The following is a 109,024-nucleotide window of genomic DNA, read 5'->3' as shown; positions in this document are numbered from 1 at the left end:
ATCCATTTGCTCCTTCAGGCTGGGAGTGCTGTGCGGGGTAGTAAGAAGAGAAAGCGTAAATTCACAGATCTCATCGGGAGAAGGTGTTTTGAATTCGTTAAAAGATCTGAAATCTACACTTGTTTTTAAATTGGAAATTATCTTGACTATCAGTATTCTTTCAGGATAGTTTTAATATCTTTAACAATTGCACTGATGCCTTGTCCTAAGTGTGAATGGTGTGGTGTTAACAGAATGAGCCACTGTCTATACAGAAATGGCTTTTTTGTGCAGAGCTACAGCTGTAGTCAGCTCCCCCCTTTAGATCTGTTCTGGGATCTATCCCAAAAATAAGAGGCAAAAAGGAAGATAATTTGTGAAAGCTGACCAATAGGACCACTTTCTAGAGCAGATCAAAGTTAAGATTTTCTGTACCTCTGTACACACTTAAGTCTGTTACTCCTTTTTAACCAGTCATAGTGCCAAGTGTTCACATGAGTAAAATCAAATTAGACTGTAAAGAAAACTTGGGCTCCAGAGCCTACATTCAACTTCTGATGTACTGAGCCTTACCATAAAGCATTACTGGCTTTCTTTCCAGTTCCATGGGGTCTGAAATCACCTTTGTTTATATGCAAAAGAGCTGAAATATACTTGAGGAACTGGGGGTTTTGAAAGACTTTTTTGCATGGCCCTTTGACGTTTTGTGAAGTCAGAAACAGAAGGCAGTCTTGCTCTTCCCTGAACATGGGCAACCTGAAAGAGAATTGCAGCAAGAACAAAAAGTTTTAGGAGCAGTAGTTACAGCTTCTCAAAAATACAGGTGATGATGAAGAGAGGCTTTTAACGTTTCTGCACCCTAACAGACAAATCTAAACTTTTCTTTTTTTTTATATAAGTGAGTGGGAGATTTGCTATTTAGGTAAGCAGAGTCCCTCTGACCAGTACATGTTTGCCAAGAACTAGTTCTTACCTGTGAAGTGTTATGTAATCTCTGAGTTCTAACCCCATAAAAACTTAGGCAGGTTCTTAAAGCCTGTTTCACTGACTCTAGTTGGCATAATTTTAATAAATAGTAAGAGAATAATCACCAGCTCCCTCACACTGCCAGGGGGCCCTGTGTACATGTGTGAACATGCTCCTTGAAGAACTTGTCTTCTTTTCTTTAGGTATATCCCTGATTGCATATGTTGCTTTCACTTTATAGGTGCTAGTGTGGGGATATAAATATATTGTAATCTTTATTTCATAGAGAATTGCTTCGTGGAGTTGGAAGGGACCCACAAGGATCATCCAGTTCAACTCCTGGCCCCCCACACTTCAACATTCCCACCCCAAGCCTGAGAGCATTGTCCAAATACTTCTGGAGTTCTGTCAGGCTTGGGGCTGTGCCCACTTCCCTGGGGAGGCTGTTCAGTGCCCAAGCACCCTCTGGGTGAAGAGCTTTCTCCTGATCTAACCTAAATCTCCCCACTGAGCTTCAAGCCTCAAGTCCTGTCACGAGAGCAAAGAGATTGGTTTTCTTTCTCCAAAGTCTGTTTCTGAAGCATGCCTCGTGCTATTCAACCTTGGTTGCTGCAAAAACTCAGCTAGAAGCAGTGTTTGGAGTGGAAAATACCAGGGACTTTCCCTTACGTGTGAGTGACCCGGCATTTCCCTCTCCCTCCCTTTAAAGGGGTAAAGCCCTGAGACTTATTCCTGGTGTGGTGCCAAGTGCAGGATTTCTGTGACAAATACAACAGTTTACTGTTAAAAGGAGTGTTTTCTCTTACGACTTAAGAGCATGTAATGTAAACAATTTCATTGCAGTTGTCAACAAGCAAAGTTCAGATGAGTCCCAGTAGTCGGTGCTAGTGCTGCTGTTTTCCTTCCTGTCTCAGTGCCTTATTGGGGTAGCTCGTGTTTTGGAAGAGCATTTCTGAACCAGAGAGAGAGTGCCTGTGAAAGTTCCATGACAAACAGTGACTCACAGTGTCTTTCTAACACTGGCAGTGTTTCCTACTGTTTTGCAAGCTTGCAGGCTATGTTTGATATGAATGCCTTTCCTGCTAGAATTTTGTGTAGCTGCATTAAATGCTATTTTTAGATCTGGGGCTGGTTTATGTTCTGGATGGCTCTGTTTTATTGGAAAGGAGTAGCTCTGCCATAATTCAGACCTGTTATTTTCACAAGTACAGTTTAGAATAATAATGACTTTGCAGATTCCAAGACCTGATCTGCTGTCTGGTATTTGGAGTCTGGTTATATAAGCAGGTGTTTCTCTGATGTGTTCAGTTTCTCTTTTTTATCACAGAATGGAAACCCAAGTGCCTTACAACAGTGTAACTCATGGTGTTCAGATTATTCCTATCCTTCCTATCTGCTTCTGTTTATGCTCAATTTTGTACATAAATCTACCAGTTTTGTATATGTTGGTATGTAACTCTGTGCATACAGTGGAAATACTGCAATGCTCAAGTAGATGGTGTAGATGATTACTTTTAAAAAACAGATGGATTTTAGATTTGTACCTTTTTTACCTGTGTATTGTATGCATTTATGTTTAGAATGTGGTTCCATTGCACTGTTCAGACTCTGCTGAGGTGCATATGACAATCCCAAGTTTTTGCTGTCTGCCTTGTGGCTCACTAAGTTCTATCAGATTGCATTATATAATTTTAAATGGCTAATTCATAGAAAGCATTTTTTGAAGAAGAAACTGGGTTTGAATGCACTGGGTCCCCTTTTCAGTCTCCACTTGAGTATTTTTAACTGTTTCAGGAATGATATTTTAAGTGTACATAAGAGAAATAAAATATTACATATTTTTAATTAAACAGAAACAACAGTCCAAAGACATCAGAATTCTGAAATATATCAATTGAGGTTTATTTTATTATCATTTTTCACTGTGATTCAAATTCAAAGTCAAGGATAATTTTTCTCCCTGGCTGAGCATGCAACATTCAAAGTATTGAGTCTTAGTATTGATAACTTTAAGATAAAGCTTTGCTGAGCAAAATATTAAGAGTCTATTCATCAAAAATAAAAGGCTGGCTTGCGCGTGTTTTATACAGAAACACACGCCCTTCTCAGTAAGAAGGTTGTGCGGTGTCCGGCCGGGTGTCCCCGCGGGGACAGGAGGGGACGGGAGGTGGCGCCGCCGGCCCGCGCCTCGCCCGCCCCGCCCGGGGACAGCCGGGCCCCGCCTGAGGGCAGCGCCGGGACCGGCATTTGGCATCCCGGGGCTTTATCGGTGTCCTCACTGCTGCGGGTAGGCTCCGTTCGCCTCTCGGCTCAGGGACCGTGCTCTGGTTTGCTGCTGGTTCATGTTTGATAGGCACTGGAAATTGGTGGTAATATATTTTACCTTTGAGACGAGTTCCTTGAATTCAGAAGGGCGGCCAGAAGTCTGCTGTTTGAACAATTCTGTTTGCGGGAGTTTAAGATACCGGCGCATGAGAAATTATATTCTTAAATTAAAAAAAAAAAAGAAAGAAAGATAAATCCCGAGATTCAGAAGTATTGCATTAAGAATCAGAGACGGCATGGTGAGGGCAGAGCTGGCTGCCGAGCACTGGCGAGGGGCAGAGCAGGACCCAGAGGCCGGAGCCGCCCTCCCGCTGGGGCAGTGGCCCGGAGCGCACAGCCCTGGGCCGCGCTGCGGGCGCTGGCAGGGGGAGTCCTCCTCCCTTCTGTGAGGAGCATCCCTGCAACCTGAACCCAAACGCGCCCAGCTCAGCGAGGGGTTTGCAGACAGGGAAATGGGGAATATCTAAAAGGCAGAATGTGGATGTCTGGGAATATTTTCTGTGAGGAGAAGGAGGAGGTACACTGTGGTTTATAAATACTTTGTGTGGGAGAGCTTCACAGCAGAGGGCCTTGAATTAAAAGAGGCACATCAGAGTCTTTTGCCAGATCTACTGGCAGAACACCAAGAATATGGATAAGGGCATTCTTGACATTCTGAAGTGAAGGGGCATTAAAATAGTAATATTTGGCATTCATTGGGAATAAATTAATGTTTTCTGTCACAGTAGTAGCTATCCAAGGATTGTCTACATTAGGAAAACAGAACTTGCCATATTTTAACTTTTAACAAAATTTTTATTCTCTTAGCCTGTGTGCCTATCAGCTGCTGACACCTAATCTAAAGAGAAATTTCCTGTGTTGAATATAACTTATTGTGAAACATATACCATCAACACACAGCTTCCAGTGTCCAAACTTGTTTCCCTTCCAGATTTGAGCCAGAAACAGACTTTTGAGTAAATGAATAAGAAGATAGCACTAGAAATGAAACAGTGTAAGACAATGATCATGGTGATCAGGGTGATCATGAAATTAATTTGCAGAGTCTCTATCAACTCAGTGTGTGCACATGATTAATTTTTTGTATAAAACCCTTCAATGCATTGATTTTGACTAAAAATTATTTAGGGCTCTGATTCATAAGCAGATGTAGTGGCCTAAAATGGTGTTGGGGTGGTTGCAGGAGGTTGACTGCAGCTCAGCTGCCCTTGCTGGATGCTGTGTGCTGGTTTCTCTGCTGTCACAGCTGGCACAGTGGTTTAAACTCTGGTCAGTCATGAGTCTGAGCCCTCTGTTCTCTGCTGTCAACAAAAATGCAGAGAAGATAAAGATATAGTAGCTAGATTGTTATCCTTTGTTTTACAGCATCCATCAAAGCTCTACTTTGTAAATGGAAATCAAATTAAGCTTTCCAATATTACAGCAGCTATGAGTCTTCCAAATGATGATGGATTGAAATAATTCATGCAAAAGCCCAGGATATCTCATCTATCCCATCTGGTGGATTTAGTCTCTGGGCCTTTCAGGGACATTATTCAAATGTTTCTGGTAGGAGGTGAATGTAATTGCTGCTTGACGAGCTATTTGGGAAGGCAGGCTATGATTTCTTTTAATATAATATTTAATTATATACAAATAATAAAGCAGCTTAAGTAAGTATATAATGTTTCTGTAAAACTATTATAACCCTTTCTTTCTTTCCTTACTGATGGGCTCTTGCTTGTCTTTTATTTGTCTCATAATGTACCAGTGGTGAGTGATGCATTGTGAAAAGGATTTAATGGAACTCTGCCTTAAATTGAAGTATCTGATCAGTGTTTATTCAGCCCTGAAGGGGCAGAGACAGAAATAGTCTGCTTCTTTTTTCCCCCAGCTAAGGTCTATGTGACACCTCCTTCTTCTTAGGACTGCTGTTCAGCTGTGGTGGTTATGGATTAAATACTAGTGCTGCATGCATATATTCTCTTTCTCTTTCATAAAGGGTAGGTGTACATTGAAAAAGTTTCATTAGCATGATATCTCCTAATGCTGTAAACATACAGAAACACAGGCAAGAGGAACTCAGCTAAATTAAAGAAGGCAGGCCAGCGGGCAAGGAGGAGCCTTGTTTGGTATCAAACAGAGGCTGTGTGCTGTTGTGACACAATAAAGTCAACAGTCCTACGCCCTGCTATGAAAGTGGGGCTTTTCTAAGTATGAAAAATTGAAGTTATGAACATTGGTTTCCAGTTTCTTGCTGGGTGAAACAAGCACAAAATCTGTCTGTTGGAATCTCGTTTCAGGCTATCTGATGGTTAGCGAATGCAGGAGGGCTGATCAGATATCAATGTGCAGAAGGGTGGGGAATATGATCAGAAACATTCAGAGCCTCTGAAACACACTGGGTGGGTGTGGGGAGCAAGTTCTATACCACGAGTAAAAATCTGACAGTCTGTTTGAAAACTGTGTTTATACTTCAGAAAAGACTCTGTTTGTAACAACTTATTAAAGTACCACAGGCAGTGTTACTGTCTCACTGCAGTTGTGAAAGGACTGGGTATTGAGTCATATCCTACTGTAAAGTACAAGCTCAACAGGCATAAAACTTTAAACTTTCTAACTTTTGATATGAATTAAGAGCCTTTCTGAGAGTTCTGTGCTCTACTAAGTGATTTCACACTCTAGGCTACTGAACAGTTGGAAACAGGTGCACATTTTCTGTTCTGTGTATCTTGGAAGAAATAAGGTATATGTATGTATATATATGTGTGAGTGTGTATAGGGCACACACTGGTGGCTGCAGCCTCCTCTGTGTTCCCTTTCAACCAGGTTGCTCCCTGAAGCTCTCAGCAAACACCATATTGAAGACATCTGTGATAGCCCTGGACTCCCAAAGCAAGGCTCTGCAGACAAGGTAATTTAGCTCCCAGGTGAACACAATAGATACTGGAATGATGGGTAACTGATATGATAGAAACACCTGACAGAGCCATCTGATTTAAGGTTTTTCTATGCCACATGATCTGCAAATCCACAGTGAAAGAGAGTCATGTTTTGGGGTTTTTTCTTGTTTTAACAGGGCAGGTTTATTTCAAGAAGGTACTCAGAGCTCATGGCACTTAGGGGCCTAAGGATACAGAAAGGAACTCTGTGGCATTTTCAGAAATGCATAGGTACATAAATACTTCTGAAGGACCACAGTGCTTCAGGTGAAGGGTTAAAGCACTTACATTTTTGAAAAGCTCATACTTTGTCTTCATAGAATAAAGTGTGATATCCCCAGAAAGGAAATCAGATGTAGATTTGCAGCGGGAGGTAAATGTATCTTAGATCCCAGGCCATTAGCACCATCTGGAGCAGTGTGTCATATGCCACAGGAAATGCACAACTGCAGCCACGTGGCTGTGCAGCATTTCCATGTAAACTGCCCCAAAAGTGGCTACTGTTTGTTGCAAGATCCACAGAGAGGGGGAAAGCACCAGTGAAACTGTGGACTTGCTAAGCTGGGTGCAGCTCCAGTTCTGATCATTGCTTCCATGAAGCTGGAAAGGGTCTCAGGAGAGAGGCTCAAAGCTAGAGGTATGAACATGAAGCAGCTGCATGGGAATGAGCAGTTGGGATTTTGGAGTATGTGGGAAGGCTGCACAGGTTTCATTACAACTGTTGGTACAGGCAGAGATTGTGTTTAGAGGGTCCATCCTGTGTTTGGTGCTTAAACAAATGAGCACCTAAGAAAGTTGTGAGTCCTGATATACTGAGCATCAGGACCAGTAGTTGTCACTTGCTGGCAATAAAGGCAGTGAGTTCAGGATCTTAGTGCAGAGACCAACCTTGAAATGCTTTCATAGGAACTTCAATGTGCATCAAAGTGTCTGGTTTTGTCCAAAACCTGGCACAGGATGTTACTTTTCCAAAGCAGAAAGTGCATTTTCATCTGAAGTATTCCAGAGCCATTCTGAATGCCTTTGGCACATTAAATTTGTTGATGCTTTGATCTCACATTAATGTGAAGTCAGAATCCTCTTGGCCTGAAAGGGAGCTTGTCAAGAAGCTCCCTCTCCCTCATGAGTTTGTTTTGGGTTGGTTTTTTTTTTTTTTTGCTGGTGGTTTCCAGGCTCATAGTTAATCCTCCACCATAACTCGTGCACCTGCTGTTTAATACAAAAGTTAGCATAAATGTTTATATTGCTTACTTGAAGCATTGGTACACAAGCAGTTTTTTTGGTCGATTTTTTTGGGTTTCTGGATTTGTTTTGTTTGGGTTTTTGTTAAATATATCATAGAATGGTTAGGATTGGAAGGGCCACAAAGATCATCCACTTCTAGCCCCCTGCCATGGATGGGAGCCCTTTCCATTAGAATAAGCTGTTGTGGGTTTAAAATACAAAACCAGCAAGGAACAGAAAGCTTGCATAAAACTGAGGAAGTGTGGGAATACAGCTTGAGAGCAGCACTGAGAGCACTGCTCAACTTGTGACAGGAGAGGATGTGTTAGCCACAGCAGCCATAAGCCTTGGCAAAGGAAGTCAGAGCCCTGGAGGAGGAATGCAGAAGCCAATGGTGTGCTCGGTAGGATGTGCTCAGCATGCAGGAGCCATGCAGGACCCTACATGCCTGCACGGGTCTGTGGGAGGCTTGGATTGAGCAATGTAACTTAGTTACACAAATGTTATGGCTGTTCTATTTTTAGCTACAGCTGAAAAGGTATAAAATTTTAGCTGTGTATATCAATAAATGGCTTCGTGCATGCAAAAATCATGGAGCCCGTGTGCCCTCAATCGCCAGCAGGGGAACAGCCACGGTGACTGACAGTGCTGTTAATCTGCCTGGCCTGGCAGTGGGAGGTAAGCTTCTTACAAGTGTTTGTCTCCTCAGGAATTCCCCTCTGCTTAACCAGTGATAAAGAGATGATGGTCCATTTAACCACAAAGGCCTCTCTACCAGCTGCCTCTGTATTTATTAGCACAGATTCTATAACACGAGAATAATTTATAGTACAATGCCATATCTGATTACACAAGTGTTTTGTGATATTTTCTGTTTCTTGTGAATTGTTTAATATAAGGCAGCCATGCAGAAATGCTTGGATGTGTGAAGTTAGTGAGGCATTTAATTAAGTAGCAAGAGCCAATGCACTCACAAATGGAATATTGAATATACCACTTATTTCATTCATGGAACAAGATTGCTTGTGGATCTGAAGATGAAAAGACTTGCAGGCAGGCATGTTTCTCTGAATTCTAGAGGTATCATAACTGGTCTGTACTTTGGGTTTGATTTGTAAGTGTCCTAAAGTGGGGGTTTGTGTTTTAACTAGTTTAATAAAGCAAGTCCTTCCAGCAAATCCACTCTTGACTTTGCATCAGCTGGACCAAAAAAAATGCAAACCTCTTCCTTTCTCTTTGCAATTAAAGTATTCTATGCTTTAAAAAAAAAAAAAAAAAAAAAAAAAAAAAAAAAAAAAAAAGTTTTGTGTGAGCTTGCTTTTTGGGTGGGCATGTCTTAACTTTTGGTGGAAGGTGTATTTTGGAGGGGGTGGGTTTGGGGTTTTTTGGGAGGGTGCTTTTTGTTATCATCGTGGGGGGTTTCTTTGAGAGAGAAGGGACTCTTGGTTATTCCTGTTGCCTACAAAAGTGCCATGTGTGGGGTTTGAGTTCACACAAACTGGGTTAATCTGGGACTGCCATAAAGGGCATATGGTCTTGCAGGGAGCATATGGTCTGGAAGAAGTCATCCATTGTAGTGCCCCAGAACCTTCCCAGCTGGTTTGTCCATGGGGTACACTGAAGCGCTCGCTGGGGAAAACTGCACATTACCTGGGGAGGCAGTATCAGACTTCATTATTTGAGCCAGGATGCACAGTTCCCATCATAATCTATTTACTGGAACAGTTTTCCCTCAAAAAATAGCTCAGGAATTAAAGAAAAATCTTGGCACAGAGACCACCTTTGGAAATAATCCATGTAACAGTGAAATTGCTATTTAGGAAGCTTATAGCCTCATGAATTTCATTAACAGTGTCTATTAAATACTCTAAAATTATACTTGAATATCATAGACCATCTTTCCAGTTCCACAGATGTTATTCAGCTGACCTTAACAGGATTACATGCTTGTTTGGTTTTTTTAAAGTTTGGAGAAAATCGTCTCCATGGCTGAACTTTTTCCACTAAATGTATTATTGAAGAGGCTGATGATGTTTGCTGTGATTGTGCACATTAGCTCTGTTTGGCTCATTGTTTGCCTACTCAATGGCAAACATAAGGTTTTGAATAAGGAAATAGAATAGAATTTTATTTGTAAAATCAAGGCAGCAATCTAAAGATCCATGGTTTTTCAGTGCTTGTAAAGTTCTTAGCATAAACACAAATTACTTGGATATTTTTTTGTCCCCATCTACAGTAACTTACATCTCTTCAAATGCTTATGCAGAGTCCTTGAACAGTGATGTATCTATGTAAACAAAATGCAGTGTGGCCTTAGAGATCCTTCTGTATTGGCAGACTTTATAGCTGTATATATGCAAATTAGGATTCAAGATTCCCTAGAAATGCAGTAACTGTGAAAATCTACTGTTATTGAAGCAAAAATAAGGCTCCAAGCTTGTGTGGCAGACCCCAAGATAATTTTCCAGAACCCTCTTTTGATAAGAGGTGTAGAAGAAAAGGAATTCCTCATGTGTAGATATGAGAATTTTGATATGAAAATTCTTCTTTCCATGAATATGAATATTAGTGGGAGGCTTTTTAATTTTCTTTGGCTTTATCAGTACTCATGTTCCTGAGTACTGCAGTGAATGCTTTTGTGAATTCTAATAATGTTTAATAGAAGATCTTAAATTTCTTTTATTGTCCCTGCTGTTACATTTGGTTAACAACTAGTGCAAGATAGGGCCCAAATTTGCTTACTAAGGCAATATAATCCCAGATCAACTTGAGTCAGAAAGGACCTCAGGACATTACCTAGTCCAGGCTCTTACTGAAAGCAGGGTCAGCTACAAGATCAGCTTGCTCAGAGCCTTACTCTGCTGGGTCTTTAAAACCCCCAAGAACTGAGACAAGGCTCCTTGTTCCACTGCCCAGCTGTGCTCATGATCCAAAGAGTCTGTCCTCAAATCTATCTGCCTCTCTCCTGATTCAATTTGTCCTTTATCTCTCATCCTTGCTCCACACATTGGTGTGAGGAACCTGCTTCTGTCTCCCTGATCATCTCCCTGTAGGTGCTGGGGAACTGCTGCCCAGTCTCCCCAAAGGCTTTGCTGCTCCCAGCTGTGTCAGGGCTCTTGGCTCTGGCTTCAACAAGTGTCAGATCTAGGGAGGACAATCCCCTCCCTGGATCTGCACAGCTCAGGGTGCTGCAGGACAATCCCCTCCCTGGATCTGCACATCTCGGGGTGCTGCAGGACAATCCCCTCCCTGGATCTGCACATCTCAGGGTGCTGCAGGACAATCTCCTCCCTGGATCTGCACATCTCGGGGTGCTGCAGGACAATCCCCTCCCTGGATCTGCACAGCTCAGGGTGCTGGGGCCATCCCAGCTGCTGGAGCACACTGTGGGTTTTTGTTCAGCTTGTTGGGAACCAGGATCCAGCTCCTTCCCAGCACAGCTGCCCACAGCCAGCCACTCCTCACTTTGAGTTCTTCCACAAGGTTGTTCCATCCTGATTGTAGGACCCTGCTCTTGCCCTTCTTGGATGAGGACCCTGCTCTTGTCGTTGTTGAATTTCAGAAGCTTTGTGCTGACTCAAGCCACCAACCTGTCTTAAGTCCCTCTGGATGCATTCAAGTCTCTTAACTGGTTTCACCCAGTTTAGACACACCAACCAAGCTGCAAATTTGCCAGGGGTGGGGGGTAAGCTGAATTTTTTTAAGCTAAGCTTATAATAAATTTGAAAAGCCCTAAGAACTTTCTCGTTATGATTTTGGTCTGTGGAAGTGCATGTTTGGATTGTGGAAATGATTGTGGAAATGCTTTCTGAAACTCTTTAAGGAAGTTAAAGTTAGTGCAGCAAAACTTGGGTTGAGAAGTGTGACGTGTTTCCGTGCAGGAGCAATTAAACCACAGCGGGTTTTGGTGGGATCATCTTTGCATGTTGTTTTTCTGTGTGTACGTTAGTTGGTACCCGGAATTGCAGACACAAAACATCTCTCATATATTTTGTGTGAAGGAAATGATCTTCCTATGCAGCATTTCAATTTCATCTGGCATTTTCAGAACAGCCAGGACGCGAAAAACAGCCAGGATGTGTAAGAGCCTCAACATTCCAGTCTTTTGGCAACAGAAAATCCTGCCAAGGAAAACTAGCTAGATACCTAAGCAGAACAAGTCAACAGGAAATAGCCCATGAAAAGGTTTCCAGCAGAAAGCCATTGGGGTTTCTTAGCAGAGTGAGTACAAATTTCACAGATTATATGCTTGTTTAGTCATCAAGGTAAATCTGGGGAAGACAAGATCTCTTAACACTAACACAATTAGCAAATGGTATGGAATTGATCAGTGCTCTGTGTATTACCATTTTGCTTTTAACTCCGACTTTTTTAGATGTTCTTTGCCTGTTGAAGTGCGCTACATTTGCTAATTAACTCCATCTGCTGAAAGTCTGGTCTGGTAGTTTAAGAATATAATGAGTTGCTTTATTAAAAAATTGTGCTTGAATGTGCTACTGCTGGTCAAAACAAAGAGAATTAAAGGTGAATATATCTTGGAAATATCTTTATTGTGCAGGTGATGTTAACATATCTTAACCTATTTTATCTATGGTTCTCCACATTTGAGATTTATAGGAAATGGTATGCCATGCATTCATTATGCAAAACATTAAATTTAACAGAATAATCTTGATCACACCAGTCTTTCTATGTAGATCATGTTAAGAAATTTAAATAATCCCACTGAAAGCATGAATGGACTTGAATTTTGCAGCTTTGAAACTTAATTGATAATATTGAATCCCAAGAAAATTTCTGACTTATTTTTAACTCTGGCTTCTTCATTACATGTACTTAATTGTAAATCAGAAGTACATTTTTAAATACTGAATGTTTACTGTTCAAGGAATCTCTATGCCTGCTCCTGCAGAAGCCACAAGCTTTCTGCCATGATCATAATTAGTCTCATGCTGTCGTGTTGTTAATAAATGGAATTATGTTGCACTTCAATGGAGTTTATAGCCAAGCAGTAGATTGTATAGCCTGACATGTGGACGACAGGCAATTGTAGTTCACCTAATAATCTGGATGGTTGTCCTAGGGTTCAGCTTTTTACATCCTGGGAGACTAAATGCTGCAGATAGAGAATTAGGAGAGAGGATGCCATGATGACACATCTAATGATGAGTAAGTGGCTAGGTGAGGGATCCTTCTGCCACCCATGCTGATAAAAATGTTTATCAAAACCAATGGAACCCCACTAGTAGGAAATACTGACTTTTTCTTGCATCCATATCTGGTTTTCAGCAGAACTGAAAAGCACTTTTTCTAATCTGTAAATACCTATGCTTAGAAATTTTCACCTATCAAAATTTTCTTCAACAAAACTGAGGTTTGTTAACCTTCTTCCTGCTGTGCCACTGTTGTGCCATAAGCTTTCCAAAATATTTTTATAGTTGAAGAGAAGCTGTCTTTCCAAACATTTGCAGATGTCAAGTGTTTCTACTTGATATTCTAGTGTAGAAATATGCAAAAATCCATTGTGAAGACCTGCTGAAGTAATCCAGTTATTAATGTGGGTAGTGCAGACCCTTTGTGTTACAAGGCTGCACAAAGAGCTGAGCTGTGCTAGTTGCAATGACCCTCAGGTTTTCCTGTCACCTGCTGCTTTTCAGGATGGCTTCTGTCTTAACCATACATTTTTGTGTCCTTCCTCCTTCCTTCCTACATATCTTGTAATGCAGTCAGGGTTAGGAATATTCAATATGACCACCAAACCACGTATTCACATCATTATTGGAACTTGCCATCCTATGAAGGTTTTGGCAGTGAAGACTTTGCACAACTCTTTAGATTGCCTACATGAGTATGAACAGCAGGGTCCAAGAAAGGATCACTTGGTAACCTGAAGGTGTTGGGAGTTATTTTTAAAATCTATTGTCGGCCTGATTTTAGTCCTTTTATTAGTATTTAATAGCATTGTCCCTATTCCAAACAGAATATGTTATATACATGCATCTCACATATAGATATGTCATATATATTTGTATATATAATAAATGAAATGCTCTTCTACACACAGGGTAAAATACAGTTGCCTTAGCCACTGGTATTGTCCCCTATGAATATCACAAACTATTTGTCAGGATCTAGTCTTCCTAACTGAATGGAAATCTGACACTGTCAGGGTGTGAAGACTAGCAGTACTTGCAACAAAATAAGTAGAGTTGGTGACAAGCACACAATGTTCTCTCACAAAACTACCTGCTATCTGCTCTTAGGATTTTATGATTAATCTACCTAATTCAAATTGCTCCTTAATCACTGCCAGAGTTCATTAAAGACACACTTAAGCTTAAAAAATCCTGTATCTGCAACAATTTATTAATCTCTAATTAATAAAAAATAACTAAACCTTGGGGAGCTGACCTGGACTGTAACCATTAAGAAAATCCTGTCTGAAGCAGATGCAGCTGTAACTTCTTTTGTTTCACTGAAAGTGCCTGGATGGAAAATAAACTCAGCCTATGCAGTTGAGTTTGAGGAGATCATTAGGTTGAAAGTCATTGTGCAGATTAAAAATAAGACCCACAGGTTCCTTATGTCTGATGTAGCCTGGCTGTATCTGTATACACCTGCCCTAATGTCCTTTTGTTTCCTGGGAATACAATCCTTTTTATCAAAAACATGAGTAATTTATATGCTACACCCAGACAACCTCTATTGACTTCTTTAAAGTCATGCAGAGAATACATCTGGGTATCCTCTGCTTCAGAAGATGTGTGTCTCTTCTTAAAAGTATAATCCACAGCATTAGCTACCACAATGGATTGTAAACATGCAATTTATCCAGACCACTCTAGCTCATTGAAAATTCTGGCTATAAATATATTTCTGGTAACTGAATATTCAGATATATATCTAATGGAATTTTCAGAAGTGCCTAACTGGCTCCTTCCCATTGATGTCAAAGGAAAACAAGTGCTTTTGGAGCACTACCCTTCTGCCAGAAATTTTTATTATTAATTGAAAACAGCTCAGGTTATATATTATGAGCACATTTCAGTTTGGCTTCCCGAAGTGTCTCCATAATATCCAGGCAATACTTATTTGGCTTGACAGAGTTAAAAGGGATTGCACAACCTGAGTAATTTACTGCTTTAACGGGTGCTTAGCAAAGGGTGTGTTGTCTGGCACAGGTTCAAACAGGCACTAATTAGAAAACAATGTGAGGGCAAGGTGATGGCTGAAAAGGCCTTACTTTGCTAAGCTCCATCATGCATTGCTTAATTTTGTCAGTCTTTAAAGAGACTTTTAGAACACTATGGGAACATGCATGGTCAAAATGGTCTTTCAGGGGGAATTTTAACATCTCAAAACAAAGTAGCTGGATTTTAAGCAACTGGGAAGAAATTAAGAGTATTGAACTTAATAAAATTGCAAAGTAAAGGGAATTCTCTGTGTGCCCAAGGTAAGATCACAATGCTCTGACTAATGATTATTAGTTTAATAGGAAAACTAATTGTGAGGGGGAAAAAGTTACTTACCCAGAGCTGGTTTGCATTGTAGATACTCAGAAATGACAGTTCCTACAGTTGGCTTGTGCCTTGTGTATAACATGTAATATTGCTTCTTCTAATTCATCATTAATCTCATCATTTTTATCTTGGTATTTTGTTATCTGGTTGTTTATAATAAAAAACACACTGAGCTATGACCAGGATAACTGAAGGAATCTTAAAGATATCTATGATGGGTTGTTCAATCACTTTTGTTGTGCAATCTGATTGAAGGGAGAAAAGGGGATTTGTGCTGATTGTAAACTTCATCAGTTTTAATGTTAAACATCTAAGAAATCCTAGAAACTAAAAACATAAAGGCTTTTTTTTTTTGATTTTTCCTGTTAGTGCACAGGTCTTTGATTGTTGAGTTCTATATTACAAACTCCAACATTGCTTTGCTTTTTACAGTTACTTACAGAGAGTCAGAAGTACTTGGGTAGGGTCTTTTGGATGGTGGCTGATTTTGTCATGTCAGATGTGACACATAATTGTGTGAGAATGCTGAGTAAATTTTTCTTTTGGATTACTGCAGCTGCTTTCTTCAGATATGGGTGTGATTTTTTGCTTTAGGCTTTTTATAAAGCAATTGTAGCTCGGGTCTTTTTGGAGCTGTTTCAGCTCCGCTGAATGATTTGAAGGAAAACTATTGACAAAACTGTATTTCTTAAGAATAGCCTCAGCCTGAGCTCTGAGTGAAACCTCCAGTCCTTTCCAAGCTGAATGACACTGAAAGGACAAACAAAAAGAAATAAGGAAGAGGGGGAAGTGCTCAGAAACTATAATATTTATATGTCTCCTTTGAATGGTTTTGGCTTTGGAAAATGTAATCCCCTGACCAGACTTGCCCAGTGGGCTCTCAAGACTTAGACTTTGGATCTTTCCTTCTCCTTTTGCCTTTTACTATAAGAAAAAGCAACAGTGCAGCCTCCTGCATGTTAAATCAGTACACAGACCAGTAAAGCTGAGAACAATACATGTGCAGAAGGCTCTGGGAGTGCAGCACTGAGGAAGAAAAATGTTAATACTCAAGACAAAGCAGGTTTACATGGGAAATGGAAATTGTGCTGTTTTTTCAGCTCTATTACTCTGTGTAAACCTGGCAAAAGTTTGGCATGCCCTGTAAGGGGACTGAGCAGCAATCTAGAGAGAGGACAATAGTACAGCAGAAACATGGTGAATAAATGTGTAAGGTGCCTCTTGATCTCTAGGGGAGCACAACACTTTTTCATGTCTGTATAGATCAGCCCTAATTTTTTTTTTTTTTTCCTAGGGGCTTCAGTTGTTAAGAGTGAGATCAGTAGATTTTGTCCCACGTTTGAGGAATGTAAATATTGTTTGAAATATTTGGTTTCCTTCAGTGCATTCCATCGCAGAGCATCTTGTTTTGCTTTTGCCTCTCCCACTTCCTTTCAGAATTGTACCAGCAGCCTACAGGCTTGTTCAGCATTTCAAAGGGGCAATATGATTCCAGACCAGAATGGTGTCAACAGGAGACAGTCTGCCCAGTGTCAGGTTTTTTGTAAGTTGTTTCTTTGTTTACGCTGTGAAATGAGAAGGGGGAAAAAAATCAAATTGTGCACAATTGGCTCCAGTGAATGCCAAGAGACAGTAAATGCCTTGTTTATTGCCTGGGGAAGGCTGGTAACTTGCTGACTTTCCATCGAGGCTCCTCCGTAAAGATCTCCCTTGGAGCTGGTTATGCAATTGATGGGGCAGGGTTTTGGCTTCAGGAGCAGCAGGCTTGCATAACAGAGCTTATAATCCAGCACTCCCTTCCCAGCCTGAAAGGACCTTTTTCATAAGACATTTTCTATAACAAAAAACTTCTTCCACATTTCTATACAATTACTGAAATAATGGTACCCTGACTCAAAAAACCCCATTCTACAAGAGATTTTTTTAAACTTGATCTCTTTGTATATAGGCACTTTAAAAAAAATGAATCATTTATACTTTTTTTCATACCATGAAGGCTACTTTGTATTTTATTAGCAGAATTCTTGTTGATACAACACTGAAGAAATTGAATTATGCCAACTAAGCACTTCTTGGAGGCCTTAACACAAATAGGCTGGCTTCTGAGAGCTTAATGTGGCTTACATGACCTACATTTGAAATCATAGGTGACCAAACCTGCAACTAGAAGGTTCTGTCTGTGTAGCTGGGAGAAGGAGGCCTGCATAACATGAGATTAATGCCACAAAGATGCTGTCTGTGGAGATGGCTGCAGTGGTTACTTAAGGACAATGGGAATTGGGATGTCTTGTTCTTTATTGCAGCCTAGGGGCACACATTCTTCTTCCTCTAACAAGAAACTTCCATCTATTATTCTTCTCCTCCCTTCATAACATACACTGCCCATCTCCAGATGCTTGATTGCTGTGTGCATGTTTCTGTCCTCACAGGAATGTATGGATCTCCCTGTCAGCCTGGTGAGAATTCCAGGGCAGCTGATGGGTGGATGTGTGTCACAACCTAGGTCCTCCCTGCTTCATGGCCTGTCTGGGCAACTTTATATGTCAGTATGAGGACCCATGCAGCACAAACCGACCTAAATATTTATATCACTACTTCGTCTTGCAGGTTCTAGGACAAAAAGCAGAAATGTAGGAAAAAATGTGTAAATGAAGTCTTTGGGAAGTGGGAAATCTAATATCCTTTCCCTTCTGTCACTGAACTGCGCCACTGAATCCTCATGCCCAGCAAGAGAAATGTTCTAGCTTGTTACAAACGTGGAGGTTCTCAGGGTACTCATCAGCTATGAACAGGTGACTTGAAAAGAGCTGAAGTTACAAATGCATCTCACTCACTGTCAGCTGTAAGTGCAGATGGCTGGTCTTGCTGAAAATAACTTTGGGGGTGAAGATGTGGTACTGCTATTTCAGACAACAGCAATCAGAATGACTTACATGACATCTCATGAAATCTGTTATTAAGATGTCTGTAGCAGTCATTACTTGCTTTCCTTCCATGAAAGCAGATATGAAAGATGAAACTAAGAAAGGTGTTTAAATATTACTAGTTTCAGATTTTGGATGAAATTACTGAGAATTCTGAATCTGGTTGCTGAAGTCCTTATTCACTAGAGGAGCAGTATGGACAGCAGAACTGGAGGCTTTATAACTGTTGCACAAATATGAGTTGTCATACATTTATGCATTTTTAACCCACTGTCCTCAGGAATTGGACTCTGCCAGCAATATTAGCAGGAAAAGGTTTTTACTGGAAAGCATTCACTGCAGGAAAATTGTTTCTCAACTCTCCATTGTTCCTCTGCTGCCACTACCTTGTCACCATTATTCTGCTGTTTCACACAAATTAATTTCCTTTTCCAATATCTAGATTGTCCCCAGTGAGGTGGTAATCAGAGGGGCTGCTGGTTTTGTCTAGTGGATTCTCTGACACCCAGGGAGATGATTATTGGATCAATCACAGTACCAGGATATTTTCATTTACATCTCTTGGATTCACTAAGCCTGGTCAGTTTGGATTGAATGGCAGGAAAACTATCCTTCAGTGTCCACTTCTTTCAGCTCCCTAAGGGGCTGACAAAAATAATACTAAATCTCCAGCAGGAATTGTTCAGACTCATGTTTTGAAAACTCAGTTTAGTTGTAGCAAAAGAAAACCTCTGAGATGTGGCATGGGCAAATTGAAGTGAATTCTGAGATTATTTTGGATTTTATTATTGAAATGCATTTGTAATATCAGCTGCATATAAATCAGGAAGTGTGTTTAGAGGTTATTCATGACAGTTAAATCTTTTATGAGGAACTGCACATTTATAATTTGGGGCTACCTAAAAGGCAAAATATGAGTGCCTGTACACAACCTGGCTGCCCTCCACTAAGCAGCCCTAGAGTTAAATCTGTGAGAAACTGGAACCAAGCAAACATTCTGTTTATGCAATCTATGTTATTTAATGAGCTACTCACTCTGGAGTTATTTGATCTTTGACAGTTTAGGGGTGGGGATGGGAGGTAAAGTTGCATTCTTACTGGAAAAATCCACATTGATTTCAGAGTTTTCAGCTGAGAGAAACGTGGGGTCTAGACTGTTGTATAGCAACACATTCACCAAAATGTTGTATGATTGCTATTCCAGTTCTTACAGTAAAAAAAAGTTTTATGAATTCAATTTTAAATTCAGCCTTTCATGTTCTGGAAGAGTCTGGAAAAGCTAATCATGAAACCAAAACCTATATCTGAAACTCTGAAATATCAAATAAGTTTCATAGACAAGACTTACTGAACAAGAGAACTTTCAGTTTTACTCTTTTAAAAGCCTTCAGCACTGTTTGTCTGGCTCTTTAGGCAAAAAATGAAAACATTTCCACTCATCTCTCCTTGAAATTGTTCCATTGAGCTCAGGAGCAAGGCCAGAGGGGAGCACAATGCATACAGCTCTAGAATGACAGCTGTGAATTAAACTAGAAACATGTTATGGGTATTACAATATTTATACTCTATACTAGCATTTTTTATGAACACCACTATTAATGACTGAAAAACAATATTTTTTTTTCCTTAGCTATGGGGTAAAACCCTTTCTGTAGACTCAGTAAATATTTCTGTGAGGTAAAATTAATCTAGAACAGCTACAGCCTTGCAAGAAGCTCACATTATGTCCCTGAGTGTTCAGCTGCCCAGCTGTCAGTGTGCCCTGTCTGTGGATTTGTGTCAGTGCAGCCCCCTGAGCACACACACCTCCTCCTTTGCTACCTAAGATGTACTACTGCTGTATAAATCAGTCAAAAGCATAAACTATGTTTATTAAAAAATCACTTTACATTCATCATGGTATGTAGTGGATGCTTTGAATGAAGGTTATATGAAACAAACAAAATTTGTCTTATCAGGTTATCTGGTTATGTAGCAATCTGGGATAATTCATTGCAAGCAGAAAAGCATCATAATGGGGAAAGTTTTCTGTTTATTGGAAAAAAATCAAATTAGCAGCTTCAGAAATAGCCCTGAGTCAGACAGCTAGCTCTATTATTATGTTACTAAGAAGCTAATGTATTATGAACAAGTGCCAAATATTTCTGTGTAATGTAGAAGAGATTAAATGGAAGCTTCTATTTTTGAGATCTGCTTTGCAGCATACATGTAATCAACAGAAAGTCCTAGATAACAAGTAGTACACAGATAGCCCTGCTAATTATGAATATTTATGTAAATGGTTATAATCTCAGAATAGTACTTATCTGAGAGATTAACACATACCAATCAACAGAAAAGTTTTGAAAATCAGTTAACCAAAAGTCAGTTATAAGTTTATTTTTAAATGGTGATGGGGGAGCATAACTCAGCTATGTAGTTTTGTTTAAAGTCACATTCCTAGCCCGAGGAAGGAGAAAACTCCCTGAGAGGGCTGGACTGCACAAGTACATCAGGTTTTGAGTCTGCTCAGCTAACTTGCACAGTACTTGGTTGTCAGAGACGACAAAAGTTGTGAGTTTCTGAACACACTTCTGTGCAACTCTTGGCCAGCTCAGTCTGGTCTTATACTTTCTGTGTTATTTCTTTGCTGGAAAGGTCACTGTGAAGGGTTGCAGAGTCAGATATGGTAAGAGTAGTTTCTCCAGAGGCTACTCCAAAACAATTGTTCATGCAAATATTCTCATTTCTGAGAAAAATGTCAAAAGTGATTTCAAAGATCTCTCTGTTCTAGGAAAGTTCAGATCTAGTTGACACTGTGCACAGCATTGTCAGTTCAGGGGTCAAACTGATCTGCTTTATTTTGAAACAGGATCTAGGATGCAGTTCTTACTGTTTACAAATGCTGAGGACTCAGCACAAGTGTCTAGACTGAGTTGCACAGGAATGGGCTTATTTTAAAAATTCTCATCCAGAGCAAGTAGATGGCCTAGTTTTGAGTAAGAAAAAGCTGCAGCAAGAGTTGACTCACTCAAAACTGACCTCCTGTCTTTCTAATTCTGTGCTTGTGGAGCCAGGGCAGAGAAAACATCAGGGAATTTAGACTTTCAGCATGGACTTGCAGGCTCTGAATATATTTGTGTTCTCTGAATAGCTATGCATTGTTTAGCTTTGGGGGTGTAAAAGTGTTGCTGAATTTGCAGGTGACGGTGTAAGCATCACCTTTAGTGGGCAGCAGCAGTCCCTGCAGGTGATGGTGTAAGCTTCAGTGGGCAGCAGCAGTCCCTGCAGGTGACGGTGTAAGCTTTAGTGGGCAGCAGCAGTCCCTGCAGGTGACGGTGTAAGCTTTAGTGGGCAGCAGCAGTCCCTGCAGGTGACGGTGTAAGCTTTAGTGGGCAGCAGCAGTCCCTGTCCTGCCCAGCTCCAAGTGCCCAGGGACGGCTCCTCAGAGCTCTCCCAGCACAGCCGGGGGCTCCAGCCGCACGGGGCTGGGTGTGGAGCAGGACCCCGCCCTGCAGGGCTCTCGTTGGAGATCAGAGGGGCTGTGCCCACCGGAGGAAGGAATGATGAAGGCCCTGGGAGAAGGAGGGATGCGCTTCACAGCTTCCCAGGAGAGCGGCAAGCGTGGTAGCATATTGCTGATTTGAAGAGAGCCCCGAAGGCAATTACTGCTGCCTCGTTAAAAGGATTAAAACCACCTTCTCTTAAGACTTAGAACCTTTTCTATGTTGGCTCTGCAGGCTTTCTGAAAGTGGTTGAACAAGAAATCAAGTTGTGCTTTGGTTTAGCTTTTGTAAGAGTACTAATTAAAAAGGCCCTACTTCTAGATCAGAAAAAAACCCGTCTTTTCAATAGGTATTGTTGTTAATTGTCAAGTAAAATGTACAGAGACACCTTGTTACTATTGGCTTTCAAATGTTTCCATGCTATTTAAAAAAAGAATACTTGTAAGCTGAAGCAACTTCAATTAGGAAGCCTTTGAAAGAATCTTTCTGCAAGTTGTAATAAATTTACTGAGATTTTTTTTTCCTTATGCTATCAAACACTTTATTCTTCATGGGTTAAATTCTAAAACTTACTTTCACTTGGGCAAATTCAGTTTTGGTTTTAATGATGAAGTAGCTTCAGTTTAGCTCCAAGTTTTGAAATTCAAAATGCACCATATTAAATGATGTGGTAGTAGCAAATACAAGAAGATAATTATGCTATTGCTAAACATTTTTATTTGACAGATGAGAGTTCTGGAGTTTTTGCTTCTACCACACAATCTTGATGTTAGGTATTAGTTTTCCCTCAATATGCATTTACACCATTTCCTCATTTGAGTAATCACTACCTCATTTGAATGAAACTTTAAAATTGCATAATGCTGTCTCTGAAATTCTGTAAAAGCCAATATTTATTTGAAATTGACTCTCAAATTCTTAGCAGATGGTTGGATAAAGTTTATATTTATGGACAGTCTGTTCATGAGTAGGAAATCCTCATGTGATCACTATGGGGATGAGGTTTTTGGGGTGTTTCAGGAGTGTGCCAGCATTGATCCACAGCAGCCCACTGGGAGCTAAATAGTGTGTGATAGGGACAGACCATGCCTTCAAGGAGCCTAACACAACATTAACACTGTGAGAGGTGGTAACAGGCAGAAGAGGAGGTTCTGAGGAAAGCCTGAGGTCTTTCCTCAGTAAAAAGTGATACTCAGAAACTTTCCATAGTCATTTCAAGTGCTTAGTTGAAGGAAACAGGGTTTCCTTCGGCCCAGGTTTAGGGGGATTTCTTGTTTCCTCTCTGAAAGGAGAGGATGTAGAGTGTATGTTTTACTGGAGCTATTCTCACACTGATTGAGTCTCTGGTTTTGTTCATAAGGCTTTATATAAAGGACCACAAATAAAGATGCACATTGTGAAAATAGTGCTTTTTCTGTTCCTACCTGCTTCTCCTTTGTTTGGGGCACCAGGAGGAGTTCCATTGCCTGTGTCTCCCAGGAGGGCCCTGTGCCTCTTCCAGCACATCTGCAAGAGGGTGTGCTGGTCCTTTCTGCACACTGATCGTATCTGACATGGAAGTGGCTCAGGGAAACCCTCCAGGGGATTCCCAACGGGTGACATGCTCCCTGAGCTGCCCAGTTATCTGAACACAGTGACTGAGCCTTGTCAGTGCTGTCACTGAGCTGCCGCTGCCTGCCAGGCCAGGAAGGACCATCTGGGAGAGCTCTGCAGATGCCTTCCAGGGCTTTGATTAGGGACTGGGAGGGGCCCTAAAGCAATGCTCTTTGTTCAGCCCTCACTGTCTAGGGGTAATTGCATCTGAGCTTGTTTCCTCCTGTTTTTAACACAGTTTGTTATTTGAAGTTCAAACTGGCTGTGACATTGATTCCTCCCTGGTGGCAGCTCTGCTCTTTACCAACAGGAAGTTTGCCTCTTGTGTGGTTGTTATCCACCAGCATGATTTCCTTCTCCAGAGGACTGTGCACACTAAACATGTTCTCTAGATGTGTCTTCTGTCATCAGTCCTGTGCTTGAATTGCTCTTTATCCTGTCTTATGTAACTGATGGGGCTTTTCAGATTGTGTCTGAGCCAAGTTCACAACTCCATAGATTGTGGGAGCCATGCTTGGTGAAATACAGCTTTCTCCCCTGGTGATGCTTGGCTAAACAGTGTTGCTGTTACATGGATTAAATTTACATAACATCTTGTCTTCCAAGGTTTCTTCATTCATTTGGTGACAAGGCACAGTAGTTAATAGATCAAACCACAGCTACACTGAGGATGGAATTTCAGCCTCTGAAATGCTAAGACAACAGCTGTGCTCCCATGGGACAATGTAGATCACAAAGTCCTGGATAAAGTTTTTTTCATTTAAGTGGTTCTGGCTTAGAAACATGCTTCCAGGGCTGATTAAACCCAGACACTGAACATCTTTGGGAACTTCTGCAAATTATCTTTATGGAAAAACTCTTCTTACTGCTGGAATTACATCTGGATACCAGCTTCAGCCCAAGGAAACCCAGACAGCACCAAATAACTGTTTTGAGGGGAAAAAAAAATATTTTTAAAGTAAAGGTGTCTCAAACCTTTAGTTTCTCAAGAGAGACAGATGGCAAAGATTTTTATGGAATATGCTTTGAACTTTACTAATTCTGACAAAGAAAATATTCAGACACTCCAATGGTAGATGAAAGCAGAGCAAATATGCTCTGAGGTCCTAAGAAAATTACAGCTGGTTGGTTGTTTCAGGATCTGACCCAGCAAAGATTGCAAACCATTCAGGAAATCAGAACTTTGGGTTTTACAACCAAATCAATCTGATATTTTAAATTTTTATCTAAGCCTAAGGGTCCTACAGGTGAAGCTGATTTTCTGGTGGTATCAGCATTTTCATATTTCATTTTCCTGCAAGTGTGTGCCCAAATCTGTCTTCTTTTTTTTTTTTAACATAAATTCTTTGTTTTTTCCCCCTACTTTCTGTGTGGTAATGAAAACACTGCTAGATGGTCTAACCTCCAGATATCCTTCCTTAGTGACAGCTGGAAAATATGCTCTCCAAGAAGCACTAGGCATAACAATAACCCAAAAGAGCTCCAGCTAAAAGGAATGTAGAAGTTTACAGCTACAAGCATGTTTTCAAGTGCAATCTAAGTAGGAGGCTACCAACTGTTGCTTTTTTTGTGAAGTAAATTTCCATGGCAGAAGGAGGATGTCTGAGTGGACTGGAAATGTCCTAAAATATGTAAAAGAAAATATAGGCTACAGGAGGAAAGAAAATAGACTGGTTTTTAGTCTGTCCAAGCAAACTAAGGCAGAGCAGGCCACAGATTCAGGGGCTGGCCCTTGGTCATCCTTGCTGGTTAACTGTTGTGGCCTGAGCCCAGAGTGAAGGGATGGCTGGGAATTCCTTTTTTCCTACTTGGACAGATCAACAGCCTCTGAAGTTGTCAGGATTTTTGTTTAATGTCTGTTCCTTAAAGATTAATTTAAAATTACTGGGTCATTTACTGTTCTTGTTTTGTTTACAGGCTGCAAGTGTTATCTAGACTGAAAAGCTAAAATAAGCTTTCTTCTCTTGTCTCCCTCAGCATTAAAGGTACTAAGAATTAATGGTCAGGATGAGATATTTTGATCTAAAAAGATTAAGCTCTTTTTCCTACTAAATTACCTGCATAAATACAGACAAATCCAGACTCAACAGATGATATAAATGTTATATGATGTGATTCAGCAAAAACACAGATGTCAGATCATAGGTGAATGCTTTAATTCTAACTACTTTTTGTCTGTCATATAGACAAGTGTCATTACTAGCAAAGTCAGAAATTGTCTGCTTTGCCCTTTTTTACTATTTATTCCATATTTTCAGTTCAGTTGTGAGTAGCTGTAAAAACTTTTCATGAGTGAAAGTGTGGGAATGTGTGTTACAATCCTGTTACTTTTATTCTGTAGCACTTGCAGACCTTAAGCATAGTCAGTACCTTGTTTCTCTGCAATTCTCAGTCCATTATCCAAGTTCCAAATGGAAACATTTCAAAGGTGCTATAAATTGTTCTCTGGAACTAAATATGAATGAAAATTATCTAAACACCAATGTTTGGCATGGCTACCTTGTGCTTTAAGCATCCTTTCTTTGATTGCTTTACAATGTGAAGCTATTGGGGGGGAAAAAAATTATAGGACAGATCCTGTTTCTTTATTTAAAAGATATGGCATTTGAAACCAGATTTGATAATTTGGAAGCAAGCAATAGCTGCAGTTTAAAAGGAGTGGTATTATCTGTCCCTGACTACAGTTTTGCAATAGATCTAAAATAACTAGAAGCTTCCATGGAAATACATTGGGAACCTGAGTGCATAACCCCCTTAAACTAATGGGCTAGGGTCCTCAGGGGAGGAGAAGGGCCTGGAGGGAGGGAACTCTAATCCAGTTTTTATAGATTTGTTACTGCAGTTCCCTCTGTAGTGTCAGGATACCCTCCTGGAAGCTGCTGCTTTTCAGTCAGCAGTGAGTGACACAAGTCTGCCTTCAAACTAAAAGGTGAGCTTAAATCTTGCTCTCCAAATGGAATAAAGGTGGAGTATTTTCAGTGACTCCATCCGTCAGTGTAGGGCAGGGAAGAACCCTCTCTGTGCCATCTCTTCCATGTGTTAGTCCAGCTCTGGACATTTTTGTACTGACATGCTCAGGATCTCATTTCAGTAACTGATATGAAATTCAAGTAGAAGGGGAGGGAGCAGCCATGTGTGTGTCTATGGGCCAGCAGGTTTGTCAGCCTCTTACCCTGGGGAGTTCTGAGGGAAGTCCCTGGTAGCAAACCCAAATGCAAGACTAGAAACTCTCCCTCTTCCATCAGTGCCTGTTTTGGTGTGCTCGAGTGCTGCTGCAAAGGAGATCGAGGAATTTGGATTCCTCACGTACTTTTAGGTTGCAAAATAATTTGATACCTTCTCCTGCCTTCGACACCAGATAGGGTCTGAAAAGGGCTTCACCATCTGTGTTTGTGTTGGCTTGGTCTTTGCATGTCTGGTGGGTTAGTCCCACAAGTATTTCTCTGTGGATTTTACTTAAGAGCCTTAGCTGATGCATTTTCGCATGTTCCATTGTCTCTTCCCATGGCAAATGCACTGAAAGCCTTAACAAGTCCCAGATATTTTCATCTCTTGTTTTAGGGAAGTCCAAAACAGGATGGTAAAACTCTCCAGTCTATCTGATGTTGCTGAGCTTTCTTTGAACTTAGTAGTATCTCCACACAGCATTTATGGACAGACAAAAATGCTCCAGAACCATCAGTGCCTTACGTAGAATTTCAGCTTTTCTATCTATATGTTGCATTTTAACAGATATGTAACAGAAACAGTTTTCCTGGTTACAAAACTGTACAAAACCAGGTTTCCTGGTTGCAAACTTCTCTTGAAGTCTCGGGGCATGCTTCTATTCTACGATAAAGCCACATTTAACCTCTTTTTTTGGTAAATATTCCTGGTAAATCCGGAGGCAGGAGGTTCATTGCATGCAAAATGGTTGCAACAACTGACACAGAGAAGGGAGGTGAGTTTTGTCAGAGAGAAGTTTTGAGAAAGAAATTTGTGCATGGAATCTTAGCAATGAAGTAATTTTCCTCACTAAACACCCAGTGGCACTTCAGGATAAGACTTCTGCCTAGGAGAGGAATGGGCATTCTCAGCCTTCAAGAACAGGAACCAGGTCTGTATTTGGACCAGGGCAGATACAAGTTGGTAAGTGCATTTAAGAAATGGAAATAAAAACGAATAAATATTTAACATACATTTTTAATCACCAAAATACTTTCTAGTACTTAAATGGACAAGTTTACTTTCTGCATGTTGTAAGTTCCTAATAAAGTAAATCAAGAAGGAAGCTGAAACCCAGGTGGGAATCTCACACTACCTTGCTGTATGCTTGAATTTGTTGAAAATTAATATAGTTTCTTGACCTGCTGTTGAGTTCTCACAGGTCAACTTCACACTGATTTCTATGAAATCTAGAATTTAGATATGGATGTGTACAAGCAGCAGACACAAGTAAACTCTGTTTAGATAGCGTCAGGTAATTTTCCCAAGAAATGTAAAGATGAAATGCCTTTCCAGGAATTTCCTGTTAAATAGTAACCTCTCTATGAATTTAAACTTCAAGAGCTGGTACCCTGTTGAATAGGGCTATATTGTTATGGGGACAAAATGGTGGGCAACTGAAGCAGCTTTAAAATGTAAATGTAGCTTTTCTTTTATGTCCAGATCTCTCTCTCAAAGATACCAGATTTATGTGTTGCAAAAATAAAACTACAACAACTAAGTTACATTTATTGGGGGTGAAGGGGGGGGATGGAAAAACAAAATTGGAACCATATGTTCAGAACTAAGTTATTACTCCTTTCACAAATGGTTTGTTGTACAGCTTTTTCAGAATTATCCCAGATAAGTATTCTGTTGATGACAAGTTGGAATTAAATTAGGATTATACACCCTGCGTTATTAAAAAAAAGTAAAATAAACAAAAGTATCTCTCTGGCTAAAGGTTAGTTGTCACCTTAAAGAATTTTTGGTTTAGGTTATTAAAGCACTCAATAATGATTGGCTGCCCCTGGGAGACATTTGTAATATTTTATTCCATGTAAGCATATGGATTCAATTTACTCAAAGGACATTGTGAGTGAAAGCTGGCCTCTCTCCAATGTACTGCAATAGATGTCTGGAGGTTTGAATACTTCGTTTGCATTACTCTTATGAGATAAAAATTACCATCAATCCAACTAATTGAGACCCAGTAAGTGCCCTTTAATACTAAGAATCATAAGAAAAAATTGAAAATTAAATTCAAGTTCATGTGCAGATCGCTGCTGCAGTGTAATAATCATAGGATTTGCAAGAGAGGTGTACAAAACCTTTCCAGGAATCACTTTGCACAGATAAGGCAATAAAATAATTTCTGATTCAGACTAGTGGAAGTTTTCACTCTGAATTGATTGTTGGGTTTTGCCATTTGATATCATAACAGAAATATGTTAAGCTGCTTTGTACCCTTTCACAAATGTCTGATTTATTTTCTTCAAGAGTAAATGAATTTGGACCTTTATGACCAAGCCAAGGCAGCACCAAGCATCTCCTTTTGAGGTATCAAATACCCCACCAAACATCAATGCTGTCACAAATCCATGAAGAAAAGCATCCCTTGATAACCATAATATTCATGGTTTTGGCTATGAGCATCAGTAACCATGGAAGACATCAATATTGTTGATTAGTTAGTGAACAAATTTAATTCCTGAGAGATAGCTGTAACTTCAAAGTGATGAGTCTTCTTGATTGAATTTAAGTTTCATGGTCAAGTCACATTTATTTTGCAATTTATAACAACCTGGGAGGCTGTTCCCAGATGCAATAAAAGCCTTTTGGGGAGCAGGGAGCTGGGAGGGGAGAGCTTGAACTGAGCACATGCACTCCAGCCTGCATTCACTTTCTCTGGCTTTCAGCAGAAATTTTCTGTCCTGGATTCCTTGCAATTTTGCAGTACTTGGTATTAAGGAAATCAAATAATTGCATTTCAGTTTGTAAAATTACCGCATGCCAATATCTTACAGGTTATAAAGATTAACTCAGTAAGTTTTCCACTTGGGGAAGGTGTTACCTCAGGTTTGATTAAGCACTGTAACATCCTTGTGAGGTGTGCAGCTCCCACTGCGCAGCTGCTTCGGCTTGGGGCACAAATCCTGCATGCTCTCACCTACTTCCCCTGGGTTTTGGAACTGCATTAATCAGTTGTCAAAACAAAAATGTCCACTATCATTGTGATGATTCAAGCTATTTCACTTCTGCTCTGGCTTCCCTTTCATAAGGCATAGATGTTAGATTGAAATAAACTTTTAAAACAATTTGAAGAAGTATATGTTTCACAATCTTTCTAAACATTAAATGCTATAGGTGTGGTCCTAAGACCTTATCTCAGAGGGATCCTTCTGAGCCAGCTGGTGGATCAGGCCGACCTCTGACATACTGGCTCAGATGTGCTCTCTGACTTTCACTTCAAAATTCTGACATTTGGGGGAATTGTAGAATATTTGCTCACTGGCAAGAAAGAGAAAATAAAAAAATGTTCAGAAATCAAACAGTAAATGTTCATGCAAAGGGCTCCATATTGGGGTTTTTACAATATCTTTTAAAGTTTTATGGTATAGCAATAGGGATGTGCAGAACATGGACACAATATTCATTCCATGTGCATCAGCTGTCTGAATATCCCTTGCCACAGATCTTATGAGGGGTTTTCCTTGAGATTCTGTTTACAAAAATGATCAGTCCAGACTTTTGAAACATAGAAATACACTCACTTTTTGACTGTCCCTCTGCAATTTTCCATGGCTTGGTAGAAAATACAGCTATCAAAGCAAGTGGAAAGGTTGTTCTTGGCCTCCTTCCCAGTTTGCAGTAGGTGAAGGTCCATGAAACTTTGGTATCCAGATCCTTGGGGGGGATGTGGGTGCATACATGGACTATATAAACCATAATAAATCACTTATTTTAAACATAGTTGGTCCTTTTTCTTAGCATCTAAATGACTAAGATTGTGCTGTATTTATTTTGTCTCTTCCTAAATGTTGTATTGAAAAGGAACAGATTCTTCCCTGCCCATTTCCTCCTATGAATTCATTTCAGTATTTTTATTTCTAAGCCTTTTTCAGGTTATTCAGAGGTATAATGGGCTAAGTTTCCAAAGTAGTATAACTATTTTTTTTCACCGATTTTCCACTTATATGGTACAGAAGCTCCACCACTCATATTGATCAGCATCCATAGCAGACTGGAGTATTATTTGTGCCGCTAACATTTTATTCCCCAAAAGTTAAGGGCAGAAAATAAGAATGCAAACAAGCACTAAATTTAAGCTGAAGGAAACGACACCAACTGCTGTAGTAGTGAGATTTGAATGTGACAGCTCCCTGGCAATACCATGGCAGAAAACTCTACAACATTATTGGTGACAAAGAAAATCAAGTGCTGGTTGTCCTTGAACCACTGCACAAAGTGGTGGAAATTACAACCTTTCTGATGTGTCCTTAAGTACAAATGGAAAAAGAGTAAACGGTCAGAGATTCTTTGCAAGTCAAGTCATTTCCAGCTATAGTCTTGCTTCCCTGTATTTTGTAAAGGTACTTGAATTCCTCAGTTCAGGGGATTGCCCGAGTCATGCAAGTACTTGTTATGGAAAGACAACACTTCTGTTTACACTGCTTTGACTTTCAACAAAGGTCAGTGGCTTCCACCAAGCTGTACCTTTTCACACAAGGAGTTTGCAGGAGTTCTGTGAGTCTCGTCACTGTGAACTTGGTGCTCTGCCAGGGGCTGGGAATCTTATGTGTGAGCTGAAACTCTGTGCAGAACCTTGCAAAAATCAAACATAAAGCATTTTGTTGCCTGCAGACAGACTGAGGAGCTCACTGGATTAGTTCTCACTTCCTTCTCACTAGACAAGCCACTGCCATTTGCAGGTCCTATGGAACTTCCTGATTGCAGCACTCCCTCTCTGACAGTGAATAAAACAGTATTTAGCACACGATGTCTGAATAGCTCAGTGTCTAATTTTAAATATGTTTTTCACTGCCATTTTTGTGTCTCTGTTTTTTCAGTAGCTTAAATGAGGTCAAAGTCTTTGTGGCTTTTGTACAATGCAGGCTAATATATCTGAGTAATCTAGCCATCAATTTGATAAGGGATTTAGGAGAGGTCTTCAGTCCCCATTTTGCCTCCAGATGTCCACTGGTTAAAAAAAAACCACAAAAGAAAGCAAGCCACAAAACTGTTTGAAAGCTCTATTTCTGGCTGAGTGCACATTTTAGCAGGCTCCTGATTTATTTATTGTGTTTGACCTGGCTGGCTGCTGGAGCTATGGAGATACTATGAGTGCTGTAGGAAATCAGCTGCAGAAAATGTCAGGCATTCTGCTTGTCTCAGACAGATGCAGGTGCAGGATTACACGGGGATCTGTGCCTTGTTTTCCTGGGATGGAGCAGTGTTTGCTCCAGCCACTCACTCACGTGAGGCTGGTGTAGCCTCTCCCCTCTGTTGGCATGTGCCTCTTTGGAACTGTGCTTTTCCAGGTTTCCTGGGAGCAGGAGAAAGTTTGGTTCATTTGTCTTCTGTCAATATTAACCCAGAGAAGGCTGATCTTTGCACCAACTTTCTTTTTCAAGCACAGAATCCTCAATTGTCCTCTATCCTCTTATGTATTTTTGAGGTGATGTAATCCCCATGCTGTTATTTTTCTATAAATGAGTAGCACTTTGAAATAATCATTGTTTCTAAAAGTGGGTTAAGGTATCACTTTAAGATCTTTGCAAGATCTCTCTGTTTGGAGGTTTAAATTTAGAAACCTGTGCTGTCATTAAAAAAAAAAAAAAAAAAAAAAAAGAAGTTGCTTTTCATCTGCTTTCCCTCTGGCTCCCAGGAGCCAGTCTCGATGTAGCAGACATTTCATTGCTATTTCCTTTTCAAATCTAGGACAGTGAAGCTGTGACACTTTTCAAAGTCCCAATGTCCTTGTTAATATTTCTTTGTGCTGGGAGTGAAGGTAAAGCTTATGCAGGAAGTGTCCTAGTTTCCAGTTCCTAATTCCAGCAGAAAAACTTAAGAAAACAGAATTTTCACAGCTTCTGGTGTTGCTGTATATTAAATCATGTATATTGTAGTGTGCAAAAGCTTTGTGCAATATGGAGCAGATGAAATGCAAAATATGACAGTTTATGATCACTTGTAAAATATTTTATGGCTACTTTTGTAAGAGTTTCAAACTCTCACAATCCTTTAACTGAGATGCAACTGTCCGGTACGTGAGCACTTCTGAATGGCTCTCTAGCACCAGGAAGATATTTTCATACTGGAGGTAATTCAACAAAAGACCACTAAGATTACCAGGGGATTGAAATGTATGGTACACAAAGAGAGGCTGAGAAAATTTGGTTATTTGAGCCTGAAGGAGAGAGAGTGAAGGGGAAACCTTATTGTTCTCTTCATCTGTTTGATAGGAAAGTGCAGAGGGTGACTCTTCCCAGGGGTGCAGAGCTGTAGGATGAGAGACAAAGCATGTAAACTGGATCACAGTAAATTTCAGTTTCACAGGAAATGTTTTCATTGTGAGGGTGCTCAAACACTGGAACAGATGATCAGAGAAGTCGTGGGATCTTTGTCTTGGAGAGCTGGACAGGATAAAACTCAGTTCCACCAGATCTAATTGCCCCTGCTTGGAAAAGGGGATTGGACCCAAGTTGTTTTCTTTCTATGACTGAGCAAAGCATCTGGTGCTGGCTTTATCACAAGGATAAGGCAGCATGTCTTTCATAGAAAAGCTTAAATACTTTTAGAGTTGCAGTGAAAATGGGGAACTCCAGATGCACCAGCTCTGGTCCCACTTTCTTGTCCTCTCCCTTCTCTGCACTCAGCAGCATTAACAGAAATTGGACAAATAATACAGGAACAATCAACAGGCTAATGCCATAATGCCTTTGCAAAGGGTTTGACCTGGCCAGCAGAGCGTGTTAAAACCCTATTTGTGTGTGACTTTTGGTCCATGCTGAGGAACAGTGGGGTCATGAGTGACAGTGTTTTGAATTCAGCAGAGAAAAGCTCCAATGAGATTTGAGTTTTTAACCACCAATGATAGGAATGTGTGCCTCACACAGAAATTCCTACTTTCAGCTATTTTATATTACCCCATAAAAATTGCTCAGAAATATAAATATGCCCATACACACTTATTTTGCTAAATTTAATCTCAACAATGTTTCAAATTGTTGCTGCAGCAGAGACTTAATTCAAAAAATGAAAGTGAATACAAAGGAAATGAAATCCAACATTCTGATCCCTGTGCTCCTAGTTTTATCCACTCACCAGTCCAAATCAGTTATTTTCTCTACTGCTGTGAGAAGCAAAGCTGGGATACTGATGGCCCTTCCCCACTGACTGCATTATGTTTTCAACTCATGCTAGAGGGGAAAAAATTCCTCAAGAGTCTAAACCATTATAGCTTTTGCTTTCTGAAATGAAAGATTAGTGGCTCCTACTTCCTTCCCATAAACCTCCTTTTAATTCTTCTCTGGTATAAGAATTTTCTTCACTTTTTCTGCCACTTGGCAGGAGGCAAAGTTTTGTACAGTATCTGTAAGACTTCTGGACCATCAGCAAACCCTACTAAAGTTTATTTGAAGAAAACTAAGTGGCTCTTGTAAGAAGGATTGATTATGCAAAGTGGGGACATTTCTGCAATGGGACAAATACTGTTTTCCTACATGTTCACTGACTTTGGTGGGACTGTCAGTGTGCTACTGAGCTCCTCAGGTGAAGATTTGACTGAATATTGGAGTTATCCATAAGTGCTCTATATATAAAAGGCTAGATTCTAACCTGTACTGTAATTATTCTCTGTCCTTATCTGTGTAACTTAGGAACTGAGGATGGGATAGGAACAGAAGGAGGAGGAAAGGGTAATAATTTCTGAGTAAAGCAGGTGTTTAGAAGATGGCAGTAGTATTAAAAATGAGAGTACAAGAAACTTATCCCTTTGAAGGGGTAGCATCTACATGGCATGCTGCAGGTTTTTGGCTTTAAAACTAACATCTCTGAGTACTGGCAGTGGGGAAAAAAGACAGGGAACTAATCAGGTAGTCTTGGGAGGTTTGTCTTTCTTCTGTACAATTTCAAAATAGAGATGAACACATCACTGAGTTCCATAAACCAAATACCCTTCTGTGCAAACCCAGTAAATCAGCAGAATTGCATCATGATCTAGTTACCTCTGCAATTTGGACTACATGACATTGAGTTCAAGGTGCTCATATATCAGGGGAATAGATATGCCACCCTTGGAAGATATTGGCATGTCAACTAGTTTGCTTCAGGGTCATAAGTTGATGTGGAACACTATTTGGAAGTCCTTCCTTTGGGAAACTCCCTCCTGAGTATGTGAGTTCAAAAGGAAATATTAAAAATGTGAATACTGAGAGGGGAGGACATATTCTGCAGTTCTGCAAAATGAGAAATAAAGGGAGATCTATCAGTTCCTGAGAAAGAATGTATTGGGAACAATGTGACATGCCATTTATTAGGCATCATATAAATACCCTTTCTCTGAAGCAAACTGTACTGATATTCCCTGGAACAAATTCTGAGGAGAAGGAATGTGGCTGAAATAAACAATTTTAAAGTTCTGAAGGTAAAATGCACAGAGCAGGATCTACTCAGTCAAGATGGTGAGTGGGATGGATAGAGCCTTTGCTGTGATTTGGGACAATGCAGCTTAAAGCAGGGTGCAGCCTGGGGCTGTGGCCACGCTGACACACGAATGATCCCAATGCTCAGGGTCTCTCTGTTCCAGCACTGTGTTGCTCTTGAAAGCAAAGTGGAGGAAGAAAGCAGGTGTGGTTCCACCATCTGTAAACCAGTCCACTCCTTAGGATCAACCAAACCAATGGGAGGGACTTGTGCTGTGTGTGACCTTTCCCTGGTACATAAACTGGAGTTGCATTTTCCTGTGCAACTTCCATCCCTGTGCACCGGCACGACATTTCTGGCTGTGTCAGTGGGCTTTGACCCACCCACACTCTGCATCCTGACCTTTGCACCAGCTGGGCATAAAGAAATTAAACTAGACTGTGTATTCAGCTTTTCTGGCCCCCTGGCATGGGTCAAGATCAGTTTAGTGGCTGCAGCAGGCTGAGCTCAGGCTCTCTGAGGGGAGTGCGAGGCCAGCAGGGGAAAAGTGGTGGGAAATTGAAGCACAGTTGGCATATATTTTTCAAGAGAAATCAAAGGTTCTCTGGCAACACCTGGAAGTCCTGAAATCTCTGAAAAATAAATCTAAGTAAACTCTAGGCTTTAAGCTTCCTCTGCAGTGGCCTGTAGAAGCAGAGTGTGTTAAAGATAGCAGGCATTCTCATCGTTCTCATTTTTATCCTGTGTGTATCACATTATACAGCTGTCTGCAGTTGGTGATATGAGCAGAATATATTGAATACATTTATTTATGAAGCATATAAAGTTAAAATGTTTGATCTCATCACTAACTTTTAGCTTATATTGTCTTCATACTTGCTAGAAAGCATTTGATATCCAGATTGATAAATATTGCTCTTCTTAAATCCTGATTCACAATACAATATCTTGATGGCATAATAATTTACATTAGGACCTGATATTTATTCTGCTTCTCTTTCCAGTTAAAGGGGTTTGATGAGATCCTGCCTCCTTGACAATTTGACCTGATGCTCAAATTGCCAGCTTACTCACCACTGTCCAGTTTCTAGCAAAGTGGTGAGGGTAGGATGTTTTCTTACTGTATTTGTGACATAAGTGATCAGATGGCACAAGTGCTTAAATTCCAGTCCAGAGGCTGGACCTGATTGGTTTCACTGCACATAGAGTGCATGTTTGTGGGTAATCATGTTTGCTTGTCATACCACTGAAACAGCCAATCTCACTGTACTAAGTGTAGAAGTATAGCTAATGTAAGTTGCAAATTATTCTATGGTGTTACAGCTCAGCCTTTCTTTCTTAATGGACTTAGCCTTGCCAGGGCTAAATCTTCACTAATGATGTAATCTTTGCTAATGAGGCTTCAAAAATACCTAGCCAAATAGTGCAAGATCTTACATAAATAATAGTGAATAATCTGAGGTAGCTAGCAGTTCATTATGGCATGGCAGGAGCTTGATGGAGTGCTGACAAATGGGCTGCAAAAATGACAGGCAATGTTTCCAGAAAATGCGAAGTGGTGACATTGTTTGCCATTGTGGATTTGACTCAGAAGATTGGAACTTGACTTCTGGCCTTCATATCCAACACTTTTTGGCAGCATATCACTGTGTAAATAAACCTGTTTAGTTCTTTTATTATGGTTAGTTTCCCAGGTCATGTCAAAGTACATGAAATATGTTTTAAAATTGAATTACCTTCTATCTTGAACACTTTAATTGTTATTATGTCAATATTCTTCATTCTGACATGTAAAATGTAGAAATATGTTTTTGATATTGTTTTATTTGGGTTAATCAAGCCCTTGTACTTTCTGTGGGAAACAATGGGAAAGGTTATCTGTATCATAACACAGCTGAGTATTTCTGCTTTGTATGATGCTGTGAGATTAGGTGTTCCTGCATGGCAGACTTGAATCTATCCTGCCTTACAGTTTGAACCTTTGACACCCCAAAAAGAACGCTGGAAAAATACAGGAGATGTACAAGTTGTATTTTGGGGGAAAATCAGAACTACAAGAAGTGATCCAGAGATTTTGAGGAGAGATGGGCAGAGCAAGTTGACTTGTAGGCATTTTTGGTACTCTGGGTTGTAATACAAGCATTGGCAATCTTAGGAATTTCTACTGTGGAGCAGTATATTAATTACAGGACATGAGATGTTCACATATCTCTCGACTACTGAGAGAGAGAAAGGATGTTGATTATAACAAATCAATACAGACAGATAAATAAAGAGGACAGCAAGGAATATAATGCTCACAAAGTCTTTGTCAGGATAGATGCAGCCCCCATGTTCCCTTGAAAGCTTAAGAGAGGATGCCTTTTGTTCTTGTACAGGAAAACTCTGATTTATATTTTAAGTTTCATGTTATGGTCATCGTGTGTGGGATGAATTTGTTGGTAGCACAGACATGTTCTTTGAAACATCACTGAGCTGCTCCCTAAGAAGTTACTCATTGGTATTGTGAGCTGTTCCATCGTTCCACAATGGAATCAGAAAGCTCTGGAACTGTTAAAACAGAGAATCTGTTCACTAGAGTGGGAAGTTAGTACATTTACCATAATCTCATCTTCCTGTGTGAGCTATATAAAAACATTCCCTCCATTCCCCATGATTAATTTGCAGATGTGCAGTATATTTTATGTCTCTAATAATGAAATTATTTCAGATCTTACTGTGAATGAAATTAGATTGTGGTCACTGGAAAGGAGACCACATTCTGGTCATATGAAGTCCAAAAGCTTATTATTTAATCATTTGCAAGTTCTTCAATTGTGTTTTTAAGGGTATTACTTTCTTGTTTAAGTTATCTTCTAGGCAAGAGGTGCAGATGCTTTCACTGCTCTCTGTTCCTCAAGAGATGAACCTAAAGCAGATTTGCATCACCTTGAACAGAGGTCTTAGACCAGGCACTCTCTCTATTCTGTTCTGTACCATGTCTTGCTTCAGCTTAGAAAGTCCCGTCTGATTGTGTAGATTCTCATACACAATTCTCCAAACTGGAACTTGTCATATTAAGGTTAGTCAGGTAAAGTGAATACCTGGATGTTGATGATGATTTTCAATTCCTGCTGTGATATCCAGATATATGTGTTAATGGTCCTTTCTATTTCTTCACAAGTTCTCTTTGTTTCCCTTTTATTTAGTCAGGCTCTTCAGTAAAATGCTGAGGGAAAGAGAAGAAAAATATGATGGATTATGCAGTAAGTGAGCAAGTTAATTCATAGCCACTTAAATGCACAGCTTTAAATGATATTATTCCCTTTCTTATCCTTTACTTCATTCCTGTAGAGAATTAAGAGTATGTGCACAGTTAATCAGTTAAATTACAGGTAGCAATCTCTTTCCAGCTGAGAAATTTGAAGGCTTGAGCAATCAGTCTGCCTGTTAGGCTCAAATCACTCAAGCTAGGGAGACACTAACACAGGCTTTGTTAGAAATTCTCCTGCAAATGGAAAAGGTTTGAAGCAGTCACCTTGCCCATCTTTCTGAAGGAATATAATACAATTCAATTCTTCCTGAGGACTGTCAACAAGTACCAGGGGAGTTCCTTGAAGATCTGAGGCAAATTGCACCTGTGTTGATGGAGGACAAACAGAGTCAGTGCCCAAAACTACTGAGGAAAATTGTAAAATAGCTTCACACTTTCAGCCCTCCTCTAGCAAGTATTGAAACCTATGGGAGATTTTTCATGAATTATAGCTCAGAATGCTGGCAGATATGTGCAAAATAATTATGGCAGCAGTTTCCACTCCCTCCATGAAATTATAAATAGCATGCAGAATATCCATGCAGTTTTTTCTCTACCAATGCACTACCATGAGAGGGACAAAACTATTCATTTTAAATGCATTGTATGAATTAGGCTGGGAGATCCAGCTAGCTATAGCTCAGCTCTTCATACTCAGCCCCCAAATCTTTCTGCTTTTATGGGGTGTAGACAGTAAAGGGCTGTGCTCCCACAGCACAAACAGGGTACAAATCTTTCCTGCCATTCACACCATTCTGATAGCAAGGGGATTTGGGGCCTGTTATAAGATTTATACTTTTATAAGTATACTTTTATGCTTTTATAAGCTTTTATAAGTTAAATACATTCTTCATGCATGTAACTCTGTTCATAAAGAAGCATGAGGCATATGAAGCTCTTCTTCTTTGGAAGATGGAACTCAGCCTAAGACACTCAGGGAATGGACAAGGCCTCACAGTTTCTTCCTGAGGCCAGAGATACACCAGAAGAAATATCCTAATCCTTTCCCAAACCAGACAGAGATCTTCCTGATAAAACAGGACTTTCCTAAGGAAGGTCTTTCAGACACCAAGCATGAAAATTACTCCTTTTTAGCAGAGGAATACAACAAAGGCAGCAGATATTCTTCTGTGCCTCTGGATCGAAAGTAACAAAGAGGAAATGGCAGAACCCAGAGGAAACAGAAGCCTTATCTTAGTAAAAAACAGTGAAGAAGATCCAGTAGGTTTTCTCTGTAAGAGATGTTATATGGCTGATGTGGGCACCTCATGAAAAATGGAGAGTGTGTAAGTGAATCTGTGTGTAAGCCAGTGGTGATGCCAGGGGACTCTTCTCTTTGAACTTGTAGCAGTCAAATGTGAAATGTTTTCCAAAACCACACTGAGGATTGATTCTTAGTACTGTAATTAATACTGTCTTCTCAACAAATACACAAAGGAAGAAAAAGAAAAAAATGCTGTATTTCTAAGGTTCTATATCTGTGCTTGATAGTTAATGAACATGTATGCACAGAGTAAATGTTCATATAGATAAACATTCTGATACTTCCCTCTGCTGATGCCTGTCTTGCTAAAATTGGGATTTTCTCCCTAGACAGTGACTTGGAGAACATGATCCCTTTCTGAGATCATCTGCTTCTGTTCTGCACACTGCACCAAGCAAACAAACCATGCTCTCTCTCAGATCCATTCACAGCCCCTCTGTCAATGTCTGTCAACTCTCAATGGTCCTGAATGGTTAAATCCTTTTTCCAAAACCTCAACACAGTAGGATCAATGCCTTTTTAGTTACTTAATTCAAATGTTCATGTCTTACTTATGCCTCTCCTCATGCTTCGAATGAGAATTTTTGCAAACCTGCAAATCTGTTGTTTTCATTCAAATACCAGCAAACATTTTGTCCCTCTTATTTTTTGTCATACCTACAAACAAAAGATAAACATCAGGGTGTCACATACTGTGCTACTCCCTATATTGCTTTCTTTTGTGGTCCTGCCACTTTCTTTTGTCTCTATTCTCTTTTCAGTCTTCCATCTTATACAAAAGTATGTGTGGGACAGGAGTGTCCTCCTAACTTTATATTCATTGAACAATTGGCACACTGGAGCCCTGGCTAGTGATTAGGATTCATAGGCATGGTGCCTGAAAAAAAAAAAAAAAAAAAAAAAAGGTAAAAAAATAAATACAATAAAATAAAAGAAAATAAAAACCTATATAATTTAGGCAGGTGTGAAACTGGAATGGATACTGTTAAGGCTCTGTAAAGAGATCTATGACTAAAGACATCTGAAAATCCAGTTGCGTATTTTTACCTAATACATTCTCGTGTCTTGTAATTTGAAGAAGTGTCCAGTTGCAGTCTGGATAGTAGAAAGAATTAAATTCAGTCTTCCATCACAAAAACTGAAGGTGGTGTGGGCTTAGCATGTACATCTCACTCAGGGGGTTTGCTTGTAAGTAACTTCTGTGACATCAGAAGGGGAAGTGTCCATGAGCATTCTAATGTCCTCATTATTCAAAAGGGTTACTCCATGAATTGTGGTCATGAGGACTTGGATTTTTCATGGTCCTTTTGTAGGAACTGCAAGGAGTGCACATCAAATATACCAGTCTTTTTTTCTTATGCACACATGAAGACAAAAATTGCATTTGGGAAGTGCAGGGGCTACTCCAACATCCCCCAGGCCAACACAGAATCTGCTGATGGAAATAGAGACACAGGATTTCATGTCCTATTTTGATTTTCTTGTTAATTGTCTGAATTTGGGCTATCCTAGAATATGGAAGATTGGTAATGTTTTATTAAATATGTGCAAAAGGAGATGTATCAGAGCATTCACAGGTTATGCCTGTCTAGATGAAACTTGGTTTTTCTGACTGCTAAAACAGTGTAATGCATACATGACTCATAGTTTATGTTGTAGATAACATAAACCTTTTGATGTAGGAAATAACATCTGTCAGCAAATGATTTTTTTTTAGATTAGCCTTGTAACTCGTCTGTATGAGTAATAAAGTGTGTTGCAGCACTTGGTCTAAGCTAGTCTCTGCTGGTGAACCAAAAACACCCCATCACACAGGAACTCATTTAAAAGGCAGAGAAACAGCATTGCTTTGTCTACTGGCTGAAATTTGTTGTTTAGTGTTTTAACTGTGTTAAGACAGATCACATCTTTACATCTTGATGTCACTGCAATGGCAGTTCAAAACTCAAGGCAAAACCATGAAAAACTGGGAATGGCTCAGAAAAAGGTCTCAGACCAAGAATTGGTTGCTTTTTCCTCCATCAGCACAAGAGATGCAATTGATAACCTCTGTGCTTAATTTGTATTGATAATGTGCAGAGATTTATCTCCTTCCTAGGATCAGCCCTGCCACTGTCCTCTTTGGGGTAAGTGGCTTCTGGGGACAGTATTTTAAATATGGTTATGGGCTTGACACACAAGCTCAGGCTGCTGGGACCATGTATTTAGTGGTACTGACATCACCAGGTACCTCCCCACCACCCCATCCCTATTTGTGTTGGTTTTAGTTTATGTTGTGTGAAATCATGCTGGAAAAGGTTTTGCATAGTAAGAAGGGTTTTATTATGGTTCCATTAAGCACCATGTTATAACAAAGTTACAGAACTAGAAAGCTACAAAGATAAATGAAATTTAAAATAGTTTGTGAGGATTTATGTAAGCATGTACACAGTTCAGAAGGCCTCTGGCACTAATAAACCCCAGTGTCTATCCTCTAACTAGATTAAATTCATTTCCATTAGAATTCAGCAGATGCAGCAGCCAGGGGTTGTTTTTCATTCCCAGGGGGTACCTTCTCCTTGATGGAAACTCCAGATACCCTTTTGCTTTTCAGTGTCTAATTGGTAGACAGCAATCAGGAAGGTGACAATAAAACTGAGCCTATGGTAAACACCAGTTTAAAAAAGGAGGAAAGAGTTGAAGTGGACATGGCTTAAAGTAATTTCTTAATGGACTTCACAACTAAAATGAAAAAGGAAGATTTGAAACTGTGAAAAACACAATGCCCAATTCAAAAATTTGAACCCGGACAGCGGAATAAAACCATTGCAGAGAGAGCAGCCATTGTAAAATATACTAAATTGTCAAAATGAAATCAGAAAGGAGGAGAGGTGGCAGATTAAGTAGTTGGAATCAAGAAGTTCATTCCTGTTTTCCAGGAATATGCTGAAATTTATCTCTGCCTCAAAAAAACCTCTACAACAAAACCCCAAAACTTTGAATGCAGCCCTGTAGGAACTCTACAGTCAACAATGACAAGAAATTTGATAGGGTAGAATAGTTGGATTTTCTGAATGAACTCTAATTCCTTGCTAAGAGCAGTTTTACATCTGCTTTGATGTGCAGCTGGAGAAGATTCTGCTGTGGTCAGTTACCAGGATAGGTCACATTCCAGACCTTCCCATTGTAATACTCTTCTAAGGACCATTTATTGGAAGCCCATGGATGAAATTTATTGATTGTGAAAATTATTGTCTGTAATGTGATGACTGAAGGGACATGTTTGTTGAAACTATTGGAGTCACTTTGAGATTTGTCCCTGAATAATGTAGTTTAGAATACATACAGAGAGAATTGATTTTATTGCCATGTATTTTATGGCAGTAGATTACCCTACCACCCATCCAAACTTTCTGAATGTGTAGGATGGCTAACAGCAAGAACAGCTCTGCAGCAAGAAATTCCTATGTCCTGGAGCTTAAGCTCTTCTAAACAAATCAGGGGTTTTTGCATTAGCTCTCTTTTCAGAATTTTTAAGGAAGCATGTGTTACAATAATAAATTAAGAAATAATATGAGACTCTGCTTGATATGATACAGCTCCAGTGGCATATTATTCAAAGTAAGGAGATGGTGTTACTGCAGGTTTCCCAGGTGCTGAATGTAAGGCTGAGCAGGCAGACAGGGCTGTAGTATTTTATCATGTCTTCAAGTGCCTCCCTGGGGTGGGCCTGCTGGAATGCAATCCTGTCTGCAGGATCCCTGTGGTAACAAATGCACTGTGCAGTGCTTCTCCTTATCCCCACTGGGCCAGCCAGGACAGAGTTTGCTCCATAATTATGAAAAAGGATGTGTGTTTCACTGTGCAGATGTTCAAATGATGTACTTGCTTTCTTCCATTTAGAGAGAAATAAACTTTTTAGCAGTATCACAGTGAACACAGGCACAGCTTGCAAAGGATTTCTGTTTAATATCTTATTGAATGTTGTTACCATGTCACCCAAAAATACTTTGGAAGATGATATCTTTCTGCAGCTGACAAGCTATAAATTTTCTCTCAGGCAGCTCTGCAAATGTGTGATCTTCCCAAGAGCTTTTCATTTTAAGCAAATGTGCAAAATAATCAAAAGAAGTAGGGATTTATTTATAACTACCTAAGAGATTTTACATTCAATTTTGGGATTACTTTGGTGTAAATGCCTAATTTTTAATGAATCAAGTCTAATAATTTCACAAAAGCCTTTCACCTTAGCCAGGGAGCTGTCCTCTCCATACAACTGAGAGAAAAAAACCCACCCCCAAAACCCAAACCAACATGGAGTAACAGGAATTAAAACCCCAACATTTTCAGTAGGGAACATTGTTGACATTATTGATGGTTAGTGTCACCATTCTAATAAGGATGGTGAACCTTTTCTTGTCATATGACATTTTTTTAATTGTTCTGTTGCAAACCAGACTGTTTTAATTATGTTTTCCCTTTTTCTTACAACACTGTTAAAACAGCCCTGTTGAATAAAAAGAAGCCTGTGCCTCAAAATCTTTCATGTGCAGCACCAGCAATCCATGGGGAGGCTGGAAACAGAGGTGCCACAATGGTAAATGATATGACAGTAGGCAGGAAAAAAGATGTGTGCAGTATGAATGAGGCATTTATATCAAAGAACATTATAATGCCTCGAGCTTCCTCTGTACTCAGGTGTGAAAAACAGAATGTTATCTCTTGTAATTTTCCCCCTCCTCTAGTAAATCAGAAGTGTCAGGGATAATGCATGTAATCAGATTTCTTTGAGGCTGACAGCTTCCTCAGTGCTTCACCCACTCTGATTTTACAATCCTCATTACACTCTGGGGTGTCTGCTTGGACTATCTCCCAGTAAAATTAACAGGAATGTTGAATGACAAAGGATACCTGGCAATAAAGATCCTTACTGTGCACTGTTCCCAAAACACCTAATGTAAGGTGTTATATTTATACAATACATGATTTGCTGATGTATTTCTGGTGATGTCTTCATTGACATTGATAATATTTTTAAAACCTATTTTAAATAGAAATAGGAATGGGAATAAAGTTGACCCTTACTGTATTGTATGATCTTGCTGCATTTGCACCTTGGTGACCATGAGAACTCTGCTGAAAAATTACTAACAAGAGGAAAATTCAGAACTCTCCAGTCACCCATCAATGAAAGCTGAAAGCAAACCTTTCTTCTTTGTCCAGGCTTCCCCATGGTCATGCTCCCATTCTTACTGATTCATGCAGAAAATGAAAACCAGGAGACTTTTTGTCCCTGTTTGTATGGATAGAGGAAGAAAAGAGGGAAAAAGAGTGGAAGCATAACCATTTTCTTTGGAGGTGTTCTCAAAATGCTCCTTTTCTGGCAAATGCTTGTGCCTGTGCTCAGTCACGGGCCTGAGTGCAGTCAATAAGTAAAGGCTGAACAGGAGAACAATGAAACATTTATGTGTACTGAGAGGGCTAGAACCAGTAGGAGCTGGTAGACGAGGCAGGATCTGAGCAAGGTGTTAATCATGTGCCTTGGGAGACTGGTTGCAAGTATAGAAATGGGGATTAGTGCCTCTTTTCTCATCAGAAAACTTGAAGAGAAGCCATCAGCCTCTGTCAGAGGCATTTCACAAAAGCAAAAATGGGATTTGCAAGCAAGGAAAGTGATGCCACTTTCTTTTTCTCTCTAATATGTTCGTTGCATATTTCACAAATAGGCTTATGACAAAGACATACCTAAATCCTATACAGCTCTCTCCTTTTAGGAATGCTCAAAATGCTGGCTCTTTGCCTGAGCAATGAGCAACAGTATAATGAAACAACCTTTATGATTTTAGAGAAAATCTACCTTTAATGTGCTTGGTATGGGACTATACCTCAGCAAATTTACTTATTTGTGCCAGCTACAGGTGTTTCCATGCAGTTTGCTGTTTGTTTCTGTGTTAAACTAAAGATGTGTTGAGTCTGGTAGAGAACGTTTTTTAATACAATGTTTAGCTTTAGCTGGCACCTGATTATTTGCATGTAGAGATCATCTGTCAAAGTAATTCACATCTGGTAATAGTCCCAGATTTAAAACAAAACAACAAAACATATCCACCAAAAAACAACCTGTTTAATGGATGACTTATTACTTTCTATTGTTTCTAATTACATATGACTCGCCAGTATTGTTGTTCTTCATGTCATGGTGCAAGACTAATTTCTTCCATCCAGCCATAACCTCCTAAGAAGCTTACCAAAAGAAAATCCTCAAAAAACCCTTGTTCAGTCTTACAGACATGGAAATTCCAAAAGTGGAAAAGTTATTATATATGTTTTTCACCATTTAAAAAAAAATTTTTTATCCTACACTTGGCTTAATGAATTGACATGTAGTTATGAACCAATTTCTACATAGTATTATGTGACCACAGAATTCCTCCAATGCTATTTAGTGCTATATAATTACACATCTCATTTTTCACCCAGAAGTATTTAAATGAAGCCTGCATATTTACATAGTAAGACCTGGATGATTCAGGAGATTTTAATTGGTTTTAAAGGCTTTTAAATTTAGTTATCTGGAATCTAAAATAGGTCAGGGCTGATTGGAATTTTATTTTTTCTAATGACTAGTTATAGATTTTTGCAAAATAACTGGATGGTCCTCAGCCTCTCCTTGGATTCATACTGATCCTCAGGAGGGCTGGCTCTTTGAGTGGCTAAGAGTGTACTCCTGCTGCCTTGAAAATCAGAGCTTGTTTTAAGACAGGATTTAGATTAATTATGTCACCCATACTGACATACAGTCACTTGCTTCCCTCCTAAAACTGGAAGGTAATAATTGCCTAAAAAAAGCTGATCACAGATATTTCTGTGGAGCTCGATGACCTCAGCTGGTACATCAGGACCATCAAATCCAACAAGTCTAACATAACATGACCTTCCAAATGAAACATTTATTATTTAAGATACTAAGAGTGGGATTCTATTTACCTTCTGAAACTTTAGGTCTTCTCAAAGTTTTGTTTGTTCCCTTATTTTAGGGGAATCCAAATTTGAGGGAATTGCTTGCATAGTGCAGATGTTAGAGGCAGCTTCGCAGGAAAAAATCCCCAAGACTTCTGTCACATGAGTATTTATCAGTAAAATTAATGGTGACAACCATCCTGTGCATGCCCAAGGCTGTGCAGGTCAAGAGTGGGATATCACAGGTGTTTCAGAGATGTTCATTACCTTCTTACAAACTAGGTTTAGTTCAACAGTTTTTACCAGATGGTATTCAATGTATCCAAAATTGCTTTTTTGTGGAGTTCTTCTTAGCTCAGAATTTTATTGATAGGCAAAATGTGCAGTTCAAGCACACATATGAAACAGCAATCGATGTTTCTCTGTAAAAATGTTTCTTTTTTAATTAGCTGCTTTAAGTAGCCATGCCATTCTTTCACTTTCTTGCTGCCAGAAGGTCCCTAAATAAAATGTTTGGGAATACTGATGTTTAGCAGGCAGGGCAGTGAAGCATATAAATTAACACTCCCAAACTCATCCCACTGCAGAATGAAGAGATCTTAGATGTCCTTCTGTAATATGTGTAATCATTAATTTTTAATTAGTGTACTGTTACCTTTGGGTACTTCAATTAGGCAAGCCTCAAAAATAAGTGTGTTTTGTTGGACACTGTACTCAGTTTTCTTAATGGCCCAATGTTCTTATTTTGATATATAATAAAAAAGTAGTTGGGATAGGACACTGGGTAAAAATGAATTCATTACTTTTAAAGACTTTTAAAAGCTGTAAGTAGAAAATCACTTAAGCATGTGTATTTTTCCTTGCTTCTGTGTTGTTACAGACAAGCTTAGAATTGAGTTTATGTCTGGGTGCTTTGCTTAGGGTGTAGGCATTTAGCTCCCAGGACTGAGTGTTACTCTGATCAGAAACAGTTCTTCTGCCTAAGAAATCAAATCCAGACAAACATATGAGCAGCCAATTTATCCTCTGATAATCATATTTCATCTCAAGAAAAAGATGCTATGTATTGCTGTTACTTTCTTCATTTGTGAAGCAAAAATGGGTTTTACAGAAACATAACAATCACCAATGACTTTTCACATAAAAATTCATGTATCCTATAATAATGTATGAACTTAGTAAAATGCTACAGGAACTCATATAAGTAGTGTGAACCAGTTTATCCCTTTTACTAAATGGATGTGAAATAAAAGGGCTTTTAAGGATGAGGACACTGTCTACAATTTAAAGGAGAGAAATAGTATTTTATTACATAAAATGAAATGAAGACTTACAGACATTATTGTCAAATGAGAAAACACAGTTAGGCCATTCAACTATGGGACAACATAGCCCTAGAACTTCAAGGACAGTGGTATTATACACTTCCACACTGACAGTAGGTACATTTCTAGTAAACAATGCACACAAAAGTAATGTCAACACATTAGTAAAACTTGATGTTAAAACTACTGACTTCAGTTTGAAATTATTATATTATCAGATACTGCTAATTTGATGGCTTCCCCATAGAGTCAGCCTTTATTACCCAGCATTTAGCAGGGCCTCAGATGGAGTCCTGTGCCAGAACTATGGTCAATAATAATGAAAGAAGCAGTTAGGGAGTATGCAGAGAGCAAAACCAAGAATGATCAGAGGCCTTGCAGTAGTCATCTATAGATGGAAAGGAATTGATGTAATGTACTGAAGAGGACATTATCCTGAAGAGGACCTATTCAAAAACAGGAAAGGAAAAAAAAAAGTTTCAGTGCTCACAGAAGTGTTTCAAGAATGAGCTGAAATTATAATGGGAGATTTAGATTATTTATCACAGGGAGAACCAAGTAATGGTAAGGACAGGCAAACATCAGAAGAGGTTTAAACATTTCTGCTGTGGGAGGACTTTTATGAGCTGCTTAGACAAACACCTGGTAGGAACAACAAAGGCATGCCTGATCCTACCTTGCAGCAGCAGCGTGGACCAGATGATGCATCTTTGAGCCCTTTCAGCCCTCATTTCCTACAGTGATGAAGGCTGTGCCACCTTGCCATGGGGTCTGTTCCAGCCTTCCCTCACTACTCACTCTCACCCTGTGGCTAATGACGGCCCAGTTCCAGGGAGGAATGAGGCTCAAAGACTCTGAAGTTCCTGCAGCTTCCCTGCAAAACGTGGAGGGAAAACTGAGCTAAGTGGTGGTGCTGCTGACTCTGGTGTGCTGGAAAGGCTGGGTGAGGGAGCAGTGCTGGGAGCACAGCAGCTGCCTTGGCTGTTCCCTCTGGAGCACCTGCAGCCGCAGGCACCGTGAGCTCTGGTGCCACCAGGGTTAGGGCAGGTGGGCAAGCTGGAACATGGGAATGAATTGGGAGGGTCCTGTGGCAAAGTCAGAGACAAAAATCCCATTAGAAACGGGGTTTAATTACCTGCACTGCTCAAGAAACTAGTTTCACTCAGGGAAAAGCAAGTGTTTGTTTGTATGCTGTTGTTTCATAGTGATCAACCAGCAAGGCATTGATCTGATACAGGACTTGTCTTTTTTTAGCAAAAGTGTGTGTTTCCAGGATCAAAGTGTTAAACACAGAGACACTTTGTACAAAACCACACAGATTACCGGAACTGATAAGCATTGTGGTTCTCATCTCTAAAAATATCAACTGCTACTATTATAGCTGCTTTTTCCCTTGCTCTCTATAGGATGGGACCTTTTTTAGAAGCTTCCACTGGTGAATAGACCTCCATATGTTTAAAAATACATCAAATGATTACCCTACTCTGTACTAAAATCGAAGGTGGGGGAAAAAACTTAATATGGAAAATATGTTCCTTCAGGATTGTATCCCTTCTATCCAGGACAAAAATAATACTTTACTTAATCATATCTCTTTAAGTATTCAATAAGTCAGCCCAACTATGAGTTGGCAGTCATTGCCATGTGTATCACCCCTCATGAATACTTAAAGCAAAAGGCTTAATAACCACTGCATAGCTACAAGGTGTGCAGGGAGAAATTATGTGCAAAGAAGTTAAACTCTTGTAGTTGGCCATCCTTTGACAATAAATAATTGATATTATCTATACTTGGGAGGATTCTTAAGGAGTGCATTTGGTACATACTGCACTGCATCGCAACAGTGATATATTTCTGAGAATCTGCCTTAAAATTAATCACAAAATTCTCTGAATAGAAGCAGACTTGGCAGATTCAGCATGGGAATGTTATACAAAAAGAAGTGCCTTACTGGTCATCAAAAGGAATAAGGACGATATTGAGAACCATCTGGATAATCAATTAAACTGGCCAAGAAAATGCTTCAGTCATTCGAAAAATGGAAATAAGACAGCAAATACATATTTTTAAATATTTTACTGAAAATAAAATAAACAGTGTCTCTCCTCTGGCAAACCTCTGAATAGCTTCAGTAAATGAGCATGGTCCTAATCCAACAAAGCATATGCAAGCACAATGGTAATTACATTTATTTCATCCAGCTTACGTGTTGAAAGTTACGTTTGTATTCAGGGCATTGCCGGATGGGGACCTAACCTGAATTATGCGAAGTCTTTGAACAGAGACTGGAGGAGGGGTTTGTTTTTAGCAGTCCATTAAAAGCACCAGAATGCCCCCGTGCCGGACGTTCCCGGCCTCTCTGCGAGAGGCCCCTTTGCGGGCTCTTTCATTTTCTAAAACACAATCCCGAGCCCTTGTGACAGTCCCCGCGTGGCCCCGGCGGCGCGGAGCCCGCGGCTGCCGTGGTGCCCGACCCTCGCCGCCCGGGCACGGCGGGGCCGCCACGACCGCGGGGCCGCGGCAGCGCCCGGGGCCCGAGTGGGTTGAGAGGGGGCTGTGTGGCCCCGCGGCGGCGCAGGTGAGAGGCGGCCGCGCCGTGCCGTGCCGTGCCGTGCCGTGCCGTGCCGTGCCGTGCCGTGCCGTGCCGTGCCGTGCCGTGCCGTGCCGTGCCGTGCCGGGGCACGCAGCGGTACCGGGGGCGCGGAGGGCAGCGCGGCCTTTGTTCCCGGCCGGGCGCGGGGCAGAGCGCGGCCCGCGGGTGCGCGTGCGCGGGAGGGGGGGCGCTGGCGAGAGCGCGCCCGTGGAGCGCGCGCGCGCGCGGAGGCGGCGGCAGGATCGCTCGGGCGCAGCCGGCGCGTGCCCGCGGCGCAGGGAGCGAGCGAGCGAGCGAGGGAGGCGGGGAGCGCGCGGTGGGCTCGGGCCGCGCACGGAGCGTCTCGGCCGGAGCGGCGCAGCGCAGTCGGCCCGCACGGAGCCGCCATCGGGGGAGCCAAGGCCGCCTCAGCGGGTCCCGCCCTGCCCGGCGCCCACAGGTGAGCGCCGTGGGGAGAGCGAGGGGCAGCGGGAGCGGCCGGCCCCGCGCGGCCCTCAGCCCCCGCCCGGGCCCCGCCGCCGCCCGCGGGAGGCCCCGGCGCGGCCGCGGGGCTGCCTCGGGACAAGGCCCCTGTTCGGCCTAAGCGCGGCCCGGGCGGGCGGTGCTGTGTGGCGGCCGCGGGGCGCGGCGGGGCCTGCGGCGAGCGGCGGCCCCGAGCCCTTCCGCCGGGCCATTGTGTGCAGGCGGAGGCGGCGGGCCGGGCCGGGCCTGCGCCGCCCGGCCCGGGGCTGCCTCTTTGTGGGCTCGGCCTCGGCCCCGCCGCGCTTTGTGCTCGGGGAGCGCCGCCGGCTCGGCGCGGCCCGGGAAGGCGGCCTGGCCCCTGCGAGCTCCCGGCGGGCCCGGCCGCGGCAGGAACGGGCTGCCGGGGAAAATGTGCCGCTGGGTGCCCCTCGCTGACATTACCGAGAGGGCTGCTCGCTCTTACCTAATCCGGTGAGAGCAACGAGGGAGGGAGATTTTTGCCCATCCTACAGCTTCCCCTTAAAGATGAAAAGGCTGGGGACCTTCGTGCCTTCCCCTTCTCCGCGGTTTTAAAAGGTCGGGAGAAAACAGCGTTTGTTGTGAAAGGCAAAGCATCTCCAGTATTTCTTCAGGAGAAGGACCAAGTTTCTTTTCCAGTGGTGAGCTGGTGGCACTTTTATTCTATGCTTACATTAATACAATATCTCTCCAGTATTCTCCTTGAGCCCTCCTTTTCAGGCAGTCTGGGTGAATATTGCCTTGTCTCTGTAATGGGTAGTCTACTCATAGTCTAAATAAATGGATAAAATGATTTAATTTGTTTAAGGTGGCACATGGGTGTCTGTTAGGAAGCTCATAGCTGATTGGACTAGGTCATGAAGGACATGGGATATTCCACGCTCGGGACATAGTTTCAGTTGTCTGTTTATCTCCCTTCTAAACTGAGACTAGCACGGTGCATTCCAGAGGGGGAGGGAAAATGGAAGGAACTCTTCTCAACCCTGATTTAATCAAGCTGGTGTGCAAGAAGATTTGAGTTACTGGAGTGCAGGTACACTAATACAGAGGGTTTTAGGGTAAAGCTTGGATCTCTGGACTTTCCTTGCAGAAAATTACTTTGAGGAGTATACCTGAAATAAAAATCAAGTGCTAAAAATTAAGTTCTTTTCAATGGAAACTAATGTTCTTAAGTAGCCTTTTCCCTTTTCACAGCAGTGAAAAATCATAGAGGAAAGCACAAGAATAAGACCTGTCCATCAGTGATACAATTTTAGAAATCTGTTGTCACCTAAGAATTCTGATGAAATGATGGGCGTTTTTGACCTGAAAGTGCATGTCCAGATGAAGTAGCTGAACTGTTACTGTGCCATTTCTATTGATAAGGTTTTAATGCCATAGTCCAATTAGACTGTAGTAGAGGAGTTAGCTCAGAAATTCAGTGGCTCCAGCTAAGTAGGTGTGAACTAAGGAAAGTGAATGCTTTAAATAACAGGAGTACTTTTCATACTTAGGTTTGAGTAAGTTGCTGCTCTTTGCTTTGTGTGAATTGAGAAAGAAATCCTGCTAAAATGTCAGACACCTGCCTCTAATGTGGAAAAGGGGAGCATGTGCTCATATTCATGTGAGAAGCAACTCTTTGGTCAGAAAATTCAGAGAAATCAAATAGGACAGTTTTATGAACTATGGTCTTCAGATGAAACATTCTGGAGGACTGTGCATGCAACTGCTATTAGAAATAGGATGTTCTTAATTTTAAGTTAGAATCACTTTGCTTTATTTTTCTTCTGTAGTATTGCTTTTAGTCTTGTAACTGTCAGCTTTGAAAGGTGGACTGAGTTTTGCCAAATGGATTATTAGTGTCTTTTTTGCTTTAATGATTGTCTTGTTTTCAGGAGCTAAACTGAAGCAGAATAGTCAAGGTAAATGAATGATATCTAAAATTCTTGACACATGAAGAACTCGGTTCTGCAGTTGTAGTGCGTGAGCCAGTCTGCAGAAGGCCAGAGTGTGCTCTGTGTTTGCAGCTGCTGGTTGTGGTTACCTGAATTCCTGCTCAGTGCTCTTGGTGCTACCTGCTGCAGAAAGCAGCTGCACTGGAGTGAGGATGTTGGCAGGCTCGAGTTCATCTCAGCCATCACGTGGTGCCTGAAGCTCAGGATCTCAGCTCCAGAGTTTACAGTCCTAAATGTCATGAACATTGTAGATGCAGGTTTTTGGTTGGTGGTTTTTTTTTTTTTTTTTTTTTTTTTTTTTTGCTTTTCAGTTGCTTTGGTTTTTGAATGGAAATCAGCATTTAAAAAAGGGAAAACTAGTTGTAATTAAAAAAAATAGTAAGAGGTATTTGTGGGTTTTTGTGTTTTTTTTTTTTTTACTTTGACAAAATACACAACAGAGACAAGTTGTTGCCTTAATAAAATGCTTTCATTAATAATAAAAATTTGTTGTAGGCAGGTTACTCTTTTTGAAAGTGTACGTACTGTTCCTTTTCTAAATGTTCAATGGCACGGTAAAAATGTAATTTTGATGTGTGTTTTCTGTGTACAGTATCACGTTGTGGGCTAGAAGTTGGCAGATGTGCATTAGTACTGTGTTGTTATCATGAGCTGTTACTTCAGGTGTACCTGAGATTTGGCTGTTAGCACTTAAATGCATGTAAGCAAAAATCTGCCTAAGTCAGTGACCTGGGGTTATTTGATATGCCAGGGTACATTCAGCTGTTAACTTTACAGTGGAGTTAAGGAACAAAAAAGCCAGTGTTAATGCCCCATTTAATAGTCTTTAAGTTTTGTACCACTAGAGAGGGAGAGAAAGATTCCAATTCTGATCCAAACTGCATACCGTGTTTCTGTAATGGCCAGGACAACTGTTATGCATGTATGACTGTATAAAATGATGATTCTTTGTGGTATCATAGGGGTAATGAGAGATTTGGTTACTAATTCCACAATACTTTAATCAGATAAAGTGCTAGATAACTACAGCTAACCAAATGGTCCACTTCTGATTTTAACTTGTTTTTCTTTATAGAAGCTGAATATGAAAATTGAGGTTGTCTGTGTTTTCAGGGAGGAAGTTAAATGATAAAATCTGTATTTGTCCTCTTGCACCTGGAAAATTACCGTGGAAATATTCCAGGGCAATTGATAAAAGAAGAGCAGTAAATTGCTCTATAGACAGTTGATGACCTTTTCCCTTTTTTGGTCTGCCTTATTCAGAAACACATTTTTGTCTCTTCTCATAGCAATTGATGACCTTGCTGGTTGTGAAGAAAAACAAGGAGAGTGTAGTGATAACTTGGCTGCTTAAAAAATTACTCATCCACTCCTTAAAAGTGAAAGAGAAGTTCTTTGAAGTGTGGTTTGTGTGGCTGGAGTGGTTTAACCCCAGCTGGCAGCTCAGTACCACACAGCCTCTCTCTTCACTTCCCCACCTGCGGGATCAAGGAGAGAACTGCAAGAGTAAAAGCAAAAAAACCTCTTGGATTGAGATAATAACAGTGTAATTGGTAAAGGAAGAGCTGCACACACCAGCAAAGCAAATCAAGGAATTCTTTCACCACTTCCCACGAGCATGGCAGGTGTTCAGCCATGCCCAGTAGAGCAGGGCTCCATCATGCTTGGTGGTTACCTGGGGAGACAACTGCCATCAGTCCAGACATCCCCCCTTCCTCTTCTTCCCCCAGCTTTATCTGCTGAGCGTGATGCCAGATGGTCTGGAACATCCCCCTGGTCAGCTGGGGTCACCTGTCCTGGCTGTGTCCCCTCCCAAGGTGTTGTGCCCCCTCCAGCCTCCCCACTGCTGGGCTGGTGTGAGAAGCAGGAAAGGCCTTGACTGTGTGCAGGCACTGCTCAGCAATAGCAAAACCATCTGTATTTATCAGCACTGCTTCCAGCACAAACCCAAAACAAAGAAAATTGAACTCTACCCAAAGCAAAAGCAGCACAGTGGTATGAAGTCTTTAAATATTCTAAGGTTCTTTTCTAAAATTCTTGCACATAGTATTGAACAGAGCAAAAAGTAATTTAGTCTTTGAAGAAAGACAACAGTCACTTTTCAGGATTTTTTTTTTAATGCTGTCAAGGAGGAGCATTAGAATGCCACGCTTGTAAGAGTTACTTTCAAATACACGTTCAGATGAAGTATGTTGAAGGAAAATTATTCTTAAAATTTTGCTAATGTACGGATTGTGCGAAGGTTTTAACTGGAGTAGGAGTATTTTAAAGCAATTTGGTGTTAAACTGCAAGAAGGAAAGCTTGAAAATAAACTGCATAAAAATTTCTAGAATTGGTGTCTAGCTTAGAAATGTGCATGTGTTAAAAGGCTTATCTTTGTTGTTTGTTTGCTCTGTGTTACAGATCTTTCATGAGGCAAAGTTATATGTCTTATATATTTTACAAGGGATGACAACTGCAATACAAGGCATCTGTTTTGTAAATCTTGGTACAAGTTGCTTTCTGCTGAAGTGTGATGTAGGTATTAGTTTGAAGTGGGGTTTAAAAGTTTTTTTTCCTATTTTTTTTCAAAAGTCAGTGTTATTCCTAAAAAGTGTGGTTAGTTGTTGTTAACACTTGAGTGTTAGGAAGGAGAAGTCATAGAAGATGTAGCACCACACAGGCTGTGGCACATCCAGGGTGCAATTCCTGCTGGGCTGCCAGCTTTAACTTGCAGTGTTGCTGCTCCCCATGGGAATGTGAAATGGAGCAGTTTCAGTCCCAAGTTCAGTTGAAAAGTGAACCTGTGAGGAGAAGGTGACTGTTCCCTGGTGCCCTTCCCAGGGCAGCTGGCACCATGGGACCGTGAGTTCAGCCCTGCTGCAGGAGGTGCCACCCTCTGTCACTGCCACTGCACTCGGGTTCCTGTCAGGGCAGGCTTAGAGCTAAGAAAGGATGGCTGGGCCTTCCATTGCCACTTGGGTTTGGTGCTTCCTGGGGTGCCAGGGGACTGCTCAGGTGCTTGTGCACCGCTGGTCTTGTTGAATACATTACCTCGAAGAGAAAGAAAACCAGTGGGTAAAAAGCAGGGAGCACAACCACTCAGTTTGGTGGTAGCCTGCTTTTGTTTGTTGTGGAAATGGTGGAACTGCACTCCAGCATCCTCTGTGTGTGTGCCTGGTGTCATGGAACCTGCATCTGGTGAGTCATTCTTTGTGCTATAGATAAACCATTTTCTTGTGGTGCTGTGTGAAAGCTCTTAAGAAATGTTGTAACTGAGCAGTTTTCTTAGAAGTGCTATTAAAATATTTAAGAACCTGTAAAATATGGCATGTTGCTACTTTGAAAGGTAGTGACTTTAACTCCTTTTTGTAAAAATGGACTCTTTATTTTATTTTTTTTTGATACCTCGTTACCTTCTTTTTCTTTTTCTTTTTTTTTTTTTTTTTTTTTTTACCAACAGGGGTCTGCTACAGTTTTATATTTTAATCTTCTTTAATACCTAATGTTGTTTTGGAAGTCATGTGGTAAACATACTTTGATTTGCATTTTTGTGTTGATACCTGTATGGCCCAAGTTTAAGGTGTAAAAGAGAAATTTCTCATGTTTAAAGCTGATCACTTTTGCCTATATTAGAGCCTTAAGTCTTGCTCCTTTCTGTCTCACAAGGTGCATGTGCAATTGTCTTCTTGTAAAAGTTGTAAAAATGCTCTGCTCAACTAGCATTTTGGTTTCTGAATGACTGTTTATTTTGAAATATATATGGACATGTATTTATATAAAAGTCTTTAGAGTCATAAAACCGCTTTCATTCACAGGAATTTTCCCCCTTTTTGTGCATGAAGGCATCAACACAGTTATGGGAGTTAATTTGTATAGGGTTCATCTCTCCATGGTCGATATCTGTGTGATTGCACAAGTGCCCTAAGGATGTAATTTGGAGACTGGTTGCACAGGTGTGACTAGGGAATCATTTGGATGGCAGATGTTGATGGTGTACTATGAAATTTTAGTGTGGCTTTGTACTGGGTCAAATCTAATTATTCAGAAAGGAAATTTTACAGATATAAAAAAAAATGCATTCCATAATAGAAGCTAAGATGGACAATATTCTTCCAAAACAGCACCTGTAAAACAGTAATTTTAAGAGCACTTTTGCTCATATTAAAAACAGTTGCTGACCTAAACAGTTTTGTTTAAAAATAATGTGTTCTGCTTAAACAAAAGTTATTGTTCCTTGTACAGTCATAATTCTTCCATGGATGTAAAGGTGTTAATCTACTTATGGAGGTGAGTGTAGGGAAAAAGAGGATTTCATTGAAAGCTGTTCTATAACGTGCATATGGGGAAGTAGATGTAAAGTTGCCTACCAAACTTTAATTTTTTTATTTCCCATTTTTTGAATGCTTGATCTTCCAGCCTATTCTGTTTTTGTAATATTCATGTAAAAGAAAAAGGCTAAAAAGTACTGAATTTTACAACTGCTTTAGACAGTGGTTCATGGCTAAGAGTTGATGTTAGAGATTCAGCACTGCAAAAGACTCAAGTTTTGATTTTGAATACTTAACAGAAGAGAGGACAGTTTTTTGCAGAGAAAGACAGTGACAGGTCTTGAATTTAGAAAGTGCAGATAAAGAGAACATGAAGTAGCAGAAAAATATGTCTACTCCTGTCATTTCCAAACCGTTTATAATATCTTGTGTTTTAACTTCTGGTGCAGACTCAGGCCTGACTTCAGAGTGATTATGACAGAATTTTAATTTTGTATGCCATGAAGCAATTCTCAGGCAATACAAATAAGTGAGATAGTGTGTACATTTTACTTGGCATTTGAGATGTACCTGATCAGAATTTAATGGCAGTAAAAGAACGTGTAATTTTCTTGCCCAAGAGTTTTTTGGTTTTTTTTTTTTGCTTCTGAATTTTAATAACTTGCTTGACAGTCTGAGTACTTGGAGATTCACAAAAGCAGCTGAGGGTTTTTTTTTTTTTGTTTTTGATAATTCAAGGATCCCTCTAAAGAAAGGTTACTTTACTTTTCATAAAATCAGGAGGACCTTCGGATTAGATACAATAGAGATAGTGAGAAGGGTGTTGCCAATGTTTTCATAATTTGTGTCTTTGATGTACAAAATACTGGAATGAGTAGAGAGCAGTTATCCATATGTGAGCAGGAGTTTGAAAGTAAACAGTGATTGAAGTCTGATGATTGTGGACTACAAAAACTGAGATGTTAAATAATTTAACAGTGTCTTCTAGTGTGTAATGATATTCAGTTATTACTAACCTGAAGTAAATTTGAATAGGGTCTAACAGGGTTAACTTGGTATCCTTATCAAGTAATTTCTTTCATTTTTGCATTAATGGGTCAGACTCACAGCTACTTGTGGTAGTTTAAAACCTGTGAAAGGCAGGGAAGTACTTGCCTGTGGTGACTCAGAAACTCGTGACAAAACAGGAACAAGCCCCAGGTCTCCCTTGCCACAGACTTGTGCTCTGCACCACTAATCGTGGGTTTGGTTGGCTTTTTTTTAAAGGTTTCAAGGAATGCTCAGTCTTTTCATGCAACATGGTGTGCTGTGACGTCAGCAGCCCCACCCATCGCTGCTGTGTGCTCAGGTTGGACACTTCCTGGGAGACTGCTCTTATTTGTGGGTTAAAGCTGCATTTCAGACCTGAGGGTTTGATGAGAAGCTGTAGAACTGTTGCTCTCCGCAGCAGTGTAACCAGGCTTGGCTGCAGAGTTGTCAGTAGCCGAGTTTGACAATTTGATTAACATTTTAATAATGATTTTAAAAATATTAATTATTGCGGCAATTCAATTTTCATGCAATAATATTACAAGAAACAGTTGATTCAGAATTGATGAGTGGGGAAAAGCTAAGTCGCTGCAATAAAACAGAATTGGTTCTAATGGAGACACATGGGCTTCAAAGAATACGTTCCAGAAACACAAGGCATGCAGAAAATCAGAGTTTTAAGAAATGAAGTACTGAAAAGTGTGGAACCATCAGAAATGCAAAGTCCCACTGTAGTTTTGTACTTCTTTTATTAAGGTCTTACAGAGTCTTAAGCTCAGTGCTTTCTGTTTTCTACCTGTGGTATATCAACAAATTAAAAAACTGTGGCCCACCTTACATTGTCACAGCTTTCCTTTTGAATTAGTATGCGTAGTAGGAAAATTTTTGTTCCAAAATTCGTAGATGTCCATTTTAAAAATACAGACTTGATCCTTTACTTTTAAATGTTGTGTGTCTTGTTCTCCTTGTGGTGTGTGATAAAATGCATTATCTTTATCAGACATTCTTCTAAAAGTTCTTGCTTTTGAAGATTATTTAAAAAAAACAGATTTGTAAAAACTGTCACTCAGACTAGGGATTCTGTAGTTTAGTACCAGAGGTTCTGAAAAATTAATAATTTCTGAGGTGTTAAAAGTTAGACTTCCAGTGCCACTAGAGTGTGTTCTGTGATTCTGGATGTATTTAAGTAGGATCCATATCTGACATACCTTGTGGCACCAAGCTCTGTGCTCTGCAGTAAGTATCTCGAGTCTCCAAGCCCTCCCATAACATATTTGCCCTCCTGAGTTTAGACTGCCGTACTGTACGCAGGCTCCACTGTCATCAGGGCTGCTGCATACAGGAATACAGAGCAAGTGAAGGATCCCAAGAAGAAGTGATTATTTTAAATGGAAGTTTGTACAAACCTAAGGAATTAACAAGATGGAGATATCTTTATAAAAGTAGTCAATGTATGTCATCCTGTCCTGACTTCCTACAGAGGGGCTTTCTGTGTCATGGGTCAGTCTCCTGTCAGGCAGTCTTAATTTGTAGGTCTCTTTGATTAGGTCTGGTTATTTTGATGGTCTGCTCCCTACTACTGTTAGGTTATGCAGGAAGAATATTGAGCATAAAATAGGTCTTGAATTTGCATTGGAATAGTTATCACAGAAATACTTGGTAAGTGAAGACTCATCAAAGTACAGGTACTTCTTTTAGCTGAGCCTTACTGAATTCAGGTAAGTGCTTCCATGCCACACCCTCCTCCCTGTGTCTGCCACAGACACAGGAATGGTGATGCAATATTGCGTGGCAATTACAGTATGCTCTGAAGAGTATAGGGTTTGCAAAATCAGACTGAGGAAAGAAACACAGCCCCCAAGTTGTCACACATGGTAGGATTTGCTGTTAATGTTTATAGAGGGGGTTGGTTTTTTTTTTCTTTCCTTTTTAAAAAAATTCTAATAGAGTGTAATTGTATACAGAGCCCATCTATGATGCCTTGTAGAACAATTGAGTGCTTCCTGTTTAGAGACTTCTGAATGGCAGTTTGTGTTAGAGCATGAAAAATACCTTGCTTTCCTCTTTTCTGTTGCTCTTACTAGTTCACTCTGTAGGTGATCCTTCTGTGTGTCTGCCTTGTTTTTTGTTGCAGCATTGTATATCCAGAACTTTTTAAAAGGTAGCTGTCTCCCTGTGTTCATAGATATTACTTGGCTGAACTGTTGAAGGATGATTCTGATACAGCTCAATTCAGTGTGTTCTGTGCACAGTGAACAGAAACTTGGTACTACTAAAAATAAAATAAAAATCTTATCCCTGTTAGTTTGCTTTGAGTTACCTGTATTTTCAGATAAAGTTTTCTTTATTTTCTTAGATGCTCTGGTTTCTGCTATCTTAATTTTGAGACCAGTGCACAGAACACAGCAGGCTGCAGACAGGCACGCTCTGTTGGGTTTCTTAGAGGGCTCCTGGGGCACAGGTGCCAGGTTGGGTCCATCCCATGGTTTATGGTGCTGTGGGGTCCCTGTGGGGGCAGCTCTGGCTGTCCTGTAGCAAGGAGAGCTCTGGCCATTGCTGATCCTGGCACTGGGGATACAGAGCTGGGGCAGGAGGGAAGAGAAGGCTCTTGTCAGACAGCACCACCAGGTGCAGTGCAGGAGCATGCAGGATACAGCCTGGAGCAGCATTTCTCTAACACCAGCTTCATACCTCTCTGCTAGGTGGGATTTGGCAGTGTCACAGCAAGACAAGTTATTTGCTTGTTTTTTTAAAAAGGAAAAATTTGGTCAAGTCCAATGTGGAAGTGGTCCATGATCTTTTTAATGCAAGTGTTTGGTTTTGCTTTGTATTTAAAGAGTGGTTTTCCCCTGTATTTTTGTTTAGCTGTATATAGTTTCACTAGTTAGTTTGGTAGCTATTGAATTTCGGAATGAAATTTGGGGGCTTATCAGGTTTTTGTTTTTGCAGAGCGTTGTTCCTCAGCTTGTCTTCCTTCACAAGGCTGGAGTACCATAGCAGTGTGGGCTCCAGTATTCTGTGCAAAGGTGGGAGTTGAAGCTCTGTTTGAGTGGAGAACAGGTTATTCACTTGTTGGAATTGATGAAGTTCTTTGTTGCATTTAAAATTGAACACTTCAGTCATAGTAGTTGGTTACTAAAGTGATTTTGATGTGGTCAGTGTATGTCTTCTACAGGATACTGTTCCTTCCTAATTTTACCTCCTAAAGCTGTTGGAAAGAAAATGTTTAACAGCTAGGGAAAAACCTCTCCTGGGCTGATGTTGAATATTCCAGCATATCTCCACAGGAGAAGTAGTGAGCAACAGTGATGAGGCAGAAGTCAAACAGCACTACCAAAGTCAGGTGTTTGCACTGAGGTAGAAATAGGTCACTCTGATTTGGTGGGTGTAACAATGCTGGTGGTGTTTCCATGGCTGCATTTGTGTCTGCATCTGCCATGTGGGGTGTGCTGAACTCAGAGAAGGTCAGGAGGGGCACTGCCATGGCTCCATTGGGGATCGTGAGGGAACACGTGTGGGACACATCAGAAACGTGGGGAGTCAGGGACTGGGCACTCACTGCAGTGCTGGCCACAAAGACAATTCCATGGTTACATAAATCTGTTGGGATTTCCCTTCCTGGTGGTTGGAAAATGGGGTTGGTAGGGAATGTCTTGAGGTGCAAGAAAAAGCTGCCTGCAGTTTCAGGCAGACTGGGTCACTGCAAGGTAGAGGGAAATGGTCTAATTGTGTATGAAAAAGAGACGAACTGGACAGATGACATTTTGGCAAAGGAAATCGAGTCTTAACTCAATTTTGTATATTTATTTTGGTCTCATTTTATAATATTCTGTTCCATTGGATTGATCTAGCTTTTGCTTGTTATGCAGGAAAAGAGAAGCCCTGAGGTGTCTGAAAAAACAAATAGCATAGTTAAGGGCACCAAAGAAAAGAGTATCTGCAAGGGTTGAAGAAAATCCTAATTCATTAGTCAAAACCAGAGTGTACAGAGACTAAATTGTATTATATAGTTGATTAATAATTTATGTCATGAACTGTCTTCTAAAAATTTTGAAGTAGGCCAGCAGGTCCAGAGGCTGTGTCTGAGCAGGGGTGCACATGTCTGTCCAGGCCTGCATTTGATCCTCACCACTCCAGACCCTTGGGATCCAACATCTCCTGAGAGCTGGGAAAGAGAAACTGATACACTGCAAAAGGCAAAGCCTTGGGCCCTAAAATGTCTTTGAAATTAAATAAAATTAAAAATACTAGTTTCTGCAAAAGTATTGGCGAGACTTTCTCTGATATGTTTTATGTTTAATGAGTATTTTCAACCTTTCATTTAGCTTTTGGGTTTTGACATTCTTTAGTTTGTGTCACATCTTGAAAAAAGTGACTTGTCAGTGTTTTTCACAACTTCGTCCTATTCTCATTTCCAGTGCTCTCTAGCAGTACTGTGTGTAAAAAAGTCTTTTTCTCAAATATGAGTGTACTGTTGAAAAAGATGAAAGATTTTCTATACTTTGTTGGTGGCTGTAATGCATTAAGAGTGCATTTTGAGTGGAAGTTTCTGAACTCAGTTTTGAAATGTTATAGAAAAAATTATGTTGTTGCATCACATACAGACAATTGTGATAATTTTTTTCTGTCCTTTTATTACTTAATGAGACTTTAAAAGTCTCTTATATGAGACTTTTTCCCTTCCAGCCATTAACATGACTATACAGAACTTTTGTGTGTTTTTTTCCCTCCAAACTAATATTCAGTTATCTTTTCAAAAGCTAGCTGAAATGCTAAACTCCAGTCTAATCTATTTGATATGGGTGAGGATATGAGAGAAGATGTGCTATTTGATATGAGAGAAGTGGATGATGCTAAGTTGAATTTGTCAAAGGTGCCCTGTATTCCAGTGAAGCACAAATGTGATTTTTAGAATGTGTCTGGAGCTAACACCTTGGTGAGGTGAGAAGGTGGAAGAGTTTCAGTCTAGTCCTGTTTATCATTGATAACTCCGTGGCACATGAGGCACACGATCTTTTTCAGCTTTTTCAGACTGCTTTCTGTGCACCTGTGCCTCAGCAGAGCTTTTTAACCAGTGTTTTGGTTGTGCCTTCCCGTTCCCGCAGGATTTTGGTTCTGTGTCCGGGTCCCAAAGGCTTTGTCCCCGAGGCGCTGTGCAGCCAGCCAAGCACGCGGGCAGCAGCAGCTGTCGCCTGGCCAGGGGCCGGTGGGTGTGCTCTGGGGACACTGCCACACGAGGGGTGGCCTAGGGCATGTTTCACACACCTCGCAGCATGCTCTTAGTTCCTCAAAAGCTGTTTCTATGCAGTTTTTCTTCAGTGTTTCTGTTCTGCTTGTAAACTTTCTTGACTCTTACCTGCTGGGATGCTGTATATTGCACATTTGCGGGTGAGACTGAAGGAAGCCTTGTATCAAGTGGGCAGGATTTCTTTGTAGCACTTGGGCATTATTTGCAGTGCTGACAAAAGTCTTCTTGAAAAGGACTTGGATTTCAAATAGTAGGAAAGTATTTTTAAAGATAATTATCTTTACTCAGACTTTGTAGCCTTACTTTTTATGTGACCACAACAGTTTATCTCCGTGTCTTTGTTCTGTTGCCTCCACTGAAACTTGTTACTTCGGTGACCTTACCATTCATTACATCAGCCTTCCATAATGTCTAAGCTTTTCTGAGCAAAGTGCGTGCATCATGCAAGCGTCGTGACTTGGCTTCCAACTGCTTTATCCTTTCACCTGTTCTAATTTTTTTAATAGTCCAAGTAGATAATCAAATATGCCACATTGTTTTACTTCTTTGGTCATTTCCTTGAGATTATGCTTTTGCTTAATCGAATAGTATTTATACAAATGGAGTAAATTCCTGTTGAATAGGACTTTACAGATCCACAGTGAAAAATGCTCATCTGAGGAACATCCTTGAAATAGGAGGAAGTGATTTTCATGTCTTAGAAGAGTTTTGAATGGAAGCTATAGCTTTTTCAAAGCAGTTATTTCGGGGGAGGTGGAGGGCTTTCTCCGTGCGCACGTGTGAGGCACGGCCGGGCCGCGGGCCTGCGGGGGAGCTGCGTGGTGCGGCTGGGCCGGGCGGGAGGGGCCGGATCTCGGTCCCATGGTGGGGCGGGGCCGGCTCCCGGTTCCGCGGGAAGGGCGGCGCCGGCTCCCGGTTCAGCGGGCGGGGCCGAGCCGCGTCCTCCCCCGGAGGCGGCGGCGGGCGGGGCGGGGCGGGGCGGGGCCGTCCCGCGCCGGCAGTGCCGGGGGAAGCTCGGGGAACCATTTTGGGGCGCGGGGCCGGAGCGCGGCCTCACATGGGGGCGGTGGGTCCCGCCCGGGGCGGTGACATCCGGGCGCCGCGCGGGGCCCCCCGGGCGTGGCGGGAGCTTTCGCCGCGGTCACCGCCCGGCCCGCGGCCCGAGCCCGCCTGTGCTGCGCGGACGCGCCATGAGCTCCTCCGCGCCCCATGACGGGCAGATCTGCCTCCAGCGGGCCGTATTCCTGGAAGGGCGTCTGGTCTGCGTGCTTGCCGGGGAGTAAAACCTGCAAGGGGAAAGGTAGCGCCGTTTAAATTGCCTTATGCGCAGTATTTAAAGGTGGGCTTGTAGGAGCTGTTGAGTTGTGTCCCGCGGGAGGTCTCGGTAACCTGTGCACGTAACCTTTCCCAGAACAGTGTCGAGAACGCTTTTAGCAACAGGTCGGTGCGTTCTAGATGTTACCAGGAGCAGCTTTTCTTGATTTAAAAATAGGAAATCTTAAGATGCGTTTTCCCCTTTTCACTCTTACTGTTGGGTAAATATTTTTGAATACGAGCAGTCTTTTTGATAATTGGAGTTAAAGGACCTAATACTCTTGAAAATGACACCTTAGTGTTCTTTAGTTTGTCCCTGTTGCTTAGAAACTTGTTCCTAACGTGTGCAAATAAAGATAATGAATAGCAAATATTGCATATAAGTGTTTTGACCTGTAGTAGAGGGTTTGTAACTAAAAATATATTTAAACTTTAACTCCAGCTCTGTAGTTGTTTTTCCTTGGTTTGTAATTGTATGATTTTCTTAATTTAATGGGTTAAATGTAGTCCACTGTTAAAACTTTTGTTTGTGATTAACTTGTAACTTTTGAGATAGCCATAAAAGATGTATTATTCATCTTTGTGTTAACAAGAGTGATGAAAATGTAGGCTTTGGGCAGGTTTAGGCTTGGTAAATTACAGTTTATAGCCTTATGCAGTGTCTTTCCTGCGTGCTAATCCCAGTGGTCTGGTTCAGAGATTCCTCCTCGTTTGCAGTGCCGCTCCTGTGAGTGTTGTGGAAGGTGTGTGTGAAGGCTGCTCACACGGGAGCACTGGTAACACAGTTCTGTTCTCCAGTGCTTCTGTACCTTAGAAAACTCAAGTGGGAAGTGCGTCTGTGCACAAGGTCTTTCACAGAGTTTGTAGGTTGCTTCATTTAACTGTTGCATGGGCTCAGCGAGGTGTAATTAAAGACAGCAGAGCTCACCCAGCTTGTCAGGCTGCCCAGGGAACTGGTCTGACACAGTGGTTTTCACCAGCGTTATCTGCAGGTTATGGAGGATCCCTGGATCAGGACGTACAGGGTCAGGCAGGAGGAAGCACACACAGACTTTCTGAAATGTGTGTGTTTGCAGTATTTGAAGGGAGACTTCTTCCAGAATTTGACATATGAATATGCTTGTTATTTCTAAGCTCTTCCCGAGGGAACAGTGTGATCAGCATTGGCTCTCCCGTGTCCGATGGTTTGTTCCAGAGCAGAGAACTGCAGGGTGCCCCCCACCTGCAGCTGCTGGGACACAGAGCAGGGCAGCTGGCAGAGGCCTTGCTGCTCCAGTCCCCTTGCTGGTGCAACATCACTTCCCCAGGACACATCCTTGATTTGTCACAGACATCCTAAACTTCTCATCTAAGCTGGAATGCCTCGTAGTGGGAAGATAAAGCCAAAAGACACAAACATTCTTGTCATATCTCTACATGATCAGTTATGGCTCAGCACTGAAAACTGCTGCATGGGTGTTTTTCCCAAGGTATTTCTAGACCACCAAGACTGAAATGGAGGAAGAGTTTGGTGGGTTAGGAAGATGCTGTCAGTGGGATTAGCGAGACTCATAAAATCAGTGTCTGAGAATCGTATCTTAGACACTCATTCTTTTCTAGCTCTGGGGAGAGGTACTTCTGTAGAGGAATTTGGACTTGTCTGTCTCTCATTACTATTTAGATGTCAAGGACTAAGACATTTTGCAAGTAGGAATCTCTTAGTTCCTCTGCTTTGTGCCCTGAACAGTGCATGTCTTGCAAAAGCATGCACAGTATGCTGCTCTGAGCTGTCTGGTCCAAGTATGAGTAAGTTTGTGGGTGAAATGATGCTAAATATGGGAAGCTTGCCTATTGCCTAATATTCCCATGTCAAATAGCAAGGAGATTAAAGATGAGGTTTATTTTGAGAGCTTTATACGTACGTGACAGATCCAGAGCTGGTTGTACTCGCAGAGAGGCACTTAGGGTGGCTGAGAATTGTACTGTGTAACAGAAGCCAATTTTGGATAGCATTTTATTGAACTGCCCTTTACCTACAAAGGTATGGTTTATTTTTTCAAAACTGTGTTTGTTTTTTGAGATAGTGCTAGTAATTTCTTTTCCACAAGAAGGAGGAAAGTTAGGAGTGCAGGAAAACACAACATGTTAAGAAACTTGTTCCACATCTGTGGAATGCTCGAGCAAGCTGTTTGGTCAGACAGCTGTCACCTTTGTCTGGGGACATTGGAGAGGACAAAACTTCAGTGGGAGCTCCACTGAACATAGAACTTCATGAAGAGGGACTGAAAATGTCTGAGTATTTACATGGTACAATGAATTCTCAAATTTGACAAGTGAACTTTAGTCTTATTCAGAAAATTAAGTAGAGTGATTGCTTTGGGGTTTTTTTTCTGGAATCCTCACAAATGGTTTTGTTAAGGAAGCTGAAGCAGTGGCTGTGCTTCACAAGCCATGGGCCTCAGTAGCAGAGTAATGAAAATGAAGAGTCACTGTCCTATCCTGGGTAAAAAGCAGGATAGTAGTTGTCTGAGCTGTGTTTTTCAACTTTTTAAAATAAATTACACTGTAAGCATGATTACTGAGAAGGTCACATGCAGAAGATAGGTTTTTTTTTTCATTAAAAATTGCCTCGTTTCTCATACACAGCAGCTTAAAATTGTTCCATACACAAGAGTTGATACACACAAGTGATCTAGGTGAAGCATTTCATAAATGCAATATTAAAAAAACAAACAATAACGTCTCATTTTTAGCATGTTTTTACTCCCCTCCTTTGCAGCTTCCAGTAGATAAATGCCACTTTAGAACAATGAGGAGAACTTTGTCACTTGTTTGGTTTCCATGTCCTGTGAGTGTCTGTGCCGTATGTGCACAGCTGATCTACACATACCAATATGCAGTTCGTAATACATGGGGGGGTTTGCTTTCATTTGTATCTTACTGTCTCTTGAAGCTCTGTGAGTCAAGAAATGCTGCATGCATGGCAGTGAAGTGTGGTTAGATGTGAACTGTGTGTTCTGTGTTCTGTTGCAGAAATGAGCCGTCAGACCGCTACAGCACTACCCACAGGTACCTCCAAGTGCACGCCATCGCAGAGGGTGCCCGCGCTGACGGGCACCACAGCTTCCAACAATGACTTGGCCAGTCTCTTTGAGTGTCCCGTGTGCTTTGACTATGTGCTGCCACCGATCCTGCAGTGTCAGAGTGGCCATCTGGTCTGTAGCAACTGTCGCCCCAAACTCACGTGCTGCCCCACTTGCCGAGGCCCGCTGGGCTCCATCCGTAACCTGGCCATGGAGAAAGTTGCCAATTCCGTACTATTCCCGTGTAAATACGCCTCTTCCGGCTGCGAGATAACTTTGCCACACACAGAAAAAGCAGACCACGAGGAGCTGTGTGAGTTTAGGCCTTACTCCTGTCCCTGTCCCGGTGCTTCGTGTAAATGGCAAGGCTCCCTGGATGCTGTAATGCCGCACCTGATGCATCAGCATAAGTCAATTACAACGCTGCAGGGAGAAGATATAGTGTTCCTGGCCACGGACATTAATCTTCCTGGTGCTGTTGACTGGGTTATGATGCAGTCTTGTTTTGGCTTTCATTTCATGCTAGTGTTGGAGAAACAGGAAAAGTATGATGGTCACCAGCAGTTCTTTGCAATTGTACAGCTGATAGGAACACGCAAGCAAGCAGAAAACTTTGCTTATCGACTCGAGCTAAACGGGCATAGGCGGCGATTGACTTGGGAAGCGACTCCTCGATCTATTCATGAGGGAATTGCAACAGCCATTATGAATAGTGACTGTCTAGTCTTTGACACCAGCATTGCACAGCTCTTTGCAGAAAATGGCAATTTAGGCATCAACGTAACTATATCCATGTGTTGAAATGGCAATCAAACCTCTTCAGGCCAGTGTTTAAAACCGTTGCATTTAATTTAGCAGAAATAGGGTAACCATCTTTGACTGTCAGACAAATTATTTGGTAGATGGAGGGTAGACATAAATGAAGGTAAATAAAAGGAAAGGCTGTTAAATTACAGGAAGCAGTTGCATGTAGTAACTAATATATTTAAAATAAGTCAACAGTAAACCACTGAAAATATATATACACCCAAAATGGGCATCTTTTGTATTAAGAATTGATTCTACAGGAAATGTTGTAAAATAATTCTAAAACTTGTTTGTAGATTGATTGTACTGTTGAAAAGGATACTGTTTCGTGTTTTTGTTTGTGTTTTTTTCCTCCCCCTTTGACTGACAAGCCATGTTGAGCGGTCTGGTCTCTGGCCGCTGCTTCCCCTCCTCCTCCCCACCCCCCCTTTGTAAGTCACTACATAGTATTGCTGCTGTTTGTGTATATTTTTTGTGTATTTGCTAATTTTTATTAACTTCTAGTTTTTCATTAAATAAATATGACTTTCTTTTCTGTAATTCAGGTTTTTCTCTTTTTTGTATCTTTTTAAGATTAATTACAGGTGTCATCTTTTGATATGCATAATTGCTATGGTAAAACTTATATTTCTGTATGTTTGGTAAATTTTGTCTCTTTCCAGTAGTCAATTCATTGGTGATACTGTTCTTAATTGAGCTATTTGTGAATGTACTGAACTCGAAAGGAGTGCTTATGTTCAAAGATGTGTCAGGAAAGACAGCTCCTTTAAAAACAGGTCTAGATGTTGTTGTACTTTGAGTTATCTTCTAACAAAAATGAAACAATTATTAAGAACTTTCCGAATTTAAAAAAAAATAGCAATTCACATTTCAAATTTAGAGATGCTTAGAAAATTGGTTGCATCCTTGTATTTGTCGGTTTGCAGTACAAAGGAAGTATTGTATTACACAATATTTGTAATTATAAAAGCAGACCATTTGTCAAAAAAAAAAAAAAAAGGCAGTCAGAGTGAGATGTTTTCAGTCTTTTTATATTTGTCATTAAAAGATTACCTGGCAAATGAAAAAAACCACAGCCAACTTCTGCTTTTTGCTTTAGCTCAAAGTTTGACACATTGATGCTCTTGCTCAGTTTCTTGTCTTCATGTCTTTTGGTTGTTACTAAAGCAACTGTCTGGAACTGACTTTTGTATCTCAATTTGGTGACATGATCCACATGACAATGCAGATAAATCTCTTCCAGGTGTGACTGACCAGCCCTAAAGGCTTTGGAAGGATACTGGGCTTTATGCAGACTGCCTGTATGTGCAAACCTGAACCACGAATGTAAATGGGATTTGTGTTACAAAACAGACCCAGACAAGAGCAGGGAAAGCTCTTCCACCTGGAGCAGGAAGGAAACCTTTGTCAGAGCGAGTGGTAGCGGCCGTGTCGGGGAGCTGCTCTGGCTGTTGACTACTTTTGTAACACATTAAAATACGGTTTAATTACTGTGCACTGTCTTAACTTTCTTATCAGAAGTTGATCTTGTTCTTACTATTTTTGATGCATGATGAGGTAAGTAGTTCTACAGGTAAGGAACATGAAATCCATTGGGTTGGATTAATACTACAGAAATAGTTGGCTTCATGTAGTAAAGTTTCACTCTGAAAATTTGATACTTAAGACTGAACTGTGCACAGATGTAATTTAAAAGATGTACTGGTACCTTGTGACAGTAGATAAATGCTTCCAAAACTCCTGCAATCTAGCATTTTTTTCTTTTTGAATATACAGCCAACTGTTCACCTAATTAATCTTGTCTGTATTTACCTCCGATTTGTCTTCAGCAGAAAGTTGGTTAAATACTCTTTTTAGAGGAGCCCCCATCTCCCTTGCCTCCCTGGTGCCTGCCTGGCTGAGCTGAGCCATTCCAGCCCTGGCTGTGTTAAGGGAGCGTGGTGCAGAATGTGTGTGGCCCCTGAGAGGCCAGGGCTGTGCAGGGTTGGTCACTGCTGCTGTGTGGGAGGGTTCAGCTGGGGCTGTGTCCCCAGGAGCACTGTCACCCCTGAACCCTGAGCTGCAGTGGTTTGATGGAGCTACAGTGGGCTGAAGGCCAGGGCTGTGCCCTGGAAGGGCCTTCAGGAATGGCCTTTGCAGTGAGCCTGCTGTGCTCAGACAGGTTTGTTCATGTTTCACAGAGGATGAGAGCTATAGCATAACTACTGTATGCTGACTTACTGTAATGTAAATTAGTATTGCTCCATTTGGTGTTAAATAATTGTATAAAACCTTTAATATCCATCATCAGATGGAATTATGAAATTACCCTTGGGCCCAGATCCTCAACAGTATTAAAAGCCTAAAGAGTGTGAGGATCTGGTAAGTCAACTACACTGTTATATATGAAAAAAAGAAACCATACTAGAAGTCTGTACAGTTCACTACCTTATCTAAAATAAATGGTGTATTAAAGCCTGGCATTGTCTTAACATTAGCTGTTTATTTTAGAAAGTGCTGTTTTACTTTGCTGTATTGGGAGGAGTATCAAATTTGTCTCTAAACGATGAAATGCAGTAGATCTTGCATTTGTCTGCTAGCACTACCTCCATGGTTTTTCATTGCCCTTTTGGAAAAAAAAAGGCCTTAAAATGTTTGACAAATGTGGATGTAAATATTTTGATTTTGTTGTGACAGTTCCTGCTAGTTCTTGTTTGCAGTAGTGGTTTAAAATTAAAGCAGGTGAATGGTTTTGTATTGCTGCCTGTCCTGTTGTTTTACCCAGAATCTTTTCCAAGCTGCTGTGATTAAAGCAGGAATTGTTCTAGTGGGATAGGTACAATCTGTAGCAGTTTACAGTGTGGGTGGAGGAAAGGAGCTACCACTGCTTTCACTTTTGATAAGCTTCAGCCATTTTGGGGTATTTTTCTGAGGCACACAAGTTGAATCTCTGCTCCATCTAACTGTTCCTAAGCAGCTACTCCCCAGGGTATTGCCATCCCTTCAGTTCTGCACTGCTCTGGCTCACTGCTGCACGGGATTACTGTGCTCAGGGGAAGCAAAACAAAAGGCACTGAAGTGTGGCTGTAGTGTCTGCTGTAGTGGGTAGTGCTTATGTTGGTTTAAAAACATCTCAACTCAGTAACAGAACCTCCTCAGCTCTGGCAGCAGGGACGGGAAGAGCTGGCACTGAATGCCTGGCATTATCTTCAGAGTGCATTAAACCCCTCACCTTCAGGTGCAGTCCATGGGGATGAGGCTTAGGAATTGGAGTGATGTGTCAGACAGAAAGTCGTCCTTTAACTTTCTGGGGAGCAGCTCCCTGTTGATCATGCTGGAAACTTTTTTTAGTAGTCCTTATTCTCTTCTAAAAAAATGCAGATTTGTTTTGTCCATGTGTAAACAAGACTGTGTTGGAATTCCAAGCATGTCATTGCTCTCACAGTGCAGAGCAGTGCAGAATTGTTTCTCCATCTGTTTGGTAAAGGATTTTTCCCTCGTGGTTTGATCAAAAGCAAAGCAGAGGCACAGAGTTACCGGGCTGGGGTTTTACCCAGGGGGAAGTTTCTTTGCACTTCTTCCCTGCACATTTCTCATGAAGCAGAACATGTTCTGAGACTGGGGCTGTTGTCTGTAGTCTCAGAACATAGTTGTGAGTGACTAAGAGTACAGCTCTTTAAATATTGACACAGAAGCAGGTTTTATTTTTATCATTTTATTAGATTAAGTCTTTTGTCAAAGTTGTAAAATCTTTTGTAAAATAGGTGTTGAAATTCCCACTGAATTGATTTCAATCAGTGCTGTTCTATTCCAGGTAAATCAGCTTTGTTATCTACAAAAATGAAAGCAAAGCAAACTCCTTACTTTTGATTTTTAGGCAGCTTCTAGAATAGGCTGTTGTGACTGGTACAGCTTGTGTTTCATAAGCACTGTGGGGGTTGTTTCAGAACCAGTGAGCAAGAGAAGGATGTGACAACACCCAGGATTTGCTTGTGGGGCTGCCCCTGGAATAAAGAATGCCAAGGGCCCGGATCACACTGAAGCACAGTCCTCCCTGAGGTTCAAGGGGAGGTAAGAGAGACAAAGCTATCAAAGGACAGGGAGGCTGCCAGACTTCTTGAACCTTACATTATTCACACTGAATAAAGATTCAGACTGTTCTTGGCATTGTTCAAATGGATTTAATTTCCATAGGTGAACCTCCAAGCATTGGCATCCCAGAACCAAGTGGGTATGTAGTGGGCAGGAATGAAGGACATGCACTCTGCCCCTCCAAAACATTCCTGGGTTTTTTCATTAAGGCCTCATGCACACTCCACCCCCCCTGCTGCTGCTGCTGCTGCAGGGACAGCTGTGCAGATGGGAACTGATGTGTTCTCTCCCTTCCTACACAACAATTCCTACACTTCAGTTCTGGCATTGCTTCCTGCATTTGAAAAATAGGAAGTTCTTTTAGCACTTGGTTCTAGTTTGTTCTAACTTCATTTATTAGGCCATAGTGCTTCTCTTCAGATGCCTTAAGCGTATTTTTTTAGATTTCAAAAACCTTATTTTCCCCAGATACTGCTGCTCCTTAGCACATTATTATTCATTATTATTACAGATATTTTGTAAATAAGTAAGCCTGCTCTAAATCACTTTGCTTTTTGTAACAACCCCACCTATGACCCCCCTCCTGCTGCACATTATTCCCTCTTTAAGGATGTGACCAGCTGCTGCCACGTACATACCTAGGTGCCAGACAGGCTAAGGAATTCTTTCTCTGGCTCAAATCCATCAGGAAATGAGATTCAAGATTCTTTGCTGATAAAAAGCAGCAAATGCCCCTAAAGTGCAGTTCCAGGTTGGTAACTGCAGCAGCATCTTCCTTTTGATGGCACTGACCCCCCATTCAAACCCATTTAGCTCATAGTTGTACCTGACACCTAAATGTAGCTGAAAGAGATCAAGAACTATGGAATGCAGAGAGAAGTAACCTCAGCCTGCCTGCCTAAAGTTTGCTGTTCAAGTGCTCCAGGCTGGCCTTGACTGCGAAGCCGCCGTCGAAGGCGGCGTTCAGCACCTCGTCCAGGCAGGCGGCCAGCACGAAGGTCAGCTCCTGCCGCACGGGCGCCGCGATCTCCTCCAGGTCCTTCTCGTTCCTCTGAGGAAGGATGATTCTCTTCAGGCCAGCTCGGTGTGCTGCCAGCACTTTGTCTTTAATTCCCCCAACCTAAGGAGGAGAAGAGATACATGTATAAAAACAATGAACGAATTTAATAAAATAATTATTGTAACATCACATCAGGAGTTAAATTTTGAGGAAAGGTTCTGCCTCCCTCAGTCATTAGGAAAGCAATTAAAAATGCAGTCAGAATTGTAGCTCATCATGTGCTTATGAGGAAAAGATGTTAATATGCTACAGTATTCTTTCTGTAACAGCTAATAACCAGAGAAAAATACATTTAGGAGTGAGGTACGAGAGAATCAATAGTGGAAAAGTCATTGCTTTTCAGGAATTTCTATAACAAAAATGGCTTTCACTCTGGTTTTTTAATATCACGTGCTGAAATCCTGCACCTGCATTAGAAGAGAAGATTTTTCAGATGAAGGCAGTGTTAGATTTAGGGGGAATGGAGTCCTAAGGCAGCAATGTCCCACAAAAAATAACTTGAGCTGTACAACAAAATATGCACAGCAAAGCAAACCTGTGTTCCAGGAGTGGAGAGGCACTGCTCCACTGAGCCTACTGGTTGAGTTGCTAATGAGATGTAAATGGCGGTTAAATTGGTTTTTCTTACAGCTGTAGCTTCTTCCCCCAAACTCCTTTCTATTCCTAAAGACCATCTTAGAGCAGAAGCTTGTCATTTTACAGTGCTGTAGAGAGAGGAAGGAGCTGTATTACAGTACAAAGGGCAAAGCCTGGCTGCTGTGACACGGGGCAGAGGTGACCCGTGATCCTCACATGACCCACGGCTCCGGGCAGTGCTGCACACTCAGCAGCAAGGGCAGCCCCTGGCACAGCCCTGGCAATTCAGTCACTGATAACAGCAAAATTCCAGACTACCTTGGGGAAGGAGGAAAATGTGGTTTAATATTTACAGGTACCTTATCTCTGCAGCAGGCACAGTTAGGACAGGGTGGCTGCAGGGCTAAGCTGGCTCCCACCAGTCACTGCAGGGTGCTCCAGAATCCTGGACAATGGCCTGTCCTGTCACCCTCTGCCCCCAGAGCCTCCCAGGCCACTGCCTGCCATGGCACCTCTGGTTCTGTCTCCTCGGCAGGAAACAAAATCCTGTCCCTGGTTTCCAGCTTCATCCTCCTCCTGTCCATCATTTGGCATGAGATGACAACTCCCATATTGGCTTCAGCACCTGTGCCAGGCCCCACTGACACTCTGAACTAAACTCTGTTTGTCTGAATGCCTTCTCTGCCTTCATGCTTAGACAAAGCTTTATGGAAACCCCATTTGGCTGAGCTACATCCAAGGATCATCATTTAAGAGACACCTAAAGTAGATCCATGGATTCAGGAGTAACCTGTATGCAGGTACTGTGAGAGCTTTAAGTCACAACTTTTCAAAGACACCAGAAGTAGCTCTGCACCAACAGTCTGAGGAAGCACATTTAGAAACTGCAGTGCAGACTCAGAGCCACCTTGCATTTTAAGACTTTGAGGTTTCCTTTCTAAGACATTTTAATGTATTTTCCCAAAAAGCCACATCAAGGCTGGCTTTAGCTTGAAAGGCAAAGCAGAGGAGTGGGGCAGTCCTGCAGCAGCCTGGCCTCTTCCCACTGCACCAGCAGAGACCACATTGCTGCTAAGGAATGATCCAGCAAGGCTCTGGGTCCACTTTTCTGAGTGGCTATAAACAGATTTTATATCCAAAATAGGGAGCATTAATACAACTTAGCTCTTTTCTCCAATGATGCTTACTGGAAGAACAAGGCCTCTTAGTGTAATCTCTCCTGTCATGGCTACATCTGAGCACACCAGCCGCCCACTGAAGAGTGAAGCAAGGCAGGTTACTATGGTAACACCAGCAGATGGTCCATCTTTTGTGACAGCTCCAGCTGGGAAGTGCAGATGGATGTCAGTGTTGTCAAGGAGATCAAAACTTCCAGAAGCTTAAGGAAAAAAAGAATGGTTTGAATGTTAAAAATCTAAACCCATTTTGCTCCTGGTCTTTATTCTAAAAGCCCACCAAGAACTAAAAGCCTTGGCACTATTTACTAACAGTAGGCTGAAAAAAACAACACAATATTGCAGAGGCCCTAGGAAAAAACAACAAAGAAATCCCAATGAGCTTTCCTACATCCAGATTCCTAGAAAAAACTGTAACATGATAACCAATGAGCTTGGCATTTGCATGCATTGGGAAATTGAGAGCAGGGATTAATGTAGAAACCAAGGAATTTCCACACTGAATTTTTATGTCCCAAACCATCAAAATCAATGTTCAGAGAACACTTCACAGAAACTCAGATTTATAAAATCAAGTGGAACTCTTATTTATGACCTTTCACCTGCAATGGAGTACATGGAGTGTAAACCAGAGAGGTAAACATGCACACAGGTAATGCCTGCAGCATTTCATACATTAATTACATTTTGGTTTTTAACCTATCTAAACTTACACAAATAGTGGAAGATACTGGCCAATTATTTGCCTGATCAGCAGATGATCAATCTAGAAAGCACATTTCTACAAGTCCTGGGAGGTTCAGACAAAAAAAACAGTTAAAATGTTCTTGTCCAGAGCCCTATTGCACTGCAGTTCTACAGCTGCCATCCAAGCCCAACACTCCCAAAATATTAAAACTTAGACTAAAAAACCTTTTAACAGAACCTGTCAGAGAAAAGCTACAGACTTCCATATCTGTCTCCATCATGAAAATACTGCTGGAAAGCTTGAGTGTAAAAATGAGTCAGAGGCAGTGTCTGCCACAACCAAGGAGAAGCACCTTGGCACTGAGACTGCCCACAACCTTCCAGGCTAGGGCAGGGAGACACAACTCATGTTCTGCCAGGCCACAACCACCTCGGCTTGGCAGCAACTGGGAAAGAACTACACAAAGGCACTCTGGAGCTGCTGGCTGAAACCCTTTCCCTGTTCCATGTGCACAGGCAGAGCTGCAGGGTGACTCAGCAGGTGGCACCAGCAGTGTCCCTGTCCCTCACCGTTGGTGAGCTGGTATCTCTTGGCGTTGCTGCGCAGCCAGCTGATGGCCAGGTGAGCCGACTCCTTCATGACGTCCCCCAGCTGCCCGGTCAGCGTCAGCTGGCCCTCCCCATCCATCCTGCTGGCTTCCACAAACATGATCTCCCCTCCCAGGGGCGTCCAGGCCAGCCCTATGGCCACCCCGGGCTGGTTGAGGCGCTCAGACACCTGGAGGGAAACACAGGAAACAGTTTAGGAAACAGCCATTAAAAAAATTGCAAAAACAATTCAATAGTTGGCTTTGAAACAACCGTACCCATCAAAGCACTGAAGTTAAGCCAAGTGTCTCTGATCTCTTCTATTTTAATTTATTATTTAATGCAGCAGTAGTTCTGGATGTGTGTAAACACTAATTACACAACAGGAGCTGTATGTGGCAGCTTAGCTTAAGGCCATGGCAAACATCTATGCGTGTCATTCTTGCAACCTTCCCTGCCCCCAGAAACACCATAAGAATCTTTCTCCTCAAAGGACTTCAAACATCCAGTCAATCCTGACTGAATGTTTATGTGTCTTAACCCATCTGCTGGAGTGTGCTTGCCCTGTTACTCCTGTGACAAAGCCAGTTTTGCTCCCCAGTGCTCCCCACAGGCCTTTTTAAAGGTGGTGGCACTGCCTGAGCTGTGGCCAGCCAAGCCCCATGTTGTTCCCTGCAGACATTCACAAACACTTTGGAACAGCAGAAACGTGAATGTGTTCCCAGGCCAGGCAGAGGGGACACCTGACAGAGCCCCTTTGGGAGTTCCAGGCAGCCAAGCCATCAGCAGCTGCACCAAAGCCAAGGAACACAGCCCCTCCTCCTGGCTCTCCTGGGCTCTCCCTTACCTGTGCACTGGCAGCAGCACCCTGCCATTTGCTTTCATTAGCATAATTTGGCTACTAAGGCTCTTTCTTTTTCCAGCATTTAAGAAAATTGTACAGAACTGTGTGTTTCACTTTTATGGTATCAAAATACCTCACCAAGCCTGTTCATCCTTGCTAACATCAGTTCCTATATCCATTCCCCGGGTGTTATTTGTTACAGTGATTTACCCTGATCATTTTACTAACTGTTTAGTAGCTCAGGTTAACAAAGTCAGTTCATCCTGCTCACACTGAAGTCCAACAACGCTGGAACATTCCCCTTTGCACTGCAGACAATGCTATTTTGGCAAACCATTGAAGGTGAGATGAACACAATTCACTGTCCACACCCTCTCTCAGCCCAAAGCAGCCATCAACAAGATTTATTGAACTGGGAGTTTTGTTTCAGTTCTTTTAGACTGTACTCTGCATCAACTGGAAACAGTTTAGAGACTGTTTGAGAGCTCTGGGGCAGAACACAGCAAATGGGACAACAAATCAAAACCCAAATGGTTCTAACAGACTCATCACTTAGCACAGGCTCCCTCCTCTTTCCTCAGACTAGGCAGGTACCTCCTCCTGCTTTCACAAGTCAGCTGAGATCTGATAGGAAAACTGCCTGGGCAGTAGGTGTTGATCACCTTTGGACTGTTGTTCCTTGCCAAGCAACCTCTCCTGCTGTCCTGGAGAGAGACTGGACCACCCCTGCTGCAACCTGAGCCTTTTCTGAGCCTGCTGACAGGCACACGTGGCAACTGCCCTGGCAGCTTGGAGATGTGGCTGCAGAAAAGCCCCTTGGAAACCCCCACACACAACCAGAGCCACAGAACCCCCAACACTCAGAGGAAAGCACACTGGACTACAGGAGAGACCCACAAGACTGAATCACTCCTGGCACCTCTGAATAATTTCTTCTCACCAGAAGTCAGGATTTATTCTAATTTAGATTCATCTTTCTTACACTTTCTAAAACAGCCTCAATTAAAAATGACCATTTGAATCCACTGATGGCTGGTGATGTCTGTCAGGTGATGAAGATGCCACTGAGCAATGGAGCCTTGGGGTTTGAAACTTTTTGTAGCTGAGACCAAGCCAGCTGTGATTTAGCTGTACCCTGAGCACATGAACATGCTGTCAGATGCATTTTACCTGCCTGGACACTGCAAAATTTAAGTCTTAACATTCAGCACAGTCATTTACTTTAGAGTATTTCAGGTTATCATCTGCACTTCTGGAGCTACACCAAGTCAGTGCAATGGACAAGAAGCTGGTAAGTCCCTGATTCTCAATGGAAAGATGAGAACCATTTCAGTCACTTGCTGGCCTTGAGCACATTTGTTTTCCTTCCACAGGCTCTCCCAGCCTGACTGAACCAACTTTTTTCCTTCTCTTCTGATTCATTCCCTGGCAAATCACTGCTGGCAAAGCACATTAACAGTGGCTTCCCTCTGAGGGAGGAGGATTTCCCAGAAATATCACCACAAGACTGATAGTTCTTAGACAAATATGCCCATTTAAACCTGTACTTTGGACAGGTTTTGCTTCTGAAAGACACCCTGATGTTTTTCCCTGATTAGAATTGTGCATGTCCCATGAAACAGAGCCATTCTTTTATGGCATCTGCACTTTCATTTCCTAGAACAGGCCACTTCCCTGACCTGCAGCTTCTGTCCCTTCAACTTCACTCAAGTTATGAGGATATAAACCAATCCTGATGGGCCTTCCTGTGGTGCCAACAACCTTTGTTACTCAAGCAGAATTAAGGGTTGAAAGAAAAAAAAAAGCTAAAAAAATCCACTAATACATCAACTAAAATCCAAGCCAAAAATACAAATAGTTTGTTATAAACCCACTGGATATCTTAGAAACCCTTTCCCCCAAAAGTGTGCTGTGCTAAAACATTTCATTAAATCTTCTGCAATTTAACCTGATGAGATTATTCTTTCAAAGCCTCACTATGTGATTAATTCCAACATTTGTTCTGTAGGGAGACACATAAGATTATTTATTTGTGATAAATGAATTAATCCAGCAAGTAGGAGCTGAATATTCTGTCACATCTTCCTGCTGGGAGAGCTGTGCAGACAATAGCCAAGCAATGCCCTGGAAAGGTGAAAGATGAATCCCTGGGTCAGGAATTCCCTGAAGGACAACAGATCAATTAAGTCATGTCATGTTTTCAGTTCCATTTGCTCAGACTCATGCAGGTACTGACACAGTGGCTGCCTCATTGTGTCTTTGTTTCAGCTGCTGATAAATGACAAAATGCAGCTCTTGGGCCAGAGAGGAGACCCAGCCTGTGACTACAGAGCAGAGCCCACAGCAGCCAAGCTCAGAGCAGAAACTCTGCTCCTCCAAAGAACCTTGGGGGGACTTGAGAAAATTCTAAGGAATAACACATTAGTTGAGAAAATTCCTTAAAATAGAAGTTATGTTGTTATCTGAGCAATTTACATGGAAAAAACCCAAGTGTGTACTGAAAAATATTCACTCAATCCAGCAAATAGTACATGAAAAGAAATCCTGGGCTGCTTGGGGAACTGATCAGTATGGATTCATCTCTACTTCTATTTATGCCTTCTAAATATGGAAATGTTAAAAAAACCTTTTGAAACAGAAGTCACAAGCTTCAATCAGTCTTATTTCAGTTTAGAGGCCAGAAGAACCATGAAATGCTTATCTGCAAATTTAAGGCATCTATTATGGACCCCACAACAAATAAACAAAAACCCACCAAAGATAACCCCCAGCTGGCACTCCTGTATTTGTACACTTGAAATTAAGAACCACACTTTAATTACTTAATCCTACAGAAAAAAACAAAATAGCAGAAATTCTTTTCCAACACAGCCACACTATCAAATTTAAATGAATAATCAGCTCCAGAAACAAAAGTGACACCAGGTGGAACGCCTAAGAAAAGCCCCATTAGCAATGTATTCTTACATTTGTGCCATCTTCCTGCTGGGTACAGAGGCTTCTGAGAGTTGGAAAGAACAAATGTAAGCTGCTGACAATTCAGTCATTTGCCTAAAGAGTAAATTCTTCTAATTTCCAAAAGTAAAAGAACAGATCACCAAAGAACCCATGGGAATGCCCTCAGCCCAGAGTCACTGCTCCCATCTCCATCCTCTGCCACAACCAATGGCACTGCCTCCTTCCAGTCTGCTTCCTCCTTTCTGTCTCTTCCTTAAGAATCTCTTCCATGATAAAATCTTCACATCCAAAAGTCTCAGTTCAAGTCTAAAAACAGATTCATTCCTTAACAATCATTCATTTTCTCCTGCTATCCCAATCACTTTGCCCCCTTTTTGTTCTTCAAGTCCCAGTGGAAGTCTGGTCCTCTGATTTAGGAGAAAAGAATTGTAAGAGGAAAGTTCTCAGGAACAGAGAAGAACTGTCAGTGTCACTGTCACTGGTGCAATGAGAATCCCAAACTAACAAACTACTTTAACTGATGGCATTTCCACAGAATGGAGCAAAATACAGATGGGGGAAAGCAAAAAATCTGAAATATGCCTACTGAGGAGCAGAGCTGGGGTGCCTGACTGATCATAAAACATTTTAATAGCCAAGAGTCACATTAACTTAAAGAATGTCTGAGAACTTCTGGTGCAAACTGAAGTGGTTTTAATACCCAAAAATGCTGCCTGGCTTTAAGGAGCTATGAGGAACAGTCCTTAGCACAGCTGCTGCAGAGTCAGGATTCCTGGGTTCTACTTTTGGCTTCTTTCCCAAGACCACCAAACATCCCCCAAACAAAAGCAAAATTGTTTCAAACTGAAAAAACACCACCACATTCCTCAGCACTGCTGCAGGAACCTTTGCTAACAGAAAAGTCAGGGCATTATGTCATTTATGTACCCTGAATTAAAATAAAAGAAAAGCTTTAGGTGAAAACACACTTTGTGGAACATAAAGAAACAGTGCTGTTATTAACATATTTTGAAGTTCTTACCATTGTATAGACTCATTCAATAGCAATAATCATATCAGCCAAAACCAGCATCAAACAGAAACAAATGAGGATGTTACCTCCATGTCATACATGGGGGGCCCCAGGATATCTTTCAGAGCGTGGAAATCAATTAAAATTGGCATTTCAGGTGGCAGAGCCAGGTCAGCTGTGTCACTGATGGATTCTGGTTTGGCATCTTCTGTGACATGTTCTTTGCAATCTAAGGGAAGAAAATCTAATTTAGCATTTGTAATGGTCTTTCCTAGACAGAGGATTTTTTTTGAAATCATGACAGAGAAGAATAAAACATGCAATGAAATGCTCAGTAAGTTCAGGAAAACGTGCTCAAACCATCTCTCACAAAAATCTTATCAAATTAAAGATAATATGGCATGAAATGCAATTATTAAGCTTAAATATGTTCTAACAGTTCATCAAAGATAAAATTAAATCTAGAGCACTGACAGAGATGCAACTCACCAGCTTAAGTGCATTTTAAACTAATTCAAATAGCAAAACACATTAGGCTCTCTTAAGACTTTACATTTTTCACCAGATTTGTGCAGACAACCAGTATTTCACAGAATCAGAACAGTTTGGACTGTAAAGGACCTTAAAGCTGATCTTGCTTTAAGGTCTTGCAGGGACACCTTCCACCATCCCAGGTGCTCAGAGCCCTGTCCACCCTGGCCTTGGACACTTTCAAGGGATGGGGCAGCCACAGTTTCTCTGGGAGCCTGTGCCAGGGCCTGCCCACCCTCCCAGGGAAGGGTTTGTTCCTGCAGGAGGAATCCTGTGCAGGGTGGTGTAACAGAGAATGTGCAGCTGAACAGGGCAATTCTGACAGCACAGGAACTCCTGTTCTTTTCCTGAGTGTTTACAACTGTGCCCCAGCACAGAGCACCTCCAGGGCAGCCCTTGCAGCACAAGCTCTGATGTGACACTTCTCATGTTGATTTTTGTCTTCTATGACTTTTATGGCTTTGCTCAATCATAGAAGAGTTTGGGTTGGAAGGGACCCTTAAAGATCATCAGCCCAACTCCCCACCACACACAGGGACACCTTCCACCTACTCAGGCTGCTTAACTCACAAAACTGCCATCTCCTGTCTGTTCAACAGCCAGCTCAGAACACAACACCTACAGGCCTTGTTCAGTGGAGAAATCTCAATTTTGGTGTAACAGCCTGTGGCTTTTGTCTTGAAATACTAAACACACAGAGGGCTCTGTTCTTTTCTTTTTTGAAGGAGATATTGCTAAGGTGCCATACTCAATAACCAGTAGCAGCAAAAAATTCCTCCAAGGTCCAATTACCAGACATTCTCAGAAACACCTACAGGCATGATATACTCTTGAGGAAGGGCTATAAACCCCCAGCAGCCTGACACTTTTGAATGCAATATACTCAAGTGTCACCCAGGAGGGGCCACACATTTAAAGCAACAGTTCTGGGTTCAGGAAGGGGCTCTTCCCTTCCTTCACTCACAGCATGAGTGGATTTCTTACCTGTACAGTGGCTTCCTAAGCAGAATTGCCTACAAAACTCTATTTTCTCTTTTTATACAGAAGTGAACTGTAATGGGAACCATGTCAGTGCCCAAGTCTCACACCCAGCCTGCAGGGGAGCTGTTTGCATGACTGAGATCAAGAACTGGCAGTCCCTGGCAGGGCCTGACACTGCACAGGTACCCAGGGCCTGGGAGCAGAGGGACAATGCAGGCAGGGAATCATTTCCCCACAGAATCTGATCCAGGTGCAAGAGGCTTATCAGCATTTCTCAAGAGCCCTAAGCAGTGTTTTAGTGAAATATCTATCAGAGAAATGAAGAATGCTTGGACAATCCAGCTGTTCCTAAGGCTCTGTGGCACTCTCAGGGCAGTGCCTCCCTGCCCTGGGGCTGTCCCACACACACAGAGTGAAGACTTTTGTTCCCACCCCAAACCCCAGGCGAACACACATCTGAAGTCTGTATTACACAGCAGTGCACACCGAGCTTCAGGACTCCTGCACCCTATTGGATCCAAATATGGCTTGTTTACTTTCTTTGACTTCCTTCTAATTTTAGTTTGAAAAGGAGCTTTCTGGTTCTTCCTCTGCACATCAATGCATGCACAGTAACTGAAGATCCAAGAGTTCAAACAAGTACAGAAAAGCACAAATCACTGATCTGATCTATTTACTATTACATGAAGAGGTGGTCAGTGGTGTAAAAGCAATTCTCAGAAGGGATGAATGAGGATGTCTCCTTTCACAAGATACAAACTAACCTCTTATTAATCCTAATACATAAAGACCTTTTTACAGATAATTTTGTGACTGTACAAATCTCACTAATGCCTTAACAGAGCATCAAGGAAAACATTCCACATCACTATTAACATGACAGCAGCACCTCAGCTTTCATTCAGGACTCCAATCTAACACTTCTTATCCAACAGCCACTAATCTTTCCATTGTACAACTCACTGCTCCATGGCTAAATCCCATTCCTTTACTGCAAACACTGCCTTAGTCAGATGTCTCCTGTTGTTCCAGCATGTCTCTCTGCTTTTGTTAAACTACTATTTTTGTACATAATAAATTTAAATAAATACTGGCAAGTCTAGGAAACCTGACCCTGCATGCTATTCTTGCAATTCAGACTTGTTTGATAATCTGAGATACAATCCATATTTCAAAACAAAATTGAGTTTAAAACCAGCTGCTTTTGTTCTATACCAAGATTTTACTGTCTAACAAACACAAAAGTATTTATTTCACCTAGCTCTGTATACAAGAGAAGAGACAAACTCCTCATAAACAAATCAGGGAAGCTGAGGCCACCTGCCCCATAAAAGGAATCAAACTCTTTTCTTTGAGTTTATCTGATCTAATGAGTAGATCCTATTCTATGATCTGTAACAATAACAAGCTCCAGACTTTTTCTGAAAATGTTAAACTAAATTCTGGCATTATCTAATTTTCTGTAAAAGCATACAGTGATGTCCCCAAGTGTAATTACAAACTCTAACTTTTTCTTTGAAGGAAAATGCCATCTCTGTTTATCATCTTTAAACAGGTGCTGACTATGAGGAATCCATGCAGACACAAGTAATTAAGATTTCCACTAACAATGACAAATTGTGTTCCTTACCTTCCCCAGACTAACAGCCATAAGCCACAGTACAAGCTAAATGGCATATTTATCTTAAACAAGACACTTAAATTCAGGTTTCCAGAAACAGAACTTCTCATTAGGACAGCAGCTTAATCATCTTATAGTTTGAGACAAGTTGGCAAAATAAACTCAAAGGTCAAAAAGTGCCCTCAGCAGAGCTCCAAACTGCACTAGAGGAACCACCTGCTGCTCTGCTATTACATGTCTGCTTACACAAAAGCAGCACAGTATTGAGTTGTTTTAACATTTAAAAATTGTAATACTAAAAATAAACAACACATAGCCCTCCCCAAGTAGCCAAAAATAAGTTCAAAAAACAAACAACCAAAAAAAGATTGTTTGTAAAATTTTCCAAGCAGAATCTGCAGCTACTCAAAGATCACAATGTTCTTCAGGAATCTGTCTTTGCAAGTTCCCAAAATAAAACAAAGCCTCACATGTAAATAATAGATTTGTAAGAAAATGGACTCCTAAGAAAACATACTGACAACGAATTATTAAATGTAATTAGAGATTTAATGTTAATAGACATTTCATGGCACAAAGATTTAAAAAAATAAGACTGCTACCTTCTACAGATGTAATGAAAATGAGAGAATACTAAAGTCTAAAACTTCCTCAACATGTAGCAATTTCTCATCTCCTCATAGAACAGATTTAAATTAAGCACTAGCAACACAAGTCTTAAACCCAAAGATTTCTAGCCACACTTACTGACCAAGACAGAAAAATAGAAGCCTAACATTTTAAAGTAGTTTTTAACATAACACATACTGACTTGCTGAATTGCTACAGAGATATAAAAAAGAGCATCAGCATGATGGACAAGGTTTCAAGTCTGTGGGCAATTAAAAAGGTAATAACATTCTTTCTCATCTGACTTAGCAGCAGATGCTTCAGCACACAACAGACAGACTCAATTCTTTTAGCCCCTCCAAACTAAAAACCCCCCAAAACTGCATTTAGCTAGAGAAGGATGGGATTGCTTCTGCTGACAACAGTTCACATTCAAAGCCAGCCATAACATGAAACTGCACCCTAAAAGCAACATTCCACTGTCAAATCTCATGCACCAAGCTATTAGGAAGCGTTTCTTTAGGAAGGGAACAATTTCCTGGGACCCTAATCCTGTTTACACTTACTTATAGGCTTAAATTTAATGCTATGTGCATTTCTCCCTACAGCACCAGAAAAGTTCTCTTTCCACAAAATAATTACATTGCATCATTTGTGACCTACAATAACAATGTGTACTTGAAACACTTGAAAGTGAGGTGCTCATGCAGGAATATTTAGATAAATTAACATGGAAAAAATAACACTTTAAAAATTAATTTGCATTCAAGCCAAACTTCTCGGAACACTTATGCCTTTTTGACCTCCTACAGAGAAGTCACTCCAAGCAATTTTCAGAAATTTGAGAAAAAGGCCCACACTGCAGCCTGTAGAGCTGGAAGCTCTCTAAGGTCAGCAGAGCTCAGACCTGAGTACCTGCAGTCACTCCACCCTGGGACTGATGCTCAGCACGTTTCATGTGTCAGTTCACACTGACCACTTTGGTCAAACTTGCATTTAATTTAAAACCAAGTGTTTCATCCACTAGGAGTGTAACAGACTGCTCTGTATTGCTGGGTTATGGAAATATTTAAGTATGCTTAAAGCCTTGCTTTCAACATAAATACAATCCTCATTTCATCACTTTTAGTTATGAAATATTACCTGTCCTAAATCTCCCTTTGGGTCTGAATTAGACAAATTGTCTTTTACTCTGGGTTTCAACTGCTGTATCATGATATGATGCCTTAGTGCACAGTTGCTGCATTGTATTCTCAAGGCAGTTGCACTAAAATAGGAAGGAGAGTTTCACATATTTTTGTGACTTCTAGAATTTCTTGTAGTGTCAAAAGACTCGAGGAGCATCTCATAAATCTGAGCTAGTGTTTCAATGAAATATCAGCCAGCATTGCTGTGCACAGGGACGACTCCCCAGAGAGCTCTGAAAAATGCTGAAGTTCCCTGTGCAAAGTCAACAACTGACACAAACCAACATTCCTGCACTCACCAACTTCTCCAGAAAGCTCAGGAATCACAGGAGCAAGGAAGGCACTACAAGCTGCCCGTGCATTTCAGTGGTGCATTTTCTGGTGCATTTCTGAACCCAGCCTGAGAGAGTCTCCAGCTCTGCTAGGGCAGTGCCCTCCCTTCCCAGAGCCCACTGCCAAACAGTGGCAAAAGCCTCAACTTTACAAAGCCTTGAAAACAGGTGCTCTCCCTGGAGGTAATGATCTGATTTAACCAATGTAATGGTGGAAAGCCTGGGATTCTACCACCTAGTGTCCTTAACTCTTACTACAACCCCAGCCAGAGGCACTCAGCTGAATAAACACAACACCACCATGGTAGGGCTTGGCTATGCTCTGGATCAGGTAGAAATTCTGTTTTAGCAAGCAAGGCAAGCCTTCCCTCTCCTAGTCACAGCTCAAGGCATACCAATGCACTAACTGCAGACATCAGCAACACACAAATGCAGGAAGCAAAAATGACTTCCAGGAATTTTTATAGAGATAAAGAAAAGAAAAAATCCAGAAATTATTCTAAATGAAACTATTAAGGGATGAGAAGAACTTGATTAACTAATCTCCTAGAGTCATTCACTATATGAAATAAAAATTCATTATCGTGATGCACAACTGCACAGAAGTCCATTAATTGACAGGAGAAAAAATGCCAAAGAAATCAATATAGACTACAAGTCCCATTATTTGCACCAGCTTGCAAGTATTTGGAGATATTTACAAGCTTTGTTTTGAACACTTAGTGGTTTCCAACCTACAGAATGAAAATAAAAGTATTTTTTGAAAGGCTCCTACTCTCATACACTCCCAGCAAATGACACACTGTAAAAACACACCAGGGTGTAAGCACAGTATTAGTACAAAATAAAACCCACTTTGCAGATTGCACCATTCTGTACAAGTCTTAACAACAGCAAAGTTTCACTATAGAGACACCTGTCCCTCAGACTCCTTTTTATTAATACGGCTTTTTCTTATGGACAGTTTTCACTTCAGAAGTACAAGGCAACTCTTCACAGCTCATTTCTTTCTTAACTCCAAACTGGGTCAACCAAAAATGCCAGCATTTTGCTCCCTTCTGAAGCACTTGGGCTGCTATTTTCACTTAGCTTTGGTAAGTTGCAAGTCCAGAACTAATTTTAACAGTGTATAATTTTAACAGTGTAAATACCTCAGTTGCAAGCACAGTGCTAATTTTAAAATGGTAAATAACTCACTCACTGGATTGAGAAGTCTAATACAGTTCCTTTTTTGTTACCTGCCTTAATAATAAAGTGTTTCTTCTTACAGTACCATGAGTTTTGCTCTGAACCTACCTCTTGTCTATTTTACCAGAATGCTTGAAGAGCAGAACATCTCTTTTTATTCAGCAGCAGCATTAGACCTCTGAAACACATTTTAGACACAGCTACCTACTTTGCAAATATGACTTGTCAAAGTTACCATCCAGAAGGTGCAGCAGCCAGGACACCAGATACTGCCTGGGGCTGGTGAGCTGGGCCAGCACAGCCAAAGGCCTCAACAAGAAGCATCAACAAGTCAGTGTTTGATTTCAAAGTCTATCAGAGCACAGTAGGTACAGAACACACACAATATAAAAAGGAAAGCATTGGTAAATGTCTTAAAACCTTTGCCTTTTAATGTAGATGGGATGATTTAAACTGCAGGATGGCTCATGATGGATTCAGCCACTGCTACTGTGAGAGCTCACTGCCTTTAAGCCAAACGTTCAGAGAAAACCAAGCTGAGCCTGCCTAACCAAACACTGCCAAATTCAATGTTCTTATGTTACAGTCTTCACAGACATGACAGTGATCCTGGAACACTCAACTCACTTCATCCTCCCCTCTCCTATTTCCAGACTAGAAAGAGGCCTGCCTTTACTGGTGAAGCAGTTACCTGGGTATTTTTGCTGTTTGAGAGTTTTGTGCTTAGTTTTCTTTCAGTTTTGATGACTGGAAATGATAAAACACTGTCTGTACACATGGGGAACAAGAGCAGACTAACTGAGGCTGAGAAGTTACCAAAGCTTTGAGAGACTTTGAATAAGCATGGTCTTAAAAGGCACAGAAAACAATTCTAATTTCAGAGCCCTTCAAGCAGACAATTTTTTTAGTGTACAACAAAATAACCAGACTGAGTTCTGAGCTAGTAGGAACTACAGCCATGCTTAGAGAGGAAGTGAAAGGTTTGCATTAAAAAACCTAGGAAGACATACACAAATCATAACTGCATCCCTAAGAAATAAAACAGATCCATTGAACTTGTCAATTACCAAACTCAGCAGGCTGAAACTACTCAACTTATGTCCTAAGTCATAATTCAGCACTAAGACTGTAGATAATGATATTGTCACACTATCTGCCAGGCTTTTGAAAACAAGAGTCCTTAAAGAAGAATAAAACAGGAGAAAAGTTGCTGTATTAGCTTCCTGGTGACCACATTAGAAGTTCTCTTTTAACAAAACAGGCCAAAGATACACACCTTCTCCTTCCCCCACCTCAGCACGATCTGGCTTTGCTTCTTTGTGTTGTCCTTCTGCCACTTTCACAGCCACTGCTCTGCAAATGGCTCCCAGCTTCCGATCCAGGGCCCGCACTCCTGCCTCCCTCGTGTACCTGGGAGAGACAACAGCTGGGCTGGGCTTGGCAAGATAGAGCTCTTTGCAATGGAAACACACTCCTCACTAAACACACAGCCACAGGAAATGGCATGGCAAATGTACCAAAACCTTGGGCTACTCTAGTACATAGGAAAAAAAGAATTTGTTTTTATCAAAATAATTGTGGTTGCTGATAAAATTGCAGACAAATTACTGAGTGGGAAGACATGACTAACAGCTGGTGCCAAACCTTCATGAAATGCTAAGTAATGTCCAACAGCACTGAGCTCTTCTCAGATGCATAAAAATTAAAAGGAAGAATTATTTTAAAACTTAAAATATATAGCTCACTGGAAGTTGAGGAACTGGCCATAAAAGAATATTTTGTTTCAGTCTATGAACTAAAAAGAAGCACAAGGCAGTAACACTACACAAAACAGCCAAAATACTGGTCATAAAATACTTCAATTCATTGAATCAGTACACTTTTTCCATTGGAAAGAGCTGGTTTCAAGTTCCAGAGATGTTTTTGATCAATATATTTGCTGTCACGTCGAACAAAAACCCAAGTTCTAATGAATAGAAGCTATTTAAAAACCCTGTATTTTAATTTTTTAAGCATAATTCAAAATCTAAACAAATGTACCCATCAAGTCACAAGGAAAAAAAGGAAGCCTAATTTCCATTTTTTGTATGAAAATGATAGAAATATAACATGGTTCTTTAAACTACATGTTGTCTGCTGCCAAGGCTATGGCTTCACACAGTGCAGCCACACCAGCCTCAGGTGTTCCTGTTTATTCACAGGGCCTTGGCAATCCTGTCAGCACAACTGACTGTGAGCTACACCTGGAGAGCAAGAGCAAGGAACTCTCTACAGAAAGGATGTTCTCTAGAAGAGCTAGGGAAAGAGCAATTCCATAAGCTACCAGCTGTTGAACTGCTGAAGCCATTAAGGACAATACATATTAAGATGTATTTGTATTACCACTTTATAAACTGATTTATAAAAGAAGGTATTTAAACTGAAAGCAATGAACATATTTACCTGGTAATTATGCCCAAAGTGGTTACTTGTGGAATCTGTATTTGCTGTGGAGTCAGACCATGTAGTTCAAGCTGTTTAGGAATCAAATGTCTATGTGCAATTTCAATTTTTTCTTCTTGTGTGTATCCTTCAAAATAAAAAAAAAAAAAAAAAAGGCATGTATTTATTAATGATCTTTTTGCTTGCACACTACAATATAACAAAATCTCTTATCTTTTACAATTCTACCTGATTGAATTTCAGAAAAAACCTCCCCTAGCTATAATTTACAAGGCTGTTGGTATGATCCTTTGTGGCTATTCATAACTTCAAGCCAAGAAGAAGAGAATTTTAGTGTTTCAAAGACCCCTTTCTCCATTGGAATATTAAAAAGATGCATCAGCCAACTGACCATTAGAATACAAACTAATCAATGAAGGATTAGTTGTAGATTAGATTAGGAAAACATCATTACAGAATGATATTACACGTGATGTATGTATCACCACAGACCTGGAACTGAATTTTCCTGAATGCGAAATACTTTAAAATCATTTTCTTGAGTGCTAATACAATGCTAAATACTATTCTTGTGACAGAGGCCACAGCAGAGGCATCCTGCCTTGTCCCTTTTAATGACCCCAGCCATGCACTCCAGACTCCTGGCAGGCTTTCCTTAAGGAGCTGCCTTTCATTTCAGCAAGAACACCCCAACCTTGTTTAAGGACCTGCAACAGCCATGTCATGAAGGCACTGCAGTGTTACCTGGCACCTGGATAACCTCCATTCTGTCCAGCAGGGCAGGTGGGATTGTAGCTGTAGTGTTGGCTGTAGCTATGAAAAGCACTTGGGACAGGTCAAAGGCTACATTTAGGTAGTGATCAGTGAAGCTGTGATTTTGTTCAGGATCCAAGACCTTAACAAGAGCGAACACAAAAACCACACAATTGTTCATTCAGAAGTAAATAAAATATGCACATTTTTATTATATTCCATTTGGATCTGTCAAATCTGACTTTACAGTAATGAAATACATTATGGATATCACTAAATCCTGGCCTTGCCTGGATTACTCTGTGACTACATGTCACATCACAGGTACAGTTCAAAGAGCCACTTCCCCATGAGTTGTTGCTGCCCTTTTCTAGAGGTGCTGCAGCATTTCTGCAGCCATCAAGCACCTCCCCTAAGCTGCATCTCCATGACCTTTCACACCTGGTAGAGTGTCCCTTGAAGGACTCACAGCAACCTTGGAAAAGCAGCCCATGTGGTCCCACAGAACAAGGAGAATTCTCCCAAGCAATCTCTGACCCCAACCCTCACCTGTTGCTGGCAGCTCCTCTTACTCTAAGCTTACTTCTTACTCTCACACCAGCCTGTGAGATCTCTCTTGTGAGACCAAAGGGAAGAACACAATCCCAGCCTTAGCTGCTGTCACAGTATCACCTGCCCCCCTCTCTTTCTGCTCTGCCCAGCCTTTATTACTAAAGGAGGAGCACAAGTTGTTATTGCCCACAACATCCCAGGCAAGCTCTGACCCTTGGTGAGCCTTGGCCTTCCCAACACAATCATTCTTCTTTTTGTTCCAAAACAACTGAGACAAAACTGAACAAGCACTGCAGAACAAAAACACAGTGTGACCAACCTCAAAAATCTACTGAGCAAGTAGAACTAGGGCTTTAGTAATTGTGTTGTCTCCCTATCATTTTTGGTACCACTTACGTGTGCCAGTGCAACACCTGCCTAGATTTAAGATTAGGTGACAAATATTCAATACATATATGGAACACAAGGGTACTAAGATGCTGTCTTGTAGATTTTTTAACAGTGCCACAAGTGGGAAGTTCATTGTACACAGCAAAGTACTCCTGGCTTCTGCATCACCTGAGAACCACCTTTGCTTCACATCCCCTTGAAGTGCAGCCACACTCTTCCTTCCCACATGATGAATGATCAATGCTACACCCACACAAATAATTCTCATGTCACAAATAATGGGACCCATGCATCTCCTGAGAAACAGCACTCCACTGTCAAAATAACTTATCTGCCTACACCCAAATGAATGCACACAACCTGAATTATAGCCAAGAACAGTGTTGATAATTAAAAAATAACAACTGAATTTGAGGACTTCTCTCATAAAATAAACAATTATGAATTTTCATTACTCTTCAATTCTCCTCAGGCTTTGAAAAGTGAAAAATCTGTTCAAAAAATTGATGATCAGAACAAACTTTAAAAGTTCTTCTATTACAGAATGCCAGAATCACAGGTGACTTTCCTAAAAAATAGAATAAATTTCTATCTTATTTTGAAGAGCTGCACAGATTTAAGAGCAGTTACACTTCCCCTTAATAGTGAAATCTTAAAACATACTGAAGCATATGCTTGAATTCTGAACCTAGGGCTGGAACTCAGTGAATGCCACTGTGCACTGGCTCTAAGCTATTCAAAAGCTTTTCTTACCCTCTTCAGCAAGAAGCTGCTGTCATTTACTCCCTTCTTTACAAAGGCAAAGGCCTGGAGGCATCCTGACAAGCCAAGTCCACTGATGCATAATTCAGAGATGTGCTTTACCCCAGCCAGCCCCCCAGTCCAGCCCCAAACCAAAGGGAGACACAACACCAGGCAGGGAATGCAAGCACAGCAGCTCCAAACTGGCTTCAAAACAAGCAGGTCTATACCAAATATTAGCTTCCCACTCAAAGTCTACTCTTGCAAATTTTTCTAAACTGTTTTAAACAGCTAATCCTAATTCAACTTACTCCTTTTTTTTTTAATATACTGATATTTCTACAGAATTCTAGTCTATCAGCTGAAGTGTTTGCAAGTAATTCCAAAGCTGCTGAAAAACTATGTATTCTGACAGACCAAACTGGCATTTTGACACATTTATTTACATGCATGTTCCTCTCTCCTTCTAGTCTGAAACTAGAAATCCTTATGAACCCTGCTAAATGCCAAGCTGGTGATTAGAATGTTATTTATGAAGATATACAAAATATTGATGCTGTACTCAAATGCAAAAAATACTATCCAATAAAGATAAAGAAAACTGTAATCCAAACCAACTCGGAGTATATCTAAAAATGTGAATTTTCTGAGATTTTTTTACAAGGGCTGGAGATCCTCTGGACTCACAATTCCTTGTCATGGTAACTGTTTTATAGAATAAGATACAAAGCAATGTCCTGCCTATGTATTTCAAACAGACTTTCCAAAGCAAATAGAACTGTTCTTCAGTTAGGTATCTGTGCTGAAGTTCAAGCTCAAAAGTTTTCCAAGATACTCAACTAATACAGAAATATGAAGTACAAAAAGAACATTCAGTGCACAAAGTATCTTGGCTAATTTATGACAGATAGCTCACATGCATACAAAGGCTTCTCTGTAACAGCTTTTTATTACCACAAAATCCAGAATAAATTCCATGAACATTTAATTGCCTGGCTATGCTCCTGGTCTAATTTCCCTGCATACAAATAGTCACTATCAGGCACTTGGATCCATTTCTGTTTTCTTCTGTTTTTAACAGAGGTCATCTAAATTTAGACTAAAATATTCCTTTGTTAATGAAGAGTAACTGGAAATAGGATGACATTCTGTCTTGCTGAAGCAACAGCTCTGCAGAAGCATTAGAACTAAACACATATCCAGCAATTAAAAAGCACCAAGCTTTGCTCCCAAGCTCACAGGGATGGCAATTTTCTTCCTGAATATGCCTTGCTGTGGACAGCAAGAATTTAACACACCTACACATTAAGGAATAAAGGATGTGCCTTTCATACTTAATGCTGGCACTTACCAGACAAGCAGCAGTGTGAACAGCAAATGCAGCAGTTAGGTGACCACTGACTATTGTTTGCTCTCCAGCATTACACCCACCTCTGCTCACTCCAGATGGACCTTCCAACTACATAAACCACGAGAAGCAGATGAAAATGAAGCTATTACGTCCAGCCATGAGACATCTGTCCATTAGAAGAGGTGAAGCACCTGCTTTGGGATGTTTAGCCAGCAGCAGAGAGATACAAAGATCTCACGGGGGAGCAGCCCAGCCATGGTTAATAGAGCAATTACTTCTCCAGATGCAACTAATGGGCAATTAGCAGGGCTTACATAAAGCCTGCAGCCCAGACAGGCAGTGGGAAGTGAACCTTATGAGGCTTAGCTGGAAAAATCTGTGACAGGAGCAGAGCTGAATATCCCTGAGAATGTGGTTTTAAAAGATGGAAAACAGAAACATCTCAAAGCAGCAACGAAGTACCAGAATTCAAACACAACCAATTAAACAGGTATTAATTAAATTTGTCTGCCTTCACAAGTGACACAATAGAAAACCACAATTGTTCTCTACTGAAGGGCAGGGAATGAAAAAAAAAATTATAAAACCCAGTAAAGGTTGAATAAAATTACTAATATTAATATACAGATCTAGATTCATGATTGGAACATTCTTTCCAAGAAATCCCAAATCATTGTGTCTGCATAGCAAACAGCCAGCTAAATAGAAAAAATTGATTTTCAGGTATTTTTACCCATTTTTTGACTAGAATTAGGACAGCTTAGTTCAAGTATCTAAAAGACAAATGACAAGAGAGGTATCAGCAAACTTAGAAACAGAAAGCATTACACTTTCAGCAAAGTGTAAATAAAATCCCTCAGAAGAATAGCACAAGGAATAATGTATTTATTACACTTCTCTCATTGTTTTCTTTGCCCTTTGAGGCCCTTCATACACCCTAAAAATTTGTACTACACAGTTGACAAATGCACAGGTAAAGGACCATAACTGTCATTTTTAAAAGCTAAAGAAGTGAAGCCACACTATTTTCTAGCACATTTAAATTACTACTAGTTCATGTTAACATGCAAAGATCAAAACAGAGCTCTCAAACCACAGCCTGTTCATACACTGATTTTCAAAGAACTCGTTGGCCTTGTCAAAACAGTAATTTTCCACTATCTAGCAGGAAGAAAATAATGACGTTTGTAGGAAGTCAATTGACACTTCATTTGCAGAATGTCATACAGCATCCAGATGAGCTCATGACACCTTAATTTAAGTAGCATTTTTCATATTTAAATCACTGCATTAAGCACTGTCAGTCAAGAGAGTCATTAGAATGACTCTGTAGGCAAATACTATCAGAACCACTTTCACCCTCACCTACTAAAGCTACCACACCTCAGGTCTGACTACTGAGATGCTTCTAGGATTATGCCCTAAGTCACTTCTGTGACAGCCAGCCAGGCTACAAAAAATGTGGGTATTTTTTACTAATGCCTGTTCTTTTGACTGAAACAGGTACAGAGCCATGCCAGAAGCAGTGCAGCTGCAACAGTGGGAACATGGCAGCCCCTAGGGCAGAGAGAACACAAAAGAGAAGGCAGAGTGTAAAACTACAGCAGTACAAGGAATCTCTAAGCATGCACAATACTAAAACCATCACATGCATCAGTGCTGCATCTGCCCTGGCAGCCTCAACAATTCAGCCTGGCCCAGCCCTGCTGTGCCAGCACCTCCCTCATTCTCTCCTTTGCCAGCCGTGCTGGCACAGGAAGATGCACACAGCCTTCCTTCTGCCCAGGGAAGGGCAATGCTTTGTCTCTTCCCCACACCTGAGGACATGCTCCTTCCTCTCTCCAGCAAACTGCTAGAATAAAAGCATTGAATATGCACAAATTAGTGGAAAAGGGAATTGTAATGGGATATCACATCACACTCCAAAAAAAGGAAATTGGGATGAAGGTTCTGACAACTCCTTACTGCTGGCTGCTACATGATACATGAAGCTTGCAAGGCACAGGTCTCAATTTATCTTCCTTATGATCACTCCAGTTTTAGCCTCCTAAGGCCAACTAACCTAATTAATAGTACTGCAACAATTGATGAGATTTACAAAACATTCCAACAGTATCTCATTCACCAAAGTCATCAGTTGTATCTCTGGAATGTTGTGTATTTAAGCAAATCAACTTTGACAACTCTAAAACCTTCATGATAAAATAACTGTAATATGTGCTTCAAAATTAGAGTAATTCATATCTGAGTGCCAGAAGTTCAGAAAAAATGCACTCATGGAAAACCTGACTCTCATGGAAAGCTAAGATTCATCACACCATAATCAGCCAAACACTCATCACACCATAATCAGTCAAGGAGTGGGAATCGGTGACTTACATGAAAAATCCAAGTTCAGAAAGTTAATTACAACACTAATTAAAGAAATGCTCCTAAAAGAACATGCATCTAGTCCATTATGCACTGGGTAAACTGCTTAGCTCCAATACAAGCTGGTACCATCAAGAGCTTCAAAAATATATATAAGTTGTTCCAAGAAAGAAATGGAAAACTTGAAGAAGTCTAGTTACTGTCTAGATCCTCTACAGTTCTTTCTTAGCTTACAACATTGATCATTAAAAATCAATGTCTTGAAGTCCCCCAAATAAGTGATGTTCAGGACTTGAACACTATTTAAATACAGAAAACACCCCAAAATCTATCCTTGTGTTCAAGTACAGCTCACTGAGATTTCTATGTTACTTAGCCACCGTGTAACAGCATCTGCACTGTGCCCAAGGAACTGACGGAAATCCAGCCATGTCAGAATCCAGCAGCTGATATTGGAATAACAGACCTGGCACTCTTAGGCCTTCTTTTGTCCACTGAATCTGCTGGGTCCAGTTTAATTCTTTTAAAATCAAATGAAACCATGCTTGCAGTTTAACACCTCTTACCTCAAGCAAGGCTGCTGCAGGATCCCCCTGCAAGCTCTTTGCCAGCTTATCCACCTCATCCAAGAGGAAAACAGGATTGTTCACCCCGACAGTCTTCAGCCCGTTGATGATCCTGCCAGGCATGCTGCCCACATACGTGCGCCTGGAAAGGAAAGGGGATGGGGAAATGGTGGTGACACGGGGAACAGGAGGAGCAACACCAAAAATATCACAAACAAAACTCCAGGCAAAATAGAAGAACAAGGAGCATTTCAACAATGCTTGCTTTTTTTCCAAAAATTGCAGAATACTTGACAAAAATATGGAATATACAACAGAGCTAATACAAGCAACTGTAACAGTAGCTGAAAATTTGAGTTCCATTGTGAACTAGCTGGTCTGCAAAGGTAATACTTTGCATTAAAGTGTATCCAATCTTTATAGCTTGTGGACATCTTAACATGTTCCAGTACCAGTATCCTTGTACTGTAAGAACAAGCAGAAGCAGATTTGGGAACCTCATTAATAAAAACATTTTCATAATTACAATGCTGGGATTTTGTCATCGCAACAGAGTTCACACAGCATGTTACAAAAGAGAGCAAAATTCCAATTATGAACTGTCAATGTCCCCTTGACAGCACGGTTTAATAAACACCCACCAAAAAGAACAGTATTTACTGTCATTTCAATAGAAAATGAAAAGCTGAACACTGCAATGAAACAAAAAAATGACGAGTTTGAATTTACTTAGCAAATTGGTAAAACCTTTTTTCCATAACACACACAGAGCAAACTACATTTTACAGATGTACATAACCCCTGTTTGCTGCCTTTATCACACTCATTTCTGCTTGTGCCATAACTACTCAGAACACTTTAATTAAGAGCGTGAAATTCCAAGAAGAAAGAGATACATTAAGTGCTGAATTACAGTATCTGGCTCATGACCCTCACAAAGCAGACAAGCAGAACAGGCCTGCTTTGCCTTATGATCTGGTTAACTACTGTCCAAAATAAACAGGATGGCATTTACAAACATGAAACCAAAAATAACACAGGACTAATTTCAAAAAATACTAGAGATGACTTTAAATTTATAAAAAACCCCCAAAAACCAACAAAAACAGAATCCAAACCACACAGCAATGGTGTCAATTCCATGTAACATTTAACCACTGAGGAAACAAATTGCAGTAAATAAAATTTCATTTTAATTTAATTCTAGATCTGACAGTAAATTAAAGGTTTCAAGCTCTTCTAAACAGCCAGCAATGCAGGAGAAATTCAGTTTGCCTGTTACCACCTTCCTGAGGCAGCTGCTAAAGACTGAAGCAGCCAGCAGGCAAGTTCCTCACTTCAGTGCTTTTGTGCAGTCTCAATGTGCAGCAAGGGAGGGGACTGCTCTCAGGAGGGCTGCGCTGTGGAACGTTCATTACAGATCAGCACTCTGCATGGGGAGCTATTCCACAGCCAGCCTGCCTCCTCCTCCTCCATCTGCACACCCACAGCCTTGCCAAGACAGGGAAAGCATCTCATAGAGTGCATTCAGAAAATGAGGAGACTCAGTCAGAGCTGGAGTTCACACAAGTGAATCACTTACCAGTGTAAATAAATGTGTCACTGTAGCAGTTTGGGCATTCCTTTGGTTTTGGGGGGATTTGGGTTTTTTTCAGTTATGGGTTTGGGTTCTTTTCTTTTTGTGGTTTTGGGTTTTGTTTGGTGGTGGTAGTTTTGTTCTTCTCTGGGTTGTTTTTACCACAAGGTACTCAGTGCACTTGAGAATAATTTTATATGCTTCAGAGACAATGCAGCCTGTTTCAATGTTTTGCTTATGGTAGTAATGGGGTAACAAAATTAGGTAAACATCAAACATTCTTTGTTCTTGCTTGCTACCTTATTCTCAAGTGCATGCTTTAAAACATTGCACTTTTTAAATGCATGTTTGTGTTTTTAGATACACAATTTTACTTGGTCCTTTTGAATCCCATAAAGATTTGAGCTATCCATGTTCCACTGAGTTTTAAGAAAGAGGCTGGTTTATAAACTAAATGAAGGCAAACAGATGCAATAGCCTAAATCTGCAGTACCTCTTCATTTATTAGACATGGACCAATACATATTTTACTATACTAATAATCAAATGCTTGAGCTCTCCAAAGTTATTAGGGGAACACATATCAACAAAAGAATCCTTGGTAAGGCAGGACCTTCAGGTATTTACATATAAAACCAGCCAGAATATATTATAATTACAAGCAGATATGGCCATTTATCAGTCTGGCCGTTAACCTTTGCCTTGTAAGATGTGAAACTAAATGCTTATGTTTAGGAACACTATCACTGAATGTGATGTTGATTTCATTATTTTTGCTAGGGTTGAAAGGAGGTTAAACAATATCCTACATTGCTTTGCTTATTTTTTGATGCAGTTTCTTTCCCTGCATTAAACCCAGAGGACAGTCAGCTTTCCCCACTCAAAACAGGAAGCACAGAGCAGGTTTCCTACTTATCTCACTGGTGTAGCAACACTTAAAAAACCCAACTCCTTGAGAGTTCCAGGCAGAGGTCTGCAACTTAGTCACCTTTTTATATCGAGTGAAAAAGTACCTTTAAACAAAACACTAGAGAGGTAATATGTATGTCATCAGGCACTATGTATCCTAGAAAATGTAAAAAAAACCAGCTGGGAAATCCAACCTTCTTGGCTCTCCCAGAGTAAACTGGGAAAGCCTAGGAAATAGAACCCTTAAAGCAGTGGTAGTATTATTGAAAGAAAGAAACAGGACTCACTTTCTTCACAGTGATCCCAAGCCAAGTACTTTTAAATAATTTTTAACTGCAGGGCCTTGCACAAGGTCACAGCCTTTTTGGGTTTTTGGGGTTTTTTTTGTGCAAGGCCAGAGATTGCATCCTCTCAAGGGCTTTACAAATCTCTCTCTGCCTTGTACTTGTCTAACAAAGCCCATTCCTCTCATAGGTGAAGCTGTTTGAAGTTTGTTTCTCTCTGGTGCAACAAGGCCTGTGAGGGAAGTTCTGCCAGCACAGCTGTCCTGGTGAGGAATCCCACCTCTCCTCAAACAGGTGCACCTAAACAAGTCTTCAGCAAAGGCCTAAGGCAGAAGTGAACAGTCCAAGCTTCTGAAACTGCAAAGCAGTGGTAATACAGGAAGGAGTGCTTCACATGAAGGTGAGAAACCAGAGCTTCACACTTACCTCACCAGCACCACTATAAATAAATGGCACAATTACATCTTTCCTTTCCAGAAAAAGAAGAAACACACAACAGAGAAGATCATACATTTCCTGTGTGATACAAAATATCAATACTGAGGGGATTTTAAAAGCACTGAACTTCTTGGAAAAAAGTTCTAAGTCATTCTCCAGAGTGGTTTGTGAGGATTTTCTCTTTTTTCATTTTTTTAAATACAAGTAAACTACAAATGTAAACCAACATACTTTAACACGTGGTATAGATGAGTGGTAAATGCAGACAACAGATGAAGGATGTCTGATCAAGGAGTTCTGGTATGGTACCAAGAGGATGATTTCATTTTGGGAATACAGAGCAATGCTTGAAACTCTTCACTCAATCAGTGAAAGATTCCCAAGCTCCAGGTGCAGGCACACGATCTCCAGTGGAATAGCCAAACCTGGGCAGTTCCAACTGCCACACTCACACATCAGCTGGGACAACACAGTTACTGAGACTGCCCAGCCCAGCCCAGTTACTGAGACTGCTGCCCTCCCAGAGCTTGGTCTGCTGAATCTCTCAGTCTGCACCTTTCACCAAAGTGGCCAAGTGAAAGCTATTTCAGGCACTGTTTGCTTGCAAGTCAAGCTGAAACAGTTCCTTTTGAATGTTCTAGTACATTTGGTACATTTTTCTACATGTTCAGTACATCAGTCAGCACATACAGTACTGTTCTCCTGCAATGTTAATGGAATTCTTAACTTAAGTCCCAAAGCCTAATAAGGAGCTTTTAGGAGAAAAACAATCTAAGTCTTCTAAGGTGTAGTATTAGAAAATCAGCCTGCTCAACAGTGAAACTCAGAAAACAACAGTCTGTGTCTCCTCCACTTCCAGACCACCTCCCTCTGACTGCCACCAGACTGCCAACATGGATTCACCAGACTGGGAGTAACCTGAAGGATTTATTCACACAAAAGGACACTACAGAGCTCTACCAAAAAGCAAATATTTCCCGTTGGCTAATTTCATACACTTTTTAATATGGAATTTGTAACAGTTAGCCTCTAACCTGAATTAATAACTTAACAATGCTCTCAAAAATGTATGACAGCCAGGAACACCTGAATTAAAAAGCTTTTTAGAGGCTCTCTCATATGACTCTCCCTGTCTCTACTCTTTATGAGGTCTAAGCACAAGATAGGAAGTCTGACTTTTGTTCATAGTGTCAAGCTCAAGATGTGGTTTCCCTGTTACAAAGGATTGAGTCTTGCTCTGCTGGAAAAGTTACTTTCCATAATGCTGAGTATTCCACAGCCTCTAGTGGCTTCACTTCGAATAGCACTTGCTGTTGAGTCACATTTTAAGTTGATTTTAGGACATTCTATTTTAGGTGTATCCTACTGAGAGTAGCTGCATAGCCACTGGGCAAAATTAACTGTTAGATGGCATCAAAAAAAAAAACAAAACTGATAGCTTTAATTCACAGTATTCACCTACTGCTGTAAGGAGAAATTTTATTCAATAACATGACCTAAAAAAGAAAACCTGACTAAAATTCATTATTCCAGATTTCCTACACCACAGGCAGTAAGCATAAAATATGTGTAATGGAAACAAAAATGCTGCAGAGATGCTTAGCAGTTATCTATCACTATTGCCCATTCATTATGCCTCCAGGTGCAAGGATTGAGGAATGGACTAATACAAATTTAAAATACTAAATAGTAGATACATAAAGAGCCCAACATCAAAAACAGTCCTAAGGAATGTCATCCAAAAAATCTCCTTTGAAACCTGCCAGCTTAGGTGTTCTTGCATAAATGTCCTTTTGAAACAGGAAAACAGTGCACAAACAAGTCCATTGCTATCCTCTAGCACCTTTCATGTATCACTCCAAAATTCCCCCTCATCTTTTAGCAGCAAACATGGTTATGAAGGAATTTATTGCTACCACAGGTTATACTGGATAATTAAATCTTTACATCACTCTTAAAAAGCAGAAAAATCAAGAGTTTGCATTAAGCTTGCTACAGAATTTTACTTCAAAGTGCTAAAATAACTGAAGATGAAATCAATTCCCTATGAAAATAAAAGGCAGCAGCAGGAGAAAAGAATAAAGGCTGTACCACAGCACTAAACATCCATTCCCATTAAAATGCTCTCCCAAGTAATACCACTGAATACCAAGGAAAAATCAATAAAAACCTGCCATTGTTTCATAGAAGGAAAATTTCTCTGCACTGGCTGAACAGTGAAAACAATCAATATATTCTGCAAAGAAAAAACTGCAATTAGGAAAAGAAGAAATTACCTGTGGCCTCGAATATCAGACTGATCACAGACTCCTCCTAGAGCAATTCTGTGGAATTCTCGACCCAAAGTCTTTGCAATTGATCTTCCAACACTGGTTTTACCAACTCCTGGGGGTCCCACAAAACAAAGAATGGGTCCCTTGAGGTTGTTTTTAAGCTGTCGCACAGCCAAGTACTCCAACACTCTCTTCTTCAACTTCTCCATGGCATAATGGTCATTGTCCAAAACAATGCGAGCTGCTCGGATCTCCAGGCGATCTGGCACAGACAACAGCACAGGGATCAGCACATCTACCTCAGGAATAGAAACAACTGATCCTACAGGAGGAACAGATCCCTTCAGCAGGGCAATCCCCAAGTCACACATAGCACAGACAATGCTTTTCTAAAACAAAGGCATTAAAGTTCTTCTTTAATTTCCTTTAATAAAGAAATTAGACCTTAGCCAGACAGATTATAGTACTGAAAATGACACAGTACTGATAACGACATCTAAGGCTAAAATAATCAGCATGATTTTTCTATTTCTGTATTCATGTGTGTTTTTATTCACTGTAGCTGCAGAGTTCAAAGTAGCAATCACATGGGTCACACTCCCAAACTTTGCTTAAAGTAAAAACACCAAACTTCACACGACAGCATAATTTTACAAGATCAAAGAGCAACTTCCACCGAAAAAACATTCTGCTAGGACATGACTGTCAACAAACATTTTACTCATTTGGGGATTCTTTAAATAATACTGCAAAGTAAATGTAGGCAGCTCTTTTTACAATTTCATGATTAAAGAAAATATTTACAAAATTTATAAACAGCCAGGGCTTTATTTCAAACCAGCAACAATTCTTCACTACAAATATCACCAGAAGGGTAGAGATGGACATGCAGGTGTACTAAGTCTACCTTGCACAAAGTAATTTTGCCCACTTGACTTACTTGTGCTGGTCAGGAGATGTCTGTCGGTCATATTTGGTTGCCTACTCTTCCCTCACTCTCCATTTTTGCACACTGTATCTGTATTAACAGTATCATCCTCTACTCACAACTCCAAAATCTATGGTACGAAGCAGACCCCAACTCAGTTTTTTACTGCGCCCCAAGCTGTAATTATTAAAATTAACTACAGTTGTGCTTTTTAATCCTTTTGTTTCTTACCACACTTGCTTAAGGTAAACCACAATCTTCTTCAGAAAGACCAATGTTACAAAAATTTCCAAAAGGCCTTTTTGTCTGACATATAAAAAATAATTAGATGCTCATTTCTTTGATACATACTGACACAAATTGTAATTAGTAACACCTTCGTTTTTTAATGAAACTATTCTTAACACTTTTTAAATCCACATTCTGAGATATACAACTGAGCTACACAAGCTATTCAGTGTACAGCTCTCACTGAAGTCTAATGGTTTCCCTGGCTTACAGCAACTTATCAACAATGTTTTTACAAGACAGAACTAATTCACAGTGTTTACATGATAGTTACTAATATCATCCTAAAATGTTTGTGCACCAGAATCACCACAAAGAGAAGGGTCTACCTTTCGTACTCTTGTTCCATGGCAATTCTACCATCAGTTCCAAGTAGTTTCTTGTCAAAGCATATTCTGGCATTGACTGAGGCATCTTCTTTAATCTGGAAATGTAAGTACAGAATTCAAAAGGCCAATCAGAAATTAAAAGCAAAGGAAGTCTCTACTGCACCACAAGGCAGTGATTGCTGCCTGAGGTTTAAAATCATTTCAAAAACACAACCAACATGAACATGTATCAAACAGGAAAAGGTCTGCAAGATTTGTTTTAAATTTAAAAAGAAACCACCATTTAAAAGCCTCCTACCTTTTTATTTCTTTAAGACAAACTTTAAGAGCTTGTTCTGACATACTGGATGTTCTAATCTTTTTTTCTAGCATGACAACATCATCATGATCTTCTTCTTCCTCCTCATCTTCTGTGATGCTTCCATGACTGATTCTTCTATTAGGACGAATAGCTACAACCTGTGCAATTGAAACAGAGCCACAGAATTGCACCAGGTCTTGGTTTTTAAATAAGCTGTGTACTTTGCCTTTGAATGAAAATCATGGCAAAAACAGGTAAGGTGCGTAGAAGAATTCAGACCTCCAGAAAGTTTTAACTCCAGAAATTAACTTCAAAAGCTGTTATTGGTGCTACTTTAAAAAGTTACAGTTCTTCATATATTTCCTAAGCAAGTTTATCATATATCCTAAACTCTCAAACAACACAAAACAAGAACAAAACTGAAAGGAGCTATTTGTGCTATTTCAAGCACTGTAGCCCACAATAATAAGCAGAAAAATGGGTAAATCTCTCTTATATTTTTTTCATTTCTCAATGACTTTCCATTTACTAAACTATTGAAGTGCAGTTAGATGCAGCAAAAGTGAACAAGCTCCATTTTACAACACCCATTCTTTATCTGTAGTTCAAAAGCTGCCACTCATCTGCAATGCCCTCAGTAATCAATATACCTTTCACTGCACAGGCCAGAACTCTCTGTGTGCATACCATGCACATGAACTGAGGAATCTGAGCATTCATTTAATGTCACAAAGTGCTCAAATTAAAATAAAAATTAAACTTAAAAAACATTAAAATAAAGCCTAGGCAGTTTTAAACAAATATTTTGTATTTTGTGTATCTACACAGCCAAAGCTGCCAGCTATGGCTACACATTAAAGATGCACAGATTAAAATCATGCATTCATTAGCCTGTTTAAAAAGTGCACCTTAGTACTTATTTAGAATGTTTAAGTATTCCACATTTAAAGCTCCATACCCTTTTATCATCATCCTGTTTGGACTTTCTTGTTTTCTGAAGCAGCTTCAGGCCTTCAATCTGTCTAACAAGCAACGGTATGGTCATCTTGAACCGTTCTTCCAGCCTAACAGCATCTAAAATCTAAGAGCAGGGAGTTGTAAGCAGACACCAAGTTCACAGTGATAAATCCTCACACAGAGGTACTGCTACTGTCTTTTGACCAGAGGTACAGAATAGATGGATTTAGGAAAACAGGTAGCAAGAAAAGCAAGGAGAATACAGTACACAAAATCTAGCCCTCAAGGGGATGGATGCCTGAACTACAAAGCACTTCAAACTGGAGAAAATTCTCTTACCCTGTCTAGTTTTAAAACATCTTAATATTTCAGTTGCATTTTCTGTGGCAAACATCTATCAATGTTCTATTTTCAATTACTGGGCCTCAGCAAAGAGATGGCCCTGTTAAAAAAGTTACAGCATCATCTCCTTGGGTAACCCAGGGGGGAAAAAAAAAACCACCTTGTGCCTTAAGGTTTTCATTCAGAGATTTCTTTGTTTATTTTGTCTTTTCAGTATTTTGTACACAATTACATTTTCATGTTAAATGAAGTTAATGTGTGGAAATGGGTAGAATTCTGTTCCTCTATATTTCCACAACTTCCACCAGCTGTTCTTTTCTTTAGAACTTCTAACAATGAAAAAGTGATACACTAATACCTAATGTACCTTCCTCCAGCAGGATATTCAGCTATAGTACACACCTTCCCTTCAAATTATGCTGCATTAATTTCTACTTGTGGTGCTTTGAAAGAACCTAACACACATTCAAGTCCAGGTGCAGCATAAGAAGTTAGAGAAGACAAGGAACAACTTCCAAAACACAGCAAGCAAATACAGAAATCAGATGAATAAGCACCAAGTCATAAAGATAATTTTTGCACAGATTTACTTTGACATATGATAGAAATTTAACCACAGTCTTGGTGGTTAAAGAAAACCCAGACTTCAAAATGTTTTTAAAAATACTTAAATCTAATACTAAAAGTATTTTAATTCAGAAGTTACTAGTATTAAGATATGTGTAATATCAGTCAGCTGGGATAAATATGCAAAGTTTCAACACAACCTGAAGAAAGATTTATCATCTTTACTATGAAAAGTCCATGCTCTACTTATTTAAGTTTAATAAAGTGAACCATTTCCAAGATTTCTCAACTAGATCTATTTACCTTAGGCGAGTTCTGCCTCATGCATATATAAACACTTTAAACAACACCATCAAACCATTTTGCAAGCATTCATGCTCAGCTGTAACACAAATCCCTGCTGGCATAATGTTATCACCGTACAGTCACAAGTGTAAGCAATTCCAAAATTACCTAAAAGTGAGTGACTCTAAAAGATAGCACACCTAAGTAGCACTAAAAGTGCTGAAGAAGACGATACCTGCAGCTTCTCTTGGTTGGTAGTTCGGATGATAGAGGTCAGGATATCTGGCAGAGCTTCCCTGGGCAGATTGTCCAGGAGGCGCCGGAGCTTTGCGACTGCAGGCACGGACATATCCAGCATCTCAACCAGCTACAAGACACAAGGAACAACACTAATGGCTGCTGGGCTCCTTTTGGAATGATCTCAGTGCCTCTCTGAGCTAAACACAACTGTGTCTTTTAGTGCGAAGCATGTCCAGGTAGTTTGCCAAAAAGCTACTGGAATAAGTTCACCAAAAGTTCACGGATGAGGCACTAACTCAGCATAGAGCACCAAGACTTTGAGCTTTCTGCTTGTTTCAGAAGTTCAAAAGTATCATTATTGTTTGCAGCATTTTTTTCAGTACATACATCTCCTATTTCCCCCACAACCCAGATTAAAAACTTCCCTATGACTATTTTTCAATACATCCTTTAAATTTTGATTCACTATACTTCTGTCATATATATTTTCTTATATCTCTGTAAAAATTAATCAAATCTTTTACTAGAATGTATCTATAGTATTGGCATATATGTATCTATAGAATTGCTATCTATAGTATTACTAGAATGTAGCTATAGTATGGCTGTAGATGAACACAAGCAGTTGCACAAGATTCAGCTGCAATGAGCTGTGTAGACACCCTGGAACTTGGTACAGAAACCCAACCTGTAGCAGTAACATTTATTTTGTAACAGAAATATTGAAACTCTACTAGTCACTGAAAAATACAGGAACTAGAGAAACAAAAGGGCAGATAGAAAACAAGTAAAGAGCCTAAGTATACCCACTGGTTATGTGACACAAGAATAAAAAAAACTACCTGTACTGCATACTTGTAGAATTGTTCTGACAGTTCTCCAAGCTCCTCCTCAGATTTATGGCCATTAGTGAACTGCTCCAGTCGATCTAGCTGCTGCACCTCAGCAACAGGATAGGGCTTCTCCTTCAGCAGCTGCAGGATCTGGAACCGGCACAGGCCTGTCACCAGCAACGTGTAATGGGGCTTGGGCCAGTTGCTACCAACCACCTGAACTGCCAAGGCAGCAGTGCCAATCCTAAAAACAGATCAAATCCTTCTATTATCTGCCACCTTCCACAGAACATTTTGTGTGCTCCTTATCAGAAGCAACCAAGCTGTAAGTTGCAAGACCCTGATGGGTCATAGTTCCTATTGTGAAATTAAATTATCTAATTCCCTTTGAAACACAGATTACAAAACCAAACCCTAAAACCTGAACACAAATGAGTTAACTGAAAAATGAAGTAAGGTACTGTAATATCAGTCATGCAACTTAGAAACATATGTAATTTTTTCATAATGGATCTGGCTGTGGACAGGCACACTGACACTTCGGCTTAAGCAATATGCACTGGGGAGTGTCCATAAATGACAGTTCTTCCCAGCCTTGAACTGAATCAATATTTTAGATCACCGGACTTACTGAAACAGATTTACAACAGAAGTTATTTTCTTGCAACATCTGACTAAGTCCACTGATACGATAAAATTCGGAGAGTAAGGGTTACATCATGTTAGTTTCCTCAGACAGAGGTACAATTTGTTTTTATTTTATGTGAACTAAGCTAATAGCCGTGTTGCCTATTATGTGAAAAATCCTACGGTTAATAGCTGCGACAGCCCTAGAGCGCGTTCTTTCGTCTTATTTTTCTCCGCCACCTCAGCCTCTTTTCAAACTTCCCCTCCGACCAGCCCGTCCCCGGCATCTCGCCCGCTGGGTCGGTTGTGCGACCAGGCTTCTGCGAGGGCAGAGGCGTTTCCCGGGGGCGGCGGAGCCGGGCGGCCCCGCGGGGTGACCCCACGGCGAGCCCCGGCCGGGGAGGCCGGGCCGGGCTCCGGGGGGGGGCCCGCAGGCCGCGAGGGCGGCAGGAGAGCCGGGGCGAGCCGCACCTGTGCAGGTTGGGCAGGTCGTCGCAATCGGAGGTGGGGTCGCTGGTGTTGGGGATGACGCCGATGATGGTGCTCCGCAGCGAGGTGCCCTTCAGCAGCCGGCTGCGCACCAGCTGCATGTTGCGCGGCGAGTCCACGCTGGTGCGCATGGTAGAGCCGGGCAGTAGCACGCTTTCGTGCGTGAGCAGCAGCGGCAGCCGGGTGGGGATCTGGATAGCGCTGCCCGCCGCCATGGCTGCTAGCGACCCTCACCCTGCCCGCGACCCTCACGCCGGCCCCGCCGCCATGGCAGCCCGGCCCCTCACGCGCCACGGCCCCGCCCCCTACGGGCACCGGCAGGGACCGGCCGCGCGCGCCCCGCCCGCTGCGCCCCCTGGTGGCGGCGGCCGCGCTGCCCCTGGCCCAGGCCCGGCCCCGAATCGCCCCCATCGCCCCCGAATCGGTCCCGCCGGCCCCGAATCGGCCCCGCCGCTCGCGAGGCGCTCCCGCCGCTCCTCCTGCCGCTCCCGGGGCCTCTCGGGTCCGGTCTCCTTGCAAACAGCGAGCCGAGCAGTTCCCCTTCAGTCCCCCCGAGGCCGCTGGGCCGCCGGCAGGTGTCAGGCTGGCACTGGCAATGGGCGGAGCGCTCTGAACGAGTGATGGGGGCTCCGACATTCTATCGTCTGTTAAGTGGGACGGCTACGAAGTGAAAATCCCTTTTGTTTTT

General features: G+C 41.1%; 2 protein-coding genes across 5 annotated transcripts; one reads left to right on the top strand and one right to left on the bottom strand.

Moving 5' to 3' along the window:
• The first annotated feature begins 50,240 nt into the window (after nucleotides 1-50,240).
• SIAH1 (siah E3 ubiquitin protein ligase 1) lies at nucleotides 50,241-69,580 on the top strand. 4 transcript variants are annotated; one of them, XM_059857054.1, is made up of 2 exons: nucleotides 50,241-50,399; nucleotides 67,229-69,580. In XM_059857054.1, the coding sequence occupies exon 2, from the start codon at nucleotides 67,231-67,233 to the stop codon at nucleotides 68,077-68,079; it is 849 nt and encodes a 282-aa protein (XP_059713037.1). In that variant the 5' UTR covers nucleotides 50,241-50,399; nucleotides 67,229-67,230; the 3' UTR covers nucleotides 68,080-69,580. The 4 variants fall into 4 exon arrangements, with proteins under 4 accessions (XP_059713037.1, XP_059713039.1, XP_059713038.1 ...); XM_059857056.1 differs by lacking the exon at nucleotides 50,241-50,399 and adding an exon at nucleotides 50,883-51,081; XM_059857055.1 differs by lacking the exon at nucleotides 50,241-50,399 and adding an exon at nucleotides 59,400-59,528.
• A 3,122-nt stretch (nucleotides 69,581-72,702) lies between these two features.
• On the bottom strand, nucleotides 72,703-108,633 carry LONP2 (lon peptidase 2, peroxisomal). The gene is made up of 15 exons (XM_059857052.1): nucleotides 108,319-108,633; nucleotides 107,230-107,464; nucleotides 106,383-106,514; nucleotides 104,955-105,077; nucleotides 103,994-104,154; nucleotides 103,696-103,790; nucleotides 102,154-102,412; nucleotides 96,671-96,812; nucleotides 90,692-90,842; nucleotides 89,948-90,074; nucleotides 88,782-88,915; nucleotides 81,143-81,285; nucleotides 76,225-76,432; nucleotides 74,980-75,170; nucleotides 72,703-73,276 (listed from the first exon to the last, which is right to left on the bottom strand). Exons 1-15 carry the CDS (start codon nucleotides 108,549-108,551, stop codon nucleotides 73,055-73,057), a joined length of 2,556 nt encoding a protein of 851 aa, XP_059713035.1. The 5' UTR covers nucleotides 108,552-108,633; the 3' UTR covers nucleotides 72,703-73,054.
• Between the last annotated feature and the right edge of the window lie 391 nt (nucleotides 108,634-109,024).

The sequence above is a fragment of the Haemorhous mexicanus genome, chromosome 12, assembly GCF_027477595.1.
Source record: "Haemorhous mexicanus isolate bHaeMex1 chromosome 12, bHaeMex1.pri, whole genome shotgun sequence".
In the NCBI taxonomy this organism is placed as follows: domain Eukaryota; kingdom Metazoa; phylum Chordata; class Aves; order Passeriformes; family Fringillidae; genus Haemorhous; species Haemorhous mexicanus.
Note: the sequence above shows the minus strand (reverse complement) of the source record. Positions and strands in the feature narration are given on the sequence as shown.

Coding starts and splice junctions, on each gene's coding strand:
- SIAH1 (XM_059857053.1), top strand. CDS start 64,112: ATGACGGGCAGATCTGCCTCCAGCGGGCCGTATTCCTGGAAGGGCGTC. Junction 64,203..67,228: donor TAAAACCTGCAAGGGGAAAG/GTAGCGCCGTTT, acceptor GTTCTGTTGCAG/AAATGAGCCGTCAGACCGCT.
- LONP2 (XM_059857052.1), bottom strand. CDS start 108,551: ATGGCGGCGGGCAGCGCTATCCAGATCCCCACCCGGCTGCCGCTGCTG. Junction 81,286..88,781: donor TGAGGTGGGGGAAGGAGAAG/GTGTGTATCTTT, acceptor TTCTTCCCTTAG/ATTGCAAAGAACATGTCACA. Junction 76,433..81,142: donor CCCCCATGTATGACATGGAG/GTAACATCCTCA, acceptor GTTTCCCTCCAG/GTGTCTGAGCGCCTCAACCA.